At 43.0% G+C, this 121,896-nt stretch overlaps 1 protein-coding gene across 6 annotated transcripts; it reads left to right on the top strand.

The window, feature by feature from the left end:
• The first annotated feature begins 4,191 nt into the window (after positions 1-4,191).
• Positions 4,192-112,358, top strand: LOC147124576 (zinc finger FYVE domain-containing protein 16-like). Of its 6 annotated transcripts, none has more exons than XM_085989693.1 (18): positions 4,192-4,329; positions 9,940-10,048; positions 11,359-13,682; positions 14,187-14,286; positions 40,742-40,924; positions 52,779-52,945; positions 53,147-53,396; positions 54,307-54,423; positions 62,170-62,325; positions 62,783-63,007; positions 76,469-76,551; positions 79,440-79,544; positions 93,358-93,508; positions 93,603-93,683; positions 95,370-95,532; positions 96,161-96,266; positions 98,686-98,862; positions 109,937-112,358. In XM_085989693.1, exons 2-18 carry the CDS (start codon positions 9,979-9,981, stop codon positions 110,096-110,098), a joined length of 4,620 nt encoding a protein of 1,539 aa, XP_085845819.1. In that variant the 5' UTR covers positions 4,192-4,329; positions 9,940-9,978; the 3' UTR covers positions 110,099-112,358. The 6 variants fall into 6 exon arrangements, with proteins under 6 accessions (XP_085845819.1, XP_085845810.1, XP_085845829.1 ...); XM_085989684.1 differs by having other exon boundaries at positions 54,304-54,423; XM_085989664.1 differs by having other exon boundaries at positions 4,193-4,329; positions 54,298-54,423.
• Positions 112,359-121,896: the final 9,538 nt, after the last annotated feature.

Genomic DNA, 121,896 nt, shown 5'->3' with positions numbered 1-121,896 from the left:
TGAAGGCTTTGTGTCTTAATGTGAGGAGCATTCGTAATAAGGTGGATGAATTAGCTGCGCAAATAGATGTAAACGAATATGATATGATTGGGATTACGGAAACATGGCTCCAGGGTGACCAAGGCTGGGAACTCCAGGGGTATTCAATATTCAGGAAAGATAGGCAAAAAGGAAAAGGGGGTGGGGTAGCATTGCTGGTTAAAGAGGGGATTAACACAATTGTAAGGAAAGATATTAGCTCTGATGATGTGGAATCTGTATGGGTAGAACTGAGAAATACCAAGGGGCAGAAAACGTTAGTGGGAGTGGTAATATAGACCTCCAAACAGTAATGCGGAGGTTGGGGATGGCATTAAAAGGGAAATTAGAGAAGTGTGCAATAAGGGCACAGCAGTTATCATGGGTGACTTTAATGTACATATAGATTGGGCTAACCAAATTAGTAACAATACTGTGGAGGAGGAATTCCTGGAGTGTATACGGGATGGTTTCCTGGACCAATATGTCGAGGAACCAACTAGAGATCAGACCATCTTAGACTGGGTATTATGTAATGCGAAAGGATTAATTAGCAATCTTGTTCTGCGAGGCCCCTTGAGTCGGAGCGATCATAATATGATAGAATTCTTCATTAAGATGGAGAGTGAAGTAGTTGACTCAGAGACTAGGGTCCTGAATTTAAATAAAGGAAACTACGATGGTATGAGGCGCGAGTTGGGTAGGATTGATTGGGGAATGTCACTCAAAGGGTTGACGGTGGATAGGCAATAGCAAACATTCAAAGATCACATGGATGAACTACAGAATTTGTTCATCCCAGTTTGGCATAAAAATAAAACAAAAAAGGTGACTCAACCGTGGCTAACAAGGGAAATTAGGGATAGCAGAAGATCCAAGGAGAGGACATATAAATTGGCCAGAAAAAACAGTAAACTTGAGGATTGGGAGCAGTTTAGGATTCAACAAAGGAGGACAAAGGGATTAATTAAGAGGAGGAAAAGAGAGTATGAGAGTAAGCTTGCAGGGAACATAAAAACTGACTGTAAAACTTTTATAGATATGTGAAGAGAAAAAGATTGGTGGAGTGAAGCGTAGGTCCCTTGCAGTCAGAATCAGGGGAATTTATAATGGGGAACAAAGAAATGGCAGACCAATTAAATACATACTTTGGTTCTGTCTTCACAAAGGAGGACACAAATAACCTCCCAGAGATGTCGGGAAACATAGGGTCTAATGAGGGGGAGGAACTGAAAGAAATCAGTATTTGTAGGGAAATGGTGTTAGGGAAATTGACGGGATTGAAGGCCAATAAATCCCCAGGACCTGATAATCTACATCCTAGGGTACTTAAGGAAGTGGCCCTAGAAATAGTAGATGTATTGCTGGTCATCTTCCAAAATTCAATAGACTCTGGAACAATACCCATGGATTGGAGGGTAGCTAATGTTACCCCACTATTCAAAAAAGGTGGTAGAGAGAAAACGGGGAATTATAGACCGGTAAGCCTGACATCGGTCGTGGGGAAAATGCTAAAGTCCATTATAAAAGATGTAATAGCAGAGCACTTGGAAAACAGTGACAGGATCGGACAAAGTCAACATGGATTTACAAAAGGTAAATCGTGCTTGACTAATCTACTGGAATTTTTTGAGGATGCAACTAGTAAAATAGATAAGGGAGAACCAGTGGATGTGGTGTATTTGGACTTTCAGAAGGCTTTCGATAAGGTCCCGCATAAGAGATTAGTGTGTAAAGTTAAGGCACATGGGATTGGGGGCAAGGTGTTGACTTGGATAGAGAACTGGTTGGCAGACAGAAAGCAAAGAGTTGGAATAAACGGGTCTTTTTCCGAGTGGCAGGCAGTGACTAGTGGGGTACCACAGGGATCGGTCCTAGGACCCCAGCTATTCACAATATATATAAATGATCTAGACGAGGGAACTAGATGTAATATCTCCAAATTTGCAGACGACACAAAGCTGGGTGGGCGTGTGTGCTGTGAGGAGGATGCCGAGAAACTCCAGTATGATTTGGACAGGTTGGATGATTGGGCAGAAGCATGGTAGATGCAATATAACGTGGATAAATGCGAGGTTATCCACTTTGGTGGCAAAAACAGGAAGGCAGATTATTGTCTGAATGGCAATAGATTGGGAGAAGGGGAAGTGCAACGAGACCTGGGTGTCCTTGTGCACCAGTCACTGAAGGTAAGCATGCAGGTGCAGCAGGCGGTTAAGAAGGCAAATGGTATGTTGGCCTTCGTAGCGAGAGGGTTTGAGTACAGGAGCAAGGATGTCTTGCTGCAGTTGTACAGGGCCTTGGTGAGACCACACCTTGAGTATTGTGTGCAGTTTTGGTTGCCTTATCTGAGGAAGGATGTTCTTGCCATGGAGAGAGTGCAGCGAAGATTCACCAGGCTGATACCTGGGAGAATGATGTATGAGGAGAGATTGGGTCGATTGGGCTTATACTCGCTGGAGTTTAGAAGAATGAGAGGGGATCTCATTGAAACTTATAAAATTCTAACAGGACTAGACAGACTAGATGCAGGAAGGATGTTCCCGATGGTTGGGGAGTCCAGAACCAGGGGTCACAGTCTAAGGATAAGGGGTAAGCCATTTAGGACAGAGATGAGGAGGAATTTCTTCACCCAGAGAATGGTGAACCTGTGGAATTCTCTACCACACAAGGCAGTTGAGGCAAATTCATTAAATATATTCAAGAAGGAGTTAGATGTATTTCTTAAGGCTAAAGGGATCAAGGGATATGGGGAGAAGGCAGGGACAGGGTACTGAATTTGGATGATCAGCCATGATCTCGTTGAATGGCGGAGCAGGCTCGAGGGGCCGAATGGCCTACTCCTGCTCCTATCTTCTGTGTTTCTATGTTTCTTGAATGGCGGAGCAGGCTTGAGAGGTTGTATGGCCTACTCCTGCTCCAGTTCTTATGTACACTCTGGAATTCCCTCCCTAAATCAGATGAATGGAAAAGATTCCATGGCATTATTGAAAGAGGAGGGGAATTTTCCCAATGTCCTGGCCAACATTTATCCTTCAACCAACACCTAAGACAGATATTCTGGTCATTATCACACTGTGGTTTGTGGGACCTTGCTGTGCGTAAATTGGCTGCCTAAATGTAAGTTGTTATTGTTTAGTTGCCCGTTAAGGAATGACTGGGTTGATGGCAGTGGTTCATGCATGGAATAGGTTAACTGTTATTTCCTGTCCTGTTATCTGTTTATGAGATGAATAGGTTCCTGGCACTGCTTTAAGGATGAGGGATTTGGTGCTGGTTTACGCGGTGATTGGGTTTTTGGCGCCATTTGAATTGTGGAGGTTACTGGTCGTGGGTGTCTGGTGTACGGTTACCAACTCTGGTTGAATGTATTCCTGGGGGTTTCAACACATGTCCTCCTGCCTCCAACTGCCCCGTCCCCACGATCCCACCACTGGTCACCGAACACGTCTATCCTCATGTCACACTGTCTTCCTACATCAATTGGAAAGTGAAAAGCTCTTCATTACCCAACTGGATGATTCTTGACCGTCAGTTAAACAGCCTCGTTTCCCATCAACAATATTTTTATAACTAATAACCAGAAGTGTTCAAAGAAAATGAAAATAACTCATTTTTTATACCCCTATGATTTTTCTCCAGGGCTGCTCGCAGCAGAGTCCTGGAGATTAATCTTCAATTCCTGGAGACTCCAGGTCAAGCCTGGAGGGTTGGCAACCTTAGTGCGGTGTCTGTTTAAGCCGGAAGTGGGGTTGCCACTGCTGTCTGTGTAAGGGCGGAGTGTTGATCACGGCTTTAAACGGTGTGAGGGTTGACTATTGCCAGTTTAAGTGGTGAGCGGATTGTGAATGGTGTTGACTTACCCGCCGAGCGGGTGGCTGGCTGGCACCTGTGCAAATGATGAATGGGTCGATGGCACCTGTTTACACAATGCTGGTTTAAGGTGAACGGATGGAATTCCCTCCCTAAACCTCTCTACCTCTTTTAACTCCTTTAAGGCACTCCTTAAAACCTACCTCTTTGACCAAGCTTTTGATCATCTGCCCTAGTTTCTCCTTATGTGGCTCGGTCTCAACTTTTTTTGTCTTATAATACTCCAGCGAAGCGCCTTGGGACGCTTTACTACGTTAAAGGCGCTATATAAATACAAGTTGTTGTGGCGAGTCGGAGGCCGGGCTGAGCGGCGAACGGGAACCGGAGGAGGCCCAGGCAGCGCCCGGTTTCTATGGTTACCTCTGACCCCCAACGCGAGGTCACTCTGAACTGCGCAGGCGCCTGCTCTGGCTCCGGGTCGGGTGAAGATTGGACATGGTAAGTGTTGACGGTGAGGCCACGTCCATCAATCCTCGGGCCCTGCCGCGGCAGCAACGGCAAATTTACCCGGCTCTGGTTAACGATTTCCGCCACACCGAGCTGAGCTCGTAGGCGAGTTTAAAAAATAAATACATAAATAAACGGGGCCCACCCACGGCCTTCCCGAGCCCAGCCTCCTCTCTTTCCCCTGGCAGTGCCGAGTCCCTGGCCGCAGCTCGTAGGAGATTGCGGCCCCCGGGAGGATGATTGCAGGTTTGAATTTATTGGTTTCTCTCTCAGCCGCCCTTCCTGGCAGCTGGACCCCGGTTAGCTGCGGTTGGGTGTAGCCGGGCGCTGACCGTGGACGTCTCTCTTTGTCGGGGGCGGGATCACGCAGCCCCATCCTGCCTCGCCGGATCTCAAAACGGGGCTGGGGGGATAGCGAAAGGGCAAGAATTTTGGCCGACTGTCCTCTCCCTGACCAATTTAATCTAATTCTTTGTATGTTTGGGTTACTTTGGCTCCACTAATTTTGAATTTTGTTGAAGTACAGAAGGAAGTGGTGTGTTTTCAGACATTGTGTGCTCGGAGCTGATACCATGGTCATCGGGTTTAACTGGTATTCTTGGCAGTTTCCCAAAGTTGAGGACTCGGTTATCAGAGCTGCGCTTTTAGATATTTAGCCAGTTCTAAATTATATTATTCTGGTTGGGAGAGTGTCAGCTCCAGGTTTATAGTGGAGATTTTCTGCCCTGATTATTGCTGTCGTCAGTATTTCAAAAACGGGCAGTGCCAAATTTTTGAACTGTAAACGCCACCCAACAGTGTAACTAAATTTTGACATTCCGAAACATTTGTTTGGAGAGAACATTCTGAACTATAAAAACACCACAGTAAAGTCTTGGTGGTTACTGGTGCGGGGAACAATTTAAAGTGAAGAATTACGAGAATCCATAAAATTCAAGCATTCTTAATTTAACTGATTTCGCTATTTCCTTTCCTCATCTAAAGAGTATTGTAAGAAACAAGGGATGTTGGGGCAATGCAATCTGTGCAATTGCACCGGATCCTGTGAGCATATCCAGTAAGTTTGTCTAGTAGAAGTTGGGGGCTCAAAACTAAACATTTACATGGGGGCCCCTGCAAGGCAAACGTTGCCCTTGGGTAGAAAAATGTAAAATAAGCATAGTAGTTTACAGTGTAGAAGGCGGCTATTCAGTCCATCATGTCTGGTGGCCTTTTGCTTGAGCAATTCGAAACTAATCCTACTGTTCTGCTCTCATAGCCCTGTATCTTCCTTTGTTCAAATGCTCATCCAGCTTTCCCTTAAGGTGCAATGGTCTCTCCTTTAGTCACTCCCTGTGGCAAAACATTTCATGCTCCCAACATAAAGAAATTTCTCATAACTTCTCTCCTCTCCCTTAGTGACTGTTTTAAATTGGTAACTTTGCAGGCAACGGAAAGAGTTTTTCCTTAGTTTTACCCTTTCATAATTTTATAAACTTCTATTAAACCTCTTGGTCATCTCTGCTCCATAGTGTTTTCTCATAATACATAAGTTAATGTGAAGAATTTTAAGTTACTATGTGTGCACATTTGTATAATAGATTGAGAAAGTTTCAATCTTTTTATCTGGCTATTAGCATTTTTCAAAGGAGTTTTCTTGCAAATGTTTGCAGTAGCCCAGCGCCACGCAATAAATTGGTGGGTGGAGTGCTTGGGTTGACGTGTGCTCCGTGCACTGCCTGCGTTTGGCTTCCGCTTGCTCCCGGCGAAGAGACTCTGTGTTCGGCGCCTTCCTGGATGCTTCTCCTCCACTTTGTGCGGTCTTGGGCCAGGGATTCCCAGGTGTCGATGGGGATGTTACACTTTTTCAGTTGTGCTTTGAGGGTGTCCTTGAAGCGTTTCCTCTGCCCACCTGGGACTCTCTTGCCGTGCCAGAGCTCCGAGTAGCGCGCTTGTTTTGGGAATCTCGTATCGGGCATGCGGACAATGTAACCCGTCCATCGGAGCTGATTGAGCGTAGTCAAAGCTTCGATGCTGGGGATGTTGGCCTGAGCAAGAACACTGACGTTGGTGAATAAAACATAAAATGGTGGAAACACTCAGCAGGTCAAGTAGCATCTCTGGAGGGAGAAGCAGTCAACATTTCAGGTCGATGACCTTTCATCTCAATCTGAGAAGTTTTCAGGGAGTCTTTTTTAGGGCCTTTATATCTCCCACCATGAGGGGACCAGAACTGGACACAGAATTCTAGATGGGTATAACCAATATCTTGTACAAGGACATTATGCTGCTCTTTGTTTTATATTGGATCGTTCTTGCTGTGCATCCTATTGCCCTATTTGCTTTCACTATATCCTCTCTGCACTGGCTGTGGACCTTTTTAGAAACTTGTACACTATAACACAGAGGTCTCTTTCCTTTTCAACAGATTTTAATTCAGAGCTTAGAATGGTGTACACATGCTTGACATTAGCACCACCAGCATGCATTACACTATATATTTGTCAACATTAAATGTCATCTAACAGCTGGGCCCATTCTCCTATTCTACCTAGATCAAATTGTAATTGTTTCTTCTCGTGATCTGACACTAGCATATCCACAAACTTGCAGGCAGTACCCCTGCAGCCTTTTATTCAAATCATTGATATATTTCATGAAGAGTAACAACCTTAACACTGATCCCTGCGGGCCTCCACTTGTAGGTGGTCTCAATGCATTGGATTTGGACATCTAGAACATTTAAACTATTGTGTGTAGATTTTTCACCGCACTAAAAGCAGGTGTGTTGCAAAGCAGATGACAAAACTTCAGATGGCAACTAAAAGGCAATACCTGGAGGCCAGGTATGAGAACATGTGATCCTGTATGTAAGGTTTGATGTCTACCATAAGTGGATTGTAGAGGGGCAAGCAGCTACTGCTCAATCTTACAATCTTACAGCACACAAAGAGGCCATTTGGATCATCATGCCTGTACCAGCTCTTTGAAATAATTATCCAATTAGTCCCAATCCCCTGCTCTTTCCCTATAGTCCAGCAATTTTCTCCCCTTCAAACATTCATCTAATTTCCTTTTGAAAGTTACTGTTGAATCTGCTTCTACCCTTTCAGGCAGTGCATTCCAGGTCATCATAACTCACTGTGTAAAATAATTCTCCTCATCTCACCTCTGGCTCTTTTACCAATTGCCTTTGTCCTCTGGTTACCAATCTTTCTGCCAGTGGAAAAAGTTTCTCCTTATTTACTCTTATCAAAACCCTTCATAATTTTGAACACCTATTAAATCTCCCCTTAACCTTCTTTGCTCTAAGAAGAACAATCCCAGCTTTGCTAGTCTCTCCACGTTACTGAAGTCCCTCATCCCTGGTACTATTCAAGTAAATCTCCTCTGCATCCTCTCTAAGGCCTTGACATCCTTTAGTGTGATGCTCAGAATTGGACACAATGCTCCAGCTGAGGTCTAACCAGTGATTTATAATGGTTTAGCATAACTTTTATAAAGGTTTAGCATATCTGACTGGTGGAACCATTGATTGGAGTATGTGTGGTTGGGAGAAAGGTAATGGTGGATCTGGACTTTTTCTGTTGAGTTGTGCTGTTCATCATGTAGCTTGTGGTAACTGTTTACCTGCCCAGGCCGTGAATCTCCTTTGCAGTGGGCTGATCATCAAGTGACTGCTCTGGGGAGAAGTGGTAAGTGGGGTTTCTGGGGCTGCGTTGGCTCCAAATTGATGCACTTGGCAATGGAATATCGGAGCCATCAACCCTCTGTGGCACTTGATAACTCAATACCTGAGCCAGGTAGGTCTGCAGTACTTGAAGGAGCTATTGGTGATTGACCAGCCAGTCTTGTTCATTAATAGGACTTGGAGGGATACACCTATCTAGCTCTGGTTCTTTCCATTTGTTCTCCGATAACCCTGCAAACCAATGCCCCAATGGGTAGAGTGGTTCTGGTTGGAGAAACGGGAAACTCTGCTTTATGCTGCTAAGTTCCATCGTTTTAGCTGTAGATGTACTCCAGTATTTATTCGAGGATGTCTGTGTCTTAGTTCTTGTCAACTTGCACCTAAACACTCTCAACGTGGTTTTGTGGGATGTGTTGCTCTGTGGAAAGAACGTCCACTGCATATCTGCCAATCTGAAACTCTGCCTATGTGGATGTCTCCGCAGTTTGGTTTGCAAACCTATAAGTAGCTGCTGGGGTACACCTGGTTAATAAAACAAAATCTTCACCGATAGGAAAGGAGCTGTAGTCACCAGCATTGCTCACAGGTTCCATCCACGTCCTCTCTCTGCAATAATCTGATAAATTGCTTGATCCATTTAGATCAAGTATATGGTCTTTTCTGATTTTTCCATTTCCTGGAGCATCCTTGTATAACTGATGAGTTGATAAGTGAATATGTGGGATACTCTTGAATCTTGCTTAATTATCTTTCCAAAATGGCAGCAATGCTAGGGAGAAACCATGTCAGATTTTTAAAAATGGGTTTCTTTTTATTTAAAAAAAAAAAAAAAAAAAATTAGGAAAGCTGCGAACCTAAAATTACAAAGTTCGTAATATTAACTACAATGTGTAGCTGCCACTAAAGCGAGCATGCCATTGTCATTCTTTAGTACAATGCCTTTTGAAGCATACTAGATGTAATTGTTTTTGTGACTTGGTATTGGGACGGCAGGACATCTTCCTGTGTATCCTTTAGAATCTGCACACGTTAGTATATATGTCGAACAATCTGTCTATTGAGCAAGTTAAAATGCTGTTTAAAATGTCTTGCTTTCCATCCGATCCTTCTCTATCCACTGAATAATAGTCAGTAGCTGCTGCCCGTTTACCAAGTGCAGATCTGTATTGATAGCATTTTACTTGTACTTCATGTATTTGTTGCACTGACAAGACAGGCTATTAGTTTTGTTCACTCCTTGTTTCATTCTTTGAGAGAATGGACAGTATTCTTTTCTCCATTTTCCAATTTTTAGTAATGCAATTTAATTGTTTTTCCATTTAAAATTAGCTATTGGTTTTATACATAGTACATCCTTGACTTGCACTTATCTGCTACCTAACAGTTGTAGTTTTTTGATTGATTTCCCTTTTTATATTTTTAAAATTCAGCTTTTTGCTTTTTGAGTTTTAATGATTGTTTTCCAGCAGTCTCAGTAGAACTAATCTTGTTAGTGACCATATTCATTTGAATAATAGCACAGATTATTGGCAGGGATTTGGTTAAATGTTTCTTGAGTGCCCTTGTTCCTCCTTCCCCTTGGCCTCCTCAAGTGGTCTGTTTTTAAGTTTGCTGTATGATAGATATGGCAGTGCACAGAAATTACATGATCTAGTTGTGTTGCTCACGTCTTGTTCCAATTTTCTTGAAGTCTACTGCTTCTGAGTTACCTTCCTGCATGTGTACTTGTTCTTGTGGGATAAATTAGTGAATTTTATTTGTGGTATCTGTCAATATGGTATGTTTGCTTGACCATTCCTTTTGAGAGGATCATGTGAATGCAGAGGCTGTAGGGAATGTAACATTTGATGACTTTACACCTTGCCCATCACTGGATAAAAGAACGGAATCCTTTTTAAAAAAAAAAAGCTCTATTTTGTTCATTCTTACAGGAGAAAGGAGGCGCTATACAAGAGTTATAAGCACCCAGAATGGACAGCTACTTTAAATCAGCAGTTTGTGACCTGGACAAATTACTTGATGAATTTGAGCAAAATCCAGGTTGGTTGTATTTTTTTTCCTTTAGCACATGAAGCCTTTAATTTTTTTTCCTTCCCTTTCAGCTCTTGTACCCGAGAGGGTGGGTAGCCTGCTTCGGGGCTCTAAGTTTAACTGATGCTTTGAGTTGTGCAAGAGCAGTCCAGAGATGCAACTCTGAAATTTTCCCCTTTCCTCCCACTTATCGTGATAGTGCTTGGCATCTCTTTTGACACTTCCTCACATTAGTGTTGCAGAGGTCAAGAACTTGGGTGGGGGTGAACAAGAACGAGCTGTTCGATGAGACTAGATGTATGTGCTGCTACCTCTTTTGTAGAGTTTTCCCCCCTTTGTAAAGTTGTCCACGAATATGAATTACATTTGTGCTTAAGGATGAACTTTGTGATGTTTTGCATGTGTCTGTTAAATGCTCCCAGACCAAATATAGCAAGGACTGATTGCAATGTAAAGCTCACTTCACTGCTTAATCTCATTTAATTTTGGACTTTTTAACCATCAAATTGACTACTTCCATTCCATCATTCTTTACTGGGTTGGACCTGGCATGCCTGAGCCATGCCATAGCTGAGCAGGTGGAGGAGATATCTGGCAATAGCCCTGTCAGTGGTGGCTAAAGTGTATGTGAAGATGACTGACTGACTGACTGACTGGCTATGAAGGCTGAAATTGGATGCTTCCCTTTTTTCTTTTTCCCCTTTCCTCCAAGCCCCTTGTGAGGAAGTGCTTGGCCTCAACCCAGCACCTTTCCCTATCAGCATGATGATATGGCTGTTTAATTCTCTATGCTACCTGCCATGTGTGTTTTTCTAGCCAACATCTCCTTACTAGTTAATACACTTTGTCATTAATAGTTTTTGTTACTTTATCTAATGTTGTGTAAAACATGGAAAGTGAATTTAATTTTTATTTCCCCTTAACCATCCAATCCTGAGGCTAGTTATCCAGTAAGACACTAGATTTGTATGAGTAAGCTTGACCATTTGTTCTTAACTACACAGTAATTCACAACAATTATGTATTCTGTGGTATCTTTTATTTATTAAAAATTAAGTACATGTATAAAACCTTCTTTAGCATTTGGTAGGTGCATTTACTAATGGTGATTATTTATTTCCCTAGACAGTTCAGTTATTCTATTTTTGTACAATATTTAGTGATTTATTATTTTTTTTTATGCCCAAATTAGGGTATCTGCATATTCAGGCACTGCAATTCATAATGCACGTTTTGCAAGTTTCCCTACTGTTAATTTTGGACTTCATGCAAACTTTGTAATTTAATTTTTGGGGATTTGTCCTGGTTTTTTTTTAAAGATGAAAATGATTTTTACAAGACTGCTGTAGGAGGGCCCATATCTTCAGACTATCCATCTCTTCACTCAAACTCAAAGTACTTAACAGACTTGCCTGCAGCCGCTGCACAGACTACAGTCGACACCCCCTCATTTGATGCATCTGAAAGTCAGCTTGGGTCAGATTCATTGTTGCCATGTAATGTTGACCTTCGAGAAACTTCAGCATTGCCACAATCACAAAAAACTCTAACAGGGTTAGACTTGTTGTCTACTGTTGATAGCAGAGCATCTGGTGACGCAGAGCAGTTCAGCCACAGTAGAGGCAGTGGACCCATCTGTGACTTAATTAGTGACACTGAAAGTGTGACCCATGAAACAAATGGTCACGAGGTTGGTGATGAACCAGAAATTAAGCCGATTGAGAACCAGGCCAGTGGCTCACTGTTGATAGACTTTAACCAGTCCCCTCCACCAGTCCATATTGGAGAATTGGAATGTTCCGGAGGAGGGAGTTTAGGAATTACAAGCCTGTTGGAGTTGGATATATCTTTTCATAATAGTACAGAATTTGAGCCACAGCATTCAGGACATTTTAATGCGGGAATAAAGAACCAGGAATATCCAATCCAGCACGAGAATCCTGATGAACTCAAAGACGATGAAGCTCAAGAGGAAGAGGAGTATCTTGAAAAATTGTCTCAGCCTGAACAAAGTGAAGAATTGTCAGTAGTTTCAGAGCAAACCAAAGAAATCAGTTCTGTAATTGGAGCCAATATTGGATGCGATGATTGCACCAACAAAAGACTCGAGCATCCTGGCAATGTAAAGTTAGCTGTGTGTGCAAATTTGAACAACATAGCCAGTGTTGCATCCTGTGAGTCAGAGGATGTTGAAACTGGATTAGAGGTTGAAAAGGAATTTTTAAAAGTAAGATACACATGTAATGCTGGATTAACAAAAAATACGAATAAGATAGGTCTTGTGAATAATTCTACCAAATCTGCTGATTCTTTGTTTAATCCACTTCCTGGAACAGAATCCACAATAAACTCAGTAGATCCAGAGCGGGATTCACAGGCCAACCCACCTCAAAAAGAATATAATGAAACTATAGACTGTAACGCGGCAATGTGCATAATTAAAGATTCTGTTAACTTGAACTCCAAACCACATGATCAAGATATGTCTCTTGTGGATGATGCCAATCAGAATTTGGAGCATAATGGTGATATCTCTTCAGAGGAACAAACATGTTTTGAAGGTGAAGAGAAGACTGAGGAAAAGGATGAAAAATATCCTAATTCAGAGTGGATGCAACAAGAAAGAACTTTGGTACTTTCAGATACTGTTGCAGAAACTATAGCTAAACCACTTGAAGCGGTATTGAATAATGTAAGTGACATGGAAGTAGTGTCAACTTATAAAGAATTTACAACTGAGTTTTCTTTTGTCAATGACATCCATAAAGATGGATATAATGATATAAATGATGTATTGGTTAGTGATTCTGAGCTTGATGCGTTCTTAATGGAGCAAAGTGATCAGAATAGTTTAAAAGAGTCTGTAGTAGTCACATCAGTTAATGGCTTTTCAGAGTCTACTACAGGCCAAACTGGCTTGCTCAAGACAGATGGTGTTCTCAATCTTTCTGAAGATATTGTGGCTGTTGGTATAAGTCATGATCCTTGGGAAGAGGAAACTCCTAAATCAGCTGAGCATGAAAAAGGGAGGTTGACATCAAATACTGGGAGCACTCCATCCCTAACAGAAAATGGTTCAGTAAAACCTGCTGTAAATGATGTACTGTTTGGGATAACCCAAAAACCAGACAGAACCAAAAATAGTCAGACAGTGTCCTCCACTGACGCTGATCAACTAGCCAACTCTACCCTTAATAATCAAATTAACTTTGGAGGTGCTAGACCCAAACTATTTAATTCTCAAGCAAGAATTACACCAAATAGAGATCTGAATGATCTAGTTACTAATAATCCTGAGGATATTGCTGGCAGTTTAGATCAGTGTACAATGTATATTGATACAAAAGGTGCCGTTTCTGAAACAATCCAAAGCCCATCCATTTCGAGCTCCACTTGTAATTACGGCATTAGTACAGAAGATGGGACACAAGTGTTTGGACCATCGTACGATTCCATCACATATGATTATGTAGGAAATGCAGCTGAAGGCACTGGTGTCGCTGAACAGTTCATCAAAGAAGTGGCTATACTGGGACAGAACCAGCCACAGTGGATACCAGATTCTGAAGCTCCAAACTGTGCAAACTGCCAAGCTAGATTTACTTTCACAAAAAGGAGACATCACTGCAGAGCATGTGGAAAAGTGAGTAGTGTGTGTCAATTTATTCAATGACAAGAATGTCTTGTTTTCAATTTTACTACCCTCCCCCCTCCCCGATGAAATCCTTGGCTTTAAAAATGGTTCCCAGCTAGTATTTATTTTTACCATAAAATTGATAGTCTTGCCAATCCATGTGATTTTCCTGAAATACAACATTTTTGAGTCTCCTGAAATTTGGTTCTATACACACCTTTCAGCTATTTATATTTTTCATATAACCAGTGAAAGAGATTGCAAAACTGGAAGAGTTTTTTTGTAATAAATTTTGTCTCTTCTCCACATCACACTTCTTTTCCTTTTATGCACTTTCTATTATAACCTGAAGTTGAATATTGACTTTGAATGTAATAATTGAGTTTCCTGTGTTGGAGTCTACCATACTTGTCAGTTTTGTATGTCTTAAAAAGTGCCAAACAACAAATGTGATTCTTTGTTTTTACTGTGCTATTTCTGTTAACAATGGCGCTGATGCAGTCACTTTTCTAGGTTTTCTGTGCTGCCTGTTGTAATCAAAAGTGTAAACTGCAGTATTTGGAAAACAAGGAAGCTCGTGTTTGTGTAGTCTGTTACAGCGCCATACAGAAAGGTAAGCGATTTAAGTGGCTATAAACTTGGCCTCATTTTAATATCTCTTCACAATGTTAATTATCTATTATTTACAAGAATGCTTTTATTATATTGAATAGCTTCCTTCTACAGGGAAAATCACTTTGTGAGGGAGAAAAAGAACATTTTCAAAGCCTACCTCCTCATCCCAACTGTGACTTTAAAACAAAACCTTGGAAGTGGGGGAATCAGGAGATAGTTCTACTGAAGTACTCTGGGAGCAGCCTCAGGAGATTTAAAAAAACAAAAAACAAAACAAGCATGATTTAACTAACTGGTTCCCCATCTCTGTGTCCTTGATTTGAGTAGCACTTCTGTTTCTGGGGTTTCTACAAGACTCGGGCATGGTACTGGTAGAATATTAAAAGTGATGGATATTTGACTTATACTGTAGATACACCTTCCTTACAGCATGGGTCTCAACTCTAAAGGGTGGCATTGTTCAGTAGGCCTTGGGTGTGTTTTCCAGCTTCTATTGGGTACCCCGGTTTCTTCTGAAGCTCGGAGCCGCCACTGGATGCACAGAGATGTAAGTGTACAAAAGTTGGCATACAATGCAGATTTATAGAAAAAAAACCATACTTATGGTTGACCCAAGAACCTACTCCTGTCACTAGACAAGTATAAATGGTATTGGAGTAACTTCCCTGATTGAGTTAGTAAAGGAAATGTGTAACTGAGCCATACCACGCAGTCCAACGTTCAACTTCTGGTTTGTGCTGAGTTACGTGATCTCAGCTGGAGTGGCATTTGGGGCATCAACATCTTTACGGTAGGGAGGGGGATAACTGCCTTGTTCTTGGTCCTGATGACTGACGCTTGTTAAAATGTGCATGCGTGGACATCGGGTGAGTGCAAGATCAGAATGAACCGAGGGGTCTCTTTTGGTCAAATGGGTTGCCAACACTAACTATCTAGGCTTATTTCATGAAGAATGACTAATTGGGAGATGTAGTGACAGATACCTGGCTATTGAACCTTTCTTCTGCAACAGTGGTGCCTTCAGGAGGGGAGAAAAGGGGAGCTGATTATCAAATAAAATTACAATGTTCAATCATAGTGGCAACAAAATCTGCAATAGGTTTTGAGAGCTGTTCATCAGCTAACACTAGAGCTAGCACAGCACAAATTCACCAACGGATTATAACTTTTGAAAGGTCTCTATGGAAACCCCACTTGGAGTGGTAAAGCGCCAAAAGTAGTGGCCCAGAATTTGCGGTCAGCGGCGAACGAAAGGTGTTTGTCGCTGGCCCCGCAGTAAGCTTCGCACAAAGATCTCACAATCCCTGTGTCGAGAATTTTGGGTTTTCCGACGTTCAGTTCAAATCAACAGAGGCTATTGGGGATCCCCTAGTGCGAGCTGCTGTGAAGTCAACAAGCTGTCTAAGCAGCCAATCAATTCTTAGACAGCAAACAAGGAAGTGAGTAAGCTTTTTGACATTTTTTAAAAGTTAGAATTTTGAGAGCACGCAGCTGTCAGAACTGTGAATGACAGACCGCAACGTCAGGATTTACGCATGAGCCAAATCCCAAAGTTCAAATGCCGAATGTCGGCGAACACTGTCAGTTCGCCATCATTCGGACCGCAAATTCTGGGCCAGTATGTTTAAGTCAGAAGAACACTTTCAATTTTTAATTTTCTATGCAGAGGAAATGGTCAACTTGTGAGAAGTTTTAATGGGTTACACAAACAAAAGGTGTTATTGAGATTTGAGATATGAAGTCAATGGCGCTGCACAAGTGCGCGTTGTAATTTCCTACTTGGTCATTGCTGTTAATCTTGACGAGGATGATTGTGGGATGTTGTATTTTAGCTTGTTCTTGGCAATGGAATAGGAAAATTGGTCAAGATTCCCACCTAATTGTTATCCATTGACTGAAAGTGTGAATGGATTTTGGGGGACAACAGGCTTATGCTCCTTACAAGTGTACCAGCCAACAGTGTTAAACAAGCTTCCACTGAAAGCTAATGCAGTACTGCTGGGAATGGTCGCGATTGCATAGTCTTGTGCCTTCCGCCCGTACAGTGGTTAAAAAGCAGAGCAGCTGATGAGTGCGACAGAGATATTTATGCTGGCTAGTTTTCACTTCTGTTTTTTTTAAACTTCCGATATTTATCGAACATGAATTATTTATTTTATAAGTGTTACAAAATTGTGGTCTCTTCTACACCTTCACCTGCAGTTTCCGCTTTGGGTACAATCGGTGATCTGGCACAAATTGCGCCCAAAATTGTGCTGGTTTTGAGAACTTTTTTTTCCTCAAGTTTCAGCTCAAGCTCATTTACATATCACAATGTAAGATCTGGTGTGAACCAGTGCAATTTGGCAGCGTTTTAGAATCTAAGTTGGAAAAATAATTTGCTTTTATAAAAAAAAAATATTCCTTGATGATATATTTAAGAGTGGTAACCTGGTGCAGTTTTATTAATGCAGCTAAAAATGGGTTATCTCAAAAAATAAGCATTTTACTCAGTGTCGAGTCCACCACCTGTGAGTAACCTGATTTTAAATAACTGAAAATGACTTTAAAAAAACTGTTCAGAGCCATATGCTAGTTGCATTGGTGTATAGTAGTCAGTTTCTTAGTAAATTTAAAAAAAAATTACATGCAAAAGCTTTTAAAATGTGCCTATTAGTGTCCTTGCACTTAAAATTAAGCCTTTTTTTTAAGAGCCTCTTCGAAGGCCCCCAAGTGGGCGCAATTAGCGGAAACTTGCAATTGTGATTAATTCGATCTGGGGTGTGTTCAGTTTTGTGGGCAGGGCCAGCTTCTAGTGTGATGTTTTTCAAACTAGCACAGATGATTGCGGAAACTCAATTTGCACTAGGCGTAATTGTACGCTTGAAATTCCATGATCTTTTGCGCTGGTGTGGACGATTTTGGGTGAATTACACTGGGAGAAAAAAACAGCACAACCTAGCGGAAACTCCAGGCTTGTATGTTTAAATACATGAAGGGGAAAATATTGCAGAGTTATGGGGAAAGAGCAGGGGAGTGGGACTAATTGGATAACTCTTTCAAAGAACAAGCACAATGGGTCGAATTCCTCTGTGCTGTATGATTCTATGATTCCTCTGCTCCTCCACATTCCTATCACTTGCTGAATATGGTCACAAATTAGAGCACCAGGTTGAGTAACTGAACAATTCCTATTAATAGAGGAATTGAACCCAGTATGAGTCATAAGAACATAAGAAATAGGAGCAGGAGTAGGCCAATCGGCCCCTCGAGCCTGCTCCACCATTCAATAAGATCATGGCTGATCTGATCCTAGCCTCAAATCTTCTATCACTCTCCATCCCACCCGAACCCATGTGATCTCCCGGGAGAGGCGAAAAACCAGATTAAAAAACCCAATGGCCAATTTCGGAGAAAAAATCTGGGAAATTCCTCTCCGACCCATCTAGGCGATCGAAACTCTTCCAGGAGATCACTCTGTCCCTATATTTTCTACAGTACTTACCTTCTGTAAAGGCGATCTCCACCCCAGCCAGGAACAGGAATAAAACCATCTCCTGAAATCTAACACAGAATTAGAACACAAGAAGTAGGAGCAGGATCAGGCTACACGGCCCCTGGGCCCACTCCACTACCCACAGGGCCATGACCATTCCGAACCTAGACTCATGTCCAATTTCCTGCCCGCTCCCCGTAACCCTTAATTCCCTTTACTTCTAGGAAACTATCTATTTCTGTTTTAAATTTATTTAATGATGTAGCTTCCACAGCTTTCTGGGGCAGCACATTCCACAAACCTACCACCCTCTGAGTGAAGAAGTTTCTCCTCATCTCAGTTTTGAATGAGCAGCCCCTTATTTTAAGATTATGCCCCCTAGTTCTAGTTTCACCCATCATTGGGAACATCCTCACCGCATCCACCCGATCAAGCCCCTTCACAATCTTATGTTTCAATAAGATCGCCTCTCATTCTTCTGAACTCCAATGAGTAAAGTCCCAATCTACTCAACCTCTCCTCATTCTTTCATGATAGGGGAAGGGATAAGGTTAATTACTTGGGGTGGGGGGGGCGGGGAATTTTGTCCATTTAGAGTATTGTCACTGAACTTATTGATATCAGTATGTTCTTGGAAAAATCACACTTCAGCCAGCTCGCTTGGATAAATATTGTGCCAGCATACTGTTTGTGTGATATTCTTGACTTCACCTTCAATAGCTCCCACGTTGATGGATCTATGACCACCAGTACCTCACCCAAGCATTGCATACCTCAAAATTCTCTCGCAAATACAACATATGTTTCCACAGTTGAAATGGGCATATGAAAATTTCACATGCTTCCTATTAAGCTATCAAGTGCCATTTGAGTTTCAAAGAATAATGGTTTACCTTTTGTTGAATATGGCATATCGTAAGCATGCATTGACTTGTATTTTTCACACAATTTGTGCTGTTTTGGAAAGAATTGCAATTAAATCTTGATGCAATCTTGGTATCAGTTTTATTGTGTCTGGTCAATGATTTGACGACTTCTGTGAGAGGTGATGAAAATTGAATTTGTTATTGCAGCATCATCTCTTGAAGGCATTGTCCTAGGCTGTGTCGGTCCAATTAATTGAAGCATAGGTTATTTATCATAGCAGATATAATTTGAAATGCAAAGAACTTTGCTTGTGCCAATTTTTCCCCTCTCTCTTCTGAAGGTGCTGATCTTTGCTGGGGTATGGTTCCACAGACTGAGGCATCCTCCAGATACTCATCCAAATGGTCATTATTTATGTGTGACCCTTGATTGAGTGTGGCCAGTCTATTTAACCATGTGGGGGGTCAGCATGGTAGTGCCTGATGCTGTCCTTGCCTGATATCAATGCACATGTTGTTCAAACGGGGATGTCATTGAATGGCAATTGTGAGTGAGAACTCTGAGCAACTAACTCTTTCCTTCCCCAAGGAGCAATTGTATTGCTGAAACAAAAACCTAAAATGTTGGAAATATACAGCAGGTCCATCAGCTTCTGTAAAGAGGAAAGGCAGTTAACATTTTGGGTGTAACTCTTGATCAGAACTGAAAAATCTCTGCTGCCCTGTTTAAGAGTGGCCAATTTATTGGACTAGCGATGAAAGCTGGGACCTTCCTGCTGAAGTACTTGCTAAGTTATTAAGGGACCACACAGAATTTCTCAGTTGAGAAGCCTTTTTATTTGAGGTCAGATGTTGCAATAGTAGCAATAGATTACTGGTTAATAGCTTAATTTTATATAAATGCCACAACTTTAACTACATACAGTATGGACTGCTAGTTATCCAAATAATAATATACACATGGTATTAACATTTTTGGTCACTTTATAAAAAAAAAAAAGTAATTTTCTTTGGAAAAATGACATCTCAAACAAATAGCTCACTTTTTATTTAGAAAAGTTTAGACTAGGCTGTGGTGTCTTCCAATAGGTCCGTGACTGAGCTGAAAAATGAGCAAGTGTTGAAAATAAACGTAGCAAGTTCTGAAAAGATTCGGATAAATTTTGAGGAATTTGTATGTTCCTAAATTCAGGGTTCTTTCTGATTATTTGATCGGACTTCAGCCTGTGAAATATTTGTGTAGATCACCTTTTATGAGGTGTTTGTGTTAATAGATTTCTGAGGTTTCAAATGACGATGTAAACCCTTGTTCGTAAGCTTCATATTGACTGTTAAGTTACATTGATTTTACACTCTCTCTTGTATATTTTTTTGGAGCTAGCTGATTTGCTCTATTCTCCTTCAGAATTATTGATCTGACCCTGTAACAGCTAGTATTACATTGATCAGATTACTAGCTCCGAGAGATTGTAGATCATCTATTCTATTTAGTAACATTAAGTGCTGTGAAATGATAACACTACAGTTTTATCTAAAAGGTGTATTTTCCTTAATTCATGCACATTATTCCATATGGGAACGTCTCCCATGTTTGATACTAGCCAGAGTCCACACAGTACTGCCTGGTGTGTAATGCTGCACCATGTTAGAAATCCCCTTTTTATTATGTAAAGTATGTTTGTTTGTTTTTCTGTGTGTCTTGGGAATAGCTGAACTATTCTGAGCTGACACTTCAGCAGTTAGTATGATCATATGACTCATGACCACAGTGTCTTGTGATCACAAGAATAACGCTGGAAGAATACTACAAAGATTATTTGCAACAGATCTTTATAAATTGAACATTATGGGCTTTGTTGCAAAAAAAATGCTTTGCATTCCACTCCATTTCATATTGATTTTAAAACAATTATTTTAAGGTCACCTCGGGCCTTGCAGGAAGTAATTTTGTTGAGACTGAAATAACTTGCAACTAAATAGGTGTTTGTGTGCTAGCATGAAAACTGGTTTATCTGCTTGCTCCCCCAATTCCTAATTCAGACTCTAATGTACAGTTTGCACTACATAATTTTGATAGTAACTAATGCTAAAGTACAAATGGAACAAAAGCCATTTGACATTATTCAATCTTTAGATAATTGGGACTGAAAATATTTCTAACGTTAGACAAATTATAGCATATGGTTATAACAGTACGCAATCTCAAACGTGCAACTGGGACCAACCGCCTGGATAACATTATGCCAATTAGAACAATAGGCAACTTAACATTGTGTGCTTGACTGCAGTTTATTCTTTTTAAATTATGTCTGTGGGTTAGAACATAGGAGAACAAAATAAATGGGAGCAGGAGTAGGCCCATTCGGCCCTGCTCTGCCATTCAATAAGACTCCACCTTCCCGCACTGTCCCCATATCCCTTGATTCCCTTAATATCCAAAAATCTATCGATCTCTGTCTTAAATATACGCAACGACTGTACATCCACAGCTCTCTGGGGTAGAGAGCATCATAGTACTCCAGGTGTGATCTCACCAAGGCCTATATAATTGTGGTAAAGCGTCTTTACTCTTAGCCTTTATTACAAAGGGATTAGAGTATAACATACCATTTGCTTTCCTAATTGGTTGCTGTACCTACATGTTAACTTTTTTTGTGATTCGTGTACAAGGACACCCAGGTCCCTCTGAATACCAACATTTCCCAGTCTCTCACCATTATAAAAAAAAAAAATCAGATTTTCTATTTTTCACACCAAAGTGGATAACTTCACACTTCTCCACACTATATTCCATCTGCCACGTCCTTGCCCAATCACTTAACCTGTCTTAAATCCCTTTGCAGCCTCCTTGTATCCTCCTCTCCGTCTACTTTCCCACCTAACTTTGTATCGTCAGCAAACTTGGATACATTATACTTGGTCCCCTCATCTAAGTCATTGATATAGATTGTAAGTAGCTGAGGCCCAAGCACTGATCCTTGCGTTACCCCACTAGCTACAACCTGCCAACCCGAAAATGACCCGTTTATTCCTACTCTTCATTTTCTATCTGTTAACCAAACCTCAATCCATGCTAATATATTACCCCCAAACCTATAAGCCCTAATTTTGTGTAATAACCTCTTGTGTGGCACCTTATCTGTGGTGTATGTGCCTTTAAGAGCCCGTGTACTGTAATGCCGGTAGTGGCCACTCGGGCTATATAAGCCTGTATAGTGTCTTGTATCTTTGCGTTCACCTCCAGACTTTGTTCAGTAAACACCTGTTAAACCAACTCCTGCATTCCGTGTCTCCATTAACACACGGATACAGCAGTGGTGACGAATTGGAAACGGACTTACCTGCAATTCGGCAGCACCTCAAGGAGATCGATTCCTCAGACGAAGGTTGAAAAAAAAAAAGAAAAAACTGTGGTTTCACCAGCTAACCGGGCAGGTGGCAGATACTGCAATAATCCTTCCTGGGCGGCGGGCTGGGGCTCGATTGGCTGGCTCTGCAGCGGGGCCGAGCAGCGAAGGCGGAGGCAAACCGAGACGGAGGGTGGAGCACTCTGGAGACGGCCAGCGCTGCAAAGCAGGTCGGCGTTCGGACCAAGCAGAGGGAGGGAAAAGTCCCAGAGAGTCTGGCGGGAACGAGTCTCCAACTATTAAAAATATCTGTATAAATAAAAGCCGCGGAGAACAGCGTTGTCCGCAGCGGCGAGAAAGCGCGGGAGGCGCCATTTTTTCTCGGCAGGGAAGAAAGGAAAGCGCGGGAGGTGCCTTTTTTTTCAGGATGCCTAAGACTGGCAATATTACTGCTTTCAATAGTGATGTAGAGGATTGGACCACATGTGGAAAGAGTGGAGGTATATTGCACAGCGAATGAAATAGAGGATGATGATAAGGCATCGGTACTTCTAAATCTAATGGGCGCAAGGACATACAGGCTGTTATGAAACTTAATCACTCCAGCCAAACCGATGGACAAGAATTTTAAAGAGATTGTTGATACCCTACAGGAGCACTTAAACCCAACACCGCTGCTGATAGCGGAACGATTCAAATTCTTCAGGAGGAATCAGCACAAGAATGAAAGTAACGCTGATTACCTCACCGAATTAAGAAAGCTGTTAAAGCACTGCCAATTCGGGGCAGGACTGGCAGATTCTCTACGAGACAAATTCATCTGTGGTCTCCTAAGCGAAGGAACACAGAAAAGGCTACTTTCTGAGAAAGATTTAACACTGGACAAGGCTTTCAGTGTGGCTGTATCATAAGAAGCAGCAACAAGAGGAGCTGCAGAGATACAGCAAAAGCCACAGGACTTCGGCACCCATGAAATGAGACAGGGTTTCGAGAGATGTTATCGCTGCGGCAGATCCACCCATGACCAGAGGGACTGCTGGTTCAAGGACTAAGCATGCAGGCAATGCGGAAAGATGGGACACATTGCACTTGTATGCCGATCTGGAAACAAAAAATCCACTGACAGAAAAAAAATCAATAAGCAAAAGTACAGAAAGGTACAAATGATGACGGACAGTAGCTCCGAAGACCAGAAGAGCGATAGCGACTCCAGAAACAAGAGACTAAGCTGTCTCAAATTACATAATGTAATTGCCAAAGAAGATTACCAGACCATTTGGGTTACCCTCACGATAGCGGGGTCCCCAGTTAAAATGGAGCTAGATACAGGATCAGCTCTGACCATCATAAGTCGACGGGATTACGAGCGGCTATTTCCGCATATACCTTTGAAAGACACATCCATTATCTTGAAGACATATACGGGGCAGAAAGTCTACCCCAGAGGGAAAATAAGGGTGCCTGTTGTATACAACGGCAAGGAAATACAGAAGCTGTATTTATACATTCTGCAAGATGGTGGTCCACCGCTGTTGGGACGTGAATGGATCCGGAAGATATGTTTAGACTGGCACGCCATTCAGGCACTGACGGTGACCAGTAAGAAAAAAAATGATGATGTCATACCTGAACGATTAAAAGACATCTTGGCCAACGCCAAGGAAGTGTTTCAACAGGAACTAGGAACCTTGAAAGGCGTCACCGCCTCAATAAAAGTGGAAGATGCGGCAATTCCCAAGTTTTTTAAGGCCAGGCCGGTGCCATACGCAATTCGTCCAGCAGTCGAGGCAGAGCTGGAGAATTTGGAAAAGGCAGGCGTATTATCCAAGATAGATTTGAGCGAGTGGGCAACACCCATCGTCCCGGTCATGAAGAAAACATTGAATAATGATAAATCTGAAGAACAGAGAAAAATTCGCATCTGTGGGGACTTCAAGGTGACTGTAAACCCGGTCCTTCACACGGTACAGTATCCTCTTCCGAGGATAGAAGATATTTTCGCCTCACTATCCGGAGGGAAACGTTTCACCAAAATTGACTTGGCACAGGCATATCTACAGATGGAGGTTAAGGAGGCCTCTTAAAAAGTATCTCACGATAAACACACACAAAGGCCTGTACCAGTACAATCGACTGGTTTTCGGAGTAGCATCAGCTCCAGCTATCTGGCAAAGAGCTATGGAGCAAGTCCTGCAAGGGATTCCGGGGACTCAATGCTACCTAGACGACATCCTTGTAACAGGAGAAAACGACGAGCACCTTGCCAATTTGGAGCAGGTGCTCACTAGGCCGAGAGAACGGTGCCTACGAGCAAATCGCCCCAAGTGCGAATTTTTCCAGAAACAAATATAATAATGTGGTCACATAATTAACGAAGAAGGGTTGCATAAGTCACCTGAAAAAATTGAAGCGGTCATAAAAGCCCCAGCACCTGAAAATGTCTCTCAATTAAGGTCGTTCCTGGGATTGATAAATTACTATCATAAATTTTTACCGAACTTGTCAACTGTTCTGCACCCTCTTAACGAACTGCTACAAACTGGAGTAAATTGGAAATGGAGCGAAGACTGTAAACGTGCCTTCCATAAATGCAAAGGCTTGATCACGTCCAAAGAAGTTTTGGCTCATTACAACCCATCACTGCCAATCAGACTGGCGTGCGATGCATCCCCTTACGGCGTAGGAGCGGTATTATCGCATAGATTCCCTGATGGCTCGGAGCGGCCGATAGCTTTTGCGTCACGCTCATTGAACTCAGCTGAGCATAACTATGCCCAGATCGACAGGGAAGCACTCAGCCTGGTATGGGGAGTGAAGAAATTCAACCATTACCTACACGGACAAAAATTTACCTTGTTGACTGACCATCAACCCCTCGTCTCCATATTCAACCTTAAAAAGGGCATTCCCATTATGACAGCGCAAAGGCTACAGAGGTGGTCCCTTTTCCTAGGGGCACACCAATATGACATAGAATACAAAGGATCAAAACAGCATGGAAATGCTGACGGTTTATCGTGTCTACCGTTGCCAACGGTAGAAGAGGCACCTACAGTGGACCCAGTGGAGATGTTCCACTCAACCATAGTGGAATGTCTACCAGTAACAAATTCTACCATTGAAAAGGAAACGAGAAATGACCCGACTCTCTCTCTCTCTCTCTCTCGAGTCTGCGATTTAACGGTGAAGGGATGGCCAGCACGTGGCGAACCACTGTTGCCAGCATTCTCGCAAAGAGAACAGCTGTCAGTGTGCCGAGGAACCTTGATGTGTGGGTCCAGAGTGGTGATTCCACCCAAACGATAAAGTGCTAAAGGAGCTTCACGAGGGGCATCTGGGTGGAGTGAAAATGAAGAACCTAGCCAGAGCGTTTGTGTGGTGGCCAGGTATCGATGGAGACATCGAAGAAATGACCAAGGGCTGTCTAGGATGCCAGAAGGTCCAAAACGCCCCACCACAAGCCCCTCTACATCTATGGGAGTGGCCCTCATCTCCCTGGCAAAGGGTACACATCGACTTTGCTGGTCCATTTATGGACTCAATGTTCTTAATCGCGGTGGATGCACGCTCCAAGTGGCCGGAGGTAATAAAGATGTCCTCCACCACCACGAAAAAAACCATCACAGTATTAAGGACCATATTTGCCAGGAATGGGCTGCCTGAACAGATCTGTTCTGATAATGGACCGCAATTTGTGTCCGAAGAATTCAGGAAGTTCTTAAAAAAACAATGGGGTTAAGCACTACACGTCCGCCCCATACCATCCCGCCACCAATGGATTGGCTGAAAGGTTTGTCCAGACCTTCAAGAAGGCCATGGGTAATGAAGACATAAATCTACAACATAAGGTAGATAACTTCTTGTTTGCATACAGGAATGCAACACGTGGTTACAAACCAAACTCCCGCCATGATGTTTTTCAATAGAAGACTAAGATGCCGGCTGGATTTGGTCAAGCCAAACATCAGAAGGGACGTAGAGAACCGGCAATTTCAAAGCATGAATGAAAGGCCAACTAGAACCTTCCAGATCGGTCAACCAGTTTTGGCCCGGGACTACCGTACCGAGAAATGGCAGCCTGGAACTATTTGCACACGACTAGGACCGCTGATGTATATCGTGGACATTGGAGAAAGCATAATAAGGCGCCATGCTGACCAGATCATAGTCATCCGAAAAGGGACAACCTACACCACAACTCTATACGCCTAATGATGAAGCAGAGATACCCATAGTATCTACCTCCGATCCGGTGATACTGGAACCGGATGAACCCGACACTGGCATTCAAGCCGAATCGACCTTGCCAAAAGAACCTACTACACCACCGAAAACAACTACACCACCGAGGCGTTTTCCGGACCGAGTCAGGAAGCCTCCAGAGAGACTGACTTATAATTGATTAACTGCAGCAAATGTGTAGATTATTGTTCTTGTAAGCATGTTAATTAATGATTACTTAAAATGTTATGTACTGGTTGTCTAAAAGGGGAGGAATTGTAGTGTATGTGCCTTTAAGAGCCCCTGTGTACTGTAATGCCGGTAGTGGCCACTTGGGCTATATAAGCCTGTATAGTGTCTTGTATCTTTGAGTTCACCTCCCAGACTTTGTTCAGTAAACACCTGTTAAACCAACTCCTGCATTCCGTGTCTCCATTAACACACGGATACAACATTATCGAATGTTTTTTGAGAATCTAAATACACTACATCCACTGGTTTCCCCCTTATCCACCCTGCTAGTTACAACCTCAAACTCTTAATAGATTTGTCAAACATGATTTCCCTTTCATAAACCTGTGTTGACTCTGCCCAATCATATTATGATTTTCTAAGTGTCCTGTTATCACCTCCCTAATAATAGATTCTAGCATTTTCTCTGCTGCTGATGTCAGGCTAACTGGCCTATAGTTCCCTGTTTTCTCTCTTCCTCCTTTCTTGAATAGCAGGGTTACGTTTGTTACCTTCCAATCCACGCAGACCATTCTAGAATCTAGGGAATTCTGGATGATCAAAACCAATGCATCCAGTATCTCTGCAGCCTCCTCTTAAAACCCTAGGATGTAGGCCGTTGGGTTTTAAAAGGCTTTAGAGGACAATGGGATTAATTAAGAGGGGGGAAAGTAGAGTATGAGAGTAAGCTTTCAGGGAACATAAAAACTGACTGTAAAAGCTTTTATAGATATGTGAAAAGAAAAAGATTGGTGAAGTCGAGCGTAGGTCCCTTGCAGTCAGAATCAGTGCAATTTATAATGGGGAACAAAGAAATGGCAGACTAATTAAATACATACTTTGGTTCTGTCTTCACAAAGGAGGACACAAATAACCTCCCAGAGATGTTGGGGAACATAGGGTCTAATGAGAGGGAGGAACTGAAAGAAATCAGTATTTGTTAGGGAAATTGACGGGATTGAATGCCGATAAATCCCCAGGGCCTGATCCTAGGGTACAGGAAACTTCGATATCTGGCACCGACGGGACCGAGCTGCTGCCGATCTATCAAAACTTCCGGATAGACCAGCGCTAATGTTGAAGGATACGGAGGTTTTCATCTCCGTATCTGACAACAAACACTGTTGCTTAGCAACAGCTTGTAAACACTCGGCCCGTACCTTGGAAGTGTCTCTGAAGCTGTTGCTAAGTTACAGAGACGCTTTCCAGAGCCTGACTGTTTATATAAAAAAAAAAGCCAGAAGAAAAAAAACTAACCAAAACAGCTGCTGATCTCTGCCATTAGATTGAGGTTTCTGGACATACAACCTCCGGATAAACCAAAGTTTCCTGTACTTAAGGAAGTGGTCCTAGAAATAGTAGATGCATTGCTGGTCATCTTCCAAAATTCTATAGACTCTGGAACAGTTCCCATGGACTGGAGGGTAGCTAATGTTACCCCACTATTCAAAAAAGATGGTAGAGAGAAAACGGGGAATTATAGACCGGTAAGCCTGACATCAGTAGTGGGGAAAATGCTAGAGTACGTTATAAAAGATGTAATAGCAGAGCATTTGGAAAAGTGTGACCGGATCGGACAAAGTCAACATGGATTTACAAAAGGTAAATTGTGCTTGACTAATCTACTGGAATTTTTTGAGGATGTAACTGGTAGAATAGATAAGGGCGAGCCAGTGGATGTGGTGTATTTGGACTTTCAGAAGGCTTTCGATAAGGCCCCGCATAAGAGATTAGCGTGTGAAGTTAAGGCACATGGGATTGGGGGCAAAGTACTGACTTGGATAAAGAACTGGTTGGCAGACAGGAAGCAGAGTTGGAATAAACAGGTCTTTTTCCGAGTGGCAGGCAGTGACTAGTTGGGTACCACAGGGATCGGTCCTAGGGCCCCAGCTATTCACAATATATACAAATGATCTAGACGAGAGAACTAGATGTAATATCTCCAAGTTTGCAGACGACACAAAGCTGGGTGGGCGTGTGTGCTGTGAGGAGGATGCAGAGAAACTCCAGTATGATTTGGACAGGTTGGGTGATTGGGCAGAAGCATGGCAGATGCAGTATAATGTGGATAAATGCGAGGTTATCCACTTTGGTGGCAAAAACAGGAAGGCAGATTATTATCTGAACGGCAATAGATTGGGAGAAGGGGGAGTGCAACGAGACCTGGGTGTCCTTGTGCACCAGTCGCTGAAGGTAAGCATGCAGGTGCAGCAGGCGGTTAAGAAGGCAAATGGTACGTTGGCCTTTGTAGCGAGAGGGTTTGAGTACAAGAACAAGGATGTCTTGCTGCAGTTGTACAGGGCCTTGGTGAGACCACAGCTTGAGTATTGTGTGCAGTTTTGGTCGCCTTATCTGAGGGAGGATGTTCTTGCCGTGGAGGGAGTGCAGCGAAGATTCACCAGACTGATACCTGGGGCGGCAGGAATGACGTATGAGGAGAGATTGGGTCGATTGGGCTTATACTCGCTGGAGTTTAGAAGAATGAGAGGGGATCTCATTGAAACTTATAAAATTCTAACAGGACTAGACAGACTGGATGCGGGAAGGATGTTCCCGATGGCCAGGGAGTCCAGAACCAGGGGCCACAGTCTAAGGATAAGGGGTAAGCCATTTAGGACAGAGATGAGGAGGAATTTCTTCACCCAGAGAGTGGTGATCCTGTGGAATTCTCTACCACAAGGTAGTGGAGGCCAATTCATTAAATATATTCAAGAAGGAGTTGGATATATTTCTTAAGGCTGAAGGGATCAAGGGATATGGGGAGAAGGCAGGGACAGGGTACTGAATTTGGATGATCAGCCATGATCTCATTGAATGGCGGAACAGGCTCGAGGGGCCGAATGGCCTACTCCTGCTCCTATCTTCTATGTTTCTATGGGTCCAGGGGATTTGTCGATTCGTCCCATTAATTTCTCCACTACTATTTCTTTACTACAGCAATAATTTTTTTTTAAGTTCTTCATTCTCACTAGGCCTTTGGTTCCCCACAATTTCCAGAATGTTTTTTGTGTCTTCTACTGTGAAGACAGATGCAAAGTATTAATTTAATGTGTCTGCCATTTCCTTATTTCCCATTATAATTTCTCCTGTCTCTGCCTGTAAGGGACTCATGTTTACTTTCCCTAATCGCTTCCTTTTTACATACCTATAGAAGCTTTTACAATCTTTTTTATGTCTCTTGCTAGTTTACTCTCATTCTATTTTCTCTATCAATTTCTTGGTCCTTCTTTGCTGAATTCTAAAATCCTCCCAATCCTCAGGCTTATTACTCTTTTTGGCAACATTGAGTCTCTTCCTTTAATCTAATACTATCTTTAACTCCCCTTGTTATCCACGTTTGGACCATTTTTAACGTGGGGTTTTAATTCCTTCAGCGAATATATATTTGTTGCGAATTATGAATGAATTCTTTAAATTTTTGCCATTGCTTATCTACCGTCATATCTTTTATATCTAGTTTCCCAATCTACCTTAGCCAAGTCGCCCCTCATACCTACGTAGTATGCTTTGTTCAGATTTGAGACCCTCGTTTTGGACTTCACTAAATCACTTTCAAACTCTATATATATATAATTCATCATATTATGATCACTGTTCCCAGAGGTTCCTTTACTACAACATTAATTAACCCTGTCTTCTTGAATAATACCAGATCTAAAATAGCATGTTCCCTAGTTGGTTCCTTGACGTACTAAAAACATACGAACTAGGAGCAGGAGTAGGCCATTCGAATAGACTGGAGAAGCTGGGGTTGTTCTCTTTAGAGCAGACAGGAACTTGGGGGTACAGGGCACAATTTTGAAATTTGCAGATGGCACAAAACCTGGAAGTGCAGTAAATGGTGAAGGTAGTAATAGACTTCAAGAAAGAAATAGACAGGCTAGTGGAATGGGTGGACACATGGCAGATGAAATTCAGTGCAGAGAAGTGTGAGGTGATACATTTTGGTTGGAAGAATGAGGGGAGACCATAAACACTAAATCGTACAATTATAAAGGGAGTGCAAGAACAGAGAGACCTGGGGGTGCTTGTGCACAAATCTTTGAAGGTGGCAGGATAGGTTAACAAAGCAGTTAATAAAAAATATGGGTTCCTGGGCTTTATAAATAGAGGCATAGAGTACAAAAACCATGAAGTTATGCTAAACCTTTATAAAACACTAGTTTGGCCCCAGCTGGAGTATTGTGTCCAATTCTGGGCACCACACTTAGGAAGGACATATGAAGGCTTTGGAGAGGGTACAGAAGAGATTTACTAGAATGGATCCAGGGATATACAAGTACACTATCCCTTATCCGAAAGCCTTGGGACCAGCTGAGTTTCGGATTTCAGAAGGTATTATTATAAGACTGGGAAATTTGTATTTAATATAAATTGTAAAAGTTCAGGCTACCTCTTGCGACTGTTCCGTGTCTCATTCCCCTTCCTGCTTCTCTGGAAAGCCGGATATTGGCTGACTCCTACTAAGCTGGCCCGCAAATCAGGTTGGGGGTCGGATGGGGGGGGAGAAAAGAATATCGGAGGGGTCGGGGGGGGGGGGGTGGTCGGGAGAAAAGAATATCGGACGGGCTGCTGCAGCTATCGGACGGGCTGCTGTATTGTTGGGTTCACTCTCCCGGTACCTCCTTCACACTGCCCGGCTCGGCCTGCAATCTCCTACCCAGGAGGGAACTCTGTGACCCTCTGCCCTGCTCAGCGTAAGTTGTGCGCCACTCTGGTCATGTCGTGCGCACGACTTACGCTGAACAAAAATTTTTCGGTTTTTAGAGGTTTTCGGAAGTTTGGATAAAGGATAGTCTACCTGTATAAGAACATAAGACGTAGGAGCAGGAGTAGGCCATTTGGCACCTCGAGCCTGTTCCGCCATTCGATAAGGTCATGGCTGATCTGGTCTTGGCCTCAACTCTATTTCTCTGCCCACTCCCCATAACCCTTGACTTCCTTATCGTTCAAAAATCTGTCTATTTCCACTCTAAGTATATTCAATGATTCCGCTTCCACAGCTCTCTGGGGAAGAGAATTCCAAAGATTCACGACCCTCAGAAGAAATTCCTCCTCATTTCCGATTCTGAAATTATGCCCCCTAGTTCTAGATTCCCCCACGAGGGGAAACATCCTCTGCATGAAGCTGGGCAGGTAGAAGGCGTATCAATGGGGAGCATTTTGATGCTAGTGACCATAATTCTGTTAGATTTAAGGTAGTTATGGAAAAGGACAAGGCTAGACCAGGAATAAAAATTCTAAATTTGGGAAAAGCAAATTTTGCTAAGCTCAGAGGGGATTTAGCCATAGTGGACTGGAAACAGCTACTTGAAGGAAAATCAGTGTCGGAGCAGTGGGAGGCATTCAAGGAGGAGATCCGGAGGGTTCAGACCAAATATGTGCACTGAAAGATAAAAGGTGGGACTAACAAATCTAGAGCCCCCTGGATGTCTAGGGACATACAGGGTAGGATAAAGAAAAAAAGGGAGGCGTATGACCGATACCGAGGGCTAAATACTCCAGAATCTTTAGAGGAGTACAGAAAGTGCAGGGGTGCAATTAAAGGATATTAGGAAAGCAAAGAGAGAGCATGAACATTTCTTGGCAAGTAAAATCAAGGAAAACCCAAAGATGTTTTATAAATATATTAAGAGTAAGAGGATAACTAAAGAAAGTGTAGGGCCTATTCGAGATCATGAGGGTAATCTGTGTGTGGAGGTGGGAGACGTCGGTAGGGTTCTTAATGAATACTTTGTGTCTGTTTTCACAGAAGGCGAAGCAGACATTGCTATCGGGGGAGGAGTGTGAAATATTAGATGAAATAAACACAGTGAGAGGGGAAGTATTAAGAGGTTTAGCAGCTTTAAAAGTGGATAAATCCCCAAGGCCCGGATGAAATGTATCCCGGCTGTTAAGCGAAGCAAAAGAGGAAATCGCAGAGGCCCTGATCATCATTTTTAAATCCTCTCTGGCTTCAGGTGTCGTGCCGGAGGATTGCTAATGTGGTACCCTTGCTAGAAAAGGGTAGACCGAGTAATTACAGGCCAGTCAGCCTAACCTCGGTGGTGGGAAAATTATTGGAAAGAATTCTGAAGGACAGGATAAATTTTAATTTAGAAAGACGTGGATTAATCAAGGATAGTCAGCACGGATTTGTTAAGGGAAGGTCGTGTCTGACAAACTTGATTGAATTTTTTGAGGAGGTAACGAGGGTAGATGAGGGCAGTGCCTTTGATGTAGTGTATATGGACTTTAGATAAGGTTCCACATGGCAGACTGGTCACGAAGTTAAAAGCCCATGGGATCCAGGGCAAAGTGTCAAGTTGGATTCAAAACTGGCTCGGAGACAGGAAGCAGAGAGTAATGGTTGATGGGTGTTTTTGTGACTGAAAGGCTGTTTCCAGTGGGGCTCCGCAGGGCTCAGTACTAGGTCCCTTGCTTTTTGTGGTATATACAGGAAACTTTCAAATAACCGGCCACTAAATAACTGGAAATGTAGGCCAACTGGCAAAACTCAGGAGTCGATTCAGATAACTTTTTTTACTTTTAGTTACTTTTTTTTTACTCATTTCTGGTTGTGCAAGTGTCTAACTGAAGCTGTTGCTAAGCTACAGAGACGCTTGCAAGCTGTGCTGATTGTTTTGAAGCTGTTGCTAAGCAACAGGGTTTGTTACTAGATACGGTGCTCAGAAGCTCCGTATGTTTTAACTATAGCGCTCGATTCTCCGGCAATGTTGATAGACTGGCACCAGCTCGGTCCCGTCCGTGCCGGATACCAGAAAGTTTCCTGTATCAACGATCTTGACTTGAATATAGGGGGTATGATTAAGAGGTTTGCAGATGATACTAAAATCAGCTGTGTGGTTGATACTGAAGAAGGAAGCTGTAGACTGCAAGAAGATAGCAATAAATTGGTCATGTGGGCAGAACAGTAGCAAATGGAATTCAATCTGGAGAAGTGTGAGGTAATGCATTTGGGGAGGGCTAACAAGGAAAGGAATACACATTAAATGGTAGGACACTGAGCAGTGTAGAGGAACAAAGGGACCTTGGAGTGCATGTCCACAGATCCCTGAAGGTAGCAGGCCAAGTAGATAAGGTGGTTCAGAAGGCATACGGAATGCTTGCCTTTATTAGCCGTGGCATAGAATACAAGAGCAGGGGGGTTATGTTTCAACTGTATAAAACACTAGTTAGGCCTCAGCTAGAGTACTGCGTGCAGTTCTGGTCACCACATTACAGGAAAGATGTGATTGCATTAGAGAAGGTATAGAGGAGACTTAAAGGATGTTGCTGGGAGTAGAGAATCTTAGCTATGAGGAAAGACTGGATGGGCTGGGTCTGTTTTCCTTAGAACAGAGGAGGCTGAGGGGAGACCTTACTGAGGTGTATAAAATTATGAGGGGCATAGATAAAGTGGATAGAAAGGACCTATTTCCCTTAGCAGAGGGGTCAAAAACCAGGGGGCACAGATTTAAAGTAATTGGTGGAAGGTTTAGAGGGGATTTGAGGGGAAATTTCTTCACCCAGAGGGTTGTGGGGGCCTGGAACTCACTGCCTGAAAGGGTGGTAGAGGCAGGAACCCTAACCACTTTTTAAAAAGTACTTGGTTGTGCACTTGGGATGCTGTAATCTGCAGAGCTGGGAAGTGGGATTAGGCTGGATAGCACTTTGTTGGTCAGCTTGGACACGATGGGCTGAAATGGCCTCCTTTCGTGCTGTAACTTTCTATGATTCGATCTACCCTGTCAAGCCCCTTCAGAATCTTATATGTTTCAATATGATCCCCTCTCATTCTTCTAAACTCCAATGAGTATAGGCTAAACCTTTCTTCATAAGACAACCCCTTCATCTCCGGAACCTTCTCTGAACTGCCCCCAATGCAAGTATATCATTCATTAAATAAGGAGACCAAAACTGTACGCAGTACTCCAGGTATGGTCTCACCAACACCCTGTACGGTTGTAACAGGACTTCCCTACTTTCATACTCCATTCCCTTTGCAATAAAGGCCAACACTCCATTTGACTTCCTAATTACTTGCTGTACCTGCATGCTAACTTTTTGTGATTCATGTACAAGGACCCCCAGATCCCCCTCTACCTCAGCATTTTGTAATCTCTCCCCATTTAAATAATAACTTGCTATTTTATTTTTCCTACCAAAGTGGGTAACCTCGCATTTTCCCATATTAAACTCCATCTGCCAGATTTTTGCCCACTGACTTAGCCTATCTATATCCCTTTGGAGATTCTTTGCGTCCTCCACACAATTTGCTTTCCCACCTATCTTTGTATCATCAGCAAATTTGGCTACATTACATTCAGTCCCATCATCCAATTCATTAATATAGATTGTAAATAGTTGAGGCCCCAGCACTGATCCCTGCGGCACCCCACTAGTTACAGTTTGCCAACCTAAAAATGACCCATTTCTCCCGACTTTGTTTTCTGTTGGCCAATCCTCTATCCATGCTAATATATTACCCCCAACCTCGTGAGCTCTTATCTTGTGTAGTAACCTTTTATGTGGCACCTTATCGAATGCCTTCTGGAAATCCAAATATATGACATTTCTGGTTCCCTTTTTGTTACACCTTGCTCGTTACATCCTCAAAGAACTCCAGCAAATTTGTCAAACATGATTTCCCTTTCATAAAACCATACTGACTCTGCTTGACTATATTATGATTTTCTAAATGTCCTGCTATCACTTCTGTAATAATGGACTCCAGCATTTTCCCAATGACAAATGTTAGGCTAACTAGTCGATAGCTGCCTACTTTCTGTCTCCCTCCTTTCTTAAATAAGGGTGTTACATTTGCGGTTTTCCAGTCCGCTGGGACCCTTCCAGAATCCAGGGAAATTTTGGTAGATTACAACCAGTGCATCCACTATCTCTGCAGCCACCTCTTCTTTTAAGACTTGAGGATGCAGGCCATTGGGTCCAGGGAACTTGTCGACCTTCAGTCCCATTAGTTTGCCTTGTACTTTCTCTCTAGTAATAGTGATTGTTTTAAGTTCACCACCCCAATAGCCCCTTGATTATCCATTATTGGGATGCTTTTAGTGTCTTCTACCATGAAGACCGATACAAAATATTTGTTCAAAGTCTCTGCCATTTCCCTGTTTCCCATTATTAATTCCCCAGACTCATCCTCTAGGGGACCAACATTTACTTTAGCTACGCTCTTCCTTTTTATATACCTGTAGAAGCTCTTGCTGTCTGTTTTTATATTTCTTGCTAGCTTACTTTCATAAGCTATCTTTCTTTTTTAGTCATCCTTTGTTGGTTTTTTAAAATTTCCCAATTCTCTGGCCTTTGACTATTCTTCGCAACATTGTATGCTTTTGTTTTCAATTTGATGCCATCCTTTACTAGTGTTAGGGGGATTAAATACGTGGGGTTACGGGGATAGGGTGGGATATGTGTTGGTGTAGGGGTTACGGGGATCGGGTGGGATATGTGTCGGTGCAGGCTCGATGGGCCGAAATGGCCTCTATCTGCACTGTGTGGTTTCTGTGATTTCTGTGACTTCCTTAGGTAGCCACGGATGGTTCGTCCTTTTAGAGTCTTTCTTTCTCACTGGAATATATCTTTGCTGAGAGTTATGAAATACAGGCTAGGATGAGCGAATACAGTTCCGTGGATAGGCTAGAGAAGCTGGGGTTGTTCTCCTTGGAGCAGAGAAGGCTAAGAGAAATTTTGATGATGGTGTTTAAACTCATTAAGGATTTAAATTGAGTAAAGAGAAACTTTTCAATCAGTTGTAGTGCAGTTTAATGCTGCCTTTTAAAGTAATAACTGGTTATAAATTAGCTATTTTTAATAAGTACACATTATTTAAGTGATTGCCCTTATCAACACAGAGACCATGTGACTGAAGGACTTGCAGCTTAGAAATGCTGGCACCTATTGCAGAACAGCGGGAGCCCAGTAAATGTTTGAAACATAAAAAATGAAATCTTTTCAGATGAGGCCATCCACTTAAGTTGAGTGTGCAAGGAAAAGAATGTAGAAGTAGGTTTTCATTCCTGTAATCTTAATGAAGTTGGAATTGTACCACAACTCGTGGAAAAAAGTGTGTTTTAATTTGTTTAAAGCTGTTAAGACTAGATTTTATCTTTAGATTTTCAAATTTGGAAAAATTGTTTGAAGATTTTCCTCAGAAAATAAATCCTAGACTCTACTGATGACTCTGGGTAAATGTACTGCCTGGTGGCGTATTCGGTTACACCAGGAGGGTCCAAGGTTCTATCCTGGATCGTCACTGTTGGCTGATCTCGGCTGGGGCAGCAGTAAGGTCAGTACCTATTGTCCCTTGAGACTAGGTGAGAGAAATAATTAGTCATAGTTCCATTTATGATGTGTTCAATGACTCCTGTAAAGTGGATTGTTAACAAGTGCTGGAAACACTCAGCTGGTCAGACAGTATCTGGAGATAGGAAGGTAGGGTTAATGTTTTCAGATCAATGAACTTTTGTCAGAACCCAGCTGGTGAGGACAACTGACTGCTGTAATGTTTCCATGGTTGAGCAGCCTGTCAACAGATAGCTTCTGGTTCCCTTGGAACTGTAGTACACTGAATCACCCCTTCATGAGACGATGGAAGAAAGTGAACTCGACAATCATTCGTGCGTAAATGGTTCACCATGTTCCCCTAGTTCTGCAAGAAAGAAACTAGGGGCAAAAAGTGGAGCTCATACTTGATTCTTCTTGGCAAGCAATAGGTTTTACTCTCCATTTTCTAATGGGTGTGCTGAGAAAAAGTACGCAAAAAGCTTGTTATGAGTCATATATTCAGCCATATAGATAACAGCATAAGAAATAGGAGCAGGAGTAGGACATTTGACCCCTCGAGCCTGCTCCGCCATTCACTAAGATCATGGCTGATTTACTACCTCAACTCCACTTTCCTGCACTATCCCCATATCCCTTGATTCCCTTAATATCCAAAAATCTATCGATCTCTGTCTTGAATATACTCAACGACGGAGCCTCCACAGCCCTCTGGGGTAGAGAATTCCAAAGATTCCCAACTCTCCGAAGAAATTTCTCCTTATCTCAGTCCTAAATGGCCGACCCCTTATTCTGAGACTCTGACCCCTGGTTCTAGACTCCAGGAGAAACATCTACCCCGTCAAGCCCTGTACAAATTTTGTATGTTTCAATGAGATCACCTCTCATTCTTCTAAACTCTGGAGAATATAGATCTAGTTTACTCAATCTCTCCTCATAGGACAATCCCCCTTATCCCAGGAATCAGTCTGGTGAACCTTTGTTGCACTATGGCAAGTATATCCTTCCTTGGGTAAGTAGACCAAAACTGTACACTATACTCCAGGTGTGGTCTCAACAAGGCCCTATATAATTGCAGTAAGACGTCTTTACTCTTATACTCAAATCCTCTTGCAATGAAGGCCAACATTCCATTTGCTTTCCTAATTGCTTGCCGTACCTGCATGTTAACTTTGTGATTCGTGTACAAGGACACCCAGGTCCTTCTGAACACCAACATTTCCCAATCTCTCACCATTTAAAAAATACTCTGCTTTTCTATTTTTCCTACCAAAGTGGATAACTTCACATTTCTCCACATTATATTCCATTTGCCATGTTCTTACCCACTTACTTAGCTTGTCTATATCCCCTTGAAGCCTCTTTGCATCCTCCTCACAACTTATATTCCCACCCAGCTTTATATCATCAGCAAACTTGCATATATTACATTTGGTCCCCTCATCCAAATCATTGATGTAGATTGTGAATAGCTGAGGCCCAAGCACTGATCCTGGCGGTACTCCCATTAGTTACAGCCTGCCAACCCGAAAATGACCCATTTATTCCTACTCTTTGTTTTCTGTCCGTTAACCAATCCTCAATCCATGCTAGCATATTACGCCTAATCCCATGAGCCCTAATTTTGCTTAATAACCTCTTGTGTGGCACCTTATCGAATGCCTTCTGAAAATCCAAATACACCACATCACTGGTCCCCCCCCCTTATCTATTCTGCAGTTATAACCTGAAAAAACTCTTAACAGATTTGTCAAACACTATTTCCCTTTCATAAATCCATGTCGACTCTGCCCAATCCTATTATTTTCTAAGTGCCCTGTTACCACGTCCTTAATAATAGATTCCAGTATTTTCCCTACTACTGATGTCAGGCTAACTGGTCTGTAGTTCCCCATTTTCTCTTTCCCTCCTTAAATAGTGGGGCTACATTTGCTACCTTCCAATCTGCGGGAACCGTTCTAGAATCTATGGAATTTTGTATAATGGCAACCAATGCATCCACTATCTCTCTAACCACCTCTTTCAAAACCCTAGGATGTAGGCCATCAGGTCCAGGGGATTTATCTGCTTTCAGTCCCATTAATTTCTCCAGTACTATATTTTTACGAATACTAATTTCTTTCAGTTCTTCATTCTTGCTACTACTGATGTCAGACTAACTGGTCTGTAGTTTCCTGTTGGTTCTACACTATTTCCAGGAAGTTTTTTGCATCTTCTTCCGTGAAGACAGACACAAAGTATTTGTTTAATTTCTCTAATACAATAGCAAAATACTGCAGATGCTGGAAATCTGAAATAACAACAGAAAATGCTGCAAACACTCAGCAGGTCAGGCAGCATCGAGGAGAGAGAAACCGAGTCAACGTTTTGAGTCGGGGACCATTTTCTGTTGTTTTATGCTTAATTTCTCTGCCATTTCCTTATTCCCCATTATAATTTCTCCAGTCTCGGCCTGTAAGGGACCCACATTTACTTTCGCTAATCTTTTCCTTTTTACATACCTAATAGAAGCTTTTACAGTGTGTTTTTGTGTGTCTCATTAGTTTACTCTCATTCTATTATCCCTTTCTTTATCAATTTCTTGGTCCTTTGCTGAGTTCTAAAATCCTCCCAATCCTCAGGCTTACTATTTTTGGCAACATTATAAGCCTCTTCCTTTGATCTAATACTATCTTTAACTTCTCTTGTTAGCCACAGTTGGACCACTTTTCCTGTGGGGTTTTTGTGCCTTAAAGAAATGTATATTTGTTTAACTTATGTATTAATTCTTTAAATGCTAGCCATTGCTTCTCTACCGTCATACCTTTTAATGTAGTTTCCCAATCTACCTTAGCCAACTCGCCCCTCATACCTACGTAGTTTGCTTTGTTTAGATTTAAGACCCTAGTTTCGGATTTAACTAAATCACTTTCAAACTCAATATAAAATTCTATCATATTATGGTCACTCTTCCCTAAAGGCCCCTTTACTACAAGGTTATTAATTAACCCTTTCTAGTTGCACAATACTAGATCTAAAATAGCCTGTTCCCTAGTTGGTTCCTCAACATACTGATCTAGAAAGCTACCTTGCATACATTCCATGAATTCGTCCTCCACACTATTACTGGAAATTTGGTTTGCCCAGTCTATATGTAGATTAAAGTCCCCCATGAATAATGTATTACCCTTGTTACATGTGCCTCGAATTTCCTGATTTCTACTCTGCCCTACATTACAACTGCTGTTTGGGGGCCTATAAACAACTCCCACCAATGTTTTCTGCCCCTTGCTGTTTCTTAGCTCCACCCAAACTGATTCTACGTCTTGTTTTTCTGAGCTAAGATCCTTTCTCTCTAATATCTTTATCCCATCCTTTATTATCAGGTCTACCCCATCTCCTTTTCCATTTTGCCTATCTCTTCTAAAAGTTAAGTATTCTGGAATATTTAGTTCCCAACCTTGGCCACTTTGCAACCACGTCTCCGTAATGGCAATTAGATCAAACCTATTAATTTCTATCCGTGCTGTATTATTTGCATGTTTGTGTATAGCATGATTAACACTGTGCTGAAAGGTCACCAAATTGTACAAAGTAACTTTAGAATAATCTCCTCACTACATTATAACCTAAATATAATAGCTGGGTGCTGATTATAAATGCTGCAGCCTGTAGCATAAGATGCGGCTGTTTAGTAAGCTTTCTTTTTCAAATAGCAGCTTTTAACCCCTTTATCCAAATCATTCTGGCTGTGTGCCATTTCCTTCATCTAGATTTTAATTTCTTTAAATAAAAGTTACATTTTGGTTGGGAGGAATGAAAGAAATTCTAATAGCAATTGGTGTGGAACCTAAAGGGTCTGTATTGTTTTCCGTTTGAAACAAGTTCTGAATTCAAGACCTGTTGAATGAATTGAACTTCAGTTAAGTTAGTGATTTGATGGGTTACTGTGAACGGCTGCTGGGAGCATCTCGCGTAGTGATTTTGAGAAGAGTTGGGTGGTTTCAGGTTAACTGTTCATAAATCAGCGCATGTTTATTTGGTCTTTTGCAGCTCAAGCATTTAAGACAATGATGAGTCCAACTGGTCCAAGCCCTAACCCTAATATCCCATCAGAATATTGTTCCACAGTTCCACCTCTGCAGCAAGCTCAGGCATCTGGCATCCTCAACTCCCCTCCCCCCACTGTCATGGTACCTGTCTCGGTACTAAAACACCCAAGAAACGAAAGCACAGGTATTTGTTAATCGATTTCACTTTGTTTGTGTAGTAGAAACAGATACTGTGGAAAATTTGTGTTCTATTAAAAGAAATATAGGTTTTAGTTTCAGTATGCTGTTGAAATGATCTTTGTACAGCTATTCTTTACTGCCGAAACATTAAGTTTTCTTTGGTGGGAGGTGAATCTTCTATTCACATAGGATGTTCATACTTAAGAATGGAACACTTTTTTTTTCCTCTTCCCTTCCCACTTGCATCACTCAGTGTCAGCTTGAAGTACTCCCAGGTAATGGCAAGTACAGCCAGATTCAGAGCAAGCAAATCACTGATTCAGCAATATTCCTTTAGCCCCAACCTCAGAAGAGAATCGTTTGACTGCACCAGTATGAATTTGTACATTTCACACACCAGCCATTCCTCTGCCCTCCGTGTGTGTGATTGGCAATTTATGGTAGTCATTGTGCCCATGCCCACGAGGTTATGGGTTGAGACAGTCGAATTCATGACCAGTGGGATCCTTGCAGTCAGCAAGGAGAGGGGAAGCCTTCATTCTATTAATTTGGGCTAGATTTGAATTTAGTGGTGAAAAGATAGCATGGTAACATATTGCAGCCACCAGTTCTAAAAAGCATATGTTTAGTGGAAGGATAAATAATTAGGCACTCTAAATCCATAGACAGTTGTGACGTCAAAATATTTCTTCATGGAAAGGTAGTGTGGTGTTGCATCTGGTTGGTGTCATAAAGCATTATACCACAAAGCAGGATATGAACTGTGCACCCCAAAAAAATTGAATTCTAGTCTTGGCTAGGTGTGGAGATGCCGGAGTTGGACTGGGGTGGACAAATGTAAGAAATCACACAACACCAGGTTATAGTCCAACAGCTTTATTTGAAATCACAAGCTTTCGGAGTGCTGCTCCTTCTTCAGGTGAAGTGGAGAAATGCATAAAGACACAACTTATATAGTCAGAGAATCATGTCAGATGTTTACAGGTAACCTTTCCAACTGCCATTTATCGCACCTCGGCAGAGAGATAATCACAGCAGTCAAAGGTGTGAATGGTGTCCAAACAGGTCAGTCAGTCAGGGAAACATTACATCAAAGAACAATGAGGTGGGGTCACAAGGGGTCAAATATTGCAGATGCTGGGGTCTGTATGAAAAACAAAAAAACAGACAAAAAACATTTTTTTTGGCTGGAAATCACAGCAGGTCCAGCCGCATCTGTGTAGAGAGAACAAGCCAATGTCGACTTGGCTAGGTTACCCATAAAAATGCCAAGAGGCTTTTTGCTGCTCCATGAAAAATAATTGAAAATTAGGCTTGTTATTTTCCCCTCTCAATTTTCTCTCTGCCTAATAGACCTCCATCTACTAGGGTCTCTAATCATGTGAGAGCAGGTCCCTTACACACACTCGACCAAGGACGACTGGGGTGAGTAAAGAGAGGAAAATGTGAGGAACAGTATTAAAATTTTGCTGCTTAAGATTTGAATTACATTTCTTAAGTTACTTCCTCTTATTACACAGTTGGCTAGTTTTCAAAATTGGTGTGCTGGAAAATGTGTGCATTTGAACTCCAGCTTAGAAAGATACAGATATTGTACTGAGTTATCATAAATCAAGTGCAAGCATCAATAAACACAGAAGTGGAGTAAATGCACTGTCAAAACCCCCCACAAAATAATATTTTGTTGTTCCTAATATCAGTCTTGTTTTTAGTTCACTTCCAAGTCTCCCACCTTTACCTGTGATTTTATTATTTATATATATATATTTTTTAAGTCTTGGCAACCAGCAAGGTGAGGGATGCTGACTAATGGAACACCTTCCATTTCTGACATCCAGTATTGTCATCTGACCAGGGAGTGCTTGGTGTAGTACAGTCAGCTGCAGAGTAACACTTCCCAACTATGCGTCGCTACTGAAATATCAGAAGAGTGCCTCCATTGCACCAGTGTGACACTTTTTCCACATCAGCCATCCTGTGGTCTGAGTGAAATTGTAAATTAGGGTCAGTTTTGTGCTGTAGGCTGAACATGCATTCGGAACTAGATTAAGGTGATATTTTTAAGTAGGATCCTAACAGCCAATAGACAGGTGACTTTGATCCCATCTGCCTGGGCTGGTTTTGAACCCGGATGCCAGAGATTTTTTTAAAAAAGCCAGTGTCTAACTTTGTGCCAACCAATTTCCTTCATTCATTTTTACCTGTGTTCCTCTCTCCTCCTCCTTTTGCAAAGCACCTAAATATATTTTCTATGTTGGTTCTATATAAATACTTACTGATTTTATGATCCAATTGGTGGTGGCGGTCCTCCACTCGTGTCCAAGTAACTGTTTAGATATTGAGTTGACAGACTGTTCGAGTGCAGCTCAGCCTGATCCGGTTCTGACCCAACAGGCATGCACTTCATCAAGGTTCACTGGATAGCAGTCAGAGCAGGAACTCTGGCTGACATTTAATTTTAATATGCCCTCCACTTTCCCCCTAACCCAAAGGTACTGAAGTGAATCTGAAGCTGCTTCCCAGCTAACTCTGTATCCAGCCTGAGACTTGATGGTTTGTACTACTTCATCTCTTTAACCACATTGGAGGAGCTCTCTAATATCTGATTAAAGTTCCCAATAGACGGAACACAAAGATTACACGGTTAAATTGTTTGTACTCTAGTGCTTTAGCTTCATTTTGAAATACTGGTGTGGTGTGGTATAACTTTTCATTGTTGCCTAAGTGGAGTGGCGCAATCTTGTGCCCAATTATACCAAGCAACAAGAAGAACAACTTGCATTTATATAGTGCCTTTAACGTAGCAAAACGTCCCAAGGTGCTTCACGGGAGCGTTGGCAAACCAAAATTTTACACCAAGTTATTAGGACAGATGGCTAAAAGCTTGGTAAGAGATAGGTTTTAAGGACAGTCTTAAAGGAGGTGACAATTGCAGAGAGCATTTAAGAGCAGTACAACTGGACAGATGAGGTAACAAACCCTGCTTGCACTGCTGTTTGTTTTGGGAAAGCAGAGCTAGTTTTGTTCAATAATGTCTGGTTTCCAGTGTCTGAAATAAGCTGAAAGAATAGTTACATCTCTTACCTCAGAAATTTAAAGCAGTTTTCTTTTTAATTTATTTTTAAAAGTTGGTCTTTCACTGAAAAAGCTGATGCACTGTTCTGATGATTTGCTACTGATTGCAAAATACACACACATACTGCATGTTTGGTGCAAAAATCACACTGCAAAGTTATACTTTAGTTGAGGTTATTTCTTCCAGATGGCCTTGCTGCATGTTTCCTGTCTCTGGTGCAAAACATCAAGTTGCATCAACATCAAACATGCAATATAACTGGTGCATAAAGTTTCCTCAGCAATCACCTGGGTCTTTTAAGAAGTGATAAAAGGTGTGTTGTGCCACAACTGAATTTAATATTGCAGTCTTATAATAAAATGAAAATTCAATTTTTATTTTAATAAGGAACTATAAGATGTTCCCTCACACTTCAATCAACTCTTTCTGACCGAGCTTGCATTGTGTACAATAAAGTTGAGTACAGTGGGGTGCGAAGAAGTCAGAAGGTTGGTCCTCGTTAAATTAAGTGTGGCAGGGTCTGCCTTAAGTTTTAGGATCCTTTGTTCATTTTTTTTCTCTAGATGCATTTCTTGGCCTAGATTTTGCGGTGGGTATGACAGCGTACTGAGTACGGCTTCATTACCGCCTTTGAAATCCACCGCAAGTTCGGGCCTTCCGCATGCTCTAAATCCTAAACTTGCGATCTGTCAACGTACGCGTTGACAGGCTATCCGCTGAGCCACTGAAAACCTAGTAGCTGGTGCAGAGTTGGACTATTTGCCCACCAACTGTCCAGCAATTGCGTACGGAAATTTTACAGCTGGTAGAAACAGGCGCAGGGCCCGTTTCCACAGCGCAAGGAGATACCCAAAATGAAAAAAATGCTTTTTAATTAAATGACTTCCAGGAACATTAAAAGCTTTAATGAGAAGCAATCCTAGTGTATGTTAAAGCTGCAGGTGTTTTTAAAATAACTTTGCACTGTGCAGAAAGTTATGAAATGTAGAGTACAGTATTTGTTTAGAGGTGGGAATTATGAGTAATGAATTGGATTCCCACGATAAAAGCTAAATCTGTATGTATTTTAAAGGCTGTAGTAATATTGTAATTTAAATGAATGAAAAACAATTTGTTTTCTGATTGGAGGACCAGGCCCATGTGATCCCAAGCATGCTTCCGCACAGGCTGCGTCCCTGGGATCCGTGGGCTATTATGCTGCCCTCCTAATCACGGCATCAGAGTGCAAGTTTATGCAGGAGGGCTGCCATCAGGTAGGTGTGTATTCTTGTTGCAGGTCGGCGGCCTACTCCGGTGGTATGCCGCCAACTGCAATTTTTGGCCCATTGACAATCCCTAGTTACCTTGAGAAGACGATGGAGGGCCCCTCGCATAGTGTGGCACTGTAGTCACATGTAGGCCAGACCAGGTAGGGGTGGCAGGTTTCCTTCCCTGAAGAACATTAATGAACCAATTGGGTTTTTACAAATTTCCATTTTTATTGAGTTCAATTTCTACCATACCCATGTGTGATCATTTCTTTTTTGTAATTTGGCTGCCTGTATCTGTTGTTATTTTTGTGATCATTTCTCTGTAAAGATACTGTTTACAAAAATGGCAGCAGTATATGCCTCTGATATTTTATCTTTTGCAAAGTATTGTAAAACTGTACTTGAAATATGAAAATCAGACGCAGAAAATTTGCAGAATTTTAAATATTGTATAACTTCAAAAATGGTAATGTGAAATTTTAAAGTGTGATCTTTCTAATATTGTAGCTGCAACATATCTTTTTAGTTTTATATTGACGTGCAGTGGTTAGATAACTACACATTGATCCTATGCATAGTGGCCTGCAGGACAACAACAGTGGGGCCCACTGAAGTTGGTGTTTTGTTTAGGACATGAACGCATTCAGAATCTTATTCCATAAAAGGTCTAATGTGGGATTAAACAAAAAAAGCTATTCTTACAATTAAATTGAGAGGGGTCATCAGGTACAGCATCTGCACTTTAGTTAAGTGGTACACTTGCATAAATAGTAGGATAAAGGAATCAGATGGTCATGGTTTCAGTACTGCATTTGTAAAGTTAATGCACCACACATTTTAATGCAAGTATACCTATAGAAACCATTGGATTACACAAGAACAGCCAAATTCAAATGAATCTGTTACAATGCTCAGTTGCAGTACTAAAAATTACGACGTCCCCTTCAAACAGACAGTTTCTAAAAGTATTTAAAAGCTCCTTTATAAATGAGCGTGTGTTGTAACTTAATTTCTTGCAAATAAAAGAAACCCTAGTTTGCTAAATAAGGCAGAGTAGCAATAAGAACATGGGGTTACAAGTTATTTATTTGAAAGTGTGTACAGGAATACTTGCAGGAAACCACAATCCTTATAAAACTTTGCTTCAATTAATGATTTCCAGCAGTAGAATTCAAATTTAATCTAAAACATTTCCCTCTGAACAGTATATTTTAAAACTTTTGTTTTTATTTTTGAAATTAAACTGTTAAACTGTTTATCCTTCTGAGTACAGGAATGGTATTTTGGAACAGACTCATGTTCAATAAGGAATAGCATATTATCTTGTGGATAAATAACAGGCTTCAACAAAGTCTGATTAAAATTCCTGAATTTCATCTGTTTGTGATTTTTCTTAACTTCACTTTTAAGACCCGTATTCAAGTGTTTTTGCTTTTGGCTCCTCCATCTATTAAAATGGTTCCCCCTTCCAAAAAAAACCCAATCTTTTATTTGGCTCTATTGGTATTTTTATTTAATGATTTTTCAGTGGTAAATGAGGCTGCAGTTGCACAAAATATTACCCTTGAGCACACGATCTATGTTGACCATGCATTGCTGAGGAACTGCTGCATTGTCTGGCACCAAACTCCTGTTGAAGTGGACTTTAAAGATCCTGTGGCACTATTCGAGGTGGAGCAGGCCGTTGATCTGGTGTCATGACCAGCATTCTTTCTTTGACCAATACCACAAAGAAAATTTCATTGCTATCTGTGTGATCTTGCTATGCATAAATTGGGTGCTACACTTGTCTACATAGCAACAGTGATTTGTACTCCTAGCAAAGCTTTTTATTTGAAGCACACATTGGAATGTCCTGGGACACATGAGGTCTTGTATAAGTGAAAGGGAGTGGTTGAAGCGAATAGAGTCATAATGGCACAGAAGAAGGCCATTCGGCCAATCGAGTCCATGCGGGCTCTCTGCAGAGCAAGCGAGTCAGTCCCATTCTCCTGCTCTATCCCTGTAGCCCTGCAAGTTTATTTCCCTCAAGTGCATATCCAGTCTCCCCTTGAAAACATTGTGTGTCCGCTTCCACCACTTCCGTCGCCAGCGAGTTCCAGGTCATCACCACTAGCTGCGTAAAAAAGTTTTCCCTCACATTTCCCCCCCTGTATCTCTTGCCCAAAACCTGAAATTTGTGTCCCCTCGTCCTTGTACCATCAACCAGTGGGAACAGCCGTTCCCCGTCATAATCTTGTACACCTCTATCAAATCACCCCTCAACCTCCTTTGCTTTAATGAAAACAAATCCAGCTTCTCCAACCTGTCCTTGTAGCTAAGATCCCCCATCCCTGGAACCATTCTGGTAAATCTTTGCACCCTCTCATGGGCCTTCACATCCTTCCTAAAGTGTGGTGACTAGAACTGGACGCAAAACGCAATACTCCAGTTGTGGCCTAACCAGCGCTTTATAAAGGTTCAGCATAACGTCTCTACTTTTGTACTCTATACCTCTTTATGAAACCCAAGATCCCATATGTTTTGCTAACCACTCTCAACATGTCCTGCCACCTTTAGGGACCTACGCACATTAACTCCCAGGTCCCTCTGTCCCTGCACACTCTTTAAAACTGTGCCATTAAGTGTATATTGCCTCTCCCTGCTCCTTCTGCCAAAATGCATCACCTCACACTTCTCTATTAAATTCCATCTGCCACTTGTCTGCCCATTCTGCTGGCCTTTCTATGTCCTGTTGCAGTCGATTGGTAACACCCTCACTGTTTGCCACACCCCCAAGTTTGGTGTCATCGGCAAATTTAGAAATTTGACTTTGTATTCCAATATCCAGGTCATTTATCAAAAAAAGCAGTGGCCCTAGAACTGACCCTTGGGGAACACCATTGTCTACCATCCTCCAGTCTGAAAAACAGCCATTTACCACAACTTGCTGTTTTCTGTCCTTAAGGCAATTCCTTATCCAAGCTGCTACTGACCCACCTATTCCTGGAGCCTCAATTTTGTTAACCAGCCTTCTATGTGGTACTTTGTCAAACGTCTTCCGAAAATCCATGTAGACGACATCCACTGCATTCCCTTCATCAATCCTCTCTGTTACTTCATCAAAAAATTCAATTAGATCAGTCAAACATGATCTGCCTTTTACAAATCCGTGTTGGCTCTCCTTAATTAGCTTAAACCTCTCCAAGTGCCTGTTAATTTTTTTCCTTGATTTATTGTTTCTGAAACTTTACCCACCACTGATGTTAAACTGACTGGCCTGTAGTTACTAGGATTGTCCTTGCGCCCTTTCTTGATCAATGGTGTCACATTTGCCACTTTCTAATCCTCGGGCACCTCCCCCCCCCCCCCCCCCCCTCTGCATATATGGAAGATTGGAAAATTATGGCAAGCGCTTCCGCTATCTCCTCCCCCAATTCCGTTAGCAACCTGGGATGCAAGCCATCTGGACCAGGCAATTTACCCACTCTTAAGCATACCCAGCCTTTCTAGTACATCCTGTCTATCAGTTTTCACCCCTTCCATTGCTTCTACCTTTTCCACTTCTACTGATATTTTGTCAGCATCCACCTCCTTAGTAAACACAGATACAAAGTACTCATTGAGTATTCTAGCCTTGCCCTGTGCCTCTAAACATATAACACCTTCTTTGTCTCTAATAGGCCCCACTCCACCTCTTACTACCCGCTTACTGTTTACATGCCAGTAAAAGATTTTTGGATTCCCTTTTATGTTAACTGCCATTCTACACTCGTATTCTCTCTCTTCCAATCTTATTTTCATCTTCACTTCCCCTCTCAACTTATTGTATTTGGTCTGGTTCTCCCTTGAAGAATTCACCTGACATGCATCATACACCCTCTCTTTTTGTTTCATCATCTTCTTACACCTGCTAGAAGCATACAGGTGTGGATGTCAGTTGAGAATAGATTGGGCTCTGCTGTGCACATTCCCCTTTTCTCCTTCCCTCCTTTCCCCTTCCCACCTATGGCATCTGACACTTGTTTTCAAGCGAATGGTGGCCACTTGAGCAAGGCACTAAAGGGCAGTCAGTGCACAACGAACCCTGCACGCATCAAGGAGTTTCAGAAGGAGAGCAAGAAGGCATAGCACACCATAGTTGCAGAGACTATCACTGACATTTTGACAATCATAGAATCTTACAGCACAGAAGGAGGCCATTTGGTCCATCGTGCATGTACTGGCTCTTTGAAAGAGCTTATACAGTTTGTCCCACTGTCCTGCTCTTTCCCCATAGCCCTGTAAATATTTCTTTTTCAAGTATATATCCAATTCCATTTCAAAAGTTAGTATTGAATCTGCTTCCAACACCCTTTCAGGCAGTGCATTCCAGATCGTCACTCGCTGCGTAAAAGGAAATTCTCCTCATCGCCCCTCTGGCTCTTTTGCCAATTATCTTAAAGTCTCAATACTGTAGGCGAAATTCAAAAGACGTTTCTGGGCTGGAACATTGCAGAATCAAACCTAGCTCCTGGACTTGAGCACTCTTTAGTTTGATACTGTACTGCACTGCTGCCTTATTGGATGTTCAAACCATTCAGACGAGATGTAAGCCAAAGCCCCTCTGCTTGTCCTCATGGTTCAGGTGGATGTTAAAGATTCCATGGCACAATTTGAAGAGGATCAAAAGTTTTGACCAATATTCTTCCTTCAACCAGTCACAAGTCATTCATCCTCTCTGGATTGTGTGCAAATGACTGCTTGCATAATCATTACACTCGAAAGTAATTGTTGAGGGATGTAGGTTTGTGTTTCAAAAAACACTTAATTTTTTCCTCAATTGCTGATGTTGCCGAATCCTGCTGCAATATAGCTACATGAATACTTTCTATTGTCTTCCCAGGTAAGCATTTTATGTATGTGAGACAGTGAATGTTCAACATAGGAACTGGAGTAGGCCATTCAGCTTCTCGAGCCTGTTTCCCCCATTCAATTAGATCATGGCTGATCTGTACCTCAATTCCGTTTGCCCATATGCAATGAAAATCTGTTGATTTCAGGCTTGAAAATTTCAATTGACCCAGCATATGAGGGAGCGAGTTCCAGATTTCCACTACCTTTTGTGTGAATAAGTGCATCCTGGATTCACTTCTCAATAGTAATTTTATTATGTTCTCTTGTTCTAGATTACCCCACCAGAGAAAATAGTCTTTCTCTATCTGCCATATCTATCTCTTTATTTGATGAGATCACCCAAAACTTCTAAACTCTCGAATACAGACCAATTTTCTGCAACCTGCCCTCAATTTAACCCTTTAAGCCCTGGTATCATTCTAGTGAATCTGTGCTGTTTCTCTTCCAAAGCCAATTTTATCTTTCCTGAGATTTAATGCCCAGAACTGAAAGCTGTGCCCCAGATGGGGTATGACCGAGGCTTTGTACAACTGAAGCATCACTTCCATACTTTTGTATTCCAACCCCCTTGAGAGAAAGGCCAATGGTGGACAGCACCATAGCTGAGTCTCTTTGTGTCTTCCTGTGACATTTGCATGTGCATTTTCCCACAGGGGCCACTGAATAGGGATCGGGAGTAGGAAAGCAAAATACTGCAGATGCTGGAAATCCGAAATAACAGCAGAAAATGCTGGAAAAACTCAGCAGGCCAGGCAACATCCGTGGAGAAAACAGGATGTTGCCTGGCCTGCTGAGTTTTTCCAGCATTTTCTGTTATATCAGGAGTAGGAACCCTGGCTGACTTTTTTCCCCTCTCCTTACCCAAAGGCACTGAAACCAATCGTAGAACCCCAACTGCTGTCCTAGCTGAGATCAGCTAACACAGTACAGACTGGGAATCAGAACTTCTGGTCTGTGGTGCTTAGTACTATGTAGTGCAATGCCTTCACCATTAGGCCATTTAGGAAGTCTTTAAATTATCTTGTACACAAAAATTGAGTTTGTCTCTGTTTTTGCTAGCAGTATATGATATGGAAATGGATGGTTTGATATTTTATTTGATTAGCAAAAGTGCATTTGCATTTTATGAAGTGTGTATATATAGGTGTATCTGCACATTATGAAGCCATTGCCACTGCAATGTACATTCACTTGTGTATATTCTGAGGCCATTATACTTTTATGCGTGCATTCACATTTTATGAGTGTACATTTTCATATATTCTGAAACAACTGTATACAGGAAACTTTCTGGTATCCGGCACCGAGCTGGTGCCATTAGATCAAAACTGCCGTAGAAACCAGCGCTAATGTTAAAACATACGGAGCTCAGAGCTCCGTGTGAAGCAACAAACCCTTAGCAACAGCTTCAAAACAGTCGGCGCAGCTTGCAAGCGTCTAGCTGAAGCTGTTGTTTAGCTACAGACGCTTGCAGAGCCAGGACTGGAGGAAAGAAGCAACGAAAAGAAAAAAATTTATCTGAACCGACTCCTGAATTTTGCCGGTAGATAGAGCTTTCCGGACATTTAACCTCCGGATAAATGAAAGTTTCCTGTATTTCTATTGCACAATGTTTCTGGGAGGTATGCATTGCTACATTGCTGTTTTGTAGTTTTAAAATAGTATATGGTCATAATTCAAGTGTATTTGCTGAGAAAAAACCTTTACATAGAATATACAGCACAGAAACAGGCCATTCGGCCCAACCAGTCCATACCAGCGTTTATACTCCGCTCAAGCCTCCTCCCATCCTTCCTCGTCTAACTATCAGCATAATCCTCTATTCCATTCTCCCTAATATGCTTATCTAGCTTCCCCTTAAATGCATCTATACTATTTGCCTCAACTTCTCCCTGTGGTAACGAGTTCCACATTCTCGCCACTCTCTGGGTAATGAAGTTTCTTCTGAATTCCCTATGATTTCTTGGTGACCACCTTATATTGATGGCCTCTAGTTTTGCTCTTGCCCACAAGTGTAAACACTTTTTTTCTCTCTCTCTGTCTACTCTATCAAAACCTTTCATCATTTTCAAGGCCTCTATTAGGTCATCCCTCAGCCTTCTCTATTCAAGAGAAAAGAGACCCAGCCTGTGCATCATTTCCTGATGGGTATAACCTCGCAGTTCTGGTATCATCCATGTAAATCTTCTTTGCACCCTCTCCAGTGCCTCTGTCCTTTTTATAATATGGCGACCAGAATTGTACACAGTACTCCAACTGTGGTCTAACCATGGTTCAAACCCTAAAACTGCAGTAACTAAACTGGCAGCGTACAAAAAAATTGTTAGTGAAATATGTATATGTGTATATAAATTGTTTTTGTATATTTGCACTGCTCAACCTATTGACTGCTGTTGGATTAATTTGTATCACCATGTCTATCAACATCTTTCCTGAATTTGAGTTGAAGATCAAGCATTTTAATGAAATGTTATGCTATATTTTGAAATCTCTCTTCCTTATTGCTAAGATATTTGATATGCAAATTTTAATACAAGAAATGTCCTAAGTTTAAATTGTGATTTAAAAAAAAAAATAGCATTGTTGCAGTAGTCTTGATATGTTTGTGTCTCTGTGATCATATGTATGAATTTCATAGGATGTTTCTTCCTCCACAGGCACCTGTCCCAGAGAACACCGAAGGGTCTGGTTTGCAGATGGTATTCTGCCAAATGGAGAAGTGGCAGACACAACAACAATGATAGGAAGTTCAACAGTTGGTATAGACAAGAGAGTACCAGAAGATGTGTGCCACATGAGTCCTGTCACACAAGAACCAAAAATGGTGTATAGTTAATGCCAAATTAATTCCTTTTAAAACAGCAAAACCAATTGTTAGTGGTAGAAACTTCTTAACCTGAAACCTGGCTAGTTGTATATTTTATTCCGATAAACAAACAAGCATTTATATAACACTTGGAGATTTTTATAAAGTAAAGCAATTCAAGATTTTTTTTTAAGCTCGTTTTTTTCTCTCAATTTGCAGCCTTCATCTCATAGCGCAGGGGATAAAGTACATTCTGATGTTATAAGTCAAGTTGATGCATTGAGGACTGATTCAGCTATAACAAGAACAGTTTTGGCAAGCCTTCAAGATGTCAAGCCAGACATTACTTGTCGAACAGACTACAGAGCATTGGCTACTGTAGGAAAGTCTGTCGCAAAAGCCATCAGTCTCATTCCAGATGATGAGCATGGTCTTCCTCCCATTGTTGTAGCAATAGGAGAACAAGAAGGTAATTCTTGATATTTAAAAGTTTTTAATAAGTTCTTTGAACATTTCACTTCATATTATTTAGAATGTAAAAGCGGAAATAAAAGTTGTATTTGAGGCACTGTTACTTTTGTAAAATAAGTACAATTAAAAAAACTTGCCTGTCATGTCTTTCAAAGGTCCAGATGTGCTTTACATATAATGAATTGCTTTGAAGTATCAGCCATTGATATGTAGGTAATTGTGGCAATCATAATATGTACAGCAAGGTCAAACGAGCAGCTAACTTATTAACTGGTCTTTGATCAAGTCTTAATTTACGGAGTGTGATTTGAATAACTCTAGTCTTAAATTTGTTGCAAATTTCAACTTTAAAAGAATCTACATTTTTTGAAAAATGTATCTAAATAAAGCATAAAGTAACAGCCAATTTGCTCATGAGCTGGGCTTTACCCTTTGATATTTCCAGGAAAGTTTTTGATATTCAGGTAGTACAATCTGCCAGAAGCTAGTTGTCACTTTTTATAAATTGTAGTGGTCATTTGATTTTTTAATAAAACAACATTGGATATATGAGATGTTGAGCTAAACTGGTGGATTCTGCTTGTACCTGGTAAAGCTATCACTTGTATATCCGCTTGGCTCAGTTGGGTCAGAAGGTTGCGAGGTCAATCCCCACACCTGGAACTTGGAGCACAATCTGGACTGACATGCCTGTATAGTATTGAATATTGCTTCAATGTTGGTCTTATCCTTTTGTTGAGACGTTAAAGCAAACTCCTTCCTTTTCTGATCATGTGGTTGTTAAAGCTGTAAGTGGGAAGATGATAAGGTTGGTATTCTAGAAGGATGTGATAAAATGGACAAAGTGTCTTCATTCACATTTATCTTTTTGTTTTATTTCCTTTCTACTTACTGTGGAGGCCCAGTAGTGGTGGAGGAGCATCCATCTCAGAACCAGGCTATGTTGCTGCTGGAGGATGGAGGGCTAAATCCCTTGACTTTTGTACTAAATGCCAATCTTCTAGTAAATGTGAAACTTGTGAACTGTGAGTACAGCCTCCCTTTCATAAAGTTGTACGTTGAATAGAGTCATCTGGATCTGAGCCTATTACTTCCATATTTTTTTTCTCTCTGAGGCCTTCTCTTCTGCCTTCTAGCCATGCAGTCTGTAATTTCTCCACTCTCTGGTACTTTGCTGCCCTCATTCCTTACACCAACCCATCACTGCTCCTTGTTAGACTATTCGAATTTGAAGGTTATAACCCTTTTAAAATTTAGTCCATAATTTAGGCTTGGGACCTGATGACGCAACACTTCAGCACCAAAAGACTCTCTTTTTAAAGCTTTTTTTTGATATAAACAGATCATGCACTACCTATCTGGGAGACACCAGTAGTTTCGCTAGTCTGGGCCAAATATATCTTTCATACTCTTTGAGGAGGGTGTAGTCAGAGTTTCTCAAAGTTCCCCTTTTTTAAACCCCACAGGTCCCAGGTATACATGACCACTGGCATGTCTGCTTTTACATGATTATATTAAGAGTTAAAGACAATTCCATACAAGTAGAATCTAATAAGCAAACGTATACCTTATCAATAACTTAATAAGCTGAATTCCTAGCTAACAAGCAAATGTTTCTGCGTATAGTTCATTTAATGAGATAACTAACAAACATATATCTTTCTACAGTTGAGCTAACGAGATTAGTTTAATTCTTTATTCCTAATATCATCACACACAACTTTCCTCCTGTAGTTAATTATTCAACAATGTGAATCTGCTGACCAGAAGTCTGTTTTTAATTCTGTATTTTCATACATTTGTTCTAATCTAATCTAGGCAATTAGTTCACACAGACAACATCAATTAAGAATCTTGCATCTACACCACTAAGCCACATCCTTAATTAGGTGATTAGCTCGTTCAAGCAGTCCAATTAAAATGGCCAGTGCTGTGGGGGTCAGTTTCCATTCAAAAGTTCAATACCTAATTCAAAGTTCAGTGAATTCCATCTTGGGCAGATGTGTATAATAGTACAACATCAGACTTGTCCAGTTACTAAACTCACAACTGTTTACATCAACTGCCTTCCTGCTCCCTTGCTATCAGCCCAGGCTTGAATTCCTTTTGAATAAGGTCTCCTCTACCTTCTGTGCTTCTCTTGGCATTCTCTGAAGGGTGTATCGAGAGGCACCTGTGGCTGCCTCCTTATGAACAGCAACCCCAACTTCCCCATCCTCTTGTTGCCCAGTGTGCTTGCTGGGGTTAATTTTGCCTACCTCTTTCACGTTCTGCTCACCCCATCTGCTACTGCCGCCTTGAACTCTGGCAGTGGATCAACAAACCTTGCCATTCTCTGCATTTCCCTTTAGAATGTCTGTTCACTTAGTGACAAGGTCCTCGTCATCCACGACTTTATTCTGGGTGATAACATTGACAACCGAAGCTTTGACTGAAACTTGGCTCATTTGTGGCAACGCCCAGTCCCTTGCTGAAGCCTGGCTATACTTTCCAGGCAATACTACCTGTCCTGCCCAAACTGCTGTGGTAGTGGCGTAGCTGTTATCAGCAAATCACCTTGGTCTCTCCCCCTTCTCCTTTGAGCATCTTGCCACATTGTTCCAGTCCTCAGAGCTTCTTTCAAATTTTTGTTGTTTGCTAGCCCTGCCAAGCCTCACTTCGAGTTTTTCCCCAAGATATCCTCCCTCTTTTCCCTCAGCCTCTAAACTGAGCAATTCCTCATCCTCCAGTGATTTCAATCTCAATCTCAGTTCCCTGTAGAAATACATAGAAGTTACAATATGGAAACAGGACATTTGGCCCCAACCAGTCTGGGTTTGTGTTAACCCTCCATGCAAGAAAATCTCTCCCCTGAACTGACTGCCCCCCAGTACACTCTCTCAACCTCTCCCTCCATATAATCTTTCTTAGCCATATTCACGGCCACACCCTCAAACTTGCCATCTCCCATGTAATCTCTACATTCACGATCTCAATCACTGACAAGATCATCTCTGACCACTTCCTTGTATCTCTCACCAACCGAACCCCTTTGTAATGAAATCTGTTTGTCTTGATCCTGTATTTCCTGTATTCGTTTTGCACTCATGTATATTACCCTCCCCCACACTGTGTATAGTTTCACTTCCTCTTTCCTGACTAACCTGGAAGGTTCCAGGTCTTGGCTCTTGGCTCCGCCCCTGACTTCTCTTACATAAAGATCCCAGAATCTGTATGACTCATTCCTGTGAGTGTTGAGATGTTAGCTCTGATCTTAGTGATTAAAAGCCAACTTGTTTAAGTCTATAACTTCTAGTTTTGTGGTTATTGAAGGCACATCACCCTTCCAATCCCACTTCTTCTGCATCCGCCCCGGAATAAAACTATCATCACTTACAACTACAAATTCCCAACTATTAACCTTTGCCCCTCCATTTGCCACAATATTTCTGTAGCCATCGATCTACTCGACCAGTCCCTCACATCCAACTGTGATGCTCTTGACCCCGCAAAACTTTTATTCTCTCTTTCCCTCCCCCGCCCCCCCCCCCCCCCCCCCCCCCCACCCCAATCCCCTGGCTTGGTCCCCATCTTAATTCCTGCATGTCCAAGGGCACAAACATGAGTGTCTGCCACACAGCTGGCCTGGCTGGCTGTTAACCGATTTGGCTGGACCACACCAAGTGTTGTCAAGCCTTGCTCTCCTCTGCCAAACCACACTCACTGCTCCAGGGTCATCCTGGAGAGCCAAGATAAGCCCCAGCTTTTCTGCACTTTCAACTGCCTCCTAAAAACACCCCTCTCCTGTCCACTACACCCTTGCCTAGTGCAGGAGCTGATGGGCTTCTTTGTCACTAAGATTATGATCATCTATTCAACTGCCTCTGCTGCTTCCCCCTTGGGTTCTCCCTGAACCTATATCTCTCTTCTAGTTTCTCTCCCATCTCCCCTCATGCTTTCTCCGAACTCATCGGGTACATGAAAGCTCCCTTGACCCCACTGATACTAATCTGTTGACGACCCAAGTTCCCTTACTGGCCCCCATGCTAACTGACCTTGTTAAAGGTTCTCTCTCCTCTAGTACTGTCCAGTACTTTGAAAACTGCCATCATCACCCACTCCTCAAAAAATCTACACTTGACTCTTGCTGTCTGTGCAAACTATCGCCCCACCTCCCTTTCCCCTTAATTGTTTGGCCTCTCAAATTTGTGTCCATCTTTCCCATAGCTCTGTTTGAATCTCTCCAATCAGGCTTTCCCTCTTGCCCAACCAATAGGGCCCTAACCAAAGTCACATGACTTCCACTGTGACCATGGTGCATTATCCCTCTTCAACCTCTCTGCAGCGTTTTGACATGGTTGGCCACACCATCACGCTCCAATACCTGTCCGCCGTTGTCCAGCTCAGTGGGATTACCCTTGCTTGGTTCCACTGTTTCCTATCTGATTAAGAACATAAGAATTAGGAGGCCCCTCGAGCCTGCTCCACCATTCAATAAGATCATGGCTGATTTTCAACCTCAACCCCACTTTCCCACCCAATCCCCATATCCCTTGAATATACTTAATGATTTAGTATCCACAGCTCTTTGGGGCAGAGAATTCCAAAGACACTCAACCCTCTGAGTGAAGAAATTCCTCCTCATTTCAGTCTTAAATGGCCTACCCCTTATCCTGAGTCTAAGTCACCTAGTTTTAGACTCTCCAGCCAGGGGAAACAACCTCTCAGTATCTACCCTGTCAATCCCCTTCAGAATCTTTTATGTTTCAATGAGATCACCTCTCATTCTTCTAGACTCCAGAGAGTATAGGCCCATTCTACACAATCTCTCATCATAGGACAGCCGTCTCATCCCAGGAATCAATCTAGTGAACCTTCGTTGCACCGCCTCCAAGGCAAGTATATCCTTCCTTAGATAAGGAGACCAAAACTGTGCACAGTACTCCAGATGTGGTCTCACCAAAGCCATGTAGAATTGTAGCAAGACTTCCTTACTCTGGTACTTCTACCCCTTTACAATAAAGGCCAACATGCCATTTATCTTCCTAATAGCATGCACGTGCAGCAAGCAAACGCTGTTTCATGTACGAGGACACTTAAATCTCTCTCGGCACCAACATTTAATAGTTTCTCACCATTTAAAGATATTTTGTTTTTCTATTCTTCCTACCAAAGTGAATAATCTCACATTTTCCTGCATTATACTCAATCTGCCACCTTATTGCCCACTTTTTTAACCTGTCTATATCCCTTTGCAGGCTCTTTGTATCTTCCTCACAGCTTACTTTCCTACCTAGCTTTGTATCGCCAGCAAACCTGGATACATTACACTCTGTCCCTTTATCTAAGTCATTAATCTAGGTTGTGAATAGCTGAGACCCAAGCACTGATCCTTGCAACACCCCCCTAGTTACAGCCTGCCAACTTGAAAATGACTCGACTCGTTTATCCCTACTCTGTTTTCTGTCCGTTAACCATCCTCTATCCATTCTAATATATTACCCCCATCCCCATGAGCCCTTATCTTGCATAACAACCTTTTATGTGGCACTTTTTCGAATGCCTTTTGGAAATCCAAATATACAACATCCACTAGTTCCCCTTTATTTACCCTGCTCGTTACATCCGCAAAAAACTCTAATTTGTCAAACACGATTTCCCTTTCATAAAACCTTGTTGTCTCTGCCTAATCGTATGATTTTCTAAGCACCCTGTTACCACTTCCTTAATAATGGATTCCAGCATTTTCCCGACGACTAATGTCAGGCTAACTGGACTGTAGCTTCCTGTTTTCTCTCTCCCTCCTTTCTTGAATAGCGGGGTTACATTTGCTAACTTCCAGTCGCTGGGACCGTTCTAGAATCTAGGTAATTTTGAAAGATCAACCAATGCATCCACTATCTTAGCAGCCACCTCTTTTAGAGCCCTAGGATGTAGGCCATCAGGTCCAAGGTATTTGTCGGCTTTTAGACCCATTAGTTTCTCAAGTATCTCTTCTCTACTGATAATTATTTTAAGTTTTTCGCTCTCATTAGCCCCTTGGTTCCCCACTATTTTTGATGCTTTTTGTGTCTTCTACTATGAAGACAGATAAAAAAATATTTGTTTAAAGTCTCTGCTATGTCCTTAATCCCCATTATAATTTCTCCTGTCTCAGCCTCTAAGGGTCCATAGCTTACTTTTGCTACTCTCTTCCTTTTTACATACTTGTAGAAGCTCTTACAATCTGTATTTATATTTCGTGCTAGTTTACTCTCGTATTCTATTTTTTCCCTTTTTATCATTTTTTGATCATCCTTTGTTGGTTTCTAAAGCTCTCCCAATCCTCAGGCTTGCTACTATTCTTCGCAACATTATAAGCTGCTTCTAATCTAATATTATCCTTAACTTCTTCAGTTAGCCACGGATGGATCACTTTTCCTGTGAAGTTTTTATTTCTCAATGGAGTATATATTCATTGAGAATTTTGGAATATTTTTTTAAATGTTTGCCACTGCTTATCTACCGTCATAACTTTTAATCTAATTTCCCAATCTACGTTAGTCAACTTGCCCCTCACACCTATGTAATTGGCTTTATTTAAGTTTAAGTCTCTAGTTTCATACTTAGAATTTCAAATTGAGTTTGAGAATGAAATACTTATCATACTATGATTACTCTTCCCCAGAGGCTCCTTTTGTATGAGATTGCTAATTAACCCTGTCTCATTACGCAATGCAAGATCTAAAATCGCGTGTTCCCTGGTTGTTTCCATGATGTATTTCAGGAAACTGTCTCGAATGTGTTCCATGAATTCGTCCTCCAACTACCTTTGCCAATTTGATTTGCCCAGACTATATTAAGATTAAAGTCCCCCATGATTATTGCATTACCTTTGTTACAAGCTCCTATTATTGTTGATTAATACTCTGTCCAACAGTATAGCTACTGTTACGGGGCCTATAAACTATTCCTACTAGTGTTTTCTGTCCCCTTTTTATTTCTTATCTCCACCCACTGTTTCTACTTCCTGATCTTCTGAGCCAAGATCCTTTCTCACTGCCGTTCTTATGACATCCTTTACTATCAGGGCGACACCCCTCCTTTTCCATTCTACTGTCTTTTCGAAATGTCAAGTACCCTGGAATATTTAGTTCCCAACCTTGGTCACCGTGCAACTACATCTCTGTAATATCAAACCCATTTACCACTATTTGTGCCACTAATTCATCCGTCTTGTTACGAATACTTCATGCATTCAGATAAAGCACCTTTTAATTTTAACTTTTTTTTCATTATTTCCCTGCTTCCACCTTATTCGCTGATGCACTATTACCATTGTACTCTGTCCCTTCCTGTCGCACTCTTGCTTATTTTACGCAAATCGCTACACTGCTCCATTGCCTTGACTTTTCTCTTTAGATTTCTAAAATTCCCCTCACCTGACCACTCCTCCCTCCTTTTTAGTTTAAAGTGCTATCTACAGCTCTAGTTATTCAATTTGCCAGGACACTGGTCGCAGCCCGGTTTAAGTGGAGCCCATCCCAACGGAACAGCTCCCTCTTTTCCCAGTACTATACCAGAGCCCCATGAATCGAAACACCTTCCTCCCACATCACCATGCATTTAACTCTGATCTGCTTGTCCCTATGCCAATTTGCGTGTGGCTCGGGTAACAATCCAGAAGTTGTTACCTTTTTGAGATTCTGTGTTTTAATTTGGACCCAGCTCCTCAAACTCTTTCAGCAGAACCTCATTCCTAGTTCATTTCTACCCATGTCATTGGTTCCTACAGGGACCACGACAACTGGATCCTACCCTTCCCACTACAAATTCTTCGCCAGCCGCGAAGAGATATCCTTAACCCTGGCACCGGGTAGGCAACACAACCTTCGGAACTCCCGGTCACGGCTGCAGAGAACAGTATCTACCCCCCTGCCTATACTGCCCCCTGGCACTACAACATTCCTTTTCACTCCCCACTTGAGTGGCCTCCTGTACTATGGTGCCGTGGTCAGTTTGCTCATCCACCCTGCAGACTTTGCCCTCATCCACTCAGGCAGCAAGAGCCTGTTGGTATGAGGCAAGGCAAGCGGTGTCAGCATAGCAGGAAGTGACTAGGGGGATGCCCAAGGATCAGTGCTAGTATTGTATAGTACGTTATGATTTTAGCCAGACTATCTCCAGCAGTCCCTTCTCCTCCCTCCCTACACCATTGCCTCTCGGGTCCCTTAAGGATCGAAACCCTATCTGACATGCAGTCTTTGATGTGCTGTAATTTCCTCCAATTACATATTGGGAAGACCAAAACAATTAAATTTGGCACATTCTTGGGTCACCTAGGGATAAATGCAGTCCTGCCAACATCGTCCACATTCCAACAACAAATTAAAAAGAAAAATATCTAGATACCCCTGACCTGATCAATTTGCTTTTGATTCTTTGCAACCCCTCCCGCCTTGCTGCCATCAACAAACTTTAACAATTTTATTTCTATCTCATTTCAGATCATTGACCCACAACGTCACTAGCAACGACACTGGCACTGATCCTTGACATCCCCCTTGCCACTTCCTGCTACTCTGACACCGCTTGCCTTGCCTCAGTTTTTTCCCCAGTGCTTCTTTCTGACACCTATTTAGCAGTTCTGAGATTTTTTGGCTGACAATGTTTCAATATAAATTATTTTCTAAGGCTTAAATACATTGTTAAATTTACAATAGTTTTCTATTGGTTTATCAGAAATGGAACTCCAATTTGATTCATTAGATTTTGTTTTCACAAATATTTGCGTTTTTTCTTCTGATTTCTAGATGCTGCAAATAAATGCTGGTACTTCGTATCCAATGGATTACATGGTGTGGGCCAGGCAGAAGTTATCATTCTGTTGTTGTGTTTGCCTGATGAAAATGCAGTTCCCAAAGACATCTTTAACTTTTTTATTGCACTTTATCAGGATGCAACTAAAGGTATGACAGCAACACCCCATTATATAAATATTCAAAACACAAATTCCTGCATCATGCTCTACCTTAATCTAAACAAATTGACTCTTGCCTTTATTAACCTGGTCCTACACTGAATTTGTTTTTCTTGCGATCTCTATTTAAAAAAAAAAAAAAAAATTGATTTCCAAGTGATATTTATAGCTAACTTAATGAGCAAAATGTAATGATATTATGGAACTTCTGTGTAATAACAGGAAAATGTGGAGAAGTTAATTTGGCATTTAAAAAGAAATCTGATTTCCGCAAATAAAACTGTTAGGTTTTAGATAAACTGTTGCAATCCCAGTTTCAAAGTTGCAGGTTAGCATCTTTTGATGAAATGATGTGATGTAATTGAGAATATTTTGTCCCTTAATATTGCCCATCTTTCAGCCCTTTAAACCAAATCTTGCTAATTATTCTCTTTTTGGTCAAACAGGAAAAACCATTGGAAATTTAGGAAATTTTTCCTTCACAGAAAATTTTCTAGGCAGTAAAGATCATGGTGGATTCCTGTTTGTCACACCCACTTTCCAGGCACTGGCAGATCTACTGCTTCCAAGTAGTCCATTTTTGTTTGGAATCCTCATTCAGAAACTAGAAGTACCTTGGGCAAAGGTCTTTCCTATTCGACTCATGCTAAGATTGGGAGCAGAATATAATGGTGAGTTTTTGCATGTTTGGAAATAATTTGTAAACAAATTCTGGTGTTTATGTACATGCCTGGGGCCTATTTGATGTGATGGTTAGTGAATGCAGTGCATTGTTCCTTTGGTTGTTTCAATTAGATTGAGTACATATTCAATATGTGTATCCATCTCTTATACTTGTCTATAACTCAGATGAAGCAGAAAGATCTAATATTGAATTTTAATTTATTGGGATGATAATGTCGAAAAGTGAGACACACTTGGAGTAATGAAGGGTATTAAATTGTAGGCCTGGATGGACTTCAGACAAGGTTACTTAAAGAAGTGGCTTGTAAAATCAGCTTGCTGCTATCATTTAGGGAATCATTAAAAATAGGAATAGTGCCCAAAAATTAGAAAGTAGCTCACAGAACATCAATCTTTTAAAAGGGACATGAGACAACCCAGGCCAGTGAGATTAACATCTGTTGTGGGTGAAGTATTAGAAGGCATCGTGAAAAAGGGGATAATTAAATACCTGTGTATAGTGTAGTAAGTGAGTGTCATTCTGGACTTCTGGGAGTGAAATCTTGCCTAACAGCTTTACTGGAGGAAATGATGGACCTTTTGAAAACAAATTCCATGGATGTAATGTATTGAGATTTCAGCAAGGCTTTTAATACTATGCCACACAAGTAATTAGTCAACAAGGTAGGAAGGCACTGGGAGGAAATCTTCAGCGGTCGATTGAAATTGGCTAAACCAGAGAAAGCAAAGCATGGTTGTGAATGGAACTGCATTGACATGACAACTGGTCACTCATGAGCTACCAGGGGTATCAGTGCCAGGATGTTGCGGATTATGTAGATATGATTTGGAGCAGGGGACAGAAACAAAGCTACCTAAATTTGGGATGGGGGATTCAAACAACAAAAACTTGTATTTATATAGTGCCTTTTACATAGTAAAACTTCTCAAGACACTTGGAATAGGTAAACCAAAGAAAAAAGGATCTGGATAGGTTGAAAAGAAGAGATCATGAGACTAGGGAAGGGAAATTCTGTGCAAATAGAACTAAAATGGATCTAAGCTACGGAAAAATACAGGACAACAATTTGGAGGTATTGGTGAATAGCTCGCTGATATCAGCAGTGCAGTGTATGAATGCAAGAAATAAAAACTAACCAGGTATCCAAAGGGATAGAGCATAAATCTTGGGTGATGGACTGTACAAGGAATTAATGTAACTACATCTGGACTACTGTATACAGTTTGGGTTGCCAAAGATATTTTGGCTTTGGGCTTAGTGCACAAATAGTTGCTGAAGTCATCTGAGATATTAGGAAAGGTTGAAGATCCTGGGATTGTTTTTTCTGGAAAGGACTCTGGATTCTGAAGGGAATAGTTACAGATTTAACCCCAGTAATATAGTAGATACAGATTTAACCTCAGTAATATAGTAGATACAGATTTAACCCCAGTAATATAGTAGATACAGGAAACTCTCTCTTAACCGGCACCTAAATATCTGGAAATCTCTCTGAACTGGCAAAATTCAAAAGTAGGTTCAGGTAAGTTTTACTATATATTAGTGGCCGTGTAACCGGAGTTCCTGCACCTGTGGCCGTGCAACAGGGACTCCTGGATCTGTGGCCGTGTAACCGGGACTCCTGCACAAGTGCCGTGTAACCTGGGCTCCTGCACCTGTGGCCGTGTACGGGGCTCTCATACCTTGGTAAGTATACCTCTCTGTAATCTGGACTTTTTGATAAGAGTTTCCTGTACAGATTTAACCCCCCTACTATAGTAGATACAGATTTAACCCCCCTAATATTGTAGATATAGATTTAATCCCAGTCATATAGTAGATACAGATTTAACCCCAGTAATATAGTAGATACAGATTTAACCCCCCTAATATAGTAGATACAGATTTAACCCCAGTAATATAATAGATACAGATTTAACCCCAGCAATATGTTTGTAATTGCCATAAACTCTAGAATGGTACAGGCTGCTTAGCTTTAACTACTTCTATGAAGAATAGGGTAAATGTGTGGAATGGACTGCCCAAGGAGGCCATGTGGATAGATATGTGTGTGGGGACATATTGGGCCAGAATTTGTGGTCTCCGTGACGGTGTACTCTTGGAGTACGCCGTCGTAATCCATTTCAAAGGCCCCGGAAGTTCCGGATTTCCGCTTGCACATGTGTAGAATCCGGAACTTGCGTTCTGTCAAGGTACGCCTTCACAGATCATCCGAACTGACTGAAAAATGGGTATTGCTGGTGCAGAGTTGGGCTGTTTGCCCAACAACTGCCCAGCAATTGCCCGCGCAACTCTTGTGGCTGGTAAAAGCAGGCGTAGGGCCTGCTTTCGTCCGCAAAATAATAATGGTATATATAAAGCTTAAATTAAACATTTAAAAATCCAAAATGATGCACAGACACTTTAAATGAGTTTATGCAAATATTGGCCCGGATTAAGATGTTTAAAATTATCAAAAAATTACATTCTTATTCAGGTTGGTGCAATGAAGGGACTTATAAATAAAATTGAAATTCAGTACATTTATTATCATTAGAATTCCGTAAATTGTATAATTATTTGGGGATTCCATTGCATATCATTAGGGGATTCCCTTTGTAAATGATTGCAACGGAATCCTCCTTTGTTATTGGAGGACCAGGGCCACGTGATCCCAGGGATGCTTTTGAACCGCCTGCATCCCTGGGATCTGCGGGCCTTTATGCTGACGTCCGCCTTGAGGCCCAAGACTGGAACTCTTCACAGCCTGGGAGCCTGGAGGTAAATTCGTAAATGTTTTGTGGGTCGGAGGCATACTCTGGAGCTACGCCTCCGAATGCAATTTCTAAACTTAGTTTTTTGGGCCAACCAGAATGATTGCAGTCTTTTCCAGTTCTGTATTTTCCCATGTTTCTCACTGAAGGATGAAGTTTAACCTCTGTGATTGTATAAAATCCTTGTGAAACACTGTAGCCTGTGTTCTATGTGTGTGATACTTTAATTGGTCAAATAAGGAACTTCACCATCTTGATTTGCTGAAGTATAGATCATGACAGATCCCACAGAAAAACAATGAATTAAAATGTTGCAGATCACTATTTGTTTTCGGATGTACTACGTGCCATCTTGGATTTCTGACCCAGCTGAGTGTATATCTTCTGTATAAAACAGCAAATGCAGAAATTAAATTTGTTAAAATAATTGTCTACCCATAAAAGTGGTCACTAATATTAGAAGTCACTGAAAAGTTTATCCCATTGAGGCCTGGTGCTCGACTCTGCTTCAGTCTGGATTGGAAATATCACCTGTAGATTTCCAGCTGCATTGGATGTTGTTTGTGTATGGTGTGTGTGTGAGAGTTGGATGCATTGTAGTTTTCAATCTGTTTCTGTGGAACAACAATATCCATGGTATACCATTTATAATGCACACCCCATGATTGATGGGGAGAAAAGGATCCAACAACTGGTTAGTGTTTTATAACTACTATTGATAAATTATGTTCGTAAGAGAAGATGCATCGTAGGAGTTGCATCATAGAAGGCAGCGCCCCTCACCCTCAGCTTGTTGACCCTTATTCCCCATCTATTTCCTTCAGAGAGACTTTATTGAAAAAGAAAACAAATTTGGGTGAGGAAATACACTACTGTGGCTCTCTGTCTACCACTCTGTCTCTTCCAGAGCGCACATAAAATAAATGTCACATTTTTTCTCAGATACTACTGGTTTTTAAAACAAACTCTTGAAATTTGTCTCTAGATTTCTTTAAATTATTTTGAAAAACAACTGAGCAGAAGTTCAAGAAAAATATGCCATCCTTACAGCTGACTGTTAATGATTGCATGCTGGGAAATGCTCAGACTGCACAATCCAAATTCAGCACTCTGGTTTGGGGAAAGTGTCAAGTCCAAGTCCAGGCTTTTGGGCGAGACGGAGCCCTTCAAGTAAAAACTTCAGTGAAGGAGTTAAAAGATACAACAGATAATTCAAATAATAAATTATTACATTTTAATAATTGCACAGTACATATTTTAATTTTGTTTAAAGCCTTATTTTGGACATGATGAATTTCTGTTATCATGGGGAATAGCATACTGAGTGATTTGTGGGTAAAGATAAAACAGCACATTGTGGTGTTACAAGACATTGGCAATCATATGTGATGCCAGTATTCGGCATTCTGTTACATGTCACTAGGAATTTAACATCTACGGATGGCTATTTTAACATGTAGCATTTTATAATGGAATGTTTGCACCAATGGTGTAAATAACTGAAAACAAGTTTGGGGGCGGGATCAGAATTTCTTCCACTTTAAGTTAGTTGCCATATATCAGTATATAAGTCGTGTGTAATAGTTTTATCTCGTGTCAGTCATGATGCTTCTGTAAATGTGTTGTATTACAACGACAATCAGGTTACTGTTTTTTAGGTTGCCACAGGATCGTGATAAGCATAGTATTTTTTAAATGGTGAGAGATTGGGAAATGTTGGTGTTCAGAGGGACCTGGGTGTCCTTGTACACGAATCACTGAAAGTTAACATGCAGATACAGCAAGCAATTAGGAAAGCAAATGGTATGTTGGCCTTTATTACAAGAGGATTTGAGTATATAAGAGTAAAGCTGTCTTACTACAATTATATAGGGCCCTGGTGAGACCACAGCTGGAATATTGTGCACAGTTTTAGTCTCCTTACCGAAGGAAGGATACATTTGCCATAGAGGGAGTGCAATGAAGGTTCACCAGACTGATTCCTGTGATGAAGGGATTGTTCTATGAGGAGAGGTTGAGTAGACTATTTAAAAAAAAAATTTGTTCAGGAGATCTGGGCGTCGCTGGCAAGGCCAGCATTTATTGCCCATCCCTAATTGCCCTTGAGAAGGTGGTGGTGAGCCACCGCTGCAGTCCGTGTGGTGAAGGTACTCCCTCAGTGCTGTTGGTGAGGGAGTTCCAGGATTTTGACCCAGTGACGAAGAAACGGCGATATACTTCTAAGTCAGGATGGTGTGTGACTTGGAGGGGAGCTTGGAGGTGGTGGTGTTCTCATGCGCCTGCTGCCCTGCCCTTGTCCTTCTAGGCGGTAGAGGTCGCGGGTTTGGGAGGTGCTGCTGAAGAAGTCTTGGCGAGTTGCTGCAATGCATCTTGTAGATGGTACACACTGCAGCCATGGTGCGCCGGTGGTGGAAGGAGTGAATGTTTAAGGTGGTGGATGGGGTGCCAATCAACCGGGCTGCTTTGTCCTGGATGATTTTGAGCTGCTTGAGTGTTGTTGGAGATTCACTCATGCAGGCAAGTGGAGAGTATTCCATCACACTCCTGACTTGTGCCTTGCAGATGGTGGAAAGGCTTTGGGGAGTCAGGAGGTGAGACACTTGCCACAGAATGCCTAGCATCTGACCACCTCTTGTTGCCACAGTATTTATGTGGCTGGTCCAGTTAAGTTTCTGGTCAGTGGTGTGCCCCAGGATGTTGATGGATTCGGTGATGGTAATGCCTTTGAATGTCAAGGGGCGGTGGTTAGACACTCGCTTGTTGGAGACAGTCATTGCCCGGCACTTGTGTGGCGTGAATGTTACCTGCCACTTATCAGCCCAAGCCTGAATGTCGGCGAGGTCTTGCTGCATGCGAGCAGGGACTGCTTCATTATCTTAGCGGCGGCGGACCTGGGTGAACCGGCGACAGCGGAGCTAACTTAAAACCGAGGCGGCAGCAGTAGGTAGGCCCCACAGCGGCAGCAGGTAGGCCCCACAGCGGCGGCGAAGCAGCGGCGATGGCGGAGCTAACTTAAAACCGAGGCGGCAGCAGCAGGTAGGCCCCACAGCGGCGGCAGACCTGGGTGAAGCGGCGGCGGCAGCGGAGCTAACTAAAAACCGAGGCGGCGGAACAGGTAGGCCCCATAGCGGAGCAGGTAGGCTTACCAATCTCCAAGTGGGAGAGAGAGAAGTAAAAAGTAATCGAAGTGTGACGTCACCAGAAAGCAGGTAAGTGATTGGTTGGTGAGTATTTCTCTCTTTCTCTTTTCCAAACTTAAACTCTGGTTTATAGTTTCTAAGCTCTCTGTGGTGTAGTGGGTACTGTTGGTAAACAAGGGCCCTTGAGTAGATCATTTAATTATAGTGTAATTGGTGGTATTGATTTGATTTAATTTCATTTAAATTAATTAAAGGGTAAGTCATGGCAGCACAGCTCGGCCCCGTAGTATGCTCCTCCTGCACTATGTGGGAAATCGGGGACACTTCCTGTGTCCCTAATGACCATGTGTGCAGGAAGTGTATTCAGCTGCAGCTACTGGCAGACCGCATTGCGGCGCTGGAGCTGCGAATGGATACATACTGGAGCATTCGCGATGCTGAGGACGTCGTGGATAGCGCGTTTAATCAGTTGGTCACACCACAGGTAAAGGTTGCACAGGCAGAAAGGGAATGGGTGACCACCAGGCAGAGTAGTAGGCGCAGGCAGGTAGTGCAGGAGTCCCCTGTGGTCATCCCCCTCTCAAACAGATATACCACTTTGGATACTGTTAGGGGGGGTGGCTTATCAGGAGAAAGCAGCAGCAGCCAACTTCCTGGCACCAGGGGTGGTTCTGCTGCACAGGATGGGAGGAAAAAGAGGGGTAGAGCTATAGTAATAGGGGATTCTATTGTAAGGGGAATAGATAGGCGTTTCTGCGGCCGCAAACAAGACTCCAGTTTGGTGTGTTGCCTCCCTGGTGCAAGGGTCAAGGATGTCTCAGAGCGGCTGCAGAACATTTTGGAAGGGGAGGGTGAACAACCAGTTGTCGTGGTGCATATAGGTACCAACGATATAGGTAAAAAAACAGGATGAGGTCCTAAAAGCTGAATATAGGGAGTTAGGTAAATTTTAAAAAATAGGACCTCAAAGGTAGTGATCTCAGGATTGCTACCAGTGCCACATGCTAGTCAGAGTAGAAATAGAAGGATATTTCAGATGAATACGTGGCTAGAGGAATGGTGCAAGGGGGAGGGATTCAAATTCCTGGGACATTGGAACCGGTTCTGGGGGAGGTGGGACCAGTACAAACCGGACGGTTTGCACCTGGGCAGGATCGGGACCGATGTCCTAGGGGGAGTGTTTGCTAGTGCCCTGGGGGAGGGTTTAAACGAAAATGACAGGAGGTTGGGAACCTGAGCAGGGAGACAGAGGAAAGGGAAACCAGGATAGAAGCAAAAGATAGGAAGGAGAAAAACAAAGGTGGCAGTCAGAGAAATCAAGGGTTTAAATCAAACATGACCACAGTAAATAATAATTCTAAAAGGTCTAAGAGCATTAAAAAAACAAGCCTGAAGGCTTTGTGTCTTAATGCGAGGAGCATTCGTAATAAGGTGGATGAATTAGCTGCGCAAATAGAGGTAAACGAATATGATATGATTGGGATTACGGAGACATGACTCCAGGGTGACGAAGGCTGGGAACTCAACATCCAGGGGTATTCAATATTCAGGAAAGATGGGCAAAAAGGAAAAGGAGGTGGGGTACCATTGCTGGTTAAAGAGGAGATTAACACAATTGTAAGGAAGGATATTAGCTGTGATGGTGTGGAATCTGTATGGGTAGAACTGAGAAATACCAAGGGGCAGAAAACGTTAGTGGGAGTGGTATATAGACCCCCAAACAGTAATGCGGAGGTTGGGGATGGTATTAAAAGGGAAATGAGAGAAGCGTGCAATAAGGGCACAGCAGTTATCATGGGTGACTTCAATCTACATATAGATTGGGCTAACCAAATTAGTAACAATACTGTGGATGAAGAATTCCTGGAGTGTATACGGGATGGTTTCCTGGACCAATATGTCGAGAAACCAACTAGAGATCAGGCCATCTTAGACTGGGTATTATGTAATGAGAGAGGATTAATTAGCAATCTTGTGCGAGGCCCCTTGGGTTGGAGCGATCATAATATGATAGAATTCTTTATTAAGATGGAGAATGAAGTAGTTGACTTGGAGACTAGGGTCCTGAATTTAAATAAAGGAAACTACAGTGGTATGAGGCGCGAGTTGGGTAGGATTGATTGGAGAATGTCACTCGGTTGACGGTGGATAGGCAATAGCAAACATTCAAAGATCGCATGGATGAACTACAGAATTTGTTCATCCCAGTTTGGCATAAAAATAAATCAAAAAAGCTGACAACTGTGGCTAACAAGGGAAATTAGGGATAGCATAAGATCCAAGGAGAGGACACATAAATTGGCCAGAAAAAGCAGTAAACCTGAGTATTGGGAGCAGTTGAGGATTCAACAAAGGGATTAATTAAGAGGGGGGAAATAGAGTATGAAAGTAAGCTTGCAGGGTACATAAAAACTGACTGTAAAAGCTTTTATAGATATGTGAAGAGAAAAAGATTGGTGAAGTCAAGCGTAGGTCACTGGCAGTCAGAATCAGGGGAATTTATAATGGGGAACAAAGAAATGGCAGACCAATTAAATACATACTTTGGTTCTGTCTTCAAAGGAGGACACAAATAACCTCCCAGAGATGTTGGGGAACATAGGGTCTAATGAGAGGGAGGAACTGAAAGAAATCAGTACTTGTAGGGAAATGGTGTTAGGGAAATTGACGGTATTGAAGGCCGATAAATCCCCAGGGCCTGATAATCTGCATCCTAGGGTACTTAAGGAAGTGGCCCTAGAAATAGTAGATGCATTGCTGGTCATCTTCCCAAATTCTATAGACTCTGGAACAATACCCATGAATTGGAGGGTAGCTAATGTTACCCCACTATTCAAAAAAGGTGGTAGAGAGAAAACAGGGAATTATAGACCGGTAAGCCTGACATCAGTCGTGGGGAAAATGCTAGAGTCCATTATAAAAGATGTAATAGCAGAGTACTTGGAAAACAGTGACGGGATCGGACAAAGTCAACATGGATTTACAAAAGGTAAATCGTGCTTGACTAATCTACTGGAATTTTTTGAGGATGTAACTGGTAGAATAGATAAGGGAGAACCAGTGGATGTGGTGTATTTGGACTTTCAGAAGGCTTTCGATAAGGTCCCGCATAAGAGATTAGCATGTAAAGTTAAGGCACATGGGATTGGGGGCAAGGTATTAACTTGGATAGAGAACTGGTTGGCAGACAGAAAGCAAAGAGTTTGAATAAACGGGTCTTTTTCCGAGTGGCAGGCAGTGACTAGTCGGGTACCGCAGGGATCGGTCCTAGGACCCCAGCTATTCACAATGGGGCAGTAATTCCTCCCCAAACGCGTGAGTACGGAAGGGGTACTCACACGTCCGGCCGGAGGAAATGCCGGTTTTCAGCATGCGCTAAAAACCGGCATTTCCTCTCCTCTAACCCAAGAGGTGAAGAGGCTAGCGCGTGTGCTGTAGGGGGCAGCGCGTGTGTCTTGGATTTCCTCTGTTTTGGGGGATTTGCGCATGTCTAAAGGCCTCCGGTCTTTACGTTTGTAAAAAGCACACGTAAGTATTTATTTTTACAGGTAAGTGGTGTTTTAGTGTAATTTAGAATTTTTTTTTCCACAGGTTTATTATTTTTAAGAATCTACAATAAGGTAAGTTTAGTTTTGGACCCTTTTTTATTAAAAATTTATTTTTTTCAAAAAAAAATTGTTTAAATTATTTTTTTAAACTTATTTATACTTAATTTAATGATTGGGATGTTTTTTAAATCTTTATTTAAAGTTTAAATAGTGTTTTGGGCCCCCGTAGTTTTCATGAGTTTGACAATTCTTACACTCAAACTCATGAATGAACCTTCCCCTCCCTTGATTGGTTGTGCAGTGCTCACCTGATCCCAGCCGGCACATCGCACTAACTACGCCGCTGGATCAGGTAAGCACTGCGCGCTGACATCTGAACCGGGCCTGTGACAGGAAATGCAAGCAGGCCCGGGCTTCAGATGTCAGCGCGCAGGGTGAGTGCAGATCGGGGGCTTGCACGCGCGGCAACCCCCCGACACCAAGTTCTGGGCCAATATATATAAATGATCTAGACGAGAGAACTAGATGTAATATTTCCAAGTTTGCAGACGACACAAAGCTGGGTGGGCGTGTGTGCTGTGAGGAGGATGCCGAGAAACTCCAGTATGATTTGGACAGGTTGGGTGATTGGGCAGAAGCATGGCAGATGCAATATAACGTGGATAAATGCGAGGTTATCCACTTTGGTGTCAAAAACAGGAAGGTAGATTATTATCTGAATGGCAATAGATTGGGAGAAGGGGAAGTGCAACGAGACCTGGGTGTCCTTGTGCACCAGTCGCTGAAGGTAAGCATGCAGGTGCAGCAGGTGGTTAAGAAGACAAATGGTATGTTGGCCTTCGTAGCGAGAGGGTTTGAGTACAGGAACAAGGATGTCTTGCTGCAGTTGTACAGGGCCTTGGTGAGACCACATCTTGAGTATTGTGTGCAGTTTTGGTTGCCTTATCTGAGGAAGGATGTTCTTGCCATGGAGGGAGTGCAGCGAAGATTCACCAGACTGATACCTGGGATGGCAGGAATGACGTATGAGGAGAGATTGGGTCGATTGGGCTTATACTCGCTGGAGTTTAGAAGAATGAGAGGGGGTCTCATTGAAACTTATAAAATTCTAACAGGACTAGACAGACGAGATGCAGGAAGGATGTTCCCGATGGCCGGGGAGTCCAGAACCAGGGGTCACAGTCTAAGGATAAGGGGTGAGCCATTTAGGACAGAGATGAGGAGGAATTTCTTCACCCAGAGAGTGGTGAACCTGTGGAATTCTCTACCACAGAAGGCAGTAGAGGCCAATTCTTTAAATATATTCAAGAAGGAGTTAGATATATTTCTTGAGGCTAAAGGGATCAAGAGATATGGAGAGAAGGCAGGGATAGAGTACTGAATTTGGATGATCAGCCATGATCTCATTGAATGGCTGAGCAGGCTCGAGGGGCCGAATGGCCTACTCCTGCTCCTATCTTCTATGTTTCTATCTGAGGAGTTGCGGATGTCACTGAACACTGGGCAGTCATCAGCGAACATCCCCATTTCTGACCTTCTGTTGGAGGGAAGGCCATTGATGAATCAGCTGAAGATGGTTGGGCTGAGGACACTGCCCTGAGGACCTCCTGCAGCGATGATTGACCTCCATCCACTGCAAACATCTTCATTTGTGCTCGATATGACTCCAGCCAGTGGAGAGTTTTCCCCCTGATTCCCATTGATATAAGTTTTACAAGGCTCCTTGATGCCACACTCAGTCAAATGCTGCCTCGATGTCAAGGGCAGTCACTCTTGCCTCACCTCTGGAATTCAGCTCCTTTTGTCCATGTTTGGACCAAGGATGTAATGAGGCCTGGAGCCGAGTGGTCTTGGCGGAACCCAAACTGGGCATCAGTGAGCAGGTTATTGGTGAGTAAGTGCCGCTTGACAGCACTGTTGACGACACCTTCCATCACTTTGCTGATTGAGAGTAGACTGATGGGGCAGTAATTGGCCGGATTGGATTTGTCCTGCTTTTTGTGGACAGGACATACTTGGGCAGTTTTCCACATTGTCGGATAGATGCCAGTACTGGAATAGCTTGGCTAGAGGCACGGCTAGTTCTGGAGCACAAGTCTTCAGCACAACAGCTGGGATGTTGTCGGGACCCATAGCCTTTGCTATATCCAGTGCGCTCAGCTGTTTCTTGATATCGCGTGGAGTGAATCGAATTGGCTGAAGACTGGCTTCTATGATGGTGAGGACCTCGGGAGGAGGCCGATATGGATCATCCACTTGGCACTTCTGGCTGAAAATGGTTGCCAACGCTTCAGCCTTGCCTTTGCACTCGTGCTGGGTTCCACCATCATTGAGGATGGTGATATTTATGGAGCGGCCTCCTCCTGTTAATTGTCCACCACCATTCACGACTGGATGTGGCAGGACTGCAGAGCTTTGATGTGATCCGTTGATTGTGGGATTGCTTAGCCCTGTCTATAGTATGCTGCTTCCGCTTTTAAGCATGCATGTAGTCCTGTGTTGCATCTTCCCCAGGTTGGCACTGCATTTTTAGGTACACCTGGTTCTGCTCCTGGCATGCTTTTCTACACTCGTTGAACCAGAGTTGGATCCCTGGCTTGAAGGTAATGGTAGAGTGAGGGATATGCTGGGCCATGAGGTTACAGATTGTGGTGGAATACAATTCTGCTGCTGCTAATGGCCCACAGCACCTCATGGATGCCCAGTTTTGAGCTGCTAGATCTGTTCTGAATCTATCCCATTTAGCACGGTGGTAGTGCCGCACAACACGATGGAGGGTGCCCTCAGTGTGAAGATGGGACTTCGTCTCCACAATGATTGTGCGGTGGTCACTGTCACAAATGCTGTCATGGACAGATGCATCTGCGACAGGTAGATTGGTGAGGACGAGGTCAAGTAGGTTTTTCGCCTCGTGTTGGTTCTCTCGCCACATGTCACAGGCCCAGACTGGCAGCTATGTCCTTCAGGACTCGATCAGCTCGGTCAGTAGTGGTGTTTCCGAGCCACTCTTCGTGATGGATATTGAAGTCCCCCACCCAGAGTACATTCTGTGCCCTTGCTACTCTCAGTGCTTCTTGCAAGTGGTGTTCAATATGGAGGAGTACTGATTCATGAGCTGAGGGAAGGCAGTAGGTGGTAATCAACAGGAGGTTTCCTTGCCCATGCTTGACCTGAAGCCATGAGATTTCATGGGGTCCGGAGACAATGTTGAGGACTTCCAGGCCACTCCTTCCCGACTGTATACCACTGTGCCACCACCCCTGGTGAGTCTGTCCTGCCAGTGGGACAGGACAGTACCCATGGATGGTGATGGAGGAGTTTGGGACATTGGCTGAAAGGTATGATTCTGTGAGTATGACTATGTCAGGCTGTTGTTTGACTAGCCTGTGGGACAACTCTCCCAATTTTGGCACAAGTCCCCAGATGTTGGTGAGGAGGACTTTGCAGGGTCGCCTATATTCTTTGGAGTTTAGAAGAATGAGAGGTGATCTCATCGAAACATACAAAATTCTTACAGGGCGTGACAGGGTAGATGCAGGGAGGATGTTTCCCCTGGCTGGGGAATCTAGAACCAGGGGTCACAGTCTCAGAATAAGAGGTTGGCCATTTAGGACTGAAATGAGAAATTTCTTTACTCCAGAGGGTTGGGAATCTTTGGAATTCTGTACTCCAGAGGGCTATGGAGGCTCAGGTGTTGAGTATATTCAATACAGAGATTGATAGATTTTTGGATATTAAGGGAATCAAAGGACATGGGTATAGTGCAGGAAAGTGGAGTTGAGGTAGAAGATCAGCCATGATCTTATTGAATGGCGGAGCAGGCTCGAAGGGCCAAATGGCCTACTCCTGCTCCTATTTCTTATGTTAAGCATCTGAAACTGTGCTTCAAATTTCCAATAGCTGTAAGCAATGGCACAGGGAACTATCTATAGTTATTTGCAATATTTTTATTCTAATGTTCTAGCCACCTAAATTGTTTTTAATTAGTAAATATTTTCATTTGCAGTTTATCCTTGTCCTTTAATGAGTGTTCGATTCCGTAAAGCACTCTTTGGAGAAACGGGTCACACCATCATGAATTTGCTAGCAGTAAGTGTTCTGTTTTATATATTTTTTTTGTGCTTCCTCCCTACCCCCTTCCCCCCCCCCCCCCCCCCCCCACTCTCATGCATAAACATTTTTAAAATAATGCATGAATGGACAGGCTCATTCCTGCTTCTGGTATTTACAAGCCCAGAATACAAAATTAGCAAATTCAACACTAATGGATGAACATGCGCAAGGCCTGAAGGATATGTTGAAATGGAATGCTCATACACTTGCATTTTGGGTACTCTCCTGACAGGTGTCAAACTAAGGGTGAAATTTATTGGTGTTGCAGAGACTTCTTCGGGAATTATAAAGCAGCAATCCAGCCTGACTCGTGAATTGTCCTATTACAGTGCAATATACAACTTCATTACCCTTCCACAAACACTCTGGCACAAAAATTGTAATGGGTAAACCTTTGGAGACCATAATAGTGTAAAATTTAATATTCACCTTAGAAACGCATGACTTAATTAAGGACAGCCAGGATGGATTAGTAAAAGACAAGTAACGTCTGACAAACTTAATTGAGTTCCTTGAAGAAATAACAGTACATTGTTAAAGGAAATTCAGTGGATGTTGTTTATATGGATTTGCATAAGATGCTGCATTGGCGGCTTTTTGCTAAAATTAAGGTATTCGAGGAAAGGTGGTGATGTGGATAGAATCATAGAATAGTACAGCACAGAACAAGGCCATTTGGCCCATCAAGTTTGTGGCGGCTCTTTCGAAGAGCAATCCAGTTAGTCCCATTCTTTCCCCATATCCCTGCAATATTTTCTCCAAGTATTCAATTCCTTTTTGAATGCTACTATTGAATCTGTATCCACCACCCTATCAGGTAGTGCATTCCAAATCCTAACCACTTGTTGAGTGAAAAAGATTTTCCTCATGTCACCTCTGGTTCTTTTGCCAATCACCTTAAATCTGTGCCCTCATTATCGACCCTTCAGCCATTGGAAAGTTTCTCTTTATTTACTCCTATTTAAATCCTTCATGATTTTAAACGCCTCTATCAAATATCCTCTTAGCCTTCTCTGCTCCAAGGAGAACAACTCCAGCTTCTCTAGTCTATCCACGTAACTGTATTCCCTTATCCCTAGAATCGTTCCCATAAATCTCTTCTGTCCCCTCTCCAAAGCCTTCACGTCCTTCCTAAAGTGTGGTGCCCAGAATTGGACACAATACGCCAGCTGGGGCCGAATTAGTGTCTTATATAGGTTTAGCATAACTTCCTGGCTTCTATAGTCTATGCCTCTGCCTCTATTTATAAAGCCCAGCATCCCACATGCTTTATTAACTGCTTTGTTAACCTGTCCTGCCACCTTCAAAGATTTGTGCACAAGCGCCCCAGGTCTCTCTCTGTTCTTGCACCCCCTTTAAAATTGTACCATTTAGTGTGTATGGTCTCTCCTCAATCTTCCTACCAGAATGTATCACCTCACACTTCTCTGCATTGAATTTCATCTGCCATGTGTCAGCCCATTCCACCAGCCTGTCTGTCTTCTTGAAGTCTATTACTATCTTCCTCACTTTTTACTACACTTCCAAGGTTTGTGTCATCTGCAAATTTCAAAATTGTGCCCTATACCTCCAAGTCATTAATGTATATCAAAAACAGCAGTGGTCCTAGTACTGAACCTTGGGGAACGCCACTGTATACCTCCCTCCAGTCCAAAAAACAGCCATTCACCACAACTCTGTTTTCTATCCCTTAGCCAATGTTGTATCCATGCTGCTACTGCCCCCTTTATCCCATGGACTTCAATTTTGCTAACAAGCCTAGTATCTGGTCCTTTATCAAATGCCTTTTGAAAGTCCGTATACACATCAACTGCACAGCCCTCCTCCACCCGCTCTTACCTCATCAAAAAACTCAATCAAGTTAGTCAAATATGATTTGCCCATAACAATATGAAGCATTCTAATGGACAGAAAGCAAAAGGTTGTGGTTAGTGGATGTTTTTCAGACTGAAGGGATGTAAATAATGGTGTGCCCTCTCCAGGGGTCAGACCTAGTTGTACGTGTAAATTTAGAGATGGGTATGAGAACACTGTCAACATATGCAGATAGCACAACAATAGGGAGTATGATTATTTTGAGGACTGTAAGCATTCTGAGATTATGACTGTTGGGTTGTTGCTTGATTAGTCTCTGAGGCAGTTCTGCCAACTTGGAGGACTTTGCAAGGTCACCTGTGATGCGCCATCAATTACTCAAAAGACTGAGGTTAAGCGAGTAACAACCAGGCTTTTATTAACTAAAGAATGAAGGTCTTGTCTCGAGTGGTCGACCCGTCCAGAATACTAAGGGTCTGGGAGGTAGTCACTTATATACCTGGAATAGTGGGAGGAGTCAGCCGAGGCATGTCCAGACCTGTACCTAGTGGAATACACATAGACACAGACAGGTATGACAGTGGTTTACCACAACCTGAACTGACCTGTCTGTCTTGTCTAGATTGTAGTTGATTCGTTCTACCAATTTATTTATTTTTCCTTACAATTGAGTGATTTGCTAAGTCATTGAGGCAATCGCAGTGTGGAACCGGAGTCATGTGTGGACCGGAGTAGGAATGGCAGGCTCCCTTCCTTGGAAGATATTTATTGAACAATTTGGGTTAGTCTGCTTTCGTAGTTATTTTACTGGTACTGCCCAAATCACTTTCAATTTCACAAATTGCTATGGAATTTCAACTCTCAACATTTGGGTTACTAGTCCAGTACCATAACCATTTCACTGCTGTACCCATTAAGCAACTAGGTTTCAAGAGAATTTTGTGCTGATTCATACTGATAAGTATTTATGATCAAAAACTGTCGTTGTAACTGCCTCTTAGTTGAAATTTTGCCATTCACGTTCAAGTTTTTCTTTCTGTTCCTTGCAGGATCTTCGAAATTACCAATATACTCTGCCCACAATTGAGGGATTAGTACTTCTTGTGGAGATGGGGAAAAGCTCTATTAAAATCCCTAAGAGAAGGTACAATGAGGTTAGTAATGAGAATCAAACTGAACCATGTCTGATTGCTAAATGCCTGTAGGAGGAAAAGTTAAGTTTTTGATATGTTTTCTTTGTATCCATTACCGAGTGTCTGACATTGTGAGAAGCAGGATAAAAGATCAAGGGGGAAAAATTCGGTTGCTTTGCAACTCCCATTAGCGCCCTAAGAGGGCGCTTAAGGGGTGCAAAGCAACTAGCTGCCGGGCGCGGCACTCCCGTGAAATTCATGACATCATCGCCGTGCGCAGCGCCCCAGCCGCGATCTTCAGTGGCGCCCCCTGACTTACTGCTGGACGCTATGTCCGACGGGGGTCAGGGGGCCTACCTGCAGCTGGGGCAACGCTATTTAAAAGCGAGGTGCCGGGCGGCCATTTTTTGTTGCTGGCCGCCTGCCAGTACCTGACTCAGCTCCCGACCTCAGCCTCCTGACCCGCACCTCCTGGGGCCTCTTTCCTGCACCCCCCCCCCCGGCGGAGTGCCGGCTGCACTCCATGAGCCCGGCACTTCTCGAGTGCCGGGCTCCCTTGCTGGCACTCCAATCCCCGCTGTGCCTTGGGTTACGCTGCGCAAGGCCCCTCCCCTTTAAGAAGGGGAGGAAGGTCTGCAATACTGCAGCGTTGCAGTACGACAAGTCCCCTGGACCTGATGGCCTGCATCCTAGGGTCTTAAAAGAAGTGGTTGCAGAGATAGTGGATGCATTGGTTGTAATCTACCAAAATTCCCTGGATTCTGGAGAGGTCCCAGCGGATTGGAAAACTGCAAATGTAACGCCACTATTCGAGAAAGGAAAGAGACAGAAAGCAGGAAACTATAGGCCAGTTAGTCTAACATCTATCATTGGGGAAAATGCTGGAATCCATTATTAAGGAGGTAATAGCAGGACATTTAGAAAATCATACGACAATCAAGCAGAGTCAACATGGTTTTATGAAAGGGAAATCGTGTTTGACAAATTTGCTAAAGTTCTTTGAGGATGTAACAAACAGGGTGGATAAAGGGGAACCAGTAGATGTAGTGTATTTGGATTTCCAGAAGGCATTCGACAAGGCGCCACATAAAAGGTTACTGCACAAGATAAGAGCGCACGGGGTTGGGGGTAATATATTGGCATGGATAGGGGATTGGCTAACTAACAGAAAACAGAGAGTCGGGATAAGTGGGTCATTTCGTCGGGATAAATGGGTCCTTTTCCGGTTGGCAATCATTAACTAGTGGGGTGGCACAAGGATCAGTGCTGGGGCCTCAACTATTTACAATCTATATTAATGACTTGGATGAAGGGACCGAGTGTACTGTAGCCAAATTTGCTGATGATACAAAGATAGGTGGGTTAGCAAGTTGTGAGGAGGACACAAAGGGGGAGAAATTCAGTTGTGAGCGCCACCCGTTAGCGCCTTAAGAGGGCGATAAGTGGGGCGCTAACCAACTAGCGCCCGGGCGTGGCGAGACCTGCGCCTCTCGCGAAAGTGAGCGGACATTTAGCGGCGGCGCTAAACCATACCGCCCGCTCTCCTGCGCACGCAGATCTTGACTTCATTCCAGAGTGCAACGCCCTTGGGGCGCCCCGGACTGGAAATTCAGTGGTGCCCACCTCCTTTCCGCCTGTCGCTACCAACGACAGGTTGACTGGAACGCTTCCCAGTCGCTGTGGGGCTGGGGGGGGCGCTATTTAAAGGGGGCTCTTCCTGTCTTCTATGTGGTAGCCATTTTTGGACCACTCGTTCTGAGAGAGAGATTTGCAGAGACAAAGAGAGAAAGAGAGACTTCTGCATTGAGTCAACGCTGTCTGAGGTAGTTTTGACTTCTAACCATAACTTTGTACAGGAAACTTTGTGTTATCCGGAGGCTAAGTGTCCGGCAAGCTCAAGCCACCGGCAAAAATCAGGAGCTGTTTCGTTAGGTTTTTTTTCTTCTCGTGGCTTTTTTTTCAACAGTCAGGCTCTGGAAAGTCTCTCTGAAGCTGTTGCTAAGCTACAGAGACACTTCCAAGGTACGGGCCGACTGTTTAGAAGCTGTTGCTAAGCAACAGTGTTTGTTGTCAGATACGGAGATGAAAAGCTCCGTATGCTTCAACATTAACGCTGGTGTGTCCGGCAGTTTTGAGGGAACGGCAACAGCTCGGTGCCGGATAGCACAAAGTTTCCTGTAGTTGCTTTGCTTTTTCACCGGCATAACTTTTTAATTGTCCACATATTATGGGGGCTGCAATGGATGGGAACGTCGTGCTTCTCCATCACATTGAGAGGGCACAGAGATGCAGAGAGAGAGTGGCAATCATGGCCAGACGGAGGAGGGCCAACAGGTGTCGGTACAGGAGACCTTACCGCCCCAGGGTTTTTCGACAACAGTTCTCCTACATCAATATGTCTGAGGAGCAGTGTTTGCAAAGGCTGTGATTCAGCAAGGAGGTGGTCACTGAGCTCTGCCACCTCCTCCAGCCAGATCTGCAACCTCAACTGAGGAGCAGTGAAGGGAACAGTGGCTCTCAACTTTTATGCCACCGACTCCTTTCAATCTGCTACTGGGGACATTGCCAATATCTCCCAGTTTGCGGTGCATTGCTGCATCCGTCAAGTCACAAATGCCCTCTTTTTAAAAGGAGACGAGAGTACACCTCTTTCCCCATGACCCCGGACAAGCAGCAAGAGCGCGCAGCGGGCTTTGCAAGAATAGCGGGCTTCCCCATGGTGCAGGGCGCCATTGACTGCACCCATGTGGCTTTGCGGGCGCCACAAGAGAATGCTGAGGATTTCCGCAACCGAAAGGGCTTCCATTCCTTGAACGTCCAGTTGGTCTGTGACCACAGACAGCTGATACTCGCTGTCAATGCCCACTTTCCAGGCAGCAGCCGCGATGCCTTCAACCTGCGCCAGACTTCTGTGGCAGACCTTTTCGAGGCCCCGCTTCACCCAGGAGGCTGGCTTCTCGGGGACAAGGGCTATCCTCTGTGCACCTGGCTGATGACCCCGCTCCGTTCGCCCAGCCTGCAGAAGAACGATACAACAAGAGCCATCAAGCTACCAGGAACATCGTTGAGCACACAATCGGCATGCTCAAGCAACGGTTCCGCTGTCTGGACCACTCTGGAGGAGCCCTGCAGTACTCGCCTGAGCGAGTCTCCCACTTCGTTGTTGTGTGCTGCATGCTGCATAACCTGGCAATCCTCAGGTTCCAGCCAATGCCACCGGGCCTTGGAGCACGAGGAGGAGGAGCAGCAGCAGCACCAAGACGGGAGGGAGGCACAAAGTGCAAGGGCCGTCCGTCAAAGGCTTATAGCAAGTCGCTTCTAGGCCCCCCTCTGAGGGAATGGCGTCTGCCATTCAAAGAACCTGAATGGAACCATGCCGCAACCCCTAGGCCAGTCAAGGCAACAATGAGTGCAAAGAACAAACATGCACATTTTGAATAAACACACTTTATTTACAAAACTGTGTATCTTTCCCGCATGACAAAGTAATAGAAAGAAACACACAAAGAAACAGTCAATCACATAACTGGCTCTCACAACCTGGAGACAATGTCCAAAACAGTAACAAAAATATGACCACGATCCTCGGCCTTCAATAAAACAATGAACAACATTTTGCCACACCACCTACTTTTTGCCTTTTGAGGGTGATCTGCTTCCCTTGCAAAATTGCCCCCTTCCCACTCTGCCGCACTGGGACCCCAGTGGCTGCAGCAAGGCTGGTGGAAGGCTGCTGAGTGTCAGAAACTGAGACTGTAGATGCCCTTGAGGGACGGCCTGGACCAGCTCTGGGCCTGGAGGGCCCGGCTGCTGACTGCTCCAACTCTGCATGGGCGGCGGCAGTCTGTCCTACAGGTGGTGGCAACTGCAGTGGAGAAGTGACCGTGCTGGCAGCAGGAATGCTGTCATCCTGAGAGAGGACAGCAACTCCCCGCTCGACCGACACACTGGCACTCCCACGGGGCAGCACTTCAGCATACGCAGCAATCTGCGGGAGCACAGATTGCTGGCCTGCTGCGGTGCGGGGAGGGCCCCAGGGAAACCTGCCCGATCCAGCGAGGGTGACATCAGTTAGTGCTCGCGTGGCCTCAATCTGCGTCTGCATGAGACCAGCCACTTACTGCATTGCAGCACTTAACATTTGCGTGGCAGATGCCTGTGCTGCACCGAAGTCCTGGACACTCCTTGCCAGTGACTCAATGGATTCGGGCATCCTTGCCACTGCAGCCATGAGCTCAGTGTGCCTTTGCTCCGCCTGGGCGCTCGTTTCAGCGAGGAGCCGCACCTCTTCTGCGCTCACTGTAACAGGACTTGAGGCCATACTCTCCCTTCGGGGAGAAGGCCCCCGAGCTTCCCTACCCCCCTCGCTTTGCTGCAGCCCGCTGGGTCCAAGGAGCTTCACCCTCATCAGACCATTCCCGCCCGCTCCCCTCCAGGGAAGGTGTGTCCCCAGTATGGCCATGGGCTGCCTCGGCAGAGGGTTGCGCTGATGGTCCGGCTTCCTCTTCCTCCTTGCCTTCAGATTCACTCCCAGTGGCAGCTTGAGGGCCCGCCTCCTCACCTGGTGAATCAGCATCTGAAAGCAGGGAGGTACAAGAGTGGCTTAAGTGTGAGGACAGGGTGGCAGCAAGGGAGGCATGAGTGCAGCGATGTACTGATTTGGATCGAGCGTGTCAAAGGATGCTGTTGTGAGGAACAAGTGGAAGGAGAGAGGTCAAAAAGGTGATGACCTTGCCATTGCTGGCCAGAATGGGGTCGGCGTCTCCAGTGGCGACGGGGCCAAGCATCCGGCTTGCCACAATCCGGTGGACTCGCTGCTCCAGATCGGTCAGGGCTTGAAGATGAGGCCGGCCTCGCCCGGTCCGTTGCTGCTGTCTCTTATGATGCGCCAGCTTGCCCTGCAAGAAAAAGGACGGGGTCTGAGTAAAGGTGCAGCTGTGATTTTGGCTGAAATGCCTCCCGTGGTCGAATAGCCCTTACTGTGTGCAGCCATGATCTTGGCTGAAATGCCTCCCGTGGTCGAATAGCCCTTACTGTGTGCAGCCATGATCTTGGCTGAAATGCCTCCCATGGTCGAATAGCCCTTACTGTATGCAAAGTGCTGAATGTGCGTGTGAGTTTCCTGAAAGGGCCATAGGTGTTGGAGGAGCGCTGGGCATTGGGGCTTTCAAGACCCTTTGGCCATAAAGCGAGGTCGAGATGGATGGATGGATGAAGAGGTTTCTGAAAAAGGCACTCACCCTGACGACCTGAGTGAGGTCGTTGAACTTCTTCCTGCATTGCACAGGGGTCCTAGGCACCATGCTGCTGGAGGTCACTCTGTGAGCCACCTCCCTCCAAGCTTTTCGGTACTCACTGGGCAGAGGCCTCCTGCCACTCTCCGGGTACAGGAGAGATCACCTGCGCTCCACCGCGCCAACCAGAGCTTCCAAGGCCCCATCGCTGAAACGCTGCGCTCGCTCCCTGGCCCTCTCCATGGTCCTTGGCTGCAGAATTTGGCAGCAGGTCTGTCCAGGCCGCGATTCAGGGCTCCGATGCGCAGGGTGCGGCTGCAAATCAAGATCGACCCTCCCCTTTAAGAGCTGACCGGCGCCAGCGTGTCTGTGTACAATCGCTAACTGACAGCACCTGCGCTGCGCCCGCCCTTGGCGTTAGCGCCTCGCTCCTCCGGCTTAGCGCCTTAAGAGAGTCATGCAGCGCCTGATTTAGCGCTGCAATCCGCTCCAGGGGCGAGACAAACCAATTTCGCAGTAGGTGGCGATAGTTTGCACTGGGCGCAAAACTTTGCGTCCGGCCAATAATTACACCCCAAGTGGGGCGATACCGAATTTCTCCCCCTAAGAGTCTGCAAAGGGATATCGATAGGTTAAGTGAGTGCAAAAATTTGGCAGATGGAGTAATAATGTGGGAAAATGCGAGATTATCCACTTTGGAAGGAAGAATGAAAAAGCAAATGATTATTTAAATGGAGTGAGACTACAAAATGCTGCGGTACAAAGGGATCTGGGGGTCCTAGCACATGAAACACAAAAAGTTAGCATGCAGGTACAGAAAGTAATTAGGAAGGCTAATGGAATGTTGGCCTTTATTGCAAGGGGTATGGAGTATAAAAGTAGGGATGTTTTGATGCAACTTTACAGGGCGTTGGTGAGACTGCACCTGGAGTACTGCGTACAGTTTTGGTCTCCATATTTAAGGAAGGATATTCTTGCATTGGAGGCAGTGCAGAGAAGGTTCACTAGGTTGATTCCTGGGATGAAAGGGTTGACGTATGATGAAAGGTTGAGCAGATTGGGCCTATACTCATTGGAGTTTAGAAGAATGAGAGGTGATCTTATTGAAACATAAGATTCTGCGGGAGATTGACAGGGTGGATGCTGGGAGGATGTTTCCCCTAGTGAGGGTATCTAGAACTAGGGGGGCATAGTTTCAGAATAAGGGGTCGCCCATTTAAGATGGAGATGAGGAGGAATTTCTTCTGAGGGTCGTGAATCTTTGGAATTCTCTACCCCAGAGAGCTGTGGAGGCGGAGTCATTGAATATATTCAAGGCGGAGATTGACAGACATTTGAACTACAAGGGAGTCGAGGGTTATGGGGAGAGTGGGAAAGTGGTGTTGCAACATGTGGGAGCTGGTGGACACCATTGATGCTCACGGTGATCACATTTGCAGTAAGTGCTGGTTGCTCGAGGAATTCCGGCTTCGTGTTGATGAGCTGGAATCAGAGCTTCAAACACTGAGACACATCAGGGAGGGGGAGAGTTACCTGGACTCTCTGTTTCAGGAGGTAGTCACACCAATTAGAGTAATTAATTCAGATGTTGTCCGTGGCCAGGGACAGGATGGTGTGACTAGAAGTGAGGTAGGTACGGGGATCCAGGAGGTAGTGTTGGAGGAGCAGCAGCCCTTGCTCTTGTCCAACAGGTTTGAGGCTCTTACTCCCTGTGAGGATGGGAACGGGGACTGCGGGGAGGATGAGCAACCTGGCCACAGCACCGTGGAGCAGGGGGCCATTCAAGTGGGGGGAGTTAAAAGAAATGTTGTAGTGGTAGGGGATAGTATCGTTAGGGGGATAGATAGGGTTCTTTGCAGCCGAGAGCGAGAGTCCCGAAGGCTGTGTTGCCTGCCCGGTGCCCGGGTTAAGGACATCTCCTCTGGGCTGGAGAGAAACTTGGAGGGGGAGGATCCAGTTGTCGTGGTCCATGTTGGTACCAACGACATAGATAGGACAAGGAAAGAGGTTCTGCTGACGGAGTTTGAGCAGCTAGGGGCCAAATTAAAAAGCAGAACCACAAGGGTAATAATCTCTGGATTACTACCTGAGCCACGTGCAAATTTGGCTAGGGTAAATAAAATCAGAGAGTTAAATGCGTGGCTCAAAGACTGGTGTGGGAGAAATGGGTTTTGCTTCTTGGGACACTGGCATCAGTACTGGGACAGGAGAGAGCTGTTCCGTTGGGACGGACTTCACTTGGCCAGTGCTGGGACTGGAATCCTGGCGAATCGAATAACTAGGGCTGTAGAGAGGGCTTTAAACTAATTAGCGGGGGGAGGTTTTAAGAGAGCGAAAAATAAAAATGGCAGAGGAGAAGGCAATAGAGCAAGGTAGTAGTGGGGGAATTAAAAACCAGAGCGTGTCAGGAAGGGACAGAATGTATATAATGATAAAGGTAAAGTAGTAAAAGGGGTAAAAGCAGGAATAAATTGTCAGAAAACATATTTGAAAGTTCTTTATCTGAATGCACGCAGCATTCGTAACAAAATAGACGAGTTGACGGTACAAATAACTACACATGGGTATGATCTGGTGGCCATTACGGAAACATGGCTGCAAGATGATCATGACTGGGAACTAAACATACAAGGATATTTGACAATTAGGAAGGACAGACAGGAAGGAAAGGGAGGTGGGGTTGCTATGTTAATCAAGGATGGAATCACTGCAATAGTCAGAAATTATATTGGGTCAAAGGATCAGGATAGTGAAACAGTTTGGGTGGAGAAAAGGAATAATAAGGGGAAAAAGTCACAAGTGGGCGTAGTCTATAGGCCTCCTAACAGTTGCAACTCTGTTGGTCGGAGTATAAATCAGGAAATAGTTGGGGCTTGTAATAAGGGAACAGCTATAATCATGGGGGATTTTAACTTTCATATTGACTGGACTAATCAAATTGGGCATGGCAGCCTTGAGGAAGAGTTCATAGAGTGTATTAGGGACGGGTTCCTTGAGCAGTATGTAACTGAACCAACCAGGGGGCAGGCAATCTTAGATCTGGTCCTGTGTAATGAGACAGGATTAATAAAAAATGTACTAGTAAAGGATCCCCTTGGAATGAGTGACCATAATATGGTTGAATTCCAAATTCAGTTTGAGGGTGAGAGAGTTGGATCTCAAACCAGCGTACTGAGCTTAAATAAAGGAAACTATGAAGGTATGAGAGTAGAATTGACTAAAGTGGACTGGGAAAACAGATTAAAGTGTAAGACGGTACAAGAGCAGTGGTCTACATTCAAGGAGATATTTCACATCTTTCAAGATAAATATATTCCACTGAGGAAAAAGGGGAGTAAAAGAAAAGACAGCCATCCGTGGCTAAGTAAAGTAATAAAGGATAGTATCTGACTGAAAACAAGGGCATATAAAGTAGCCAAATCTAGTGGGAGGATAGAAGATTGGGAAGCATTTAAAAGCCAGCAAACAATAACTAAAATTAATTAAAGCAAAGATAGATTATGAAAGTAAACTAGCAAAAAATATAAAAACAGATAGCAAGAGTTTCTACAGCTATATAAAAAGAAAAAGGGTGGCTAAAGTGAACGTTGGTCCCTTAGAGGATGAGACCGGGAAACTAATGGTGGGGAACATGGAGATGGCAAAGACGCTGAACAAATATTTTGTATCAGTCTTTACAGTAGAGGACACTAAAAATATGCCAACACTGGACAAACGGGGCAATGGGGGGGGGGGGAGGAGCTAAACACGATTAAAATCACTAAGGAGATGGCACTCGGTAAAATAATGGGACTTAAGGCAGATAAATCCCCCGGACCTGATGGCCTACATTCTAGGGTCTTGAGATAAGTGGCGGTAGGGATTGTGGATGCATTGGTGATTATTTTCCAAAACTCCCTGGACTCAGGAAAGGTCCCGGCAGATTGGAAAACTGCTAATGTAACACCCTTATTTAAGAAGGGAAGTAGACAAAAAGCTGGAAACTATAGACCAGTTAGCCTAACATCTGTGGTTGGCAAAATGTTGGAGTCCATTATTAAGGAAACAGTAACAGAGCATTTGGATAAACATAATTTAATAGGACAGAGTCAGCATGGTTTTATGAAGGGGAAGTCATGTTTGACAAATTTGCTCGAATTCTTTGAGGATGTAACATACAGGGTGGACAAAGGGGAACCAGTGGATGTAGTGTATTTGGACTTACAAAAGGCATTTGACAAGGTTCCACACAAAAGATTACTGATCAAGATTAAAAAATCACAGGATTGGGGGTAATATACTGGCATGGGTGGAAGATTGGCTATCTAACAGAAAACAGAGAGTTGGGATAAATGGTTCGTTCTTGGGCTGGCAATCAGTAACTAGTGGTGTTCCGCAGGGGTCAGTGCTGGGACCCCAACTCTTTACAATCTATATTAACGATTTGGAGGAAGGGACCGAGTGCAACGTATCCAAGTTTGCCGACGATACAAAGATGGGAGGGAAAGCAGTGAGTGAGGAGGACATAAAAAGCCTGCAAAAGGACATAGACAGGCTAAGTGAGTGGGCAGAGATTTGGCAGATGGAATATAATGGAAAGTGTGAGGGTATGCACTTTGGCAGAAAAAATCAAAGAGCAAGTTATTATCTAAATGGAAAGAAACTGCAAAGTGCTACAGTACAAAGGGGTCTGGGGGTCCTGGTGCATGAAACACAAAGTTAGTATGCAGGTGATCAGGAAGGCCAATGGAATCTTGGCTTTTATTGCAAGGGGGATGGAGTATAAAAACAGGGAAGTCTTGCTGCAGTTATACAGGGTATTGGTGAGGCCACACCTGGAATACTGCGTGCAGTTTTGGTTTCCATATTTAAGAAAAGATATACTTGCTCTCGAGGCAGTTCAGAGAAGGTTCACTCGGTTGATTCTGGAGATGAGGGGGTTGGCGTATGAGGAAAGGTTGAGTAGGTTGGGCCTCTACTCATTGGAGTTCAGAAGAATGAGAGGCGATCTTATCGAAACATATAAGATTGTGAGGGAGCTTGATCGGGTGGATGCGGTGAGGATGTTTCCACTGATGGGTGAGACTAGAACTAGGGGGCATAATCTTAGAATAAGGGGCTGCCCTTTCAAAACTGAGATGAGGAGGAACTTCTTCACTCAGAGGGTAGTAAATCTATTGAATTTGCTACCCCAGAGAGCTGTGGAAGCTGCAACATTAAATAAATTTAAAACGGAGATGGACAGTTTCCTAGCAGATAAGGGAATTAGGGGTTACGGGGAGAGGGCAGGGAAGTGGACGTGAGTCTAGATTCGGATCAGCCATGATCCTATTGAATGGCGGAGCAGGCCCGAGGGGCCGTATGGCCTACTCCTGCTCCTACTTCTTCTGTTCTTATGGATCGGCCATGATCTTGTTGAATGACGGAGCAGGCTCGAGGGGCCGATTGACCTACTCCTGTTTCTTATGTTCTTTTGTTTTACTTGGATGATTTCAAAATATTTCCCCCTTTTTATGAGAAGGATATTGTGAGGACAATCAGTTCTCCATCAGATCACCATTTTGGCAATGATCAATTAGGCAAGGCGTACTTCATAGTGATAACTATTGTATGCTGAATCTACTTGTGGTTTTCTGTTGTCAGTGTTTTATTAATTCTGAAATTATAAAATGCAATTTGAGTTCTGATGAATGATCTACACCTGAAACCTAACTTGGATGCTAATGAACTGCAATGCATCGTTTTCAAATATAGTTCTCTGTTTCTGTATAACTACATTTTAACGTTATTAATACTTGTTTAAAGCTTTTTTTATTGTGTTAAGCTACCTAATCTGCACAAACTTCCACCAGCTGGCCTGACTCTCTCAACTGGTTACCAAGTAGGCACTGATCTATAATCAAAATAGCAACCTGACTTCATCTTCAAGATAGGCCTGGACTCACGACCACCAAGACTGTTTACTTCTGCTCATTAAACTCCAGCTCCGAGGACGTCCCTAGCTATGCCTCTGCTACTGGCTCATGGAACTTTTGTTTATTTCTACTTTATCCTTTCCCATGCTCGTTTTGGCAGCTAACCACTTAACCCCCTTCCCGTCTTTATACAACATGCCCCTCTCTGCCTCCTACCACCATTTCCCATCGCCATCCCAGGATAAAGTTCATACTTCCAGAATAAATTGCTCCTTCTGCTTCACCCTATATATCCTGTGCCATACTTGTAGTGGTACCTATCACATGCTCTCCACTCGCTTTATCTCCCGAAACAAACCTTGTTGTCCCCCAGCCCCAGCAAACTGTGACACTTGTCACTAGGCCCCAGCTCAGCCTCTCTTTTTTGGCTGCTTTTCTGCATTTGAGCATCTCTCCCTCATCCATTTAAGTTCTTGTGTACCACTCCTGCTAATTCCACAGTGACTTCATAAAATCCCACAACCACTCCCTTAATCTCTCCATCACATATGACCTCACTACCTTCCTTCAGTAGGGCTGTCTCTGACCACTTCCTTGTCTCATTAGCATCTATCTCACCTTGCATATTTCCAATCCCACTATCCTCAGTCTGTGCCCATGTAAAATAAACTTCCACCCTGTGTTTCTTTTCCCCCCCACCCCCCCCCCCCTTCACCCCAGCAGCTTCTTACGCACTTTCTAAACTTCAAGCTCTCTCTTCTTTGGCTTACCACTTATCAAGACACCAGCTGCAGACATGAGTGCACCAGATACATGACTAGTCTGAAGTCATTCACCACCAGATCTAACTCAACAATGTTGAGCATTACTGTGCTTCCTTCTCCACAGCCAAATTCTCCTTCTACTGTAAGTTCCTCCTGAAGGGTACGGAAAATCACAACTGCTTTTCTCCATTGCAAACCGCGTTCTGCTAGGCCACCACTCCCTTACCTCTGACCATCTCTGCCCCTACCTCATCTCAACAACGCTGAATCAGTTTTTCACCTGAAAACTCTTTCTTTAAAGCTTTCCTTTGGCACCCAATCTTGTCTTCCATAAATTACAACTTCTGATTTAAATGTCGACTCCCTCCCAGGATCTGCTCAATGCTTTCCTGTCCTTTTCGCTCCTCGGAAACCTCCTTCTAACCCCCGTAAAGTACCGCTTTAATCCCTCGGTCAGGGCTGTGAAACGCTTACAAGGCTGAAATAAGATGTGAATCCCACAGCCTGTTCAGGGGCTGATGTTTAGGATAGTTTATTTTGCCTGTGATTAAAGTATGAGAAATTGAAAGGGAGCGTGTCAGTCCACAGAAACACCAGATAGCTCTCCGGCAGTGAGCGATGCTGTTATAGTGGTGAGCACAGCTGCCTTCCAAGCAGTTGCCCTGCGTTCGAATTCCCAGCCATCGCAAGTCGACTTCTCTTAATTCCTTACATCAGAACCGCCGAGATTGGAACTGGATTTGATGCTGCTCAGACGGATATAAATTCCAAAGAACAAACCGGTAGAATTTATAATGTTAAGTTCTCCAGGATTCGATAATTTTAGCTATGAGGAAAGATTATATAGGCTGGGGTTTGTTTTCTTTGGAACCGAGAAGGCTGAGGGGAGATTTAATTGGGGTGTATAAAATTATGAGGGGCCTAGATAGAGTGGATAGGAAGGACCTAGTACCCTTAGCAGAAATGTCTTTAACCAGGAGGCATAGATTAAAGTAATTGGTAAAAGGATTAGAGGGGATTTGAGGAGAACTTTTTTTCACCCAGAAGATAGTGGGGGTCTGGGATTCTCTGCCTGAAAGGGTGGTAGAGGCAGAAATCCTCACCGCATTTAAAAGGTACTTGGATATTTACTTGAAGTGCTGTAATCTACAGGGCTATGGACCAAGAGCAATGAAAGTGGGATTAGGTTAGATAGCTATTTTTCAGCTGGCACAGACACGATGGGCCGAATGGCCTCCTTCTGTGTCGTTAATTTCTAAATGATTCCTCAAATTCTGCCACCTGAATTCTATCTTACACAAGGTCCCATTCTGGCTACCTTGCTGACTGACACTGGCTCCCTACCACCCAACCCAACCACAAGCCCCTGTGCAACCTCCTCCAGCTCTGCATCCTGTATGGTCCTCTAGCTCTGGCCTCATGTGCATCCCCTCTCCCTCCACTCCACCATCTGGTGGTCAAATCTTCAGCCGTGTTGGCTATACTCTCAAACAACTACTACTGCTTCCCTTAAGCTATTAAAAGCTTTCTCAAAAATCTATCTTTCGACCAAGCATTCAGTCACTTCTCCCTGACTCCCCACAAAGGTTTGATTTTTGTTACCTTTCTTCCTCCTATGTTTAAAGTTACTAAATAAATGCAAACTTATTGTTTAATATGCACAGGCTTAGCCTATGTACAAATTTTAAGGCACAAGAAAACCCCACTAATTCCTTAAACTCTTCACACTGACTTAGCTAGTAATATTTTTACAACCTTATTTCTGTCAGTTTCTTATACATGCTATATTTTCTTGGATTTCTTTTTTCTGTAAGCCCTTGTACAATTGGGTGTCTGCGCTTCACATCCGTTCTGCACTGGATTAGAATATCAGAACTGCTGATCATTTATGGCTACCAAGAATAATTGATGTAATTTAAAGATTGCCTTTCCTATTTCTCAGGTCATGAAAGTAGTAACGTCTTCAAATGAACATGTGATTACCATGGGAACATGTTTTAGTTTGGATGCTGACTCTCACCTGGTTTGCATACAGAATGAGGATAAAAATTATCAAACGCAGGCAAACACTATTGCTGGGAAGTCCAGGAAAGGTAACCTGCATGATTACTTTTCTGCTTTAGTGGAAATTGGGGAAACACTGCAAAGGTCAGTGTTAAGTGATTTATGTTTCTCTATGTGCTGTAGTTACAGGAGCCTCTTTTGTGGTGTTTAATGGAGCTCTGAAAACGACTTCGGGGTTTATCGCTAAATCCAGTATAGTGGAAGGTAAGAAAACAAATAGTTATATACAAAGCTGGTGTATGTACTTCAGGACATCAGGAAAGTCCAGTTGAGAAAAGATCGTTCAGGCTGTTTCACCTCGTGGCCTTAGTACATTTAATTCTTTCAACATCTTATAAGAACATGAGAAGCAGGAGTAGGCATTCGCCCTTTCGAGTCTGCTCTGCCATCTAATCAAATAATGACTGATCTGCCTCAACTCCTTTCCTGCACGATTCCTATTTCCCTGAATATCTCAAAATCTATCGATCTCTGTCTTGAATATACTTGATGACTGAGCATCCACAGCCCTCTGGAGTAGAGAATTCCAAAGATTCACGACCCTCTGAGTGAAGAAATGTCTCCTCATCTCAGTCCTAAATGGCCGACTCCTTATTCTGAGACTGACCCCTGGTTCTAGGCTTCCCAGTCAGGGGAAGCATCCTCCCAGCATCTACCTAGTCAAACCCCTTAAGAATTTTATACATTTCAATGAGATCACCTCTCATTCTTCTAAAAGCTAGAGAATATAGGCCTAGTCTACTCAATCTCTCCTCACAGGACAATCCCTCCAACCCCAGGAAGCAGCCTAGTGAACCTTTGTTTTACTCCCTGTAGGCAAGTATATCCTTCCTTAGGTAAGGAGACCAAAACTGTACACAATACTCCAGGTGTGGTCTCACCAAGGCCCTATATACTTGCAGTAAGACTTTTTTACTCTTATACTCCAATCCTTTTTGTAATAAAGACATACCATTTGCTTTGCTAATTGTGTTCAATTACATTTTGAATGACTCAATATTTGCCTCTACCACTTTGCATCACAGATTATTGAAAGGAATGGTAACTTTTTAGGAAAGAAAATGCTATAGAAAGATAGCAGAGTTGTGCGATTAGCTTTGGATTGTTCCAGCAAAAGCCAGCAGCCACAATGGGCTAAATGGCCACCTCCTGGTGTCCTAGCCAATATTTATCCCTCGATCAACATCTAAAACAATTTATCTGGTCATTATCACATGATCTCATTAAATGGCGGCGCAGGCTCGAGGGGCCGAATGGCCTACTCCTGCACCTATCTTCCATGTTTCTATGCTGTTTGTGGGAGCTTGTTTGCAAATTGCCTGCCGCGTTTCCTACATTACAAAAGTACTTCATTGGTTGTAAAGCACTTTGGGACGTACGGTGGTTGTGAAAAGCACTATATAAATGCAAGTCTTTCTTTCTTACCTACAGTGTGCATTTTTTAAAAATAAAGTGGTGAGGGGGAAGTATAAAGCCACCATGGTTAATGATAAAGGGTTTTACTTTTTATCTGTGTAACTTTACCTCTTTGCTGGTGGGCAATCCAAGGACAATAGGAAGACTATTTTGTGCTTGTAGACGGTGTTTTGAATTTGTTTCTCTTCCCCAGCACCCCAATACTTGTTGGTCACAATGTAATGGCAAATACAAAATTTTCAAATTGAGCTATGATTTTTTCTATGGAGACAAATAACTGCAAACATCAATCAAGCTTAATGCATCTTGGGTCACAAATTGCTCCAGAACTATTCTATACTGCCCTGTATTTGTTTTAAAAATTGTACTGTAGTTTTCAGTGAAACTTGAGGGTCTGGTTTCTGCTTCCTTATCTATAGATCAGAAATTCTTCGTGTTTTTCATTTCTTTAATGAGAGTGATTCCTGATTTCAGATGGACTTATGGTACAAATTACCCCAGAAACCATGGACGGTTTAAGACGAGCTCTCAGGGAAAAGAGAGACTTTCAAATCATTTGTGGAAAATTGGATTCCGATGACCGAAGAGAATTAGTAAATATTCAATGGGTGGATGGTGACGAACCTGTAAATAAAGGGTATGATTCTTGGTGTCATAGTAATCTTTTGAACAATACTAACCTATTGTGTAATTCATCTGCAAAATGGTCTTGTAAAATATCAAAACCAACTTTTGACAGTAGAAATTCATAAAGCATTTTATAGTTTGTGATATTCTTGGAGTAACTTTTGTAATTAGGGGTATAACCAAAATCAATTTCAGGCTTCCAGGTCCCACTTAAGTATTGCCTTGTTTGCAATACTAGCAGAGGAAGCGACTCGTCAGATTTTGGTTTTAGATGGTTCAGTATCTGCCGGGGGAGCTGAAAAAGGGGGGAAAGACTAGATGGAGCTTTAGAGCTGTTTTGTTCACTCTACCCCATTGGATGGCATTCTGAGGAATTTACAAGTGGTGCTGTGTAACTGTCCACAAGAAGATTGGCTGTTGTAACTTAGTCTTTCTGTGCCCCACCACAGTGACCTCCATTCAGCACCTCCTTTGATGATGTGGTTACACTGCAGTCATATTTTACAATTTGATGATAAAATGTCCTATTGAATAGTGCATAGAAATTTGATTTTCTTTTAAACTTGTCATTTTGTGCTATAAAAAAGTACCTGATTTTTTTTTAATGATTATTGAACGCTTAAAAACTCCATTTCCAGTATTCTAAGCCCTGTTGATGGACGGTCCATGGCAGACGTTCCTAGCATCAAAATCTTACAGGAAAGTGAATTTGAAACGGATGGCATTGTTGTAAAGTGTACGGAGGTCAGTGGCTATTTTTGTTTGGAGCTGTATGACAAAAGGCCTTTCTGAGAGTGCACAGTGGAACAGTGTGTCTTCTAACCCTTTCCACCCTCGATACAGTTATCAAATTAATAATTGCTCTGGGCAGTGTTCCTTTACCCTTTGAGAAAAGTAATGATGTAGCTGGGTTGTGACTGTGTAGTGTGGTTTTGTGGCTCACTTGAGGGGTTTTGTAAAGCCCATTCTAGTTATCTTCACAAATTGTAAGAAAGTACTGTGTTGAGGTGAGCTATATAGAACTTATTACCATGATTCCATAATGGTCTGAATGCTGCTTTTAAATATGCTAAGTGAGCAATGATTAGTGATTACTATAACTTCAAATTGAATAACTAATGAAAAAAAAAACAAAAGCAAAATACTGCGGATGCTGGAAATCTGGAATAAAAACAGAAAATGCTGGAAATACTCAGCAGGTCAGGCAGCATCTGTGGAGAGAGAAACAGTTAAAGTTTCAGGTCGATGACCTTTCGTCAGAACTGGAAAAAGTTGGAGATGTAATAGGTTTTTAAGAAAGGGGAGGGGAGGAAAGAACAAAAGGGAAGGTTTGTGATGGGATGGAAGGCAGGAGAGATTAAGAGACAAAAGGGATGATGGTGCAAGGCAAAAGGAGATGGTAATGGGACAAGTTAAGAAACAAAAGATGACTCTAGATGAAGTGTAAATGGCAATGGCAGAATGAAAGACAGCTGCCCTGTGCGAGAGAGGAAAAAAAAGTAATGGGGCAGAGGTTATGGTCTGAAATTGTTGAACTCTATGTTGAGTCCATAAAGCTGTAAAGTGCCTAATTGAAAGATGCGGTGCTGTTCCTCGAGCTTACGCTGAGCTTCGTTGGAACAGTGCAAGAGGCCGAGGACGGAGAGGTCAGAGTGGGAGTGGAGCGGAGAATTAAAGTGACAGGCGACCGGAAGCTCGGGGTCACCCTTACGGACTGAACGGAGGTGTTCCGCAAAGCGGTCACCCAATCTGTGTTTGATCTCCCCAATGTAGAGGAGACCACATCGTGAGCAGCGAATACAGTATACTAAATTGCAAGATGTACAAGTAAATCGCTGTTTCACCTGGAAGGAGTGTTTGGGGCCCTGGACAATGGAAAGGGAGGAGGTAAAAGTGCAGGTGTTGCATCTCCTGCACTTGCATGGGAAAGTGCCGGGCGATGGGGAAGGGGTGTTGGGGTGTTAGAGGAGTGGACCAGGGTGTCGCGGAGGGAGCGGTCCCTTCGGAATGCTGAAAGGGGAGGTGAGGGGAAGATGTGTTTGGTGGCGGGATCACGCTGGAGGTGGCGGAGGATGATTTGTTGAATGTGGAGGCTGGTGAGGTGAAAGGTGAACCCTATCGTGGTTCCGGGAGGGAGGACTAATGAATAAACGTTCTTTGTAATTGATCCATTCCTGCACTGAATAGCAGATCCTTCAACATTTAGCAAGCTATAAAGTTCCCCGTTCTGGCACCAAATCTGAATACATGAATTTTTGTAGTTTAAAACACTAAAAAAGACACGCACTTTGGTAATCCAGCAATAATAATGTATCTGAAACAATGTTGCAAAAAGCATGTTTTATTGAGGGACTGCTGTATATGCAAGTACTGTCCCCCCCACCCCTAACTTATAGCAGGCACGTTCGTGCAAATGTGATTTGCCCACTTATACACAATGGCCTATATAATGTGGTAGTGCTATTACGATATAACAAGAATGTTCCTCTGTGTAGAGACCTTTTATCCAGTTGATTCCAGCTCCACTCTGACGTGCAGCTTTATTTAAACTGCAGTCAGAGCTTAGTACAAACTGTAACCCCACACCACTTAGAGGTGTTTAAGTACACAAATGGTAATTTCACATTAACGAGGTCTTATTTACTTGCATTTCTTTGTATATTCAGTGCACCTTAACGAGGTGTGAACTAGTGAACTGTTTCTGCCTGAAATAAACAGAACACTTAAGACGCTATAACACTGAAATTGACATTAATGCAAATAGATCATGGTTATCCGATTTTGGCTGATATAAGCGACTCCCCATTTTAAGTGTACAACACTTGGTCCTCCTGAGATAAATAGATGAAAACTGATTGTCTAAAGAGAGTTTTATATTAAAAAAATGTTGAAGCTTGCAACGCAATCTAATTAATTAAAATCCTATGTAAGGCTATTTTCAAGCTTGAGCAGTTACAGTACTGTAAAGTCCATTGGGCTGCAAATGTCCACCTTGACTGCCTCTTGATCATTATGGTACAATAACTGAAAGAATAATAAGTATTCTAGTATATTTTATGAGACTGGTCATGCCACTGATATTGGGAAAACTATGCAATCTGTTTTGGTGCAAATGTGTAGTCATAATCATTAAACTTAATGCATGTATTGAATATCATTCTAGGTATTCTATTTGCAAAGAAATCATGATCCACTCAGTCCTACCATTCCAGCTACACAGAGTCAACTGACCAAGGAGATTGCCACTGCTTGCTGTGCTGCTCTGTGCCCTCACCTAAAAGCCTTGAAAGAAATTGGAATAAACAAGCTGAGTCTCAGGGTTTCTTTAGAAACTGACAAGGTAAAGAAAGCAAAAACACCACACGACTGTATTTTTAACAAGTATTTGCATAAGTATTTGTGTGTTATCTGTATATGGAACATGCCAACTCTTCTGGTAATCAACTGCAGATTGTGAGGATTTCTTCATCTATATTATAGGGCTTTGTGAAGGTACATATGTGAATAACAAATTGAGGTTATCTGAATTTCAATCTAATTCTGCAAAAATTATTTTTGTCCCAATTTTGATTGTTTTGTGTCACTGCACTATGTACTGTTAGATAGAATACTTCAGTATATCTGCTTTAAATCTCCTTCCTTCCTTCCCTCCCTCCCTTGTGTTTTTTTTGCTCTTCCCCACACCCTTCTCCCATGTGCCTGCTTTGAGTCCTCCTACAGTGCCATTACAGTCTTTTCACACACACCAGAGACAGGGCTAGACCTGCCCTTTCATCGAGTAGGCTCCTTGTCAAAAACTGAAACTCCAGACAACTAAATTGGAAAAAGCACCAGCTCATAAAAATTGTGCACTGACCTTTTTTGCCCCTTTGCCATTTTAGGAAAAAATAAACCATGGACTAGCTTTTAGCACACTTCATTTTGATGCTCTGATTACGAATGAAGAAAATAGTGCACAGGTATGAGATTAAATAGATAATTTAATTCACTTTGCTTCCAATTTCCACCCTTCCCTCACCTTCACATGGTCCATCTCCGACTCTTCCCTTCCTCGACTTCTCTGTCTCATAGAAACTAGGAGCAGGAATAGGTCATTCGGCTCCTCGAGCCTGCTCCGCCATTTAATGAGATCATGGCTGATCATCCAAATTCAGTACCCTGTCCCTGGTTTCTCCCCATATCCCTTGATCCCTTTAGCCTTAAGAAATATATCTAACTCCTTCTTGAGTATACTTAATGAATTGGCCTCCACTGCCTTCTGTGGTAGAGAATTCCACAGGATCACCACTCTCTGGGTGAAGAAATTCCTCCATCTCTGTCCTAAATGGCTTACCCCTTATCCTTAGACTGTGGCCCCTGGTTCTGGACTCCCCGGCCATCGGGAACATCCTTCCTGCATCTAGTCTGTCTAGTCCTGTTAGAATTTTATAAGTTTCAATGACTCCAGCGAATATAAGCCCAATCGACCCAATCTCTCTTCATACGTTATTCTTGCCATCCCAGGTATCAGTCTGGTGAATCTTCGCTGCACTCCCTCCATGGCAAGAACATCCTTCCTCAGATAAGGCGACCACAACTGCACACAATACTCAAGATGTGGTCTCGCCAAGGCCCTGTACAACTGCAGCAAGACATCCTTGCTCCTGTACTCTAATCCTCTCACTATGAAGGTCAACATACCATTTGCCTTCTTAACCGCCTGCTGCACCTGCATGCTTACCTTCAGCGACTGGTGCACAAGGACACCCAGGTCTCGTTGCACTTCCCCTTTTCCCAATCTATTGCCATTCAGATAATCTGCCTTCCTGTTTTTGCCACCAAAGTGGATAACCTCTCATTTATCCACATTATACTGCATCTGCCCAATCACCCAACCTGTCCAAATCATTCTGGAGTTTCTCGGCATCCTCCTCACAGCACACACGCCCACCCAGCTTTGTGTCATCTGCAAACTTGGAGATATTACATCTAGTTCCCTCGTCTAGATCATTAATATATATTGTGAGTAGCTGGGGTCCTAGCACCGATCCCTGCAGTACCCCACTAGTCACTGCCTGCCACACGGAAAAAGACCCATTTATTCCAACTCTTTGCTTCCTGTCTGCCAACCAGTTCTCTATCCAAGTCAGTACCTTACCCCAATCCCATGTGCTTTAACTTTGCACGCTAATCTCTTATGCGGGACCTTATCAAAAACCTTCTGAAAGTCCAAATACACCACATCCACTGGTTCTCCCTTATCTATTCTACCAGTTACATCCTCAAAAAATTCCAGTAGATTAGTCGAGCATGATTTACCTTTTGTAAATCCATGTTGACTTTGTCCGATCCAGTCACTGCTTTCCAAGTGCTCTGCTATTACATCTTTTATAATGGACTCTAGCATTTTCCCCACTACCGATGTCAAGCTTACCGGCCTATAATTCCCCGCCTTTTCTCTACCACCTTTTTTGAATAGTGGGGTAACATTAGCTACCCGCCAATCCATGGGTACCGTTCCAGAGTCTATCGAGTTCTGGAAGATGACCAGCAATGCATCCACTATTTCTAGGGCCACTTCCTTAAGTACCCTGGGATGTAGATTATCAGGCCCTGGGGATTTATCAGCCTTCAGTCCCATCAATTTTCCTAACACCATTTCCCTACAAATACTGATTTCTTTCAGCTCCACCCTTTCATCAGACCCGATGTTCCCCGGCATCTCTGGGAGGTTATTTGTGTCCTCCTTTGTGAAGACAGAACCAAAATATGTATTTAGTTGGTCTGCCATTTCTTTGTTCCCCATTATAAATTCCCCCGATTCTGACTGCAAGGGACCTACGCTTGACTTCACCAATCTTTTTCTCTTCACATATCTATAAAAGCTTTTACAGTCAGTTTTTATGTTCTCTGCAAGCTTACTCTCACATTCTATTTTCCCTTTCTTAATTAATCCCTTTGTCCTCCTTTGTTGAATCCTAAACTGCTCCCAATCCTCAGGATTATTGCTTTTTCTGGCCAATTTATATGCCCTCTCCTTGGACCTTATGCTATCCCTAATTTCCCTTGTTAGCCACAGTTGGGTCACCTTTTTCGTTTTATTTTTATGCCAAACTGGGATGAACAAATTCTGTAGTTCATCCATTCGGTCTTTGAATGTTTGCCATTGCCTATCCACCGTCAACCCTTTGAGTGCCATTCCCCAATCAATCCTACCCAACTCGCTCCTCAGACCATCGTAGTTTCCTTTATTTAAATTGAGGACCCTAGTCTCCGAGTCAACTACTTCATTCTCCATCTTAATGAAGAATTCGATCATATTATGATCGCTCCAACCCCGGGGGCCTCGTACAACAAGATTGCTAATTAATCCTTTCTCGTTACATAATACCCAGTCTAAGATGGCCTGATCTCTGGTTGGTTCCTCGACATATTGGTCCAAGAAACCATCCCGTAAACACTCCAGGAATTCCTCCTCCACAGTATTGTTACTCATTTGGTTGGCCCAATCTATATGTAGATTAAAGTCACCCATGATGACTGCTGTGCCCTTATTGCACGCTTCTTTAACTTCTCTCTTAATGCCATCCCCAACCTCCGCCTTACTGTTTGGAGGTCTATAAACCACTCCCACTAACGTTTTTTTCCCCTTAGTATTTCTCAATTCTACCCATACAGATTCCACCTCATCAGATTATCATCATTATCCTTCATTACAATTGTGTTAATCCCTTCTTTAACCAGTAATGCTACCCCACCTCCCTTTCCTTTTTGCCTATCTTTCCTGAATATCGAATACCCCTGGATGTTGAGTTCCCAGTCCTGGCCTTCCTTGAGCCACGTTTCCGTAATCCCAACCAAATCGTATTTGTTTACTTCTATTTGCGCGGCCAATTCATCCACCTTATTACAAATGCTCCTCGCATTAAGACACACAGCCTTCAGTCTTGTTTTTTTAACGCTCTTAGACCTATTAAAATTTTTATTTACTGTGGCCATGTTTGATTTAAACTGTTGATTTCTCTGACTGCCACTTTTGTTTTTCTCCTTCCTATCTTTTGCTTTTATCCTTGTTTCCCTTTCCTCTGTCTCCCTGCTCAGGTTCCCAACCCCTGCCATTTTAGTTTAAACCCTCCCCCACAGCACTAGCAAACACTCCCCCTAGGACATTGGTTCCAGCCCTGCCCAGGTGCAAACCGTCCGGTTTGAACTGGTCCCACCTCCCCCAGAACCGGTTCCAATGTCCCAGGAACTTGAATCCCTCCCCCTGGCACCATTCCTCTAGCCACGTATTCATCTGAAGTATCCTTCTATTTCTACTCTGACTAGCACGTGACACTGGTAGCAATCCTGAGATTACTACCTTTTTGAGGTCCTGTTTTTTAATTTATTTCCTAACTCCCTATTCTCCGCTTTTAGGACCTCATCCCGCTTTTTACCTATATCGTTGGTGCCTATATGCACCACGACAACTGGCTGTTCACCCTCCCCTTCCAAGATGTTCTGCAGCCGCTCGGAGACATCCTTGACCCTTGCACCAGGGAGGCAACACACCATCCTGGAGTCTCGTTTGCGGCCGCAGAAACGCCTATCTATTCCCCTTACAATTGAATCCCCTATTACTATAGCTCTACCCCTCTTTCCTCCCATTCTGTGCAGCAGAGCCACCCCTGGTGCCAGGAAGTTGGCTGCTGCTGCCTTCCTCTGATAAGCCATCCCCCCCCCCCCCCCCCCCCCCCCCAACAGTACTCAGTGGTGTATCTGTTGGAGAGGGGGATGGCCACAGGGGACCCCTGCACTACCTGCCTGCGCCTAGTACTCTGCCTGTTGGTCACCCGTTCCCTTTCTTCCTGTCCAACCTCTAACTGCGGTGTGTCCAACTCTGTAAATGTGCTATTCACGATGTCCTGAGCATCGCGAACGCTCCAGTATGTATCCAATCGCAGCTCCAGCGCCGCAATGCGGTCTGTCAGTAGCTGCAGCTGGATGCACTTCCTGCACATGTAGTTGTCAGGGACACAGGAAGTGTCCCTGATTTCCCACATATCGCAGGAGGAGCAGATCACTGGGCCCAGCTGTCCTGCCATGATTTACCCTTTGATTTAATTTAAATTCAATTAATTAATCAATCCCACTAATTACACTACAGTTAACTGTTTTACCAACAGTCCCTGCTACACTAGAGAGACCTTAGAAACTATAAACAAGAGTTAAAGTTTAAAAAAAAGAGAGAAATACTCACCAACCAATCACTTACCTGCTTCCTGGTGACGTCACACTTTGATTACTTTTTACCTCTCTCCCCTGCTGTTGAATTGGTCGGGCGTCGTTCACTGCCGCCGGTTTTCAACTGCCGCCGATGCTCAGTGTTCCCACGCAGGCCCACTCTGGTCGGGCTGCTCCTCACTTACTTTAATACTTTAATATTAAATTGTCCTTCGCCCTGTTTATTGGGACTAAACTCACGAAGTGTCAGCTGTCACGTACGACGTGACGTGCGTGCGGCAGCCGCCGGCACAGCCCGGCCTAGCGTCTTCGGCCTCAACGGCCAGCCGACGGGAGCGACGCAATCTCCCGCTCCCACAGCAAGCACCGGCACCTCGGCCTCAACGGCCAGCCTCTATGCCAGGGAGATGCACTGACGTCACGACGCGATCACGTGACGCCCAAAGCGCGGGAACACAGCAGAGCGTGATGACGTCATCACGCTCCCCACAGGACTGCGAACTCAGTCCTCGTGGAGTCCCCGCTGGGACAAGACCTATACCACGGTGCTCCTACAGTCAGCCATCTTACCTGCCATCTTACCTGATGTAATTAGTCTGTTCCTGTAAATAAACAACTTGTCAATAGTTCGTCGAAGTCAAACTCTCTTATTTAGTGGCGATCTACACGAACCGCTACATTTACATCTTTTTATAATGGACCCTAGCATTTTCCCCACTACCGATGTCAGGCTTACCGGTCTATAATTCCCTGTTTTCTCTCTACCACCTTTTTTAAATAGTGGGGTTACATTAGCTACCCTCCAATCCATGGGAACTGTGCCAGAGTCCATAGAATTTTGGAAGATGACCAGCAATGCATCTACTATTTCTAGGGCCACTTCCTTAAGTACCCTAGGATGTAGATTATCAGGCCCTGGGGATTTATCGGCCTTCAATCCCGTCAATTTCCCTAACGCCATTTCCCTACAAATACTGATTTCATTCAGTTTCTCCCTCTCATTAGACCCTATGTTCCCTGACATCTCTGGGAGGTTATTTGTGTCCTCCTTTGTGAAGACAGAACCAAAGTATGTAATTGGTCTGCCATTTCTTTGTTCCCCATTATAAATTCCCCTGATTCTGACTGCAAGGGACCTATGCTTGACTTCACCAATCTTTTTCTCTTCACATATCTATAGAAGCTTTGTCAGTTTTTATGTTCTCTGCAAGCTTACTCTCAATCTATTTTCCCCCTCTTAATTAATCCCTTTGTCCTCCTTTGCTGAATCCTAAACTGCTCCCAATCCTCAGGTTTGCTGCTTTTTCTGGCCAATTTATATGTCCTCTCCTTGGATCTTATGCTATCCCTAATTTCCCTTGTTAGCCACGGTTGCGGCACCTTTTTTGTTTTAGTTTTATGCCAGGCAGGGATGAACAAATTCTGTCGTTCATCCATGCGATCTTTAAATGTTTACCATTGCCTATCCACTGTCAACCCTTTAAGTAACGTTCCCCAATCCATCCTAGCCAACTCGCGCTTCATGCCATCGTAGTTTCCTTTATTTAAATTCAGGACCCTAGTCTCTGAGTCAGAATTCTTCATTAAGATGGAGAATGAAGTAGTTATCATATTATGATCGCTCCGACCCAAGGGGCCTCACACAACAAGATTGCTAATTAATCCTTTCCCATTACATAATACCCAGTCTAAGATGGCCTGATCTCTAGTTGGTTCCTCGACATATTGGTCCAGGAAACCATCCCGTATACACTCCAGGAATTCCTCCTCCACAGTATTGTTACTAATTTGGTTAGCCTAATCTATATGTAGATTGAAGTCACCCATGATAACTGCTGTGCCCTTATTGCACGCGTCTCTAATTTCCCGTTTAATGCCATCCCCAACCTCCGCATTACTGTTTGGGTGTCTGTATACAACTCCCACTAATGTTTTCTGCCCCTTGGTATTTCTCCGCTCTACCCATACAGATTCCACATCATGAGAGCTAATATCCTTCCTCACTATTGTGTTAATCCTCTTTAATCAGCAATGCTACCCCACCTCCTCTTCCTTTTTGCCTGTCCTTCCTGAATATTGAATACCCCTGGATGTTGAATTCCCAGCCTTGGTCACCCTGGAGATATGTCTCTGTAATTCCAGTTACATCATATCCATTTACATCTATTTGCGCAGCTAATTCATCCACCTTATTATGAATGCTCCTCGCATTAAGACATAAAGCCGTCAGGCTTGTTTTTTTAACACTCTTGGTCCTTTTATAATTATTGTTTACCGTGGCCCTGTTTAATTTACACACTTGATTTCTCTGCCTACCACTTTTTTGCTTTTCTCCTTCCTGTCTTTTGCTTCTATCCTTGCTTCCTTTTCCTCTGTCTCCCTGCACAGGTTCCCAATCCCCTGCCATTTTCGTTTAAACCCTCCCCAACAGCACTAGCAAACACATCAGTCCCGGTCCTGCCCAGGTGCAAACCGTCCAGTTTGTACTGGTCCCACCTCCCCCAGAACCGGTTCCAATGTCCCAGGAATTTGAATCCCTACCCCTTGCACCATTCCTCTAGCCACGTGTTCATCTGAAATATCCTTCTATTTCTACTCTGACTAGCACGTGGCACTGGTAGCAATCCTGAGATTACTATCTTTTGAGGTCCTATTTTTAAATTTACCTCCTAACTCCCTATATTCAGCTTTTAGGACTTCATCCCAGTTTTTAACCTATATTGTTGGTACCTATATGCACCACGACAGCTGGCTGTTCCCTCTCCCCCTCCAGAATGCCTGCAGCCGCTCCAAGACATCCTTGACCCTTGCACCAGGGAGGCAACATACCATCCTGGAGTGTCTCTTGCGGCCGCAGAATCACCCATCTATTCCCCTTACAATAGAATCCCCTATTACTATAGCTTTTCCACTCTTTTCCCTCCCATCCTGTGCAGCAGAACCACCCATGGTGCCAGGAAGTTGGCTACTGTTGCCTTCCCCCGATAAGCCATTTCCCCCAACAATATCCAAAGCCGTATATCTGTTTGAGAGGGGAATGGCCACAGGGGACCCCTGCACTACCTGCCTGCGCCTACTACTCTGCCTGGCGGTCCCCCATTCCCTTCCTGCCTGTGCAGCCTTTACCTGCGGTGTGACCAACTCCCTAAACGTGGTAACCACGATGTCCTCAGCATCGCGAATGCTCCAGTATGTATCCAGTCGCAGCTCCAGCGCCTTAATGCGGTCTGCCAGTAGCTGCAGCTGGATACACTTCCCGCACTCATGGTCGTCAGAGACACAGGAAATGTCCCTGACTTCCCACATAGTGTAGAAGGAGCATGCCACTGGTCTGAGCTTTGCTGCCATGAATCACCCTTTAATTAATTCAAATTAAATCAAATCAATACCACCAATTACACTACAATTAAGTGATATACTCAAGGGCCCTTGTTTACTAGCACTCCCCGCTACACAACAGAGACCTTAGAAACTATAAACCACAAAAATTAAGTTTAGATAAGAGAGAAATACTCACCAACCAACCAATCACTTACCTGTTTTCTGGTGATGTCACACTTCGATTACTTTTTACTTCTTTACATTCACCGGTCCGTTGTAGCCCCCGCTCACCTTTGAAATCTCCCGAGGTTTGGCGATCTCTGGGGATAGCTTATTGATAAACATTCACTACAAGCCCACTGACTCCCACAGCTACCTGGATTACGCTTCCTCCCACCCCGCCTCCTGTAAGGACTCTATTCCATTCTCCCAGTTTATCCGTCTCCGCCGCATCTGCTCTGACTATGCCACTTTCCATACCAGTGCTTCCGACATGTCTTCCTTTTTCCTCAACCGAGGAGTCCCCTCTACTGTGGTTGACATGGCCCTTGGCCGTGTCCGTTCTATCTCCCGCACTTCTGCCCTGCCCCCCTCCCGTAACCACGATAGAGTTCCCCTTGTCCTCCCCTTTCACCCCACCAGCCTCCACGTTCAATGGATCATTTTCCGCCACCTCCAGCGTGATCCCACCACCAAACACATCTTCCCCCTCACCTCCCCTTTCAGCATTCCAAAGGGACCGCTCCCTCTGCGACACCCTGGTCCACTCCTGTATCACCCCCAACACCCCTTTTCCTTCACCCAGCACCTTCCCATGTAGAAGATGCAACACATGCCCTGATACGTCCCCCCCTTCCCACTGTCCAGGGCCCCATACACACCTTCCAGGTGAAACAGTGACTTACTTGTACTTCTTGCAATTTAGTATACTGTATTCGCTGCTCACAATGTGGTCTCCTCTACATTGGGGAGACCAAACGCAGATTGGGTGACCGCTTTGCAGAACACCTCCGTTCAGTCCGTAAGGGGGACCCCGAGCTTCCGGTCGCCTGTCATTTTAATTCACCGCTCCATTCCCACTCAGACCTCACCATCCTCGGCCTCTTGCATTGTTCCACTGAAGCTCGGCGTAAGCTCGAGGAACAGCACCTCATCGTTTGATTAGGCACTCTACAGCCCTCTGGACTCAACATAGAGTTCAACAATTTCAGATCATAACCTCGGCCCCTATCATATATATATTTTTTATCCACACTTTTTGTTTGTGTTTTCTTTTCTTCTCCCACATGGCAACTGTCTTTCATTCTGCCAGCGCAGTTTACACTTCATCTAGAGCCATCCTTTGTTTCTCAACCTGTCCCATTACCATCTCCTTTTGCCTTGAATATCTCTTAACCTCTGCTGCCTTCTATCCTATCACAGACCTTCCCTTTTGTTCTTTCATCCCCTCCCCTCTTTCCCAGCCTCTTCACTTGCTTAAAAATCTGTTCCATTTCCTGCTTTTTTTCCAGTTCTGATGAAAGGTCATCGACCTGAAACGTTAACTCTGTTTCTCTCTTCACAGATGCTGCCTTACCTGCTGAGTATCTCCAGCATTTTCTGTTTTTATTTCAGATTTCCAGCATCTGCAGTATTTTCTTTGTATTAGTCTGCTGTGATGTGTTTTATGAATACTTTCAAGGTAAATGCAGAAGAAGCAGCTCATTTGATCTCTTAATTTATCCATCCGGTGAGGATCTACCGTTCTGTTGCACCCCCCCCCCCCCCCCCCCCCCAACAGCTGTTTCTTAAATGATTTGGGGGTTTTCGCCTCCACCACACTACTCAACTCAATTTCACGTGTTGTTCACTGAAGAACTTGCTGACATCTGTCAAACTTTGCTGTGCTACTTTGTTTAGTTTGAACTGTGTGATAACATAAGATTTAGGAGCAGGTCTAGGCTATACGGCCCCTTAAGCCTGCTCCGCCAATCAATAAGATCAGGGCTGATCTCCGAACTTAAGCCCGCTTTCCCGCCCAATTCGCTATATCCCTTGATTCCCCTAGAGTTCAAATATCTATCTCAGCCTTGAATATACTCAGTGAGTCAGCATTCTCAGCCCTCTGGGGTAGAGAATTCCAAAGATTCACAACCCTCAGTGAAGAAATTCCTCCTTATCTCAGTCTTAAATGGCCTACCCCTTATCCTGAGACTGTGCCTCCTAGTTCTAGACACTCCAGCCAGGGGAAACAACCTCTCAGCATCTACCCTGTCAATCCCCTTCAAAATCTTGTATGTTTCAATGAGATCACCTCTCATTCTTCTAAACTCCAGAGAGTATAGGCCCATTCTACTCAATCTCTCATCGTAGAACAACCCTCTCATCCCAGAGGTCAACCGAGTGAACCTTCATTGCACCGCCTCTAAGGCATGTATGTCCTTCCTCAGATAAGGAGACCAAAACTGTGCACAGTACTCCAGGTGTGGTCTCCCCAAGGCCCTGTACAATTGTAGTAATACTTCCTTACTCTTGTACTCTAACCCCCAGCAATAAAGGCCAACAAGCCATTTGCCTTCCTTATTGCTTGCTGTACCTGCCTGCTAACTTTCTGTGTTTCCTGTACGAGGACACTTAAATCTCTCTGAACACCAACATTTAATAGTTTCTCACCACTTTAAAAATATTCTGTTTTTCTATTCTTCCTACCAAAGTGAATAACCTCACATTTCCCGAAATTATACTCCATCTGCCATCTTATTGCCCACTCACTTAACCTGTTTATAGTAGCCTCAGTAAATATTCTACAAATAGCTCGAGAAATCAATGATGTGAATTTAAAAATAGTACTTGGGGTTTCTCTAGATTTTAGGGTATTTGATGCGCTTGTATTTATCTCTGTATTACAGGTCGAGTATCAAGCAGGATCAAGGGGTCAACTTCTTCCACAACACTACATGAATGACCTGGATAGTGCATTAATCCCAGTAATCCACAGTGGCAGCTGTTATGCTAGCAGTGGTCCTCTAGAGATGGAATTATTCTTCTTCATTCTGGAAAGCCTTGTCTGAAGAGGAAGGAACGTATAAATTTGATGGATCCCATTAGAACGGAATTTTCCTTCATTCCTGGAAGCAGTACCGAAAAATACTGAAGCTTTGCAAAATGTTTGTCTGCTCCAGTAACTTTGCTAAAGGATACAATGATCCAGATTATGAGCTAATCTTGTTTCACAGCTGCTGTGCTAAAATGCACACTTGGTTGCAGGTCAGTCTCTCTCTTGAGACTAGGTTTCAGTCTGCAACAAAATGGTTGAGTTCCCATTCAGAACCCATCTGTGCTTAATGGTACAGTCCTCATTCAGAATGTCAGACATGAAATCTGCTTGCTCAAAGTTACGTGGAGCTCCAGGATTTGGTGTTCCATTGTGGATACTTGCAGTACCGCATTCCTCGGTCATTGGCTGGATTACATTTAGAGTACAAAAAATAAAAGTCCTGCAATTTTTCTAAGTCCACAAGAACATACTAGCACTAATTTAATCACGTTAAATCATTTAATGGCAAATATCTGTCAATTTAGCGCAACCAAGTTGCAGTTGAACATTGGGAGAGGCGGAGTAATAAATTTAAAGATAAACTGGTACAGCAGTGTTCAGAACATTTTTAATTAACTGTAATCATTTTTTAAGATATGTGTGCTGTAACTGGGGAAGGTAGCACATGACGAGCTGAAAACAACTCCGCCAAAAATGGAATTTGAGTCCTTGTGCACAGATTCTATAATTATTCTTTTAAGACTTCCTAAATGCTGTGTAGCTAAAGATGGATGAATCAGAGAGAGAGTAACAAGCCATATGTTTTGAAGACTTGCACAACAGTTTATTTTGTAAATTGAAATTGGTGAATAAAAATTGTGTAACACAGTCAGAATTTTGGAGCTATTTCAAAGAGTTGGTGATTGAAAGATATTTCAGGGCTGCTAAGTATATTAAATCAGGAAGAAAAGTGAGGAACACTAGCACGTCACATTTTTTACACAATATCCTATGGTGGTTGGGAATGTTGTAGTGTTTAAAAAGCCCTTCAGGCAGTGTACTTCATGTGTGTGAAGTGGCTAAGTTCTGCTTTAGATGGCACCATTTTCATGGAGAGAATAAAGCTGTGCATGAGGGCAAGCTATCAATTGTCATTTGGAAAATGTTGGCAATTACTTACAGTTGTGGCCTCCTTCAGCCCAGTAAAGCATAAAATAATGGAGACCACTCTGGCAACAGTTTTGGTTTCTAAAAAAAAAAAAGGAATCTGCCAACCAGTACTACTTTTGATTAGTCAGACATCCTACTTGAGGTATGATCCATTCAGTAAACCATAACAGGAATGCTGAGCCAAATCATATTCTGCTTTGGCATATTTCATGCATCTGATATTCCTATGTGAGGATCTGAACCTGTAAAAAAATGAATTATGTTCCTTAATGACCTTTATGTACATTGACAGTAATTTTTTTATAACAGCAGCAAATAGAAATGTTTTCATAGATTTGTTTACAAAAGATTTACACCGATATATCCGAGTGCGCAGTAACACATCGTGACTTTATAGTTGCGGCTTAAATTTTCAGGAATGTTTGAATCAATTGAAATAGTATTTCCAGCATACTTATCTTTCTTACCTTTTTTTATTGATTTTATAAAATGGGGGTAAAAATTATAGTTTCAAATAGAATATAATCAATTTGCGAACAGTTATGGGAACACTAAATCAGCTTAAAGTTTTGAGGTTTATGAACAGCCAATAAAATAAAAGCAGGCAGTACATAGACTTTGGGGTACAGTAGCTGTATCCTTGAGTCTGCAATTTGTGTTTGGCTAAGGTTAGAAATGTGCAATTTCCCTACCATAGGACTCGTTGACCTATGCTCCTTTTGAGTCTCTGAAAAGTGTTAATGTATATTATTTGCCTAATTTCTTGTAGGATTTGTATTAAATTACATGTCTGTAGAATCACTAATTCCTATCTCTCCAAATACAATGTTTTGCTTTTTACTGCCAATACACGGGGATAGATGTGTCTGCACTTGCCATTCAAACCTCTTCAAAGCCATGTGCTTGAAAGGTCAAAGTAATAAAAATGTGCTGCACATAACAGGTGCATCAGGTAACATTTTTCTAAAGTATAAACAAAATCAAATTGCAGTCTCCTTGAACATTAGAGTTTAAAATGTGTTGATCTGCATCTTGTAAAATGGTAAACATTGATTTCCTGCATATTTTTTATTTATATGTACCCTTGTATATTTATGATGGAAAATAAATCACTAGAAAACTAAGGTGATCTAATTCAGTTGTTGCCAGCTTTTACAGTATTGAAATGGATGAGGATAAGAACAACCGTATCGGTTTCAAAGAGGTGTGTGTGGTGTGTGTCAGTGTGGTGTGTGTCGGTGTGTGGGTCAGTGTGCCAAATCCCTGTACAATTCCATCAAGACTTCCTTACTCTTGGACTCCAACCCCCTTGCAAGTACCTGTAGATCACCTGAGGTTAGTTTTACTAAGCCTTTTAAAGATGGTCATTTTAGCTTTCATGGTCCTCTGTTCGCTACATGTAATATTTTTTGAAGTACATGGGATTCAAGGGATTTTTTTTCTGGAGCAGGTTTTGCATATCTTGATGCTGGTGGAATTGGTCTGTTTAGAAATTTGAGGATTTTTTTCAAACCTTTGACTACTTCCTATGTAAATAATCAGAGACTGGAAGTTCAATAAAAAAAACAAATACTCTAGAGATTGATTCTACTGACACCAGAGATTTTGGAGTAAATGTGCTCCAAAGGAATCCACTGCCACCTTGCCTTATCCGCTGAAGTAAGTGGAAGGCATACAGACCTCTAGGAAGGAACCCAGCTGGGCTGAACATTTAGAAAGGCAAAACAAAGCGATCTCCATGTCAGCACTTGCTCACTTACATTCTTCCTTTTTAAAGGTCTTCAGTTTGCAACTTTTGACATATTTAGACTGTGTGTCTAAGAGGGAGGCAGAGGGTGATGGTCGAAGGTTGTTTTTGTGACTGGAAGCCTGTGTCCAGTGGTGTACCGCAGGGATCGGTGCTGGGTCCTTTGCTGTTTGTAGTGTACATTAATGATTTAGATATGAATGTAGCAGGTATGATCAGTAAGTTCGCAGATGACCTGAAAATTGGTGCAGTGGTAAATAGCGAGGAGGGAAACCTCGGGCTACAGGACGATATAGACGGGATGGTTAGATGGGCAGAACAGTGGCAAATGGAATTTAACCCTGAAAAGTGTGAGGCAATGCATTTTGGGAGGACTAACGAGGCAAGGGAATACACAATGAATGCTAGGATCCTCGGAAGGACAGAGGATCCTTGGTGTGCATGTACATAGATCCCTGAAGGCAGCAGGACAGGTAGATAAGGTGGTTAAAAAGGCATATGGGATACTTGCCTTCATTAGCTGAGGCATAGAATATAAGAGCAGGGAGGTTATGATGGAGCTGTACAAAACGCTAGTTAGGCCACAGCTGGAATACTGTGTGCAGTTCTGGTCGCCACACTATAGGAGGGATGTGATTGCATTGGAGAGGGTGCAGAGGAGATTCACCAGGATGTTACCTGGGCTGGAGCGCTTCAGCTATGAGGAGAGACTGGACAGGCTGGGGTTGTTTTCCTTAGAGCAGAGAAGGCTGAGGGGGGAACCTGATTGAGGTGTACAAAATTATGAGGGGCATATAGGGTAGATAGAAAGGAACTTTTCCCCTTAGAAGGGTCAATAACAAGGGGGCATAGATTCAAGGTAAGGGGCAGGAGGTTTAGAGGGGATTTGAGGAAAAACTTTCACCCAGAGGGTTGTTGGAATCTGGAACTCACTGCCTGAAAGGGTGGTAGAGGTAGGAACCCTCAACATTCAAGAAGCATTTAGATGAGCGCTTGAAACGCCTTAGCATACAAGGCTATGGACCAAGTGCTGGAAAATGGGATTAGAATAGACAGGGCTTGATGGCCAGTGTGGACACGATGAGTTGAAGGGCCTCTTTCTGTGCTGTATAACTGACTCTGTAAATGATTGCCAGTTTGTCATTTCATAAGTGAAGACCTGTGATCCAGAAGCCAATTACAATGAACTACAAAAGGTATTCCTAGTTATTATGTTTGTTCAACATCTCTTCCGTGTAATGAAAAACAATTATGCAAATAATGAAATGGCTGAAACATTAATTTTTAATGGCTGAATAATAAAAAATTATATTGCAGTCTGTAAACATGCATGTTGTGGAATTTTGTGCATTTTGAAATAAATTCTTCCTGAAGGCATTTTCTGACATAGTTGGGGGAGGGGGGAATCCGTAGGAGCATTATCCCTTTATGGATTTGAAGCTATTTAATAGTGATCATGTGCTCTTTCTTGCAGAGTAGTTGTGTGGATATCATGGGCCTCATTCTCCAAACATGCAGCAGTTCATTCAGCAAAACATTTTTGAAGAAACTTACTTTATCAGTTCCTTTTGTTTGTAAACATTCTTTACAAATAATTAAACTTACTTTTTGACTTCTCAAAGTCATTGACTTCATTTTCATATATCTGCTGTATTTTTGCCAGTTGGTGCCTTATTCCAGTCAGTGGCACTTTGTTTCCCGTTGATGGACACCCAAATGAAGAGTTAATGTTGTAATCCTTTATTTCTAGAAGTGTTGTCTATGAATAGCTCTCCATAGAAGTTGTCTTTCTCTGGAAAGAAATCCCCTACCTCAAAACTGAATCCTCAAATTCCAACTCATTGGGGAAAAAAACTTAACTTCAGGTAACATAAACAACAGAGTACAGGTTGGAGATAATCTGAAAAATGGTTAAAAAAAATTCCACCTGTTAAGTCAAATTCTATATAAACCCTTGAATTTGAAAGACAACCGAACCTCAGACTTCCACAGTCAATCCAGTGTCAAATCTTGCCAAAGCAAAAGTCACAAAGGTGGTCATAAACTAAGCACTTTTTCTTAGCATTGATACCTGGTATCAGAGACTCGTATTGGTGATTGTACTAACTTGTATATTGGTGCTTGTCAAATTTAAACCAGAAGTGCAATTTGCAAAAATTTCACCTGCACTGAAGCTGCAAGATTTGACTTTGCAGGTCCACGATGCATTTTTAAATGCATCATCAGTCAATGACGCACCACTTTTAGTATTGCCACAGCAGCAAGCTTTAGTATATCATACCAAATGACGTCATTACTGGCATAGGTGCTTGATACCAACAACAACTTGCATTTATATAGCGCCTTTATCGTAGTAAAAACTCTCCACGGTGCTTCACCGGAGTGTTGTCAGACAAAATCTGACACCGAGCCACAGAGATATTAGGGCAGATGACCAACAGCTTGGTCCAAGAGATTGGTTTTAAGGTGCAACTTAAAGGAAGAGTGAGAAGTTTAGGAAGGGAATTGCAGAGCTTGGGACCTAGGCAGCTGAAGGTACGGCTAGCAATGGTGGAGTGATGAGAATCAGGGACGCTCAAGAGGCCAGAATTGGAGGAACACCGATCTGAGGGTTGTAGAGCTGGAGGAGGTTACGAAGAGGGGAAGCCATGGAGGAATTTGAACACAACAACTTTCATGAATTTTAAAATTGAGGTGTTGCTGGACTGGGAGCCCAGGTAGGTCAGTGAGCACAGGGGTGATGGGTGAAGGAGGAAGAGAAAAAATGGGGAACTACAGGCCAGTTAGCCTGACATCAGTAGCAGGCAAAATGCTGGAATCTTATTAGGGACGTGGTAACAGGGCACTTAGAACATCCTAATATGATTAGGCAGAGTCAACATGATTTTATGAAAGGAAAATCATGTTTGACAAATCTGTGAGTTATTTGAAGATGTAACTAGGAGGATGGATAAGGGGGAACCACTGGATGTGTATTTGGATTTTCAAAAAGCATTTGATAAGGTGCCACACAAGAGGTTATTACACAAAACTAAGACTCATGGGATTGGGGGTAATATATTAACATGGATTGAGGATTGGTTAATGGCCAGAAAACAGAGTTGGAATAAACGGGACTTTTTTGGGTTGGCAGGTTGTAACTAGTGGGATACTGCAAGGATCAGCGCTTGGGCCTCAGCTATTTACAATCTATATTAATGACTTGGATATGTTACACTCAGTCCCTTCATCTAAGTTTGCTGATAATACAAAGTTTGGTGGAAAAGTAAGCTGTGAGGAGGACGCAAAGAGGCTGCAGAGAGATATAGACAGGTTGACTGGGCAAGAACATGGCAAATGGAATACAATGTGGGGAAGTGAGACATTATCCATTCTGGTAGGAAAAACAAAAAAGAATATTTTTTGAATAGCGAGAGACTGGGAAATGTTTGCATTCAGAGGGACCTGGGTGTCCTTGTACATGAATCTCAAAGTTAACATGCAGGTACAGCAAGCAATTAAGTAAATGGTATGCTGGCTTTTGTTTCAAAGGGATTAGAGTATAAGAGTACAGAAGTCTTAACTGCAATTCTACAGGGCATTGGTGAGACCACACCTGGAGTACTGTGTACAGTTCTGGTCTCCTTACCTAAGGAAAGATAGACTTGCTTTAGAGGGAGTGCAACAAAGGTTCACTAGACTGGTTCCTGGGCTGAGGGGATTGCCCTATGAGGAGAGATTGAGTAGAATAGGCCTATATTCCCTAGTGTTTAGAAGAATGAGAGGTGATCTAATTGAAACATATAAAATTCTTAAGGGGCTTGGAAAAATGTTTCCCCTGGCTGGGGAATCGAGAACACGGGGTCACAGTCTCAGAATAAGGGCTCGGCCAGTTAGGACTGAGATGAGGAGAAATTTCTTCACTCAAAGGGTTGTGATTCTTTGGAATTCTCTACCCGAGAGCTGTGGATGCTCAGTCATTGCGTATATTCAAGACAGAGGTCGATAAATTTTTAGGAATTAAGGGATATATGGATAGTGTGGGAAGGTGGATTTGAGGGACAAGATCAGCCATGATCTTACTGAATGGCGGAGCAGGCTTGAAGAGCCAGATGGTCGCCTCCTGCTCCAAATTCCTACGTTCTTATGAATGGGACTTGGTTTGAGTTGTTGTAGTTGTTTATTTACCATAAATAAGTGAGGAGGATAGTTTACCATAAATAAGTGAGGAGGACATAAACAGACTGGTGTAATGGTTAGAAACATAGCAGATGAAAATTAAATGCAGAAAAGTGTGAAGTAATACATTTTGGTAGGAAGAATGAGAGGCAATATAAACTAAATGGTACAATTTTAAAGGGGGTGCAAGAACAAAGACCTGGGAGTGTATGTACATAAGTCTTTGACGGTGGCAGGACAAGTTGAGAAGACTTGTTAAAAGACTTACGGGAACGTTGGCTTATAATTAGATGAATAGCGTACAAAAGCAAAGGAAGTTATGCTAAACCTTTATAAAATACTAGTCAGGCTCCAGTTGGAGTATTGTGGCCAATGCTTGGCACCACACTTTAGGAAGGATGTCAAAGCCTTATTAGAATGATACTGGATGATTTACTAGAATGATACCGGATGAAAGACTTAAGTTAGAGGGAGAGACTAGAGAAACTGTGGTTGTTCTCCTTGGATCAGAGAAGGTTACGGGGAGATTTGATAAATCATTAAGGGGTTTGATAGAATAAATAAGGAGGAGCTGTTTCCAGTGGCAGAAGGGTTGGTTACCATAGGGCACAGATTTATGGTAAATGCCAGATGAGAATTTTTTTTTAAGCATTGAGTTACATCAGGGGTTCTCAACCGGGGATCCGCAAGAAGGTTTCAAGGTGTCCACATCATGGGAGATCAACTAGTTTCAGCAGGTGGCTTTGGGTGGACCCATCTCACTGCTAGCTGCAGATGGTGCCCTCCGGGTGGTCGGAGGCCGGGCCTGGGCACCCCAGGCCTTCGGTTGCGGTGGAGCCATGTGCTGCCTGAGAGAGCTCTGTGAACCAATCAAGAGTGGCAGATGGAGGAGGAGGATGGGCCGGAGCTTCTGCGGGAAAGCTGGTAGGTGCTGGTGGGCCTGAGGGAAAAAGAATCACAAAATTACCCTGTAGGAGCCATGGCAAAGGTGCAGGTGAACAACATGGTGGTGCTGGACAACCCATCGCCGTTTTTCAATTTTCAGTTTGAGATCACCTTCGAGTGCATCGAAGATCTGTTGGAGGGTGAGTGGCAAATAAAGCATAGCAACCCATAGTAAGAGAATGGGTACAGGAAAAGAAGTTCGAGCAGAAACCTGGTTTAAGACTGAAATGGAAAAATCCTGTTCAAATACAGTCTGTTATTAACGAAAGAACAGTTCAAATACATATTAACCAGCTGAATGTCAAGTATATTTTTAAAACTGTCTCGATAGACAATATCAAAAAATGTCCTGCGGGATACCGAAAAGGAGGAACAGTACAAGGTGCAGTCGTACACTTGTCTTTAAAGACCCAGCTTGGAGCACGACACAGGAAATGGATGCGATCGAAATACTGACGACGGGAAGTCAGAAGGTGTCACTGACACCTCTACACATTGCTTGGCAACGCATCAGGAATTAGATTTGCGAAAAGCAACAATCGAAACAAGGAAAGATCAACGAGTTACTTCAGCGAAGGAGGAAGACACCGCGGATAAAAGAAGGAATCAATTAAGTTCCTAGTAGGGCCTTAACGACAACACGCATTGGTACTGTTAACCCCTCGCTTCTGTGAGGAGGATCTACCCCTAACTTGGGGGGGTCAGGGTTCGCTGCTTTAGGAGACTAAACACGCCGGTCAGTCTATCACTTTCTCAGTAATACACAAAGTCAGAAACTGTAAAATAAATAAAGTTTTATTAAGGTACCTGGACTTCACTCTGAGAAACCCTTTGTGTCTGCACACAAGTATGCCTCCCAAAGAGTGAGCCCCGAGACTCACGGGGCTACAATATTTATACATTTTCATAAATTGCAAGTCATGTGAAAACAGAAAACTAGGCGATCACGCGCTCCACGAGTCACTTGTTTTTTTACAGAGTTTTGCTTAAGCTTCACATTTAACTTTCAACAAATAGTGACCATGAGACTGCTACACCAGTTATCTTATGTCTCCTTGAGTGTGGTTAGGGAGTAGAACATGCTGCTCCTTCTGTTCCTTCTTATCTACTTCTACTGCATTCCCATAGTCCTGCATCAGTTTTTTTACATTTAAACTTTTAACCCATGTCAACTAGTCCATCATGCTTTGCAAGGCAGTATGTGATTTGCTTAGCTTATCAGTACATACGCCGAATCGAAGGAACAGCGTGTCAAGCTTCAATTAGTTTCAACTGACGTTTCCTTGACTCGTATGAATAACTCATCTCTACGGAATGTATATCTGCCGATTGGACATTCTAAGGACATGTTGTTTTGCTAATTGCATGACTATGTATTTATCATCCTTTTAAATTGTGTACAATTTAAAATAAGACAAAACATTGTCCTAGGATGACTTCAAAGGAATTTTCATGTAACACATGTTCGTGCATCTCGTGAACTTAATATGCTATTGTAACCTCATGAGTATCATTGACCAAATTCTGCCCTGACATTATGAGTTCATCTTTTGGTCAAGAAGGGGGTGTGAGGGAATATGCCATATTTCAAAAAGATACACCATAATTTGAACAGAATACTAATATTATTAATACATGATACACTGGGTTTAAAAATCTAAAGCCTTGGAGACACAGGCTACAAACAGAAATACAGGCTTCTGAGATAACGATCAGTTGTTTAACAAAGTTGTAAAAACCAAACAAGCTTTGAAATGGGAATTAGTTAAACATATTAAAACAATGCCCCTATTGAAGCAAACCATTGGTGCTTTCGAAAGGTCTAGAGATTGGAGGGAACTCAATGAAAATGCCCAGTTTAAGGTGTTACCAGCTAACACATTGAACAGAAACAAACATTAAAAGAGGCATGTGCCTTTGAAAAGATGACATTAAGTAAAAGAAACATCTGCCGGTCAAATAGTTTTTATGTTAAACTTGGAAGACAGGAAACACGATTAAATATGCAACCAACTGAGATAGCTAGAAATGCATGAACCACCTCAGTCAAAGTGTCTTTAATATACATATAGTAAATATGATACCAACAAGAACACTTTGACTGGGGGGTTTAAACTAACTTGGCAGGGGGATGGGATACAGAGGGGAGCTGAAATAGGGGGTGATGTGCTGCCAATTATAGAGAATAAAACAAGTCAGCTTGGTAGACAGGGCAAATATATAAGGGCAAGGCTGGATGGCATCTATTTTAATGCAAGGAGTCTTGCAAATAAGGTGGATGAACTGAAGGTGTTGATAAACACATGGGAGTATGATATTGTTGCTATCACGGAGACATGGTTGAGGGAGGGGCAAGACTGGCAGCTCAATATTCCGGGGTACAGAATCTTCAGGCGAGACAGAGGGGGAGGTATAAGAGGAGGGGGTGTCGCAATATTAATTAAGGAGTCAATTACTGCAGTAAGGAGGGATGATATATTAGCAGGGTCCTCTAATGAGGCCATATGGGTGGAGCTTAAAAACAAAAAGGGGGCAAGCACTTTGCTGGGAGTGTACTATAGGCCTCCAAACAGTCAGGGGGAGATAGAGGAACAGATATGTAGGCAAATCTCAGAGAAATGTGCAAATAATAGGGTAATAATAATGGGGGATTTCAACTTCCCCAATATTAACTGGGATAGTCAGAGTGTGAAAGGCTCAGAGGGTGTAGAATTCTTAAAGTGCATCCAGGAGAGCTTTTTGAGCCAGCATGCAGAAAGTCCTACAAGAGAGGGGGCGGTACTGGACCTAATTCTAGGGAATGTGGCCGGCCAAGTGGAAAAAGTGCTAGTAGGTGAGCACTTTGGTGATAGTGACCATAATATGGTAAGATTTAAGGTGGTCATGGAAAAGGACAGGGATGGGCCGGAAATAAAGGTTCTAAATTGGGGGAAGGCTGATTTTAATAGGATAAGGCAGGATCTGGCCAAAATGGACTGGGATCAGCTACTTGTAGGAAAATCCGCATCGGAGCAATGGGAGGCTTTCAGAAGGGAGATTGAGATCATACAATGGCAACATGTTCCCGTAAAGGTCAAGAGTGGTTCCAAAAACCACAGGGAACCTTGGATGTCAGGGGATATACGAGAATGGATTAGGAAAAAAAGGAGGGCTTTTGGTAGATACAAAAGGCTAAAGACGGAGGAAGCCCTAGAGGAGTACAAAAAGTGCAGGGGGATACTTAAAAAAGAAATTAGGAGATCAAGGAGGGGCCATGAAATAACACTGGCGAGCAAAATAAAGGAAAATCCAAAGATGTTTTATAAGTATATTAAGGGTAAGAGGATAACTAGGGAAAAAATAGGGCCCATTAGGGACAAAAGTGGCAATCTGTGTGTGGAGCCGGAAGATGTAGGAGGGGTTCTAAATGAATTTTTTGCATCTGTTTTCACTATGGAGAAGGACGATGTAGACATAGAAATAGGGCGGGGGGACTGTGATATGCTCGAACATATTAACATCAAGAGGGAGGAGGTATTGGCGGTTTTAGCTGGCCTAAAAATGGATAAATCCCCAGGCCCGGATGAAATGTATCCCAGGCTGCTGTGTGAGGCAAAGGAAGAGATTGCGGGGGCTCTAACACATATATTCAGGACCTCTCTGGCCACAGGGGATGTGCCAGAGGACTGGAGAACCGCTAATGTAGTACCATTATTCAAGAAGGGTAGTAGGGAAAAATCGGGGAACTACAGGCCAGTGAGCCTAACATCAGTGGTAGGAAAATTATTGGAAAAAATTCTGAGGGACAAAATTTGTCTCCGCTTGGAGAGGCA

Source organism: Somniosus microcephalus, chromosome 1 (genome assembly GCF_052327205.1).
Source record: "Somniosus microcephalus isolate GS21.2 chromosome 1, FLI_Smic_1.0, whole genome shotgun sequence".
Classification (NCBI taxonomy): domain Eukaryota; kingdom Metazoa; phylum Chordata; class Chondrichthyes; order Squaliformes; family Somniosidae; genus Somniosus; species Somniosus microcephalus.
This window is presented reverse-complemented; position numbering and strand designations above follow the sequence as displayed.

Bases quoted from the DNA above. Each gene is read 5' to 3' on its own strand.
- LOC147124576 (XM_085989664.1), top strand. From the start codon at position 9,979: ATGGACAGCTACTTTAAATCAGCAGTTTGTGACCTGGACAAATTACTT. The intron at 53,397-54,297 runs GTAATTCTTGAT...CTTACTGTGGAG, and splicing joins AGCAATAGGAGAACAAGAAG to GCCCAGTAGTGGTGGAGGAG. The intron at 95,533-96,160 runs GTATGATTCTTG...CTCCATTTCCAG, and splicing joins GACGAACCTGTAAATAAAGG to TATTCTAAGCCCTGTTGATG.